This window comes from Lontra canadensis, unplaced genomic scaffold (assembly GCF_010015895.1).
Source record: "Lontra canadensis isolate GAN:19392208 unplaced genomic scaffold, GSC_riverotter_1.0 scaffold48, whole genome shotgun sequence".
Taxonomy (NCBI): Eukaryota; Metazoa; Chordata; class Mammalia; order Carnivora; family Mustelidae; genus Lontra; species Lontra canadensis.
The window spans coordinates 9,943,792-10,087,970 of record NW_022631042.1 but is presented as its reverse complement, the minus strand read 5'-3'; the positions used below and the strand labels follow the sequence as shown (position 1 = coordinate 10,087,970).

General features: G+C 38.4%; 1 protein-coding gene across 6 annotated transcripts; it reads left to right on the top strand.

Moving 5' to 3' along the window:
- The first annotated feature begins 42,896 nt into the window (after positions 1-42,896).
- On the top strand, positions 42,897-141,162 carry ORC5 (origin recognition complex subunit 5). Of its 6 annotated transcripts, none has more exons than XM_032873316.1 (14): positions 42,897-43,066; positions 46,108-46,200; positions 47,420-47,620; positions 57,221-57,295; positions 61,937-62,048; positions 66,322-66,452; positions 75,727-75,775; positions 75,864-75,954; positions 83,703-83,755; positions 85,113-85,225; positions 86,197-86,244; positions 92,762-92,872; positions 120,594-120,706; positions 140,903-141,162. In XM_032873316.1, the coding sequence occupies exons 1-14, from the start codon at positions 42,995-42,997 to the stop codon at positions 141,009-141,011; spliced, it is 1,371 nt and encodes a 456-aa protein (XP_032729207.1). In that variant the 5' UTR covers positions 42,897-42,994; the 3' UTR covers positions 141,012-141,162. The 6 variants fall into 6 exon arrangements, with proteins under 6 accessions (XP_032729207.1, XP_032729208.1, XP_032729210.1 ...); XM_032873317.1 differs by lacking the exon at positions 140,903-141,162 and adding an exon at positions 130,896-131,700; XM_032873319.1 differs by lacking the exons at positions 120,594-120,706; positions 140,903-141,162 and adding exons at positions 91,512-91,596; positions 130,896-130,979.
- The last annotated feature ends 3,017 nt before the right edge of the window (positions 141,163-144,179 follow it).

Genomic DNA, 144,179 nt, shown 5'->3' with positions numbered 1-144,179 from the left:
CAATTAGCAATATCTTACAAGTCCTTGGGTACGTGAGCCTTCGATTCTTGAGTTTGACATTCCACTTGCCTAATTTGGACTTTCTGGGAACTGATTCCAGGTAACTGATCCTCCAGGTCTGGAGATGGAGGGAGATGGTATAAATGGCAGGAGGAGTGCCTTCCCTTTGCCAGGAAACTGTGATAATCCCAAGGTCTTTAAACAAGGCAGGAGTCTTCTCAAACAGAAGAGCAGATGGTCCTTTCCCTGATGAGAAGCTCAGCAGAGTTTGTGGGTTTGGAGTACTCCGCGTCACTCAGATCTTCCCAAAAGTTCCCATTCCAGTTCTTGGGGTCTCTTCGCCGCCCCCCCAACTCTACTTTCTTCTAAGAGAACAGTCTTGGCTGTGAATTCCGCAGATAGGATGAAACCACCCAGAGAATCAAATTTTGAGTTTGATTTTCTGTTGTATTTTCCTGCAACTACTTTTGGGAAGAAGTTCTTATATCTTAGTCGTAGACAATGCATGGTGTTCTGTGAGGTGAGAATTTGATAGGTGGAGACTTTTATTCTCTTTCTTTAAGTTTTCCACCTCAGGTAAAAGCAACCACTTTATCCTATACCCTTTAAAGCCCTCACAACTTTCCTGTTTTTTTCTGTGCTGTGGTAACTGTCACTTGGTCATTCAGTTTTGCCTTCAATGGGCACTTTATTCCACACAACTACAGCTGTTCATTGGATTGACTAATTTAATTAGCTCTTTTGCCACGGTGTATGTCATGCAATGTCACCATCTTTTAACATTAGCTGGATTTTCCGAAACACCCACCCCAATGAGGTCAGATAACCCATTGCAGATTTTCTCCCTTTCCCTGAGGTTTTGTTGCCTGTGGCCACCTCTGTAATTGATTTCTGTATCATGAATTCTTAACTGTAAGGAAGAAAAAGTTACTTTGGCTGATTAAGCATGAACTTAGGAATTAAGAAGCTCAGGGAATTATAGAGACAGCCAGAGAATGAGGTTTGAGGCTACTCTTCTAGGGAAAATTGCCTCAAAATGTACTTTAGAACTGCTCTGAAGAGGACATATCCCCCATAGCTACCCCATAGTGCCAGGGACTTGACCTGGAAGCCACTGCCTTCCCTCAAAGCTTCCCTCAACGCCTCTTGTGTTACTGTAGGTCCTCCTAGAAACAGACACCGAGAGAGAGATTAGACATGCAAGCATTTTATGAGGGGAAATACCTGTGTGAGAGAAAATGGGAGGGTGCTAGACTAGGAGTGGGGAGCTCTCAGATCTCTAACCAAGTCTGACCTTGAGTGATGGGAGAAGGGAGGGAAGGTGAGTAGAGATGCGCTAGACTGCTGCAGTCTAAGGTTTCTGGAAGGTCCTTCAGGGAGTCCTGCAATTAAAGTTAGTGATCAGAGAGAGGACAGGAATAGGCCTTCCTGAATGTTTCTGTGTCACTCACTGACGTGCGGAAAGCATGGCCTCAGTATAAATGCTGCATTGGCTCCCAGAGGGCAGCAGCTGGGGCCCGTGATCAATTATGCTCCCACAGCTGGCGCTCTGGCGTGCATTCTCATGGTGGCCACACTCTTGTCACCTTGCGTTGCCTGCAGGCAGAGTCTCTGGCTCCATGTAACATTCTTCCAAATCTAAAGTCTCATGTGGGTGAGTCCATAGGGGGAATCTAACGAAGTCATACACCTGTGCTTTAGCTGCAAAGAAACCTGGTGTGGGGAGGGGGATGGGGACGGGGCTCGCTGAATTCATAAACAGTGACTTCCTCAAATATAGCTAGGGTGTTAAAAAATATGTCGGGGGAAAAATATGCTGGGCAGTCAGAACACACCACAGAGGTCCATCGCAATAATGAAAATTAATGAAAGACCTGAAACTGTGTTTACTTGACTATTTTATCAACATTTAGTGAATGGTTAAAAAGAGAAAGTTTTGGGATGCCTGGGTGGCTCAGTTGGTTAAGCGGCTGCCTTCGGCTCAGGTCATGATCCTGGGGTCCTGGGATCGAGTTCCCAGTCGGGCTTCTTGCTTAGTGGGGAGCCTGCTTCTCCCTCTGCCTCTACCTGCCTTTCTGTCTGCCTGTGCTCGCTCGCTCTCTCTCCCTCTGTCTCTGACAAATGAATAAATAAAATCTTAAAAAAAAAAGAGAGAGAGAGAAAGTTTTGTGAGTATCTTTCAGAAATAGAAGGAGAAAGACATAGGAGAACAGTGATGAGGGCAAAGAAAAAGAGAAAGCACAGAGGGCATGGGTGGAAGAGAAGAGAAATAGGAGGGAGAGGAAAGTAGTTAAGGACATGTTGGAGAAAGAAGCTAGAAAAAGGGTGGGAGGTCTTGAAGAAGGAAGAACTAGGGGAAGAAGAAATGGTGAAAATGCACATCCAGGAGCCAGCCTCCACTGCCCACACTTTCAACATTATAACCCAAGATTACAGAACCAGTAAGTGGCAACTGAACTGGAACCCAGATCTCTTAACTCTTTTTCTGAGAGTCTCTATTTCATCAAAAGGCCACCTTGACAATTCAGACATACACAAAGAACTCCTCTCAGACTTTTTTTTTCCCCCATTCATTTGGTGCATGGAAAACTCTATAACCATGTACAGATGAGGCTGGGAACTCATTTCTTGAACTACGCAGTTTACTCCATTCATTGAACTCAAAAGTAGTAATTAACCAGCTCCTTTGATTCTATATTTTGCTTTGCCTTTTGAGACTTTGCTCCTACGTGTCCTCCATCCCAGACAGTACCCTGTAGGTTTGCTTCCTCTTAACCAGATATTCTGGCAGGAGATAACCTTTGCATTTTCTATAATACCTATAGATGGCACCTTGGTTAGTACTTCAGTTTTCTACTAAGTTTGTAGGATTTTTTTTTTAAGATTTTATTTATTTATTTGACAGAGACACAGTAAGAGAGGGTACACAGCAGGGGAACTAGGAGAGGGAAATCAGGCCTCCCGCCAAGCAGGGAGCCCAATGTGGGGCTCGATCCCAGGATCCTGGGATCATGACCTGAGCCGAAGGCAGACGCCCAACGACTGAGCCACCCAGGTGCCCCAGTTTGTAGGATTCTAATAGGCCTATGTGATGTACAATTTAGATATGAGGCATTTGAGTTAAGTCAAATGCAAAATGTAAGTAAATGGATTAATTTTTGGGAGGGGACAAACTCTCATTTTATTTAGGCCAGCATGATTACTGTTTTATAACATGATTTCAGACTATAATGACATTACTGTGCTAATCCCGAGGAAGTCAATTGGATTTTATATACTAGCTATAACAATCAGTAATATTTTATAGCTATATGATGGCTGTTATGAATATTAATTGCCACTATCAACTGTTCCTGGACTGCCACCATTTATTTTCTATTCCTTTAGCTTTACAATGAAGGCTCTATAATGAAATCTACTTATTATTATCTATGCAAAGCAATTTTTAAAAATGCCTTTTTAAAAATCTCTTGGATTACTCTAATTTTATCTATTTTTAATGAATGAATATTGTAGAAGTAGATTATTTTGGAGTTGGAAGTCTGATTCTACCCTTCCATTACTCATATAATTTCAGCCAGTCTTTATCTATACACATAAAATAGATTATTTTCTGGTTGTTCTAAAGGAAGAAAATTTTTAAGAAAAACTTGAATGGGAAGAAGAGTTAACACATAAAAGAAATGAATCAGAAAAGTATGGAAAATCACTTAAGTTTCAGCATAAAATATTTATGTTTAAAGTCAATAGTTATGTTTTATCTTTATGAATAATAACCTAATCAATAATATTTAAGGAAAGCTCTTTATAGTATTACTGTATATAAAAACAATACATCCCAACTATGACTATACTTTTGTCAAAAAATGTTGTCAAAATACCATATGATTTCAGTCACTTATGTGGAATTGAAGATACAAAACAAATGAGCATAGGGAAAAAAAGAGAGAGAGAGAGACAAACTAAGAAACAGACTATAGAGAACAAACTGATGGTTACCAGAGGGGAGGTGGGTGTGGGGCTGGATTAAATAGGTGATGGGGATTAAGGCGTACACTTGTTCTGCAAAGCACCAGGTGTTGTATGTAGGTGTTGAATCACTAAACTGTACACCCAAAACTGATACTACTGATAACTACACCTGAAACTGATTCTTACACTGTATATTCACTGGAGTTTAAATAAAAACTTAAAGAAAATTTTTTTGTCAAAAAATTTTAAGAGTGCCTGGGTAGCTCAGTCAGTTAAGCATCTGCCTTCAGCTCAGATCATGATCCTTGGGTCCTGGGATGGATGCTCCCTGCTCACCAGAGAGTCTGCTTCTCCCTCTTCCTCTGCCACAACCCCCCACCCCCGCTCATGGTCTCTCAAATAAATAAATAAAATATTTTTTAAAAACTTTTTTACAATAAGAAAACCAACAACCCAAGAGAAAATTGGGCAAAGTACGTGAAGAGATACTTCACCTAAGAAAATATACAGATGGCACATAATGAAAAAATGCTCAACATCATTTGTCATTAGGGAATTGCAAATTAAAACAATAAGGAGATACAATGACACCTCTATGAGAATGGCTAAAATAAAAAAACACTGAGAATATTAAATAGCACTAACCTGACAAAGATGTGAAGCAATAGGAATATTCTTTCATTGTCAGTAAGGAATGCAAAATAGTATAACAGCTCTGGAACACAGTTCGACAGTTTCTTACAAAGCTAAACATAGACTTAGCATATGATTCAGCAATTGTGCTCCTAGGTATTTACCCAATTAAGTTGAAAATATGTCTATGCAGAAACCTGCACAGGAATGTTTATAGCAGCTTTATTCACAATTGCCAAAGCCTGGAAGCAATTAAGACGTCTTTCAATAGGCAATGAATAAACAAACTGTGGTACATCCATACAAAATAATATTATTTAGCAATAAAATGGATGAGCTATCAAGCCACAGAAAGATATGGAGGAACCATAAATGCATATTGCCAAGTGAACGCAGTCCGTCTGGAAAGGCTGTATGATTCCAATTAGATGATATTCTAGAATTATATTCCAATCATGATAGTCTGGTAAAGGTAAAGTATAGAGACAATAAAAAAGATTGTGGTTGTCAGAGGTTCAGGGGAGAGCAGAAGGAATGAATAGGTGAAGCTCAGGTCATTTTTTTTTAAAAGATTTTATTTATTTATTTGACACACAGAAAGAGAGATCACAAGTAGGCAGAGAGGCAGGCAGAGAGAGAGAAGGGGAAGCAGGCTCCCTGCTGATCAGAGAGCCCAATGTGGGGCTCGATCCCAGGACCCTGAGATTATGACCTGAGCCAAAGGCAGAGGCTTAACCCACTGAGCCACCCAGGTGGCCCAGCTCAGGTAATTTTTACAGTGATGAAACTCTTCCGTCTGGTACTGTAGTGGTGTATACATGACATTACGCATTAGTCAAAACCCAGAGAATTCTACAAACAGTGACTGGATGTAGACATATTTTAAAAAAAATCATTTAGGAGGTTTGAAGTTCCCAGGAAAAGAGTAGTCTGTGAAAAGAGAATCTGATACTTTTACAAATGTATGAAATGGTATCACTGAAGGTGATGGGGAAAACTTACTGACCTAAGTAACACTGGAAATGAATGTAACATGAAAGGCAAAAGGAACTACACATAAATAATGTACTCTAGTCTATAGAGTTGTTTCCCCCAGGAGTGTGGGTCAACAGTTCAGAGATGGCTCTACACATTTACTGGAATGGGACAGTTGTGGTTGGGGGGAGTCGGATATCTTACTGCTGGAGGCAAAATTGACAGATCAGCAAAGGGAAAAAGCTAGAATGATCTTCATGATAATGTATTGAGTTGGAGACCTGAGTAAGAGCTCATGTTTAACTTCATACAGATAAAATGGTTACATACAGAAATTATTTTATAGATATGTGCATATAGATACATTAGTATTCATGTATATATTTCTTTTCTTTGTCAGCTGACAGAGCCTTTAAAAAATGACACTCTGGGACACCTGAGTGGCTCAATTGGTTAGGCACCTGCCCTCAACTCAGGTCATGATCTTGGGGTCCTGGGATCGAACCCCATATTGGGCTCCTGTTCAGCAGGGAGTCTGCTTCTCCCTTTCCCCCTCCCCCATCTTGTGTGGGCTCTCTCTCTTTCTCTCTCAAATAAATAAATTTTAAATGATATTTAAATAGCAATGAGCACATTTAGCACTTAGTATGGGTTTTTAAAACCATTTTCCAATAAAAGGAAGAAGGATCTGAAAAGAAATGGTTGTTTCTAGGACTGGGTAAGGAAATATTTCAGAGATGTCTGGAGCATCGTGTAGTGCCAGAGAAGAAGGAAATGCTCAAAATAAAACAAAACAACCCACATCAATGGGCTTATGTCAAAGGAACACAAAGGAGCTTCCAATGACCAAGCTGGAGTAATCTAAGCAACAGAGTAACGTAGTATTGGATTATAACCCAAAGTTTAAAGAAGTATCCATGAGTCCATTTGATACAGACAAATGATTGAATAAATTAACAAATTGGTGAGAAGAGACAAATTTCCCATGCCGAAGTTCAAGTAAGTTTGTAGATGCTTCACCTGAGAAGAGGGGGAGTATAATTCCTCACTCTTTAAGTGTGGGCCTACACAGCGACATTCCCACATAGTGACGTTTCCAAAGTACAGTATAGAAAGTGGAAGGAAAGAGTAACTTGATGATGGAGAGACCTGGCAAACACTACCCCCTCAGTCAGCTGATCGGGATCAGAGTTAAAAGTCACAAATCATGTTGATAGAATGTACACTTCAGATGATATGAAAAAGGAACTTTACCTCTGGGATCTTCCTCTCAAAACCTATAACTCTGGTTTAATCATGAGAAAAACATCAGACCAATTCCAATAGCAGAATTCCTTGTTTTTAAAAAAATGTTTATTTTTCCTTTTAGAGAGAGAGAGAGCGGGAATCCCAAGCAGACTCTGTGCTGCGAGCAGAGGCCAGTGTGGGCTTAATCTCACAATCCTGAGATCGCGACTTGAACTGATATCAGGGGTTGGATGCCTAACGAATTGAGCCACCCAGGTGCCTCCGAACTCTTTGTTTTTACAAAGAACATCTTTGAAACTGTCACAGCTAAGAGAAGCCTAAGGAGACACGATGACTAAATGTAATTTAGTATTCTGGGTGGGACCCTGGACTAGAAAAAGGACATTGGGGAAAAACTAAGGAAGCCTGAATAAACAATGGACTTTAGTTGACAATAATGTATCAATATTGCTTCATTAATTGTTAACAAATTACTACACTAATGTAGTTAATAACAGAGGAAACTGTGTAGAGGGGATACACCGGGACTCTTTGTACTAGTTGCTCAATTTTTCTGTAAATCTAAAACACTTCTAAAAAGTGAGTTCTAGTCATAAAAAAAAAAAATAGATGCATGCCGTTTGCAAGCAACTATACTTGGATTAATTCTAATATTACTTTATCTTGTCCTCAAGAGATACACTACTAGTAAACAAAAGCAGGGGATTTAATATATCTTAGTTTGGTTGCAAAGCCCATTGTATTTTCACTAGATGAACATTTCCCAAAATACGTCCAGTGGAGGGACTCCTGGATGGCTCAGTTGGTTAAGTGACTGCCTTGGACTTAGGTCATGATCCTGAGTCCGAGGATGGAGTCCCACGTCAGCCTCCCTGCTCAGTCTGTTCAGGGAGTCTGTTTCTCCCTCTGACCCTCCCTCCTCTTGTGTTCTCTATCTCTCTCTTTTATTCTCTCTCTCTCAAATAAATAAATAAATAAATAAATAAAATCTAAAAAAAATATGTACGGTGGAACACTAAGCCCATTAAAATCTCTTGGGGGAGAAAAGACTTAAATTACTTACTTACCTGTTAAATATATATGGGAAATTTGTCCTAGAGCTCCCTAGAACCTTTTAGAGACTCTTAATGGACATTATCAAATAAAGAGTTCTGAAAAATCCACAAGGAGACCTGCCTAACTTTGTAACACAGTTTTTCCCCAATTTATTTTACACAGTATCTACTTTTCATGTAACTTACTCCATTGGCCTTGCTCCACTAAGTTGCCACTCTGGGGTCTAGGAGACCGTAATGTGGTCTTCAGGTACTGCGTATTCAAGCCCAGGCAAGCTGACAATCTGTGACAGATATTGCTGCTTGACTCCAAATACCCACTCACCCTGAGCAATAAGCTCATTTTTTAGTTTGACTCGTGGTCAGCTAACTAAAAGACTATATTTCCCAGCCTCCCTTGCATGTGTGCTAACCTTGAGACGAAGTTCTGGCCAATGATACATGAGCTGACTTATCCGGGAACTTTTACCAAGTATCCTTACAAGATAGAGAGATCTCTCCTGTCTGTTGTCTTTCTTCTTGCTGGTTGAAGTGCATATAGAATAGCCAGAACTCTGACATCCAACCTGAACTGTGAAGCCTGACAGTGAGCGTAAGACAACTACAAAACAGAAAAAGCCACGTTGCCCGACAGCCATGAGGTTACCCGTTCAGCCCTGGTATTCTTATTCTAGAGTTCCTTTACAAGAGAAGAACATACAGAGATAATATACTCCTATCTTGTTTAAGCCCTTCTGTGGATTTTTAAAAATTTTTAAAATGTGGGGGCGCCTGGGTGGCTAAGTGGGTTAAAGCTTCTGCCTTCAGCTCAGGTCATGATCTCAGGGTCCTGGGATCGAGCCCCGCATCGGGTTCTCTGCTCCGTGGGGAGCCTGCTTCCTCCTTTCTCTTTCTCTCTCTCTCTGCCTGCCTCTCTGCTTACTTGTGATCTCTCTCTCTGTCCAATAAATAAATAAAATCTTTAAAAAATTTTTAAAAGATGTGATATGTTGCTGATTTGGTTTGGTTGTTATGAGCAGCCAAAGTGAACCCTAAGTGGTACTCATTCTGAATTAAAATAGCCTCTGGGGTGCCTGTGTGGCTTGGTTGGTTAAGCGGCTGCCTTTGGCTGAGGTCATGATCCCAGTATCCTGGGATCAAGTCCCGCATTGGGGGTCCCGATCAGCGGGGAGCCTGCTGCTCCCTCTCCCTCTGCTGCTCCCCCTTTTTGTGCTCTCACTCTCTCTGTGCCAAATAAATAAATAAAAATCTTTAAAAAAATAAATAAGATAAAGAAGTCTGAAGAAAATAATACATAAGCAAAAAGAAATTCATTGAAGTGTTGATTGTTTGGGTTTGGGGAGAGGAGATAGTCTTTCTTTGCTAATAACTGGCGCACAATTTCAATAAACCAACCCCTTGGGAAGTCAGTGCTGGCAACCTCTTCTTTCTTTAAGGATTAGCCCAGAACATCACCCTCTGTCAAAACTTCCATCCTTTCCCAGCCAGACTAAGATGCTCCTATCACACCTTGAGATTCTTCCTCTAAAATAATTGACACACTGTGATAACTGTCAATCTTGTGGTTAGAATTTACTACATAAAGAGGAAAATTTAGACCCTTTCCTCTTCTCTCCCATGCCGCAGGCCAGGAAAGCTGTTGAAGCTCAAGACATACTTGTTGGATGGATGAACGAATGAATGAATGAATAAATGACAAATAAAGAAACTTGCTTGAACATCCCAGTTAGGTAACTATGCTCCTTTCTGTAAACCTCCTGTATCAGTGAGACAACAGGGGTGTTGCTTCATGTGGTCTTTCTTCTAGCTTTTGGTCCTTCTACTTGACGTGGTTTTTCCCATGGATATTTCCCTTTTCACACTCTACATTTTACTCAGGGTAGAGTGACTACTCCTTTGTTCCTTATAAACCGTGGAAAGTCCCTCTCTTTCATCTCAGATCTGATGCCCAGACCAGTATTTTAGAAGGGTCAATTTGAAGGCTATCCTGACAGGGTAGAAATTCATCATGGCCTTTGTTGACTGGGCACAGCTTACCAGGTGACATAGGCCCATGAGAAATGTGCTCAGGACCGGCCACGTGGAAGATGGATAACTTCATGTTCCCAGTTTTCTCGGCTTTCTGAGCACAGACTTTCAAAAGTTGGTTGGACTGGGGGGTTGTGGGAAGAGGTGGTAAGTCCCAGAGGTTTGAAGTCTCTTCAGTCAGCTTAGGTTCTCAGGTAGAACATTTTTGTGACCTTTGCAAGAGGCAGAATTCTCCTGTTTATGTGTTTACATGTTAACAACTGAGAGTCTGAGAAAACCCCTAATTTCAGTTCATCATTCTCCACCTGTATAGGTTCTATTACCTACCAGTATAAAATATGCTTGAATGTTGCAAAGAAGATAGGGAGGTACTATTTTCTCATTTTTTTTTACCTGAAAGGGAAAGCGACAATGCAGAATTTTTGAATTTGACTGCTTTTAGGAAGGGCAGGCAGTATGCTTGGCTATGGACCCCCTACAGTCACCTAGAACTTTACATTTTGTGTTACCTGCCTAACACTGTAGGTATTTGCATTTGGGATCTCTGCAAATAAAAATTTCTGGTTGTTGTTTTTTTGGTTGGTTTTTTGTTTTGTTTTGTTTTTGTCTTTTAGAGGAAGAGGGGGAGAGGGAGAGAGAGAATCTTAAGCAGGCTCCATGCCCAGTGTGGAGCCCAATGTGGGGCTTGATCCCACAACCCTGAGATCATGACCTAAGCCAAAACCAAGAGTCAGACACTTAACCGACTGAGCCACCCCGAGGAAGGATCATCGTTAAGAGGGAGAAGTGGAATGGTATTTCCTCTACCTGCATGTGAGTTGGACTGCTAGAGATTCATTGGGGTGATCTTGTAGTTCTTTTTGAAAATACCAACGTTTGGTGAGCCATTAACACCGTAGTGTAAGTTAACTCAATCACAGTGCCTGGGTGTTGGAAAACACCTGGGCAAGATCAACTGAATGAGGGAACAAGGTTTTTAGTTATTCCAGAACGTGGAGTGCTCTGGGAAACAAAATTGACCCGGACATGGATCTAGATCTCTGATCTCCCTGGAATGAAGGTGCTAGAGCTGAATGTGGCCTGCAGAAAGGAAGGGGCAGCTTCAAACTCAACTCCATCACTGCCTAAACAAGGGGAAGCTACATTTCTTAAATATCTAATATGTGCCAGGAATTGTGAAAGTCAGTTTATGTATATGATCACACTTGATTCCCCCAGCGAAACTTGTGTTATTTTCCCCCACTTTACAGATTAAAAACAGCAAAATCATCCCTAGAAGCTTGGCGAGAGAGAATAACTTGCCCAAGTCAGCTGATTAGTGATGTAGCCAGGATTGATTGAGCCCAGATTCATTTTCTTCTAAGCAAAGCCCTCCTTGCCACAGTGGTGTTTTTGGACCAGAACCTAGCCATTCCCTATAAGAGCATTTCAATGCAGAAACATTTGTCAAAGTCTTGGCTTATAAGTGAAATTCTAAAATGCAACCTGTGTTTTAAAGGGAGGCTGTCTATGTTCATTCCGAGTGTAATGCTGCTCTTTGTTCTGGGGTGGAAAGGGGGTTCGTCATAATACACAGAATTGGCCTGATGGGTTCCTTATATCAGCACTGCTTTTCAGATGATCTCCCTGCAAATATGCTGGTATTTTCCAAACAAACATATGTCTGGGTATTACTTAATTAACCATAGAGTTATGAACATTGTGAAATTCAAGTTTACATATGTTTTCAAACAACATATTTCAAACAAAATTATTTGCAACCAGAAGAGGAAGTTCATTTACTCACCATTCCTTTCACTAGTCTCCTCTGTGCCTAGCATTGCAGTAGGACGTGGCCACAGCAGTGAACCAGAGAGTCTCTTTCCTTGAAGAGATCATGTTTTCTGGAAACGTCTTCAATAAAGTTTGAGGTGTTTTTATCATGGTGTCCCTGTGGAGTTAAACTGCAGAAGTTCCATGTATTGAAAAGAAAAGGCATGGAAATAGCCTTTCCATCACATAAAATAAAAATCCCTTCTAGATTTTCCTGCTCGTCTGGTCCACTTAAAAATGCTCCTTAGGAGGCGCCTGGGTGGCTCAGTGGGTTAAGCCTCTGCCTTCAGCTCAGGTCATGATCTCAAGGTCCTGGGATCAAGCCCTGCATCCAGCTCTCTGCTCAGCAGAGAACCTGTTTCCACCCCCACTCTGCCTGCCTCTCTGCCTACTTGTGATCTCTCTCTCTTTCTGTAAAATAAATAAATAAAATCTTTAAAAAAATGTCCCTTGGATGAATGCCTGTCATTCAATCAGAAATTCGGTTTTCCATTGTATGGGGTGTATTATGAGTCACAAAGAGGGAAATACGGGCATGTTCTTAAGCAGGCTACAGCCTGATGGGGGAGACCTGACAGGCTAAAACAAGGTAACTCTAGGTCAGGTGTTGGCCAACATTCTGCAAAGGGCTAGATACTGATTTTCAATTTTTGGTTTTGTAGGCCGTATGGTCTCTATTGCAACTGCTCACCTCAGCCATTATAGCATGAAAACAAGCACAAACAGTATGTAAATGAATGAATGTGGCTGTGCTTGAATCAAGTCATTATTTACAAGAGCAGGTGGCAGACTGAATTTGACCACCAGACCCTAGTTTGCTGACCACCAACCCCAGGTGAAGGTACTTTTGCTCTACCTACCCAGCTGTGGACGGTCATTGTGGGGGCACAGGCAGAATCCCCTTCCTTCCTCGCCATGGGATGTGTGTCCTTCCCAAAGAGACAAGGCCATCTCATCTACCCAGATAGATAAGCCATGCTCATGACAGTTACCTTCTGAGTCAGTGCAGTCCAATGCCAGACCACCCAGAAAGCACCCATAAGCCCACATTCCAAAGTTAAAATACGAAATTAAAATTAAAATGACAAGTAGTTAGTGAAGAAAAGTGGGGAGCTCACTGCAAATGGGAACTAGAGTAGGCCCAGCCCCAGGAGAGGGAGAGGATGAGGGCAGGGAGAACGAGCTGATGGGGCAAAGGGCATGCCTTGGCATGAGTGAAAGCAGCAGGACATTTCTATGGGAAGAGAAGGATGGCATTTTAATTTGATTTGAAAAACAAGTGGCGGACATGTTAGGTGGAGAGATAAACCCAACGTAATAAGAGTGGAGACAGAAAGAAGTTGGGGGTATGAAAGCCAGAAGGTGTCTATCCAGGCTGTGGCGTGGAACCTGGAAATTTACTCCCCAGTCCAAACTGTGGCTTACTGCTGGGGTAGGGCAAAGGCCTAGGGGAACTGAGGATGTGAAGTTGAAGAAAGAAGAAAGACTGGTGGCTAAAGAACCATGACCCGGCCATCGTACCTGCAGGGCTGGGTGATGTAATCTTGATCTGGGCACTTTGCATCCAGAGCAGAAGTGAGCCGAACACCCTCATTTTCACACTGGCATCTTAGGTAAAGGAAGAGGCAGCTGATGTCATAATCCTAAATCAGGCACCTACACACACCCAGCAGACCACCTCCAGCCAGCCCGGTATGGGTCTCGCCAACAAGCCCAGATACTGCTCGCCAATCAGTAGCCCTCAAAAGCTGTACTTCCCTAATATAGGACAGACACAGTTCTCAGTGTCTTGCATTTCAGAGACCTGCTCCATTTCCCCGGCCCTGAACCTGGCCCCTGGAGTCGAAACTGTCCAGGATGTGTCCCCACATCTACTTGGTGCTCAATATTTGTTATAGTAGTATTTTTCTTTTCTCTACAGGTATTTCCACATTTTTCACACTTCCATAACTTATTTTTTGTATGTTCGTGACTCGCTTCTCCTTAATATCTACCCTATTATAATGACCCACCTTCCCCACCATCTGGTTCAATCAGGCTCAACAAGTGTTTATTGAGTGTTCACAATGTCCAGACACCGTCTTAGACTTTGGAGATATAATAATGAATAAGATACTATATTTCCCTTCAGTGAGTTCACACTCAAATGGGATGCATTTACGGTTGATACAGAAAGATAGTTGTCTGGGATGCCTGAGTGGCTCAGTTGGTTAAGCATCTGAATTAAGCTCAGGTCATGATCCCAGGGTCTTAGGATCGAGCCCCCGAGTCTGCTTCTCCCCATTCCTCTGCCTGTCCTCACCCTGTGTTACCACAAATTAATAAAATCTTAAAAAAAGAAAGAGACTTATCTGTAATTTATTGATCTTGTTAAGGACACGTGCACCATTGTAATAGTGGGAGTTTCTTTTAAAGCGTTGATAATATTAAGATTTTACATTGGCATAAGCAGAATTGTAAGCTCAAAAGCCTTCAGGACCAGACAGCTTATATAAATTAATGAAGCCTACCAGGTGTTAAATCTGTTGTGGATTGTCATTCATGTGAAGGCACCCGAATTTCAAAACACTGAAATACTCTTCTGTCACAACCAAGTGTGTCTCTGGGCTGTGTGATTGAGATCACTGGCTTAGTGTCTTACTTTTTTTTTTTTTTAAGATTTTATTTATTTATTTGACAGAGAGAGATCACAAGCAGATAGAGAGGCAGGCAGAGAGAGAGAGAGAGAAGGTTCCCCACTGAGCAGAGAGGCTGATGCGGGGCTCAATTCCAGGACCCTGAGATCATGACCTGAACCGAAGCCAGAGGCTTAACCCACTGAGCCACCCAGGCACACGGTGCCTTACTTTTTGTTTTTGTTTTTGTTTTCTTTTAAGTGCAGCACATACAGTTTATTTATTTATTTTTATTAACCTATAATGTATTATTTGTTTTGGGGGTACAGGTCTGTGAGTCATCAGTGTTACACAATTCATAGCTCACTCACCATAGCACATGCCTTCTCCAATATCCATCATCTAGCCACCCCATCCCTCTTAACCCCCTCCACTCCAGCAACCCTCAGTTTGTTTCCTGAGATTAAGAGTCTCTTATGGTTTGTCTCCCTCTCTGGTTTCATCTTGTTTCATTTTTCCCTCCCTTCTCCTATGATCCTCTGTCTTGTTTCTCAAATCCCTCATATCAGTGAGATCATATGATAATTGTCTTTCTCTGACTGACTTATTTCACTCAGCAGAATGCTCTCTAGTTCCCTCCATGTCGTTGCAAATGATAAGATTTTGGGTTTATTGATGACTGCATATTCCATTGTATATACACACCACATCTTCTTTATCCATTCACCTGTTGATGGACACCTAGGCTCTTTCCATAGTTTGACTATCGTGGATATTGCTGCTATAAATATTGGGGTACATATGGCCCTTCAGATCATTACATTTGTGTCTTTGGAATAAATACCCAATAGTGCAATTAGTGCCTTAGTTTTTATGAAACGAACTCATATGTTTTCATTTGACCAGCGCAATACACTGTAAGGCAGGCTGGACAGGCAAAGGAAACTGATGTCATAGCCCCCTTCAATCTCCCCGGGTGAAGTTATACCTATTATTCAGATAAAACAATCTAAGGTATTTATCAGGATAGCATCTGGTCTCTGAGGGAGGCTCCCTGTGGCGCCTTTCGGCATAGCGTGTGTTGAAGAGTATACAATGCTGAATGTGACTTTGCTTGTTGTCTGGGATGCCTGACCTCTTTAATTGCTGTGCTCAAATACAGGCCAATGGAAATAAACTCTTGGAGCCACCCAGACTTAGGAATTCCTTGGCCTACAGAATAGGGTTCTTGGTACTTATCTATGAGCACCTTGGGTGGAATCATCTTTTTCATCTACCACCCAGTGAAGACAAGGCAGGAGACCACCAGTGGTGGTGTTTAGTTTATTAACAGACTCAGGCTTAAAGCATCTCTGTGAAAGAAACTGCTGGATGTCTGATCCTGTGGTTGGCAAGACAGAAGGGCAGAGAGGCTGGGATGAGTTCAGTCTCTCTTTCTGAATGTTGCCTTTGAAGCTCCCAGCAATAGCGGCGCTCCGAAGGAAGGAAGCACGTAATGTGTAAAAACCTAAAATGTTTGCTGCTCCTGGGTTAGCCTTCAAAAGAGAAAATTGCTAGTCCAACACATTTTTGTAAGCTCTTTGGGAAGAGACTTAATTCATCTCTGTAAACTCCCAGACGGTAGGGGGTTATCTCTGCTGCAGTAGCCATTCAATAAACATTAGTTGAATTGGATTTCCTTTTCTGTGTGATCTTCTGAAGGCAGTGTAAACCCTGGCCAGAACAGTAGGGTGTTCCAAGGCTCCACATCCTAAAGCAGACGTGCCAGGGAAAATGTGAATGATTGAAATTGGCTGAGAGAAGATGGCAGGCCAGATGGACTTCCAGCTGGAAGAGGACCCCTTGAGCAGGATCCTATGAGCACCGCAATCATAGGTCTTTTGATCTTGAAGGGGAATTGATCCCAGGTCTGAAGAAAAGATGAACCGTGGTGTGAAGAGAACCCTCCTCCCGGACTAATGATGTGAATCGTCATTAGGGAAGCATCACAGGTTGGATTCCCTGGGGAGCAGAATTTTAAGTTCAGAATCTGAGCAGAAGCATGCAGATGATTGTTGAAAAGAGTCCTTGAGATCAATACCTGTGAAAGGTAGAGGAAGGAAGTGGTACTGGAAGGGAGGGAATGTGGAGCTGCCGGTGTAGCCTGAGGACAGCCTCGGCTGACTGCAGGAGAACTGAAGCCGGAGTGGACCTTCAGTGTTAGCCCAAGGTGGGCCAGGATAACCAGGCTTTCATGGTTCCCCAGTAATCACCGTATGTGGGCTACCCTGGGAAGGGGTATGGCCTTGGGCAAAGCCACTCCTGCAGGCAGTCCCTGGAAGGGCTGACAGCTGAAGGCCCTCTGCAGCTAGCACTCCCAGCAACTAGTGCAACCAACTCTTAATTGAAGAGGGACCTGGTCAGTGCTTCACAGCATCTACCGCAGTGCCACTCGGATCCCCTTCTTTATATTTTTTCTGGAAGCAGCTCTTCCTGACTTCCACTTCTCTAACTTTGCAGAGAAGGTTAGTGGGTGAGTTATGTCCCTGCCACTCCAGCTGCGCTCAAGGCTACAATTGATATTCATTCTCTTTCCCCTTCCCCGCCCAGCTGTCCATTCTGCCCCCTCAGCTAGTACCTCTGCTGGTCTCAAGGTCACATCACAAGGTCAGAACCTGGTCACCAGGATTTTCTCAGGATGAGATTGCTGCACTTTCCCATCCACCCTAAAAATTGGGCATGGAAATACCAAGTGATGCCTCAGTGGGTCACCTAAGTGTCACACATATTCCTCCCTGCTCCCACTGTAAAGCTCTACCTCTTCTCAATGCTTACATTCACTTGCCTTTGCCAGGATGGTGACTCCCCTTCTTACCTGATAATCCCTTGGCTCAAGGATCCATGGCAGTCCCCTGCTGAAACTATTCCCCCTTTTGGAATTAGAACTTCTAAACCAGCAGAGGTTAGAGTTGCATGGATAGGAAACACCAGTGCCTTACATGGAAAGCAATGGGAGTTACTTGGGAGTGATTGCAAGTGGAGCCACTCTTCCTTGCACGCCTGGTTCCTGGACCCATTTTTTTTTTTTCCCATTCAAGACACAACACTCCATTAAGTTCTTTGACTCAGAGTGTATACTGCATACTTCCATTCTTGTAAAGTATTATCTCCAAGCTTCCACGTTATCTATGCCCTTAATAGGATGTTCCGATGCTCTCTCTCAGGCCATTAACTTTGGGTGATCCCATGGTTAAAGTCCTATTCTATTCCTTTTCTATAAAGTGAGTCCCCTGGTTTGAAATCATATTATCTGGGATCCTATATCTGTGGATCAAACATTCTTTAAGCACTTAAATAGTGGTGCTGGCTGACACCTTGCAGAAAGAAAAGGCACACTTACACCTGAATGTGTGTCCATTTCTGGCTACATGCATTGCTGGCTCTTCCTGAGTGGCAGAGGCCCAGTGTAGTCAACTTGCCACCAAGTGGCAAGTGGACTCTTCAAGAGATAGTAACATAACAGGTGCTTAGCATTGGTTTCTACTGATAGCAGGTTAGATATTCGGCAGTGGCAACAACTAGAACAGTCTTGGTAATTGGAAGTCCACGCTGCTGGACCCATTCGTATCCTCCATACCTGCCACCGTGGCCATTTCATTCATGGGCCCTCCTCTCCAAAACAGTTAAACCTCTTGTCTAGCTTCGAAGATATGAGAATCCCCTGTTTTTTCTTCCACCTTCCTGTAAGTTTTTTCTTCTTCCTTTCTGATTCATTTTCCTCTGCTTAACTCTTAAATATTATTGACATCCAAGGTTCTGTCCTCTATTATCTTGTCTTCCCTAATCACGTATTATCCCTGGGTGAACTTCTCCATTGTCAAGGCTTCATTAATCGATTCCATGCTAATGTGTTTCAACTTCAAAGTGACTATGATTTTTAACTCCTGACTCCTATTTACATTTTATTTTACTTTTTTTTTTTTAAGATTTTGTTTATTTGAGAGACAAAGAGAGAGAGAGAGAGAGAATGAGTGGGGTGGAGGGGAAGTCAGAGGGAGAAGCAGGCTCCCCACTGTGCAGGGAGCCCCAATCAAGGCTCAATCCCAGGACCTTGAGATCAAGACCTGAGTTGAAGACAAGCTGTTAAACTCTGCTGTTTAACTGACTGAGCCACCAACCTACCCTTCATATTTACCTTTTAAAAAGAGAATTCTTGGGGCATTATGGAAGAAGAGTTCGGTCAACCATACATTCATTTACTTGATGAGTATTCATTGAGTTCCTATTATCCACTTAACAAAGGGGACAGATTAGAAGCAGGGAGTACAGCATTCAGGCAGGTGGTGGTTGAAGCCATGAGAATGAAAAGGATCATGCAGAGTCTGTGTGCAAGAGTAAGACAAGGTAAGTGAGAATCAAACCCCAGGATCATTAACATTTAACCGAGAAGCAGAACACACCCTACAGAACCTGGATGAATCGAAGAATGCTCAAAATCAGCAGGTCCAAAATACCCCTTGTATCTCTCTTTCTCTCTCTTTTTAAGATTTTATTTTTAAGTAATCTCTACACTCAATGTGGGACTTAAACTCACAACCTGGAGATCAAGGGTTGCACATTACATCGACTGAGCCAACTAGGCACAATTCCACTTCCTCTTCTATCCTTTATGAGCATCCCATTCTCTGAGCTGGGAACCTGGCAGTCATTGATGTCACACCCTCATTTCATCCTCTACATCCAACTAGTGGCAAAACCCCCCACCTCCATTTTTTAAAGTAGGCTTAACACCCGATCATTGGGCTTGAATTCAGGACCCTGAGAATAGATCCTGAACTCAGGTGTCCCCAGGTGTCTAAGGTCCTTTAATTCTTCCTGTGACCCATCTGTTCCCCACCCACACCTCCCATCTCTGTTTAATCTTGTGTCACCTCTCACCTAGAAGTGACATTAGCCTCCTTACTGTTTGGGGCCAGCTCATGGAACTAGAGAAAATCTGGTGTCATCAACCTTTGAGGAACATACACTGACATGGGAGGTCTTGAGGCTGTGCCAAAAGGGGGTGTGTAAGCAGTTATTACTCTGAGAGATTGCTACAAAATGAGAGATCCTTGTCAGAATCTAGGCAGTGGATCAAAAGGGCACGAGCCAGGAGGAAAGTCAGTTGGTGTGGAAGTTGAGAGGGGCTAGGCTGGAAAGGAGAGATGCACAACCACTTGCATCCTGATGTTCTTCTCAGGTGTGTTTTAATTACCTATGGGAGCGAGAGCCAGATTTTAAAGAAACTGAGCTGAGTGAGATGTTAATGGATCTCTTTGCCTCCAGTCTGTCCTTCAAACCTGGCACATGAGAGGGGTCAAGTAACATTCTCCACTCTGCTGTAAGAGTACTTTTTCTAAACCACAAATTTTATTATATCATTCCCTGGCTTAAAATATTTGAGTGATCCCTACTGCCTTCAGCAGGGGTTCTTAACCTGAAGATTTTGGTGGAGGCGGGGGGAGATGGGGAAAGGAAATCTATGAATTACGCTGGAATTTTTTTGCAGTGTGGTATGTGTGCACTTCCTCAAGCTAAGAATCACTGACCAGTTGGATAAAAGGCAAACTCCATCTGACTTCCATCTACCTTTCTTGTCTCCTTATCTTTAGTTAATGTCCAAGTTTTTGATCTCTATTCTAGTGAAATTAAACTAATTCCTCCTCTCCAACATTCATGTATCACTCCATGCTTTTGCACAAGTGCTTCACCTTTCTGGAACTTTCTTGTTTGCCTGTGAGACTTCTAATTATTCTAATTATTAAGCCTCTGCCTTCTGCTCAGGTTGTGATCTCAGGGTCCTGGGATCAAGCCCTGCATTAGGTTCTCTGCTCAGTGGGGAGCCTGCTTTCCCCTCTCTCTCTGTCTGCCTCTCTGCCTCCTTTTGATTTCTCTCACTGTCAAATAAATAAATCAATAAATAAAATCTTTTTTAAAAAACCACATGACTTCAGGGATATATGGGTGGCTCAGTTGGTTAAGCATCCCATACTTGGTTTTGGCTCAGGTCCTGATCTCAGGGTCTTGAGATGGAGTTCCATGTCAGACTCTGTGCTCAGCATGGAATCTGCTTGAGATTCTCTCCCTTTCCCTCTACCCCTTCATCGGCTCATGCTCTCTCTCTCTCAAATAAATAGATCTTTTTTAAAAAGAAGAAAAAGAATAAACACAACTTTTAAAATTAGTCTTACATCCAGACTAAGATACCCTGTAAGTATTTAAAGATCACATCTACTCGTGACTGATGAATAAAGTTTTCCTAAACAAAACAAATAAAGCTTTCCATTTTAGCCTAATTTTCACGTAGCTCTCACATTTTGCTTAGAGAAATTTCAGATCCTAAATATAAATTGCAAAGCAAAGGAGAGAGGAGCCAAGGAAGAGGTGAAGGAGGAAGGGATACTGTATTGCCTGGCTTTACAGGAAGCAAACTTCCTTGAACTTGACATACACGTAGAAATCATTTTAAGCACGGGTTTACGCAAAAGGTTAAAGATATGGTTTTCTTCATAAGCTCCTTTTACTGGTGTGGTAAGAATAAGAGAGATATTATGAGTTGAAAAAATGAACAAAAACCGCATGTAAGAAGATGGTGTGTACAATCAGTTAATCCAACCGTGTGCCTTTATTAGAATTCAGGAGGTCTATCTGAGCGTCACTAAATCTGGAACAGATACCCTAAGGTAGCTACACCCAGCTGCTTCTCTTGTGTATGAAGTAAATGAGGAAAATGACTTCTCCTCAACCCTACCTGATGCACATTTTCTTCTTACACACTTTCACAGTGAAAGTGCCTTGTGTTTCCAAATTGTGCAATACTTAATGTTTCAAGTTAATGTTTAGTAAAACACCGACCTCTTAGGTTGTGAACTACCTCCCTTCAACCTTCTTGTTGGATTTACACATGAGCTGAAATGGATTGCTGTGGTGTCATGAGTCTAAGGAAAGACTCTTGCTTTCCCTCCCAAAGTATTTTTTAGATGAACTTAAGAAAGGAAATAGAATTGTCAAAATCTGACTAGTTAACGCATAGACATGGGGTGGGCTTTGCTTCTCTGCCCTGCCTTCCATTTTACTGCAGAATTCCAGGAGCCATTTCCTTTTCCAGACTGTTTCCAGATTTGCTTGAAAGCAAACTCCCTGCTTTAAGGAGGGCAGAATGTCCTCTCCTGTCAGGTACATTGCTGCAGTCTTCAGCTTCCGCACCATCGCCTGACTGTTCTGACTTTATTAACCTTTTCTAACTGATGGCTGTCCCCAGGCCTCTATTTGAGGTGCCTCTAAATGAGGCATATTTTGTGTTTCTCTAATTACAGAACTATCTTGACAATGACAGTCACTGTCTATAATTACTCACCCTGGTTTCCTCTGAATCTGGGGGGAAAAATTGTCAAGGCTGACAGGCTACTCTAACATTTCAAAAATAGTTATTTTCCTCGGTGCAAAATTGTCTCCTATCTTGCCTCCCCCATTCTGCCTGCTTGGTGGTCCCCATCTCCTCCTCCGTTCTAGAGGGGCTTGATTCAAGAGGCTACCCTGTTTCTCCCCTCTGTGGCCACTACCCTGTAGCCCCCAGAATACCGAATGAAACACGTGCATTTGAGGGCCTCATGCACCTCTCTGTAGCTAGCTGATAACTCACTGCTTTTTCCACCAAAGACTGGCAGTGAGAGGAACATAATGAAAATTTACCAAGACATCAGTCTCCCAGACAAAGAATTTCAAATCTGCTAGTCTTGTTAGTGTTCCTGGGAAAAACAATGAACTGACTAATGAATTATCTTGGAGCATAGTAAAGAGAAAAATAGACACAAATCTGTAGGGGTAATGAGACTTATCTCTGTGGATTTTTTTTTATTAATGAGAGAAATATGCTTTTTCTATATAGAATGAAATCTTCAGGCAAGACACAATTACTCAAGAAAAGTCACTGAGATCAATGTATTATCACTTGGCTAACAACTCTAATTTATACATGCACTCCAGCTCAGGAAAGAATGAAAATGTGTCGCTTCTGGCACTAGAAATATTTGTAATGACACAAAGCAAATTTAATCATCTGACTTTCTTGCACTTATTATTTTTTTCTTTTCATACTTCTCCCTTTAAGCCTCTACTTCTTGGGGGCGGCGGGGGGATGGGGGAAGAGAGTGTATTATGATAGCAGACCATACCATGGGAGTCTGCACTGAGAAAATGTGATGGATGCATTGGTGGGTGTTAGTTCTCTATAAGGCTAATTAGGAAGAGTGATAGCACATCTTTATTAGTCATTATTAGCATTCACATGACATCATTTATTTCAGGCTAGTCAACAAAAATAGTGTGAAACCTGAGTCTGCCATCATCACTCTGTCAACTGCTGGAAATTTGATCAGACTGTGCGTGTCAGAAGAATGACAGAGCACTGAGGATTAGGATAGAAAATACCCTAGCGATGATGTAACTTACCCACGTCAGTCATGCATCAGAATCATATGAGGTCATTTTACAATGACGAACACTGCCTTAGCCACACTCCGATAGATTTTGACTCAGAAAACCTAAATCGGGCATGGAGATTCGACATCTGCATTTTCTAAAGCTCCACAGGGAGCTCTGATGACCAGTAAGGATGGTGAGAGACCGTCCGAACCCACTTCTCTTTTCTCAGAGGAAGAGAAAACTGAGACCTGTACAGCTTTTAATCCTCTCCAAGAGTCCTATATCCAGGGTGCGACACTATTCTGCCTAAATCCAGCTTTCCCCACTCCTTGTCCCCTGTTCTTGCACATTAGCTTCGATTCTTCTGGTTGCAAAAGGCAAAACTCCAATTTCTTTTTTCCTTTTATTTTTAAAGATTTTTAATTTATTTATTTGAGAGAGAGCAGAGCATGCGAGAACACAAGTCTCGGAGGAAGAGGGAGAGGGAGAAGTAGACTCTCCACTGATCAGGGATCCTGATGCAGGGCTCGGTCCCAGGACCCTGGCATCATGACGTGAGCTGAAGGCAGATGCTTAACTGACTGAGCCACCCAGGTGCCCCCAAAGCTCCAATTTAAACCAAGGAAGTACACTGGCTCCCGTAATGGGAAAGTCTAGGAGTAACGATGGAACCATGGGCACTGTCTGTCTCTCTCCAAGTCTCTCCAGTATGTTCACAGGTAGCCTTAAAAATCAGTCTACCAATCTGGCAACTCCAATGGAAAGAAAGAGTTTAATGTGATAGCTCTAGGGGGAAAAAATCTCAAGGAGCACTCTGACTGGATTGCTTTATGGCATTTCTTTCTTCCTCAGCCAGTCATGGTGACAAGGGGGTGGAGTTCTTCAGTGACAAAGCTGAATGGATGGGGAAAAAGTTGACCAGGAATGGGAGCTGGGAATGGGAGCCAGGAATGGAAGAGGTTCCATTGCCAGAAATACAGCCAGAGTTGTTAGACAAACAAAAATAACAAAAGCCTAGCTCATCTAACCCGCTTTGCATTTTTTAACCATGACCTACAGGGATGAAAAAGAACCGAAACTAAGATTCCTAACCTTTGTGAAACACAAATTTTACAAAACAATACTCTTTTGCCATGTACCCTGATATTTTTCATTCTATCACATTCTACTTCATTAAACACACACATACATACACACCCCAAGCCCTAGTCTTGACTCACCAGAGTGTTTTCATGACCACAATTGATCATGAAAATGAGTTTGATTGATGTTCAACACATATTCAATGAGCAATCAATAGTGTTCAGTAATATTGATAAGTATTATGCAGAATTTAAAAGATATTATCAAGCAGTCTCCAGTCTCTGAATGTGTAAATAATCAAGGAGAGGCTGGTTAAGAGTGTGACATAGAAGAAGGAGGCAAATTTGAGAGAAAAATAATATAGCATCTCTCAGGAAGGGGGTTGAGCAAACAGGGGTACCCTGAACCTAGCCAGAGACAAGTCTGGATGAGAGCCAGGCAAGCAAGCAATATGGATGGCGTTCCAAAGCCAGGAAGTAAAACACAAACCAAGAGTGAACAGAAGGTAATCTCAGGAGGTAGCTCCCCAAAAGTGAGAAAACAGAAGCTGAGCGTAAAGACAATTAGCGAGAATGTTGGAGGTAATGTCCGATGAGAAGCAGCAGCTAGCTCCTGAAAGTAGGTCAGTGGCCCTTCCTACAGCCTGTGTCAGTGGACCCTGGTGACAGAGAGAGGTAGAAGACCACCCTGCCCCTAGAGAATGGGACCCTTGCTTCAGTCATAACTGACCTGTTGAGGAAATCAGCAACTGTTACACCCCATCCTCAACCTCTTCACAAGAATGTGTGTTACATAGCAACCATTACTCTAGGGTGTCTGGTTAACAAGGATCTCTACAGGAAACATAGATTGCCAATTCTTAAACACTGAGGAAAGACTCTAACCCAGTCAAATCCTGTGGTGAGTTTCTGAAAGCTCACAGTGATGGTATTCTATAAGAGGGACGCCTGGGTGGCTCAGTCAGTTAAGCATCTGCCTTTGGCTCAGGTCATGATACCAGGGTCCTGGGTTCGAGTGCTGCAATTGAGCCCTGTGTCTGGCTCCTTGCTTGGCGGGGAGCCTGCTTCTCCCTCTGCCTGCTTGTGCTCTCGCTTTCTCTCTCTGACAAATAAATAAAATCTTAAAAAAAAAAAACACAAAATAAGTATGTTTCATGTATGTTGTAGTAAATGACCTTAAATAATCCATGTTTATTTACTTGTCTACACCTCTTTTGTTCATCAAAGCATTTGAACCAGCTTATGCTTATGCTTTCTTACACAATAAAGTCTTCACATTATGGATGCTTCCTCAAACTGTGAAAATAACCCCCAGATTCTCCTCACACTGTGAAATAGCTGTGAGGCAAGTACTTCTCCTTTTGATTTTCTTGGGCTCTTGTCTGCATTTTTACCTCTTAGAGAATGTCCTCTTTGTGTATTAGCTCTTGTCTTCTCATGTGAAGAAACAACCCATTTCCTATTGAAATGCCCGCCATTTCATTTCCTTTGCTGCTTTCTTTTGCCCAATCACATCTTTTTCATAGGAAGCTGAGATCTAAAAAGCTTGCAGTCTCTACCCAGCAAAAGCCCTTGGTAAGTTGTAAAACCTGGATTTATGTTCTCTGAAAGATCTCTTTCTGCTAATAAGCTCCATGCTGGCTAACAGTGACTGCCCACCTCCCCTCCCCTCCTACCCTTCACCTCCATCTCAAGGCCATAGAACATAGCTCCACCTTACTCTTCCATTGCTAATATTTGACTAAAGCCCAACCAGCAAGGAGCGATTTCCTGCTGTCCTGAGTGTATTGCTCCTTTGGCCCATTGATTTACACAAAGAGCCCGGGATCCCTGGCCACAAGCTCCCTCTCCTCATTCATTATTCTCTGTCTGCCCCCAGGAGAGACCAGACCTTCAGGTTCATCAGTCTTGAGAGTGATTACCCGGGACATCTGTTCTGATGTTGTATTTCCCCATGGTTGGGAACGAGTGACTTGAGGAGTCTATCCTGGAACAGTTTCGTGCACGAGCCAGTAAATCCCTGTGCACAAATTTCACAATCTTTGGGAGTTCAGATTTTTTTTTCAGTTTTCTGGAGAAAATATGGCATGTGGGCCATATATTCCTCAATATCCCCAGCAAATCTGAGACCACACCCTTTCATCAAACACACGAATATCTCTCCAGCAAAATATGTGACTACTAACATGAAACAAGGGAAATAAAGACTATAAACTGTTTCAAGACCGACCAGGCCATATATTACTTCCAAATGATTACCGGGAGGCTTTTATCTTTCAGAGCTTTCTAGATCTGGGGCATATATTATAGACAATAGCTAATCATGAATTGGCTGCCCATTGCAGGGCCTGGTTATTTATTTATCCAGAAGTGGCCAATCACCTGCTGGGGTTTTTGCGTGGCTAGCACCGTGAATCAGGGGTCTTTGATCAGCTATTGTCCCTCATAACTGCTCTTTTTTTTTTTCCTTTTTTTAAATGTTTAGTTTAGTTTAGGTTTTTTTTAAAATACTTTATTTATTTATTTGACAGAGAGAGACACAGCGAGAGAGGGAACACAAGCAGGGGGATTGGGAGAGGGAGAAGCAGGCTTCCCGTCTCATATATTCCCTGGAGTCATTCATAGGGTTGGGTGGGAGCAGAGGTTTCCAACATGATTGAGCTTAAACTTTCAGTCAACCTGGTCATGGAAATGGGGACCAAAGTTATATTAAATCAGAATTAAAAAAATAACATGAGGTAATGATTTTGCATGCTGAATCTGGATTCATATTTGCCATCACTAATTTTCCAACATCTTTCTCATCTCTTGTCTGCTTTTTTTAAAAGGATTTTTTTTTTTTTTAAGTAATCTTTACACTCAAAGTGGGACTCAAACCCACAATTCCAAGTTTAAGAGTCACACGCTCCAACCACTGAGCCAACCAGGCACCCCCTTGGCTGCTCTTTTAGATATACTGTCATCTCAGTCCTGATACCTACAGTTTGACTTATATTTTTTATTTTTTCTATTTTATGCTTTTTCACATCTTCACATTCTTTCTTAGCTTCCAAAGAATCTCTTCTCAGAAATATTGGGATGACCCAGTAGGGCAAGAATAGAGCTCGGGCATTCTAGAGCCTAAGTGTGGCTTCCCATAACATGAAACAAATAGTTAAATTACATTTGTTTGTACCTGAGGCCCTTAAACCATCAGTGACCTCTCCTAGGTAAGGCTCTGGCTTGGGCGAGGATGTGGGAGAAGGCACTAAGTGTGAGAACGGGAAGCCTTTAAGTACTTAGTAGATCTGTGCTCCTTGCTTGCTGCTGGGCTGGTGGAAAATAGCAGTATAAGTACATGCCAAGTGCCCTGAACCAATCTTTCATAAGTGCGACAATACTCCACAGCAGACAGCACTCAGGTAGTGTTATGTCTTTCGAAACAAAAAAATGTGAATGACGAACCTTGGTAATTGTGTATCAGGGGCTAGAAAGGGCTTCCTAGGCATGCGAAAGGGTTTCCCAAGATGTCATCGTATGTTCCTTAGGAAGAAGCCACCAGTAGACTCTCGGGAGGTATTGCAAAAGAGGAGCAATACCTATAAAGAGCTTCCTGATTGTTCAGGCATCCAGCTTCATTTAAGGCCTCCTCAGCCTGTCATCCTGCCTCCCCCCAGGGTCTTCCTGCAAGTGACCATGAGGATTTTCCCATGTTGCCCCTGCTTGAGCGCAGGTGGGACCAAGTAGCTCGAAGTTTTCCTACAGGTATATAGTTTCAGACCGCCAAGCTCATGGTTTCTTAAAAGTCTTGATTTTTTTTTTTTTTTTAGGTTCACTGCTAAAAGCTTCTTTTATTGCGATTGTTGTTTGGCAAATAATTTCTAAATTACGTATTTACACTGTTTATTACTGGTGCAAATGTTTTTGACTTTCATCGCTTGTGTTTTCAATGTTGTGAAATATTTCTGAGCGTTCCTTTAAGGTGAAGATATTTGTTGGTGTCACTTCCTTTTCATTAAAACTTCTATCCTTGGGGTGCCTGGATGGCTCAGTGGGTTAAAGCCTCTGCCTTCAGCTCGGGTCATGATCCCACGGTCCTGGTATCGAGCCCCGCATTGGGCTCTTTGCTCAGGGGGGAGTCTGCTTCCCTTCCTCTCTCTCTGCCTGCCTCTCTGCCTACTTGTGATCTCTGTCTGTCAAATAAATAAATAAAATCTTAAAAAAAATTAAAGCTGCTATCCTTGTTTATGTCAACAAGTTCACCTTCACAAAGTTCCTCTGGCTGTATGTCTTAGAATTTCTTTTTCTTTACTTTTTTTTTTTTTTTTTAAGATTTTATTTATTTGACAGAGAGAGATCACAAGTGGGCAGAGAGGCAGGCAGAGAGAGAGAGAGAGAGAGAGAAGCAGGCTTCTCGCCAAGCAGGGAGCCTGATGTGGGGCTTTGATCCCAGGACCCTGAGATCATGACCTGAGCCAAAGGCTGAGGCTCAACCCACTGAGCCACCCAGGTGCCCCATGTCTTAGAATTTCTTGAATGGCGGCGCTGGCAGTTTACCCATAGTCAGCTCTAACTTCTGTAATTCCATTCACGCGTGATTCAAATTTCTCTTCGATGCTATAACTTTTCATTTCTTTGCTGCACTTTTACCTTTGGTGACCAATTCCCTCCTTTGAGTATTCATTTTGGTAAAATGTCCTAGAAGTTTATCACCAGGAGACAAGGAGGCAGCAAACCGCATTCTTTGCATTCCGCGTTTGAACTTAGTAACAAACGCAAGGTGACCAATCAGGGACAGATTTTGAAAGAAGTGATATGATTGGTCATCGATCCTGACGCTCATCTGTTATTTCTGCTCTGACTTGCAGACTAGGTTCTATATGCAATTACTCCTAACCCATATACCCTGGTAACTGAGATTTGAATCCTGTTGTTGGGGGACTGGTGTTGTATTAACTAAATCACGGTGACTGAAATTTGTGCATATTGGAATTGTGCGAAGTGAGGACTGTATTGAATTGACACAAAATTACATAAACCTATAAGATCCAGAGCAACAATCAGAATATACATTTTAATCTGATTAGAAAACTCTTAAGAGGAATATAAGGACAAATATTATTCATAATAATTAACGCCCAATTGTAGTTCTTGTGAGTGAGGTCAAAAGGAAAGGGCAAGTTTATATTTAAAAACTATAGGGGGCATCTTGGTTCTTTCCACAGTTTGGCGAACCAAGATGCCCTTCAACAGAGGAATGGATAAGGAAGAGGTGGTCCATATACACTATGGAGTATTATGCCTCCATCAGAAAGGATGAATACCCAACTTTTGTAGCAACATGGACGGGACTGGAAGAGATTATGCTGAGTGAAATAAGTCAAGCAGAGAGAGTCAATTATCATATGGTTTCACTTATTTGTGGAGCATAACAAATAACATGGAGGACATGGGGAGTTAGAAGGGAGTTGGGGGAAATTGGAAGGGGAGGTGAACAATGAGAGACTATGGACTCTGAAAAAACAATCTGAAGGGTTTGAAGAGGTGGGGGGGGTGGGAGGTTGGGGGAACCAGGTGGTGGGTATTAGAGAGGGCACGGATTGCATGGAGCACTGGGTGTGGTACAAAAACAATGAATACTGTTATGCTGAAAAAAAAATGATTAAACAAACAAACAAACAAACAACTATAGGGGCACCTGGCTGGCTGAGTCAGAAGAGCATGAGACTATTGATTTCCACCTTGTGAGTTCCAGCCCACGATGGGTATGGAGATTAAGTAAGTAAATAAAACTTAAAACAAACAAACAAACAAAAAAACAAACAAACCTGTAAAACCTTACTGAAAGACATAAAGGAAGATATGGAGAAATGGGAGAAACATATGTTCCTGGATAATAAGAGTCAGTATTTTATTTTAGATTTTGTTTATTTATTTGACAAAGAGAGACACAGCCACGGAAGGAACACAAGCAGGGGGAAGTGGGAGAGGGAGAAGCAGGCTTCGCACTGATCAGGGAGCTCCATGGAGGGCTGGATCCCAGGACCCTGGGATCATGACCTGAGCTGGAGGCAGACGCTTAGCGGCTGAGCCACCCAGGTGCTCCAAGAGTCAATATTTTAAAGGTATTGATTCTCTCCCAAGCTAATCTATAAATTTAATGTAATTCCAAGAAACAAGCACTAGGAAATTCTTGAGTGTTTTGCAATTGTGGAATGCAGGAGGGCTTTTTTTTTTTTTAAGATTTTATTTATTTATTTGACAGACAGAGATCCCAAGTAGATGGAGAGGCAGGCAGAGAGAGAGAGAGAGGGAAGCAGGCTCCCTGCTGAGCAGAGAGCCCGATGCGGGACTCGATCCCAGGACCCTGAGATCATGACCTGAGCCGAAGGCAGCGGCTTAACCCACTGAGCCACCCAGGCGCCCTGCGGGAGGGCTTTTAATTGTGACTCCAAACATAGAATCAGATTTTAAAGCACAATCAAGTCCACCATAAAATATAGAAAGAACTCTAAGAACATCTTTTCGTTATATATAACAAAGAACTCATATTTAAAATACAGAAATAGCTCTTTTGAGCACCAATATTAATGAATCTCAAAATAACAATGCTGAATGAAAAAAAGCCAGACAAAAAAAGAGACTACATACTGCATGATCCCACTTATATAAAATTCTAGAGATTGCAAACTAACCTATAGTGACAGAAAGCAGATCAATGTTTGTCTGGGGCCGGAGTGAGGTGAAAAGACAGAAGGATGGAATTATAAAGAAGTACGAGGGGTGCCTGGGTGGCTCAGTCAGTTGGGTGTCTGCTTTTGGTTCAGGTTGTGATCCTGGGGTCCTGGGATCAAGCCTTGCATCAGGTTCACTACTCCGCAGGGAGCCCTCTTCTCTCTCTCCCTCTGCCTGCAGTTCACCCTACCTGACTCTCTCTCTCTCAAATAGATAAATAAAATCTTTTAAAAATATATGAGGAAATTTCTTGGGGTGATGGAAATGTTCATTTTTTGATTGTGGTGATGGTTTCAAAGTACATACTATACCAACATTTCTCAAATTGTACATTTAAATCATTTTAAATATGTACAATTTATTGTGTATTGATTATATCCTCCCACAAAAACTTAAAAAATCAACTTGAACAAGACTGAAAGCCAATAAAAACAAGTAAAGAAAATGCATAGTGAAATCACAGAAGTAAACAGCCAATAAAATAAGAAGATATCTTTATTAACAATCAAGGCAACACAATTTAAAACACTAAATTTCAAAGCTCATTTTTGTGTATCAAAGTGGAAAAATCCAGAAGATTTATAATTCCTGGGGTTGAGAAAGGTGCAAGGAAACAGACATTCTCATACATTGTTGAGCTGTGGATTGTAGAGTAATATGACTTTGTCATAATTAAAGTTACATGTAGCCTTTTATCTGTTTCTGGGAATCTACCCTATAGAAATAATTACAAATTGTCAGAGATATGCATAAGAATATCTGTTGTGACACTGAAATAATAGTGGTAACAGCAAAATCACCAAGCTACTATAAATCAATGGAATTTTTAAAATTATGTTCCCTTCAGACAATAAAATATTATGCAGCAATTAAATAGAATGGGGCATATGTGTATGAACGTATGTATGTATGTGTGTATGTGTGTTGAACTGCAAAAGTATCTATGCTTATTCCTAAGTGAAAAAGCAAGTTGAAGAGTGATCTTTTTGTTTAAAAAAACTCTGATATTTGTATATGTGTGTGCATATACATAAGTAAACAAAAAATTCCATCTTTAAATGACAGAATTAAAGAGAGATTTCACATTACACACTTCCAAAGTTTTCAGATGTGCATTTTATTTTTCCTTTTTGAAAGAAGTCTATTTAAGGCATGATTTCTACAATTTATATGTGTAAACAAAAATATATGTCAAAGTCTAAAGATAATATCTTGAAGACCTCTGACAAACGTCTTTGGAACACTTAGACTCTTATCAACTCCCTGCCACCTTGGATGCCATTCTTGCCCCATGTTTTCATTCTGTCCTTTTTCAAACTCCTCAAATTAGACATTATTATTATCATCATCATCATTATCATCACTTTTTTTTGCAATGTTTTAGATTCACCTCTGTTTACCGCTCTCTTTTCTTAATGTTCCTTCTTGCATTTTCTGACCTTCCTTTTGATATAATTTTCTTCTTTTTGAAGTTCATCATTCACATGTAACTTAAGCATAGATCTGTTGGTGACAAACTCTCTATTTACCAAAACAGATTAATTCATTTATTTGGCTCCCAGTTTCGATAGGAGGTTTTCTGGGTGCACAATTTCAGACAGATATTTTCTCCCAGGTCTTTGTATATGGTCGTTCTTTCCTGGTCTTTGTTGAGTAGGAATCTAAAATCATTCTATTTGTGGCTGCATGTTAGGTATCTGACTTTTCTCTTGTGCTGTGTTTATGATCTTCTGTTTGTTTTCCCTTTTTTTTGCAGTGTAGTGAAGAGGATAAAGGTGAATTCTGTAATATCTCACGACATGGTAGGGAATATTTTTTGGGGGGGGGGGACACTCACAAGCCAAAGGCAAAAAGCAAGAACCTCGGTATCCTAACTCTTCCTCCATCCCATAGAAATCTATGCTGCTGTGGGCCACACAACCAAGTTGCAGCAAAGAGACACCTGCCTCCTCCCTGCACCCTTTTTAGTGGGCAAGGAGGAGAATACACTTCTCACTGGGGCAACTGCAGATTCCTTGATTTCTAGGAAATGCTGATTAAGGTGTCAGCTGTTTACAAGGAGCTTTCTGAGGACCTTGCTGCCAGGCATCTTGGAGATCCTGGGACCAGTAGGACGATTCCGCCCCTCTTGTTGGAGGGTATGAGGGAGCTACCAGCCCAAACTAGTTCTTTGCCCAGGCAACAGAGAGATGGAGTCTTTTTCAAGTATTTCAATTGTTGTACCATAATTCCAGTCCCTAATCTCCAGTCTCCTCACATATCTGACATAGGGAAAGAGAAAGCAATTATTTGCCCCCCTCTCCGCAGCCCTTCAATTTTGTGGTCGGGTGTGTGTAAGTTCTACCAAATAGGGTTGTCATCCTGAGGGGTAAGGTAAGCTTCAGAATTCTTGTCTTGGGGTGATGTGATCAATGAGAGCTACAATTTGTTATTCTGACTCTAAGGGCGACATCTAGAGGCAGAGAAGAGTAGCTACAGAGCTGTGGGAAGCCATCTGGGTCTCCATCATCCTTCCAGCAGTGTGCTGAGGTCCTTTCCCAGGTGACAAGGGCTCAGGCTAGGATAAAGTGGCTGAGCGCCAAGACTGCCCCCTTAACATCTGACCCCCTCCCGCCCATTTTGGACTGCATTTCAGGTAGACTTGACCCTCCATTCTAAAAGCTATCGGCAGAGAGATGTGATGAACTCTCATGGTTTAGCCAAGAAACTCAAAACTAAGCCTTGTAAGTGGGGTTCTCCCTTCTGTGAGCATCAGCAACCCAGGGTTTGTGGTGGCAGGGCATAGACGACCAAGCTCCACTCTGTTCTCCTCTAGTCCCAACAGACCCAACCAGAGTAGAAATTGTCTGGTTCTGTCCTGGTCAGGTTTGCAGACTGGCACCGGACCTGGATGGATGGGGAGAGGTCTGGTGGGTCACCCTCACATTCAGGGACAGTGAGGCTGTGGGTTTGGAGAGCAAGGACAAAAGTCTGGATCTCTAAATGGAGTCTGATTTTCCCATCCCCGGGACCTCCTCTCCTATTATCTATCTCATGGCTTTCTTCCCTCCTCATTGACCTCCCAAGAGGTTTTCTTTCTCTTAAAACTGCCCCAGCTTTTCTCTTTCCCAGGTATGCAACCCCGGGCAGTTTTGTGGATCGTTCTATCAGTCCTCTGGCTTCTCTTTCTCTACCCTACAGCTGCAGCTGCCTGCAAAACCCAAAGAATTCGGCCGAGAGCCAGGAGCACATCACTCTACTTGACAATCCAGCTCAACTGAGGGATTTTCCTAATTTGACCTGCTCTCTCCAGATGGCACAGCCTCAGGCTCAGAGAATGTTCCTCTGCTTCTACCCAAACTGTTCAGGAATGGGGATAGCCTGCCTCTTCCTCTTTGGCCAGTCCAGCAATTTATCCTGCAGTAGCAGGTGCTAGGATTGGTGGATCTCAATCTATAGAGACCTGCTAATAGATGTTTTTCTTTAGAAAGCATGTCCATTTCCTCTTGCCCAGAATCACGTGGCGTTCCTGGCTTGTGACGACCCCTCCTCTCTTCTAGTCTCCCTGGCTTAGTGCAGAAGTCCCAGGCTTAGCTAAGTGGAGCAAATTACTGGAAGGCAATTTGGTAAGCATATATAAAAAATCTTCAAAGTCTACAGACAGTTTGACCTAATGATTCCAATTCTAGGACTTTGACCTAAGGAAATATTTGAACCCATGTCCCAGACTATATACAAAGATATTAACAGAAATTTTTATAAAAGCATTATTTAATTTTGGGGTTCAGTTGATGATTGGTTAGATAAATCCTTATGTACTCATACAATTGAAGTCTATGTAGCAGCTACATTGTAACTATTTAAAATCATAACGCAGATCTGTAGTTACTGGAATGAAAAAAATATTTGCAATCTTGTGTAAGGAGAAAGACCATCTACAGAACAGCATTTTTTATATGGTCCCAGTATACATTCCCTTTGTCCTCTAAGGCATTTGACACTGTTGATCATTCTCTTTCTTGAAACTTTCTTAGTTTCATGATGCCTCTTTCCTCACTCCTGGTTTTCCTGCCCTCTCTCTGGATGTTTTCTAAATTCTTTTGACACTTCTGCATGTTGATGTTTTTTAGATTTCCATATTCTCCTTCTTTAATCTTCCCATTCTGTTCACTCTCCTTGAGTGACTTCTCTCTCCCTCTCTAAGATTTATTTATTTGAGAGAGCTGGCAAGCACCCACACTTGGTGGGGCGGGGGGCGGGGTGGGTAGCAGAGGGAGAGGGAGAGAGAGTCTTAATCAGACTGGGAGCTGAGCACGGAGCCAGAGGCTCGATCTCATGTCCCTGAGATCTTTACCTTAGCCGAAACCAAGAGTCAGGTGCTTAACCACCTGTGCCACCCAGGTGCCGCGAGTGACATAAATTTTTACATGAATTTAACAACCATGTAGATGTTAGGGAATCTCAAATCTGAGTGCTTAGTTCCAATGGTTTTCTTAAATTCCAGAAGCATTCAGCCAGTTGCACATCACTATTTGGTTGTCTTTCAGGATCCTCAGATTTCGCCTGCCCCAAACAGAACTCATCTTCCCTGTCCTCCCCAAACTGCTCTGCCCACTACTCCTCATCTTGGTGATGGCCACCACCTCCATTCAGGATCCTAGGAGCCATTCTTATCTTCTCTCTCTTTTTGACCAAACAAGTCTGTCAATTTTACCATCCGAATAGCTCTCAAACCTGTTTATCTTCATTCCTCTTCCTGCTGTTGGATTATCTAATAGATGGCTTCATTGCATGATTAGGACACTGGCAGAGTATGGGGTCCCAGGAAACCCTCAACCTCCCACCTTGTGGGGCCAAGACTCTTGGCTATTTGTCATGGAAGAATTCTACACTCATTTGAGAAAAAGATGAACTTGATACATGGGCACTGGAAGACCATATCTTCCCTGTCCTTTTCTCAAGAAATAGTTGATATGTTACACACAAGGAAGACACTAAAACATTAGATGTTCTTCAGAATCTTCTTATCTTGCTTGGTCATGTGAATTTTTACATATTTGCTACTTTGTAATACTTTAATAAACAATAGAGGAAGTCTACCTCTAAACTTTTCTGTTTTCATGCTCTTTTGCAGATTGAAATTTTGCACTTTCTTCTTATTTACCTGACTAACTTCTATTGATATTTCAGTATTCACATCAGATATCATTTTCTCTAGAAAGACTTCTATGACACACACATTTAATTCTATGCCTCAGTATTAGTCTTTTTGTGTAAATTACCCCAGCTCCAGTTCCTAAAAAGCAACACAACGAAGACCGGATAACAACTACACACGCACAGTGGGTTTTGTTATATGACAGGGAAGTCTGAGTCTTTTATCATGGCAGTAAACATGCCTGCTTTTTGCTCCTGAAGGTGACATTATCTTTACTATACCAGGCTGAAAGTTTGCCTGCCCTTTTGCTCCAGAGAAAGACACTATCTCTATTTTCCTAAGCTGTTTGCTACACCAGGTTCTTAGAAGAGACGGTCTTGAGAAAAGAACATTCAGTGTCTTGCTCACAAGATATGCACAATTATGGGGCGCCTGGGTGACTCAGTCATTGGGTGTCTGCCTTCGGCTGGGGCCGTGGTCCCAGAGTCCTGGGATCAAGCCCTGCATCGGGGTCCCCCTTTCCCTCTGCCTGCTGCTCCCCCTGCTTGTGCTCACACACACTCTCTCTCTCTGTCAAATAAATAGATAAAATCTTACCCCCCCCAAAAAACCCAAACAATCCAAAGAACAAAACAAACAAACAAAAGATATGCAGGAATGTGAGAGACCCATGGAGAAATATCTCACAACAGAATATGAAGGCAGAGCATTTGTGATGAATTTGTTAGGTATTAAGAAAAAAGGGAAATAAACGTGAGTTCTGCATTTTTGGCCTAGGCAACTAGAAACACGTAGTGCGAATTTACGGAGATGGAATGACTGTGGTAGCAGCAGGGCAAGAATTAGGAGTTTGCTTTTGGTCAGGCTAATTAAATAATTATAATCATACTGATATTTGTTGCATATTTGTCATGTGCTGGGGCCTCTGATAAACACATCATATACATTTACTGACACATATTAACTGAGCACCTTATACATGTTAGTCACTATCCCAGGATCTTGAGTTAGAGTATTGAACAAAACCACTAAGATCCCTGCCTCCTATTATAGTGTTTGCATTCTAGTCAGGCAGCTGAGGAAGTTCGGTGTGAGAATCATCTCTTCCTGTAGTTAGAGTTGTCGATCTTTTTTTTTTTTTAAGATTTTATTTATTTATTTGAGAGAGAGACAGTGAGAGAGAGTGTGAAAGGGTAGAAGGTTAGAGGGAGAAGCAGACTCCCCATGAAGCTTGGAGCCCGATGCCAGACTCAATCCTGGGACTCCAGGATCATGACTTTAGCCAATAGCCGTTGCTTAACTGACTGAGCCACCCAGGCGTCCTAGAGTTGTCAGTCTTGTGAGGTAGGATTTTTTCTATTTCCCTTCACTCTATAGATGAGGAGTCAAGGCTTAGAAAATTAATATACCTAAGGTCACCTTTCATAAATGTAGGAGCCAAGTTTCTAACTCATCTGTTTAACACTAGAGCCTATATTTTATTATTTATTTTTTAAAAAGATTTAATACATTCTTACTAACAGAGAGAGAGAGAGAGTGCATGCGTGGGAGACAGCACAAGGAGTGGGAGCTGCAGCGGGAGAAGCCCAAATGAGGGGCTCCAATCCTAAGACCCTGGGATTGTGACTTGAGCACTTAACCTACTGAGCCACCCAGGCGCCCCATTATTTATCTTCTGAATAAGCATGTATTCATTAATATTCACTAAAGTGAATATAATGTCATTTAAGGAGTGTTAAATTAGCTGTCCAATAAACTGTTCTTAGAAAAGCAATATTGAAAAATTAAAAAGAAGTAATGTAAAAGTAATGGATCTGGCTATTGCAGTGGAAAAGTTAACTGACTTACTTTTTCTACTTAATATTGATTTAATCTCACTCTGATATAGGATTTTCTTATATTTTACTACATAAATTACTTTGAATATAGTTTCATGACATATTTTTATTACTTTTTCTTTTGTGATATAATTTTAAAAACTATCTCATTCAAATAAATTTGAGTTGAGCTGAATTTCAAAATATTTGTCCTATTCAGTGGAATATTTAAAAAGACTTCTCATACATATCAGTAGCTCTGAGAGAGTAAGAAGCACTGGAAACTGGGGTCCTGTAATGAGAATCCAACACTTAGGAAGAGCTACTTTTTGATCACTTATCAAAGAATAAGTTTTGTCAGCATGGAGGTTCCTCAAAAAGTTGAAAATAGAGCTACCCTATGACCCAGCAATCGCACTACTGGGTATTTACCCTAAGGATACAAATGTAGTGATCCGAAGGGGCATGTGCACCCGAATGTTTATAGCAGCAATGTCCACAATAGCCAAACTATGGAAAGAACCTAGATGTCCAACAACAGATGAATGGATAAAGAAGAGGTGGTGTATATGGAATCCTATGCAGCCATCAAAAGAAATGAAACCTTGCCATTTGCAATGACGAGGATGGAACCAGAGGGTATTACGCTGAGTGAAGTAAGTCAATCAGAAAAAGACAATTATCATATGATCTCCCTGATATGAGGAATTTGAGAGGCAACATAGGGGGTTTGGAGGGTAGGGAAGGAAAAAATGAAACAAGATGGGATCGGGAGGGAGACAAACCATAAGAGACTCTTAATCTCACAAAACAAACTGTAGGTTGCTGGGGCGGGGGGTAGGGAGAGGGAGGTTGGGTTACGGACATTGTGGAGGGTTGCGCTATGGTGAGTGCTATGAAGTGTGTAAGCCTGATGATTCACAGACCTGTACCCCTGGGGCTAATAATACATTATATGTTAATAAAAAATAAAAATAAATAATTTTTAAAAAAGAAGATGTTTTGTGAAAAATATTTCCTGGGGTTATATTCAGTGAAATTCTCAAATAACGTAATAGGGACCATAAGAAACATTATATTTGAGGCTAAATGTAACATAAAGAAGAGAGGGGAAAATTGTGAAGAGTTGTTCAATCACTAATTTATTCATTCTGTAAGTATTTTATTTATTGTTTTTTACTGAGAATGGGCATCTATCTGTAGGACATAAGATTCTAATTACGTCTCCATTGTCTTCCCCACTAGATTGTAAGTTTCACAAGGATGGGGTACAACGTCTCTCTTGGTCACACTGCATCTCTGGCACTCCGCTCAAATGCTAGATAAATGAAGGAAGGAATAAATAAATGAATCTGAGTATTTTAATCCAGTTGTTGCCCCAAAAACCATGAGCACAAATATCTGTAATACAAGGTTAAGAATGTCAGGTGCTCTACAAGTGTAAAGTATTTATCTTATTAGACTTGAGAGAGTGGAAATGTTTTGTTGACAAAATGGGGGGAGTTTTGTAGGATTGGAGCTTGGACTTGAAATAGGTATCTTAGGTTTGGTTTCCTAGAAAATACAGCTGAAGTCAATGATGTAAATGCTTTCAGATGGAAGGTTCAAACCAAAGGCAGAAAAATTAAAAAGGGAAATGAGAACGGATGTGAGCTTGCATTTAAAAAATAACTAGTTGAGTTCCACTATAATCTAGATTGTAAAAATCTGGAAAGAGCTTTACTCCCACTCTAACAAGAAAAGCTGGATAAACTAATAATTTTTCTTTAATCCACAGGGGTCAAAGAAGAGCTAAGGTCACAGGGAAACCAAATAGCATGAAATTTAAGGAAAGATGGGCTCCTCCGAAGAGGGATGGATGTAAGCATTGACTCACCTGTAGCAAAATGCGGGGTAGGGGAGAAGGTAGGTGCCATAGAAGCAGGTAAAAATGTTGAGCTAAAATTTTTAATGATTTAGTGAAGGTCAGTTATAACTAAGATAAAGCCACAAACCAAGAGAGCTCACACTCACAGGGTCATCTCCATAGACCTCCACTGGATGCTCACAAGAAAGTTCGAGCGCAGTGCAGAAGAAAGCTTCCCTAGGATACAAGGTAGAGGAGATGAGAAATGAGAGAATGAGAAATGAGAAATATTGGAAACTGCGAAATGAACAAAACCCCACCCTGACTCTTGTTCTGTATAAAACAGAAGTCTTAAGCCTTCAGAAGAAAGGCAACGAACCCTCTTACCTACAGAGTACATGTGAAAAGCTAAAAGCACAGCCGGGAGAAGGGTAAATGGAAAACACCTTCTGCTCTTAGGAGCAGAGCAGGAAATCCCAAATAAGATCTCCCAAAGACACACTGCAGAGTTTAGCTGCTATGGAGAGAAGGACAGATTTATGGAGAAAAAAACCCACTGCTAAGTTCCAGGGCCAGCCGAAGACTGCAGCAGGACAGGACAGCCGAGAATACTTCCCACCCTCTGATCAGACAGGCAAATAGCAAGGGGGGAAAAAAAAAACCAAACAGTATTCTGTGTCTCTTGAGGAGAGGCTAGAATGTGGAGAGAGACCACCTCTGGATTGCAAGTTCACAGGGAAAGCCAAGAATCGAGGATGGAATAATATTGGAAAAAGCAATAATTTTATGTATGTCTGGCAAATCAAGGTTGTTAATTATGTTTTTCAAACCTACTGTAACCTTACTGTTTTTGTCTGCTTCATCTAACAGTAGTTGAAGGAGATACTGTTGAAATCTTCTGCAATAGGAGTAGATTTGACAAGTTTTCCTTGAATTTGCACCATTTTTGGCATTTTAAGTTTTGATAGATTTCTAATAGGGTTGTTTCATAATTTTGGTGTGATAAAAAAGTTGTACTACTTCAGGGTCTGAGTTATGATCCTCACTCTTGAAATCGGTGAGTAGAGACAAATGTTCTTTTTAACCACTTCAATATCCCTAATTTATTCCAAACATGATTACTACAAAGCCGAACCAATAGGAGTATTAATGAGTGGAGTCTCTATATATTTTAATCCAGCAGAAAAATCAGGATGAACTCGAATGGAACAGGTGGTGCATTAGTTTTCTACCGTTGCTGTAACAAATTACCACACACTTAGGGGCTTAAAACAACACAATTTTTTTTATAGTTCTGGAGGTGAGAAGTCTGAAATGAGTCTCACTGGACTAACATCAAGGCTTCAGTGTGGCTGCGTTCTTTTCTGGAGGCTCTTGGGGAGAATCCATTTTCTTCCCCTTTGCAGCTTCTAGAGGCTGTCTGCATTCTTTGGCTTATGTCCCCTTTCCCATTTCCAAGCCAGCAACATTGGTCTAAGTCTTTCTTACACTGCCACACATCTGGTTCTACTTCTTCTGCTTACCTCTTCCACTAATAATGATTCTTGTAATTAGACTGGGCCCATGTGGATAATACAGTCTAAACACCTTCTGCCAAAGTTATAAACTTATAACCTTCCTTCCACCTGCAACCTGAATTCCCCTTTGCCATGTAATCTAACATATTCGCAGCCCTGGAATTAGGTCACAGCTATCTTTGGAAGGCCATTATTCTGCCTATCACAGGTGGTAAATGGAAGGAGCAGAAAAGGTGGACATAGTGCCTAGATTGAACTAGAGAGATGTATAGTAAGTTCAGAGAGGGTACATAAAATATAGCAATCTGCCTAAGTATGACATTGCTTTCAAATCTATTTCATTTTATGTTTTCTCCTAATATAAATTCATGCATACAGGTAATTATTGTTTAATTAGTATTTACATGTTCTTTAAATACATAATATATTTGTTTTGGAAAGAAGTCAATATTTGGTTTATTTTAAAATAATACTCTAAGCAATGTCCTCATCTACCTGGAGGCACTTTCACTAAAGTGTAATGTGGTACTGAGGGTATATTACCCAATTTCTTTCTTTTCCGTAATCTGTATAACCAACCTGGGGTTCCAACTCAAGACCCTGAGATCAAAGTTGCATATTCTTCCAACTGAGCCAGCCAGGCACCTCTTTATTACCCAGTTTCTAAAGACCATTTTGGTCCTTTATGTTCAAATTTCCTTAACAGCAAATGGCCAAAGGACCTAATGGTAGCTTCATTTCAGAGTAAAATTGGATTTTATATGCTTATTTTTTCAACAACCATTTATACTTCTTTTGAGCTCAGCGTAGTCTTCAAAGTGACTAAAACTATGATAATCAGACTACTGAGTAAAAATGGAATGCTGCATTTCAAGGCACAGAAAGCATTTTTGCAACTGAAACTAGGATATTGGACCCCTTTTTGGTGTTTTACTTTAGCAGGAATTTTTCCTTAATTGTTCATTTCATACAGCAAATGTGGTTAAATATCTACTCTGTAATAGAACTCATGCTAGTCATTTGGAAAAAGTCATTAATTCAATATATATTTTATTTTTTTGAGCGAGTGCATATGAGGGGAGGGGGGTAGGAGCAGAGGGAGAGGGAGAGAATCTTTTTGTTTTTCTTACAGATTTTTATTTATGTATTTGAAAGACAGAGCATGAGCATGGGGAGGGGCAGAGAGGGACAAGCAGACTCCCTGCAGATCACGGAGCCCACTACAGTGCTCTGTCCCAGGACTCTGTAGTCATGACCTGAGCCAAAGTCAGTCGCTTAACTGACTGAGCCACTCAATCGCCTCCAAAGAGTATCATTCATTCATTCATTCATTCATTCATTCATTTATTCATTTATTCATTCATTCATTTATTTATTTATTTATTTATTTATTTATTTATTTATTTATTTATTTATTTATTTATGTGACACAGAGAGAGAGACAGTGAGAGAGGGAACACAAGCAGAGGAAGGGTGGGAGAGGGAGAAGCAGGCCTCTCGCCATGCAGAGAGCCCAATGTCCGGCTCCACCCAGGAACCGTGGGATCATGACCTGAGCCAGGCGCAGTCGCTTAACCACTGGGCCACCCTGGCACCCCTCCAAAGAGAATCTTAAGCAGGCTCCATGCCCAGCGTGGGAGCATTACTTTTCCTTGATGACGATGGCGTTTCAGGACGAAAGCTCCTGGGACTCAGTTTCTGCAGGCAAGAAAATCAAAGCTACGGGTTGGGGGGTGATCAGGAACCCGCAGAGTCCCCTTAGCTCCTGCCAGGCGATTGATAGGTCTCGCAACCCGGCGTGGTCTCCCGACCTTTGGATGGCAAAAAGCGGCAGCCGAGATGTCCAATCACCAACAGCACCGTCAGCCAAACCCCTCCTTGAAGGGGAAAACAGTGCCCGCCTCCTCCGGACCTCGGGTGATGGGGGCGGGGCGACGCTCCCTTGCGCGCTGCCGTTACGCCGACGCACGGGTACGCCGGCCCCGCCACACGCTCGCAAGTGTGGTTTCCGGCGGGAGCGCGGACTCAGGGGGAGAGGGGAGTTTGCGGCTCGGGTCCTGGAGCTGACTGAGGGCTGGGCTGCCCTCTGGTACCAGCCGGAATGCCTCACTTGGAAAACACCGTGCTTTGTCGCGAGTCCCAAGTGTCCATCTTGCAGTCCCTGTTTGGAGAGGTATTGTGGTCAAACTACCTTTTCTCTTCCAAATTCTGGAGGCAAACATTTCCGTGGTCTTGCGACGTGTTCTCAATTTTCAGTCTTCGTGTTTGGATTGAGGGGCAGGCAAGAATCCATTTTTTTTGCATTGAGGAAAGGGTTGTTGTAGGTCTACCCCACACCTCCACCCGAAGTAACTTCTGATTAGTCCCCTTTAAAAGAACGGCCCGGGCAGGACCGGCCGGCACCACAGGACGTTGGCCCAGGATGCGTTCTTTTACTAAAATACGCCACGCTTTTGAGATGGCGTTACCTTAAAGTAGCGACTGGAAGTTGCTTAGTATCTTACCCCAGCTGAAAAAGATTTTACGTAACAGGTGTGTTGGCAGTGTTATTTTTTCCCCGGTGTAAGTTCGCACGTTTCACTGAGGTGTTCGGTGTAAGTCAAGCGTCGGTGTAGGTGGTGGTTATCGAGCCCAGAGAGGGCCAGGGCGGGCTTCAGGTTTAAAACTTGAGCGGCTTTTCCAGAATTGCAGAAGCCTTGAAGAGATCTTGTCTAGAACTCTTGACGAGCAGTTCAGGTGACGCCTGAAAGAAGAGGTTGAGTAAGTGTCTTTGAATGGACACAGCTAGGGACTCCTTTTCACGGGCAGGAGGTAGCATTCACCAGTTCAAAACTTCCAGCTATTTTTGTTTATGTTCTGGTGGCCTGTGGTGAGCCTTTTGCTTCAGCCTTAGACATGGAGTTAAGTCAGTCAGACTTGGGTCTTCTTTCCTGTGAGGAGAGTAAATGAGAGTTTAGGCGCAATACTTGTTATCTTTCCTTCCCACCCATCTTCTGGTTTGCTTCCTTAAGTACTTTGAGTACTTGCATCCGACTAAAAATGTTGGATGGCATTCTGAGTCTGAAGTATTAATGGAGAACTCCGTCCTTCCTGTAAAAGTGCATAGTAGTTAGGGAAGTAAGAGGTCAATGACTGCATCCTCAGTATTCTAGTTATAATGCTTTCAGTTAGAGTTATCCGTATCATCACTGAAATATTTTCTCGGTTATACTCTTTGCATTCCTTCCTTGGAGATGATCTAAAACCAGATCACTCCCAACTAGAGCCGTCCTCCAGAAAAAAGAATATTGACAAATAGAGATGACTAGTCTTGGTTTAGTGTTGATCACAGAAAGGGTTTCGATCTTTACTCTTACTGCACATCACGTTTAACAATATTAATACCACTTTTCTTCAAGGTGTGGTGTGCATGTGGGAGATGCAGAAACTGAGAAAACCCTTTTTTTCTAAGCAGATTCATTTATTTGCTCAACAGATATTTACTGAGCACCTTCTTTGTGTTAGGCACTGTGCTGGATCCTGGCTAATTAGAGTTTATTAAGGAGATTTATGAGGGTGAAAGGTTAAGTAACAGTGCAAGAGTTCAATACAATTCTAGGTAGCCATAGGGTGGAATATTACTAAGCAACAAATAGTGGATGTAGACCAGTGTGGCAGGATTTCAGAAAAGGAGTGTTTTAGTGTAGCTTGGAAATATTTCCTGAAGGATGTCTTGACCTTCTTTTTAAAGATGAACTATAATATTTGGATAGCAGAGATGTTCAGCAAGCATGGGTTAATTCTTGGGATAGCATTTTTGAGCCATTTACAGGATAGGTATAAACATAAAAAAAGGATTAATATACAAAAACATCCATCGTAAGTCTCCTTTGGGGCTGCTTTCGCATATGCTATTAGAAAGTTTTCTCCTGTATAAATCTAAGTCCCTGATTTGTCTTGCAAAAGGAAATGTGTAACTTAGTGGCCAGAATGTAATAGATGTTTAATAAATAATAATGCTAATAATTATTTAATTAATTAAAATAAAACATACGTATAGTGAATATATAAATAATAATAAACACATGACTATTATTGTGGTGGTAGATTATGATCATAGAGATTCTGCTTTCTTGTGGAAATTGCATCATCCTATATTCTTGTAATTCTTTTGTTTTTAAGATTTTATTTATTTATTTGACAGACAGAGATCACAAGTAGGCAGAGAGGCAGGCAGAGAGAGAGGGGGAAGCAGCCTCCCTGCTGAGCAGAGAGCCTGACGTGGGGCTCTATTCCAGGACCCTGAGATCATGACCTGAGCCGAAGGCAGAGGCTTAACCCACTGAGCCACCCAGGCGCCCCATCTTGTAATTATTTTTTAAAACAAGTGCATCCCACTAGACTGTCCCACTTCCACAGCAGATTTTGTCTTTAACAGGTATTTGTACTCTTCAGTGCATTATGGTTTTCAGCATTTGATAGGTGTTTAATAAATGAATGAAACATATTTGTAGTATTAAGGAGTCCAAGAGAGGGGCTATTTGACAATCTTTACTTTTTACTGGACAGCTGACTCTTAACATTTATCCTGAGGTTCTTGGGAATATGTGTGTTGAAACACACGATATATAGATTTTTTTGTTTGATTTGATGAAATGTGTACATTTAGGCTAGGGTAAATATAGTATGCATAATTTAAAAGTTTTCTGTTAAGTTTTCCTAAAAAGAGAGGACTCTTGAAATTTCTTCCAACTCTGTGATTATGTATGCTTTGTTTAATATGTGTAATGAAATTGCAGCATGTGAGATTAGATAATCCAAAAAATTAAGATAAAAATGGATTATGGTTAAAGTTATTCTTGAAAAATCTTTGCAGTCTATGTATTTGAAAATACAAGAGTTCAGACATATAAACCTGCACAGTAATAAAAAGTATAAATACATACATAATATATATAGTGTGTGTGTGTGTATATATATATATATATATATAGTGTTATATAGGTAATCTATACTAAGTATGCCAAGTACAGTTTTTCAGACATTTAATTTAACAGAGAAAGTGCTTAGAATTGAATTCAGGTAAGTTCAAAGTGTAATCTTGGATCCATTGTGTGGTCACTATTGAAATAATTTGGATTGAATATTTTACTTTGCCATGTAAAACTTTCTCATGAGTTGATAATTATTTACTGTTTTGTATGTGCTGACTAATACTTGTCTTTTCTCTCTTAGAGGCATCATTTCAGCTTTCCATCAATTTTTATTTATGGACATACTGCCAGTGGAAAGACCTATGTAACACAAACTTTGTTGAGAAGTTTAGAGGTAAGAATAACTGTTAACTGATTTTTTTTTTTTTTAAACCTCGTAGATTCCTAGAAATGGGAGGAATCTGGGAGATTTAGTATAGTTTACCTTTCTCCGAAGGGATATCTTCTACTATATGAAATATTTCTGACCAGTTTTTGTTTGAGATATTGTAGACTCTAGTTCATCAGGGAATAGGGGTAAAAAAGGACAGCAAATGTTAGTGAAACTGACTAAGAGATAGATATAAGGTAGCCTTAGTTATATTATTACTCTGAAAGAGAAAGAAAAGCTTTGCTCTTGGGTGAGATTTGTGGACTATCACTAAAAATAGTTATAAATATCACTAAAAATAGTTTTAAGTTTCATTATTTGTGCTAGATGCCAAATTTATCTTCCTCAGAATGAGTAGCACTACTTTTGTGATTTCATTTTGAGAACAGACTATATTTGTAATCAAGTCTTTGTTTCCTGTTACTTCTGGAATTAACCTCCATTTTGATCTCTAAATAAAGAGCTAGCTTAATCCTCATAGGAGGATTACTGTGGTTTCAAATTCTTAAAATTCTTTTTGATCTAGGTTTATTTATCATTAGAATATTATCTAATTAGTTATTAGTATGAAATTCCTACTAAGAATTTTAAAATGTACTTGGGTTTCTTAATAATTCTCAGAGTAAAGTACATATTAGCTCTGAATCTCTGTAGGAAACAAATGACAAATTCAAATAATTGAAGTGAGTTTAATGAAGGTACTGTTGTACAAAGGTTGAAAAAATGTTAAGGGAACCATCAAGAGACGATAAAGCACTAAGAGCTTTTACTCCCCCTACACCTGAATGGACTGAGGGAAGTAGCTGATACCAGATCACTGTAAGAGCTATAGTCTTAGATGGGGAGGGCTGCCCAGCTGGAGCTGTGGCCTTTGGTAGAAGAATGTAGCTGTGGTGGAACTACAGGGCCACTGAGGGATAAGGGATGAGTTAAGGGAATATTCATTTTGTTTCTTCTTACTGCTCTCTTTTAAGCTCCTGGTTCTTCTTGTTGACTGAATCCAACCAGAGCCAGAATATAAGAGAGTCTAGGTGATGCAGTCTGTAGTGGTCAGCCTCCTGGGGTACAGAGCAGGTTGGGGAATGGAGGGATGTAGGACACCTAGGGAAGATCCAACAGAGCCGTGACCATATATGAGGGTTTTCTTTTCTATTTACACGTTTTTAAAATTTTTGTTTTTCAGCTCCCACATGTCTTCGTGAATTGTGTTGAATGCTTTTCTTTGAGGCTGCTTTTGGAACAAATTTTAAACAAATTGAATCATCTCAGTTCTTCAGAGGGTAACTGTTCTACTCAAATAACCTGTGAAACATTTAATGATTTTGTTCGCTTGTTTAAACAAGTAACCAAAGCTGAAAGTCTCAAGGATCAGACTGTATATATTGTGAGTAATTTAATTTCATTATACCGTCTATTTGGAAACTGCTTATTAGGTCAATTTCTGTATATTTGTTTCAAGTCTCATTGTGTGTATTGCACTATACAAAGGTACTTTTGGGATACAAAATATGTTTTAGATGTATTTCTTAACCAAAGGGAACTTCAGTTTAATGGAAGAGTTTCGACATGTACTACATGTGACTGTGTGCGGTGTATGATGAGTGATAACCATGAAATGCAAAACACGAACTTAGGCATGTGTGGTACAGCTTCATGAGGTGATAACATTTGAGATAGACTTAAAGGATGATTAAAGGATTATAGGAGGAAACTGAAGAAGGGGATTTCAGATGGTAGGAATTATGTAAGGAAGTCATGCAGATGCATTGGAGGCCAGGGAATGCAAATAGTCCAGTATTAGTGGGTAACAGTGGATGAGGGGAGAAAAAATCTAGGAAGGTAGGTGAGGCAAATCATGGAGTATCTTGAAAACTCTACTAACGTGAAACTTTACTAACGTCATTTTCTAGGCAGTGAGGAGGTAGGGAAGATTTTAGAGCAACAAATCTGTTTCAGGAAGATTATTCTGTAAATCATATTAAATAGATGGATTGGGGGCTGATGGTGACAGACCGAAGTCTTAAAGTTGGCATTCAGGGTCTTATTGCTATTTAAATTAGAGGAAATTTGGGCCTGGGCTAGACTTGGAGCAGGCGATGCAGAGAGGAATGGAAAAGACCATGAAGGTCAAATTTTTCAGTTGTGCATGGAGTAGAGGTTTGTGGGGGAAGATGAATCATTTGATTTTGGGGTGGCTAAGTCTGAATTGTAGTTGTTACATCAATGTGAAAATGATTATCCGACAACTGAAAATGTGTAATGTGTTTTTTTTTTTTAGTGGATTTGTTTATAATACTTTAGCTGTTTTTAAAAAAAAATTATTACTTCTGGAATTGGAATTAAATTTTAATAGAATGCCTTATTATAACAGCTAAGTTGTAAACTTACTGAAGGGACGAGATCTTATGCATTCTTGCATCTCCTGATATGTGTAAAACAGTTCCTTCCACATTTTAGTTTCATTCATTTATTTATTCAGCAAATAACTCCCGGGCACTTCCTATATGCCAGACACTATTTTAGATACTGGAGATAGAACATGGAACAATATAGAGTCTCTGCCCTCCTGTAGTTTATAGTGTAGTTGCGGAAGATCGATAAAAACAAGTTAGTATGTAGGATGTCAGTTATGTTAATAGAGTAAGGGAGAATCACTTGGGTGGGGGAGAGTAGTTACTTTTCTAAAATAGAGAAGAGAGAGAATATCTCACTGAGATAATGATGGCTGAGCTGAGATCTGAGGAGCAAGGAAGGAATTGAGCAAGCTACGAAGAATGGTGAAAAAAGAGTATTCCAGGTAAAGAGATTTACATAAGACTACATACACTGGAACATACTTTGTGTATTCAAAGAATACCAAGGAGGCCATTGTGGCTGGAATAGTTCAAGTACGGGGGAGAGTAGTAATGTTGAGAATCAAATGAAGAGTGCGAGGATAGAAGCATGCAGGCTAATGTTACAGTTTGAATTGTTTTGTCTAAGAATTCATATGTTGAAGTTCTAGCCCCTTGTACCTCGGAATGACCCTATTTGGAAATGGGGTCATTGCAGTTCTAATTAATTAAGTTGAAGTTGTACTAGAGTAGTTTGGACCCCTAACTTAATATGACTGGTGTCCTTATAAAAAGAGGAAATTTGGGTATAGATATGCACAAAGGGAAGATACCACATAAAGATTGGAGTATGCTGCCACAAGCACCTTTGGAGGAAGCATGGCCCTGCCAACACCTTGATATTGGACTTCTAGTTTCTGGAACTGTGAGATAATAATTCATTTCTGTAGTTTAAGTCACCCTGCTTGTGTGACTTTTTTATGGCAGCTGTAGGAAATGAATAAAACTAGTTATGAGGCATTTATTATAATTTAGGCAAAACATCATGTTGGCTTAGGCCAGGGTAGTAGCAGTAGATGTGGTAAGAAGTGGTCTCAGTATATTTTGACAGAATTTCTGATAGATTGACTATAGAGGAGGAGAGAAAGAGCAAAGTTAAGGGCAACTCAGAAGTTTTTTGTGCACTTGAAAGGATGGAGTTGTCATATTCTTAGTGGAGAAAACTACAGTGGGAGGTCTTCTTGGGTAGGGAAGGAGTGATCAGGAATTTGGTTCAGGGCACGTTAAACCCGAGTACAGAAGTTCAGTTGGCACTTGGAGACTATAGTCTTAGGTCAAGAGGGGCCCATTGTGGAGATAGGATTTCAGAGTATAGAGGTAGTAGTTCTTAAAGCTATGAGACCATTAGGTCACCAGGAGAGCGAGTGAGTTAGAAGAGAGGTGAGTCCAAATGCCTCAGCCTTGTGGCAGTTTCTTGGTTATGGGATGAGGAGATGAAGAAGAATGAATGAGGACAGAGAAGAAATCAATGATGTATAAAGAAAATTTGAATAAGTGCCGTGTCTTGGAAATCTTGCTACTCTGCCCCTTTCTTGGTCCTTTGATTAGGGAGAGCAGGGTTTTGTTGGGACTTTTTTGATTTATGCTCATTAGCCTTTCTATGTTGCTGATTTCTTCAGCCCCACGTGTGCTGTGTGAGGCAAAAAGACAGCTGAGGCAATACACCCTCTGAAGTGAGTTGTCATTCTTCTGCTCTTAAGGTCCCTAGCTGTTCTGTCTTCTACCTTTCAGAGCCCTGTTTGTTTTATATATAATATTCAAGGTTCTTAGTTTTACTTAGCAGAAGGAATAGGAAAAAATACGTCTACTCCCATCTTCGGAGGTAGAAGTCTTATTTCTTTTAAAACACAAGTGCGTGAGTGTATTCTTATACAGCTACTATTTTTTTTTAAATATTTTATTTGTTTGTTTGTTTATTTATTTATTTGAGAGAGAGCATGAGAGGGGAGAAGGTCAGAGGGAGAAGCAGACTCCCCAAGGAGCTGGGAGCCTGATGCAGGACTTGATCCGAGGACTTCGGGATCACGACTTGAGGCAAAGGCAGTTGCTTAACCAACTGAGCCACCCTGGCGCCCCTACAGCTACTCTTAATATAGTTCCGCACCATTACCTTGATTTATGCCAAGGCAACTCTAACCCACTATTACTTGCACCATCATTGCAAATATCAACATGGTGAAAAGGGCAAAAAATGTTTCAGTATTATTATGAAAATAGTTTTGACTTTGCCAGCCTTTTGAAAGGATATCTGGGACACCCTTCCCACCCCCCAGGGGGCCACAGACTATACCTCAAAAACCAGTGTTCTAAGTAATAAATTTACGCTTTTAATGAGATAAGGTAGGAAACAGGATCACTGGTGGAGAGGAATTTAAGGAATTTATCAGAAGGGGGACATTAATGTGGGTTTTGAAATATCCAAAAATATTGGAGTTATATTAGGGAAGTGTTAGTAAGAAACTGTAATGTTTAAAGAATGAGGAGGAATGACCTCAGTATATGTGGGTGACAACAGGGAGAGTTTCAAAGCTGAATGTCTTTAGGTAGGAGGGAAAATGAATAGTCTATAAATAGCCTTGATGAGTAAGTAGGGCCCTACTCATTTTTCAGATCTGTTGGATAGAAGTTAGGTATTCAGTAAGTACTTGTTAGTTGGCTAAACATTAAACATTAAGTGTGAGAAAGTTTGCAGGTGTTTAGTGTGGGACGTTTTTTAGAGTACATCTATAGGCAGGTCAGCTATGTAATATATATGAATTGGTAAGATTCAATACTTAATTACAGAAAGGTAGCTGAGAATGTTTTCTAGTCAGTAAACCAGCTTGCAAATTAAGTCTATTAGAATGCCTTTGTGTAAATTATTAAGATAAATGTTTGAATCTGAATTAAAATTTTTACTTCTCTGAATGTTATCTGATAATTGCTTTTGAAGAAGGATCATTTATTAGAATATCATAAAATCATTAATTATGGTCGGTTAACTAAACTAGAAGAATGAACTATTAATTTATTGTTTCAGCTTTGTTTTTTGCATTAGAATGGACATAAAAATGGGCCAATTATTTTAATTAACCTGTGTCCTGGATTAAAGAGTTACTTAAATGGAGATTGATGGGGAGATTGCATAATTGCATAGTGGAGAAAGTAATTAATATCTTTTGAGCAGTAAATGATTTTAGCTTTATTTTGTCTAATTAGGAGTGAAATATCTTAAGCTGATTACTCATAGATTGTTTAAGTCTGTCTGTTAATCAATAAAACATAAAGAAATTTGGACTACTTAGAGAAACAATATCATATTCTTTGCATTTTAATTTTATTCCTAATTTAAATGATTATAGTTTCCAATAAGATTTACTAACAAAGTGTAAATTAAAAAAAAAAATAGCTTTTTTAAATTTCAGTTCTGAGAAGAAAATGTACAAGATGAACCTAGAACATTTTGCCATAATAGAAAGGGAACTATCAACTACAACTTGGGTCATTTCAAAAACATACAGAAGCTCATGTTTTGGAAGAATTAATGTTGTTAAAATATCCATAGTACCCAAAGCCATCTATATCCCTATCAAAATTCCAATGAAATTTTTCACAGAAATAGAGAAAACAATCCTAAAATATGTATGGAATCACAAAAGACGGAACAGCCGAAGCAATGTTGAGAAAGAAGAAAAACAGCTTGAGGCATTAATCTTCCTGATTTCAAACTATAGTGCAAAGCTATAGTAAAACAGTATGGTACTGGCATAAAAGTAGATGCATAAACCAATGGAACAAAATTGAGAGCACAGAAATAAATCTTTCCATATACATGTGGTCAACTAATATTTGGTAAGGAAACCAAGAATGCTCAGTGGGGAAAGGATAGTGTCTTCAAATAAATGGTGATGGGAAAATTGGATAGCCATATGCAAAAGAGTGAAGTTAGACCCTTATTTTACACGACTCATAAAAGTTAACTTGAAATGGATTAAAGAATTAACTGAAACCATAAAAACTCCTAGAAGAAAACATAGGGAAAATGTTATTTGACATTGGTCTTGGTAACAGGTTTTTATTATTTATTTATTTATTTATTTATTTATTGTAAAGATTTATTTGATAGAGTGTGTGTGCACACATGGAGGGGGGAAGGGGAGAGAAAGAGAATCTCAAGCACACTCCCAACTTGCTTGGAGTCCAGCGTGGGGCTCGATCTCTTGACCCTGAGATCGTGACCTGAGCCTATATCAAGAGTCAGACGCTTAACTGCCTGAGACACCCAGGCGCCCCAGCAATGGTTTTTTAAATATGATACCAAAAAACACAACAACAAAAGCAGAAATTAAAATTAGTGGGACTACATTGAACTAAAAACTTCTGCACAGCAAAAGAAACAATCACCCAAATGAAAAGGCAGTCTACACAATGGAAGAAGATAGTTGTAGTCATCTACTGAACAAGGGGTTAATATCCAAAATATATAAAGAACTCATGCAACTCAATAGCAAAAAAAAAAAAAAAAAAAAAAAATCTGGTTAGTAAATGGTCAGAGGACCTGAATAGACATTTCTCCAAAGAAGACATGCAAATGGCCACGTACATGAAAAGGTGCTCAACATCACTAATCATCAAGATAATGCAAACCAAAACCATGAGATACACTTCACATTTGTTAGAATGACTATCATCCAAAAGACAAGTATTGCCAAGGATATGGAGAAAAGGGAACCCTTGTGCATAGTGGTATAACCACTATGAGAAAAACAGTGTGGAGGTTCCTTAAAACATTAAAAGTAGAAATACCATGTGATTCAGCAGTCTCACTTCTGGATACATAAAAAAGGAGATGAAATTAGGATGTCAAAGAGCTATATGTGCATATTCATTGCAGTTTTATTCGCAATAGTTAAGACTGTGTGTGTGTGTGTGTATGTGTGTATACATACACAGTGGAATATTATTCAGCCATGAGAGGGAAATCCTGCCATTTGTGACAACATGGATAGACCTTGAGGGCATTATGCTAAGTGAAAGAAATCAGGCAGAGACACTTAATCATATGTGGAATATAAAAAGCCAAACTTAAGGAAACAAAGGAAAATGGTTGGTTACTAGAGGCTGTGGGATAAGGGAAGTGGAGAGATGTTGGTCAAAGAGTACAAGCTATTCTAATTATAAGATGAACAAGTTTTAGGGAATCTGTTGTACAACATAGTGGTTATAGTTATGCTATGCTGTGTTATATATACTTGAATGTTGCTAAGAGAGTAGAATAGATCTTAAATGTTCTTACCACAAAAAAGAAGTGATAATTATGTGAGGTGCTGGAGGTGTTAGCCAAAGCTATCATGGAAATCATTTTACAGTATATAAGTGTATCAAATCAACAGTTGCGTGCCTTATACTTATGCAGTGTTATAAGTTAGTTACATCTCAAAGCTGGGTGGTTATTAAAAGGATCCAGCAACTAGTCTGAAGAGGCTTCCACTGGCCAAACATGGTATAGTTTGGTTATCAAAAAAAACCCAATTCAGTAGATGGAGGTACATTACATGTGTTAAAACCCGTGAATTTGGGGTGCCTGGGTGGCTCAGTGGGTTAAAGCCTCTGCCTTCGGCTCGGGTCATGATCCCGGGGTCCTGGGATCGAGCCCCACATCGGGCTCTCTGCTCAGCGGGGAGCCTGCTTCCTCCTCTCTCTCTGCCTGATTCTCTGCCTACTTGTGATCTCTGTCAAATAAATAAATAAATAAATCTTTAAAAAAAAACCCATGAATTTATAATGATACTAAACAAGTATATAAAAAACACAAAACCTCAGTTTATTGTTTACCATGGGAGTTTCATTTACTAGGGCACAACAGTAGGCTGAATAATGGCCCCTGAGGATATTAGGTCCAAGTTCCTGGAACCTGTAAATGACCCTTCATTTGGAAAGAGGGCTTTTGCAAATGTGATTAAGGGTCTAGAGAAGGGTAGATTACCAGGTTTATCTGGGTGATCCCAAAACACAACCACAAATGTTTGTGTAGGAGAGAAGCAAAGAGAGGATTTGACTAAACCACACACACAGGAGGAGGCTAGGTGATGGAAGCAGAGGCAAGCAGAGAAGAGAAACTTAAAATTTTGATACTTGCCTTGAATTATCTAGTGGTGCAGCCACAAGCCAAAGAGTACTGGCAGCCACCAGCAGCCAAAAGAGGCAGAAAGGGGTGCCTGGGTGGCTCAGTTGGTTAAGAGACTGCCTTTGACTTAGATTATGATCCTTGAGTCCCAGGATTGAGTCCTGTATTGGGCTCCCTGCTCAGCAGGGAGTCTGCTTCTTCCTCTGACCCTCCCCCTCACTGTGTTCTCTCATTCTCTTTCAAATACATAAATTAATTAAAATTTAAAAAAAATTAAAAAGCAGAGAATGGATCCTACCTTAGAGCTGCTGGAGGGAGTGTGGCCCTGCGGACACCTTGATTTTGGCTCCATGAAACTGATTTCAGATTTAGGACATCCAGAACTGTGATGAGACACATTTTTAGTCTCTTCTAAGCTACCAAGTTTGTGTGGTAATGTTTTATAGCAACCATGGAAAACGAAAAGAGGCACAAACTTACCCTGAAAATTAGTAGATAAAAGGAAAGAATCAAGCATTTATCCCTTCTGTCCTGTGTGAACTTTATTTCTGAGTAACAACGTTCTTTCTAGAAAAATGTCTTCCAACAAATGCAGAAGGGATCATAGAAAATTAAGTTTTGCAATACCTAAGAAAGTTCTGGATGTAGGCAATGATCATCAATTGATGCAGAAATTATTTGGTGAAAGGCTGCTGGGGAGCTTTTTGATGGATGGATCAGTCTGACAATACCTGAACCTATCAATCAGTCTTAACATCACAGAGAGATAGCCAGGTGTTGTGTTCCTGCTGATGTGATTCAATAAGAAATACAGAGCACGATTTGTGAAGTATTCTTGACCAAAACTTGAACCTGAATCTGATCAAACCTCTAATTTATTGACTATTTTATAGGAAATATACTGTATATAAGAACATGTTAAATGATACTAAAGAAGTACAGTCAGCCAATTCAGGATTTGGGAAATTCTATGCAATGGATGACTGGTTTTCAACAAATACATAACAAAAAAGGAAGGGTCAGGGGAAATACTGTAATTTAAAGTTGACTAGAAGATAGATCAAATACAATAAGATTCAACATATGAACCTTTTTGGATCCTGAATCAAATAAATGAACTCTTCAGGAGACATTTTTGGGACAAGTGGGGAAATTTGAATTTGGTGTAATAACCATGTAATAATGATGTTAAGAAATATTGTTAAATTTTTTAGGCATGATAATGATACTGTGATTATGTTTTTTTTTTTTAAATGGGTCTTCATCTCTTAGAGCTGCATACTGACATATTTATAGATAGAGTGGTATGTCCAGGATTTGCTTTAATATAATCCAGTGAGATAGTGGAGGGGAAAAGTGGAGGAGTTTAGAAGAAATAAGTTTGACCATATGTTAATGTTTGTTGGGGTTGGATGAAATATATGTGTGGGAGTTACTGATCTCCCTGTTTTTCTGTATATTGTAAAATTTCCATAACGAAAAGTAAAAAGGGTTAGGTTATGAAGACCTTGATTTTATTGTTATGGACTAATGGATGACCTTTTGAAGCACCCCCCTTTTTTTTAACCTTTTTTATTTTTTATCAAGACTTCAAACACAGAAAGAGAATAATGTACTCCAATGAACTCATCACCCTGCTTCAGTTATTCTTAACATGGTCAAACTTGTGTCATCTTTACCTTGTACATTGTTCCCTGCATCATATTATATTATCCATAATAATATACATACGTTCTCTCTATATATCTATATACCTCATATATATGTTACCCATGAGTATATATGCTGTATCTGTATAGATGTATAGTATATATAGTATATATACTGTATATCTGTGAAAGAGAATTATCATTTAAAATAACGTATAGAGAAGTATCTTTTAAAATAACATAATACTAGTGGTTTTATAACTGTACAAAAATTTAACTTTTCTTTCATCAAATGGTATAAAAAAATGCATCCATTTATTTTTCTTGTATACCTAGTAAGATATCCTTAGAGCATTGATAGAATACCTAGAAAAGAAACCTTTTTAATGTATTTGTGATTTTCTATTTAGAAATTTAGGTTAAAATACATTGCAAGTAATCTTTTTTTTTTAATCTTTAATTTTTTAAAAAGATTTTATTTATTTATTTGACCGATGGATATCACAAGTAGGCAGAGAAGCAGGCAGAGAGAGAGGAGGAAGCAGGCTTCCTGCTGAGCAGAGAGCCTGATGTGGGGCTTGATCCCAGGACTCTGGGATCATGACCTGAGCCGAAGGCAGAGGCTTTAACCTACTGAACCACCCAGGCGCCCGAGTAATTTACTAATTTGACCTGCTTGAAATGTCTTCTACAAAATAAATACCAGTTAAAAATTAATTCACAGGTTACAATTTTTCTTTTTAACAGAGAAAATGCAAGCCTTGAATTGTGCATTATATAATGTTAACATTTTGTAGAAAGCTTTGTAAATTGATTTTGACACTTTTTTTTTTAAGGTTCTAGATAAAGCAGAATATCTAAGAGATATGGAAGCAAATCTTTTGCCTGGGTTTCTTAGATTACAAGAACTGGTAAGTTATGTATGAGAGTCTTTCACCCTATGAGATTGTCTTTGTCAAATTTTATCATTTTGTCCATCAGACAGGAGAGAAATGAATCTTAACATAATTTTAATTTGTATTTCTCTATTATGAATGTTGTTGAGCAATTTTTCCTAAGTAAAAGCAGTTTGTGACTTGGTAACATTTATTCTTTATTTTTGCTTTTTATTTCTAATTATGAAGTGAGTAATCCTGCTTTCTTTAAAGGTTTTAGGTGTTTGCTGGAGTAAATGGTGGGGGCCTAAACTTCAGACTTTCTGAAGAATTTTTAAATTTTCTTTTCAGTAATCTAGAAAAAGAATGGTATGTCCATTCTGGGTCTCTGGAGTTCTACCTCATGGCCAGTCAGTGTCAAAACTGGCTTTGTATTTCAATTTATAATTGTGTTGGCACTGAATAGTATTAATACTACTCTAATTGCCATGGACTAATGAGAAAAGAGTAGGGATGGATTTAATATGCATATGTGTCAGGTCAAAGCCAAATAATAGTAATATGGCAAATCAGGGTTTTGCAGAAGTTTGAATAAAGATAACTGGAGAGAGAATTCATTGTTCACCAATACCAATTGGTATAGGAATGCTAAACTCAAAAGAACTGTGGCTATTTCCTATTTGTACTATAATCACAAGTGAGCAAATATTTAGTTTGATCAAAACAATTTTGTTAATCATATTCAGTTACTGTTAATTTAAATTTTATAGTTTTGTATTTAACTTACAGGCTTACTTTTGTTTTTGTTTTATAATCCTATAAGTACTTTGAGCATAATTTATACCTACCTAGTTATAAAACTAGGTTTATGTCTGTGTTAAGTATTAAGTAATATTATAAAGAAAATTAATATTTGGAGAGACAGTGCTTACAGCATTTCCACCTTTGAAAAAGTTAACATTTACAACATTTACAATAACATATTATTGAAATTTGAGAAACTTTTAGAAGTTCACAGAGGCTTTCCAAGTGCTGTTGAAATCATTGTGTGCCTAAGGTCAATTCCTAAAATTCACTTTTAGTAATAGTATTGGGCGGGGGTGAGCTGTGAGAGAACAGGAGGAAAGACGGTTATAGCTCTTGGTAGCCGTCTTGGAAATTTCCTCACATAGTCTAGTCTTTGCTACTCTTGGCATTTTATCACCGAGGCTAGGAACCCATCTTCTTAGGGTAGGTGCCTCCTTCTTCATTTCTTTTTTCATTTTCTCTCTCTTTTTTAAAAAATTTATTCATTTTAGAGAGAGAGCGAGAGCATGCACTGCACGTGTTTGTGCTCATGAGTTGGGGGGAGAGGCAAAGGGAGAGAATCTTGAAGCAGACTCCCTGCTGAGCATGGAGCCGGAGTCTCAGTCCTGTCTCAGGACTCCTGAGATCTTGACCTGAGCTAGAACCAAGAGTCAGATGCTTAACCGACTAAGCCACCCAGACATCCCTCTTGTTTTGTGTTCTTGTGTTGCATTTGTGTTTTTTTTGTGCATACCTTCATCCACATACCTTCATCCCCATTGCTCTAGGATTCCCTGTCTGGTGTCAGAGTGCATTCTTGCTGTCCTCTTGCTCTTCCACTAAAGCTTACCTCGCTTTTTCCCCCTCATGCCTAGTAATGGTGATCATGCGTCCCTTCATAGTAGTTAGGCTTTTCACTTTTTTTTTAGTTGTAATTATGGAAACTGAAGAAAATGAAAAGATTCATAGTAATCTCAACTCTACCAGAAAAGAGAATTGTTTTGATTTTAAATTGCTTGATTTTTAAAAATGTATTTCATTTAGGAGAAATCCAGTAAAGGCATTTCATGGTTTTTTTCTGTTTGTTTGTTTTTTGTTTTTTTTTTTAAGATTTTGCTTATTTGAGGGGCTCCTGGTGGCTCAGTCATTAAGTGTCAGCCTTTGGCTCAGGTCAAGATCCCAGGGTCTTGGGATTGAGCCCCACATTGGGCTCCCTGCTCAGTGGGAACCCTGCTTCTTCCTTTCCCACTCCCCTTGCTTGTGTTCCCTCTCTCACCGTGTCTCTTTATGTCAAATAAATAAATAAAATCTTAAAAAAAAAGATTTAGTTATTTGAAGGAGAGAGAGTGCGTGCTCCTGTGTGCATGAGTTAGGGGAGAGATAGAGGGACAGAGAGAAGCAGGCTCTCCACTGAGTGGGGAGCCCAACACGGGGCGGGGCTCAGGGCTTGATCCCAGGACTTGAGATTATGACCTGAGCTGAAGTCAGATGCTTAACTGGCTGAGCCACCCAGGCACCCCAGCATTCCTTGTTTTTTATAGTAAATATTTATTTGATTAAAAAATATTTATTTGATTAAAATGAATTAAATATTTATTTGATTAAAATATTTATTTGATAAGTATTATTGTATATTGAAGGTAAGATCAGATAAGAATAGTACCAACTTAAAATTCTTTCAGATAAATATCTTCTCTTTTTTTATACCTATTTTTGAACTGATTTTATCAAATGCTTATAAATGATCAATGCTGTATGATCAAGATTTTATTTTTTTTAATTAATTTTTTTAAATTAACATATAATGTATTATTTGCTTCAGGGGTACAGGTCTGTGAATCATTGTCTTAGGCAATTCACAGTACTGACCATAGCACGTACCCTCCCCAGTGTCCATAACCCAGCCACCCTATCCCTTCCCCTCACTCCCCAGCAACCCTCAGTTTGTTTCTTGAGTTTAAGAGTCTCTTATGGTTTGTCTCCCTCCTGATCCCATCTTGTTTCATTTTTCTCTCCCTATCTCTATGACCCCCTGCCCTGCCTCTCAAATTCCTCATATCAGACAGATCGTATGGTAATTGTCTTTCTCTGATTGACTTATTTCCCTTAGCATAATACCCTCTAGTTCCATCCACATCGTTGCAAATGGCAAGATTTCTTTTTTTGATGACTGCATAGTATTTCATTTTATACACACACACACACACACACCCCTCATCTTCTTTATCTCTTCATCTGTTGATGGACATCTAGGCTCTTTCCATAGTTTGGCTATTGTGGACATTGTTGCTATAAACCCTGGGGTACACGTGCCTCTTCAGATCACTACATTTGTATCTTTAGGGTAAATACCCAGTAGTGTGATTGCTGGGTCGTAAGGTAGCTCTATTTTCAACTTTTTGAGGAACCTCCATGCTGTTTTCCAGAGTGGCTGCTCGAGCTTGGGTTCCCTCCAGAGTGTAGGAGGGTTCCCCTGTCTCCGCATCTTCGCCAACATCTGTTTTTTCCTGACTGGCTAATTTTAGCCATTCTGACTGGTGTAAGGTGGTATCTCACTGTGATTTGGATTTGTATTTTCCTAATGCTGAGTGATGTTGAGCACTTTTTCATGTATCTGTTGGCCTTTTGGATGTCTTCTTTGCAGAACTGTCTGTTCATGTCTTCTGCCCATTTCTTGATTGGATTATTTGTTCTTTGGTTGTTGAGTTTAATAAGTTCAGGATTGTATTTAGAACATACTTCTTTATCTCTATAGAAATAAATTCAAGGAGACAAAAAGCATTTGAAAGTAAAAATCTCTTCCTCTTTTTCATAAAGAAGCTAGATTTTTGTGGACTTATTAATATATTGAACTCAGCTGTCTTTGTTACCCAAAGAATGTTTTTTTAAGTAATGAAAATTGAAACATAAGATTACATATAAGTTAGGAATTAATAAATAGTAAATCACCATCAAAGTGTAGTCTAATTTACGTTTGGATCCTAAGAATAGGTTCAAACAAAACAGCTATCATGTCTGTTCTGTCACCTTGGGAGATGTCAAAAAAAAATGTGGGTATGTGTTGTGGTGAGTTCTGTGTATTGTGTAAGACTGATGAATCACAGACCTGTACCCCTGAAGCAAATAATACATTATATGTTAATAATAAAAAAGTGGGGAAAAATTAAAATCTGTGTTGAAAATGCAGAGGTGTGTCTACAGACAAATTTGAATTGGCATCATGAGGCATTTGCGGCCACTCTGTAGGACAGTATACATGTTGAGGTTGTTTTCTGAAGTGTTCATTTTGGTATACTGATAATACTTTCCAAATATACCTCAGAAGATGACTGTTAACTTTATAGTGGTGTTTTGTGTGTATATTTAACATTTTTAATGTATACTCAACATGTTGACTAGTTAGTGTGAAAATGTCTTTAAAAAAGTTTCCTAATATTATATGGTTATAAGTACAGCATATCTATTTTTCTTATTTCCTCTCTGGGTTCCTGTAGCTATTTTAGTGATGAGAGATGTACATTTTTTTGTTTATTGATTGAAAGTTAATGGTTTCTTTGAAAAGTCCCATAAAAGGATCTTGTCTTAATTATTAAGCAAATGTGTTTCTTAATTTCTGTAAAATAAACTGTCTGATTGTCCTAGCATTCATGGATAACCGAAATGTCGGTGAACCTGAAAGTTTTATGGAAATTCTAAGTAATTATGTATGAAAATTTGCAAGTGGATGAGCTCCTTGATTAGGTTTTATAAATAAGGCTTATTAATATGCAAATAACTTGTTATATGTTTGTAACTTTGCTGGGTTTATTTGAAAGAAAAATTCAAATGAAATTGTTGCTCTGATTAAGATTTTTAAATGCAGAGTTACTTTTATTTCTCTTTCTTTTACAGACTGACAGAAATGTGACTGTTCTGTTTCTCAGTGAAATTGTTTGGGAAAAGTTTCGTCCAAATACTGGGTGCTTTGAGCCATTTGTCTTGTATTTCCCTGATTATAGCATAGGTAAATTTTAAAACTTCATTTTGACAAATGATATTCACTAAAATAATTTTTGTTGTTTGAAAGATTAAGCTAGTATATTCAAATGAAATACTTTGATATCTTAATTTCTTCAGATTTGCTGCCAATCTCAAAATGTTATGTATCTGCAGTTACAGAGGTTTTATTTTGGAACTGTGAGGGGTTATTCTCATATAGTTATTAAAATTTTTTGAATGAATATTCTTCACATATTTGTACTAATGGTGTATTTTCATATTTTTTAGTGAGTATAGTAAGATGTATATATTGTGATGTTGACATCCATACAAGTAAGAGCCAGACTGGGTTGGCAAAGCACATTTAAATTGTATGGAAATTTTAATTTACCATTTATTTGTGTTATGTATCTTTTAACTTTGTAAATCTCATTTATTTATTTTTTCTTTTAAATTTTTTAATTTATTTGACAGAGATCACAAGTAGGCAGAGAGGCAGGCAGAGAGAGAGAGAAAGGGAAGCAAGCTCCCTGCTGAGCAGAGAGCTGGATGTGGGGCTCCATTCCAGGACCCTGGAATCATGACCTGAGCCAAAGGCAGAGGCTTTAACCCACTGAGCCACCCAGGCGCCCCTCATTTTATTTTTCATTAGTGTTCATCTTATAGTACCAATTATTAGGCCTTGTGTTTCTTATTTCTTTTTGGTTTGATTTTAAATTGATCGATTGATTTTACAGTGGTGTTTTGTGTGTGTATTTAACGTTTATATTTAACATTTTAATGTTAAATGTATTTAATATTTAAATTTCATAGATCTTGATTATTTTTGTCTTTGGAAGAACACTGGAGCCTTTTGTGTTGCTGAATATTGTGTTGTCACTATACAAATACGATGCTTCTGATTCAGAGTTTAAGTGTGAAGCCTAAAGTGGTTAGCAGGCTATGAAAAAATGCATTCCTTGACCTTGGCCTCATTAACACTAGCCCTCTGAACTAATCAGCTGTAAACATTCATTGTTAGGGTAAACACATTTTTGCGTATTTACACGGGAAGAGCAATCAAATGACACCTTGCCTTAGCTAATTTACTGAAATAGAAGAAAGGTACCTAAAATAGATGAAGGGAGCCCTGATTTTCAATAGCTTCTCTTCCATGAAAATTGCAAAATAGGAAGAAGAGAAAAGGGTAGGAAGAAAAGGAATAAATCAAAGGATCTCATTAAAAAAATTCCTTTGTACCTTTGTCATCACTGTTTAGAGTTAACTTTTTTCATGACCCATTTAGGGTTTAAGTACTGAAAAACTCTTTAGAATTTAAGGAAATTATTTTTTTTAAAAGCTGATTTTCTATTAGTGGCATTACAGTATGATATAATTGTAGAATTTGATTTAAAATTTTAGAAAGTAAAGATACAAAGCATCGTAGATGGAGAAAATTTGGGGACATATTTAAATAATAAAAGTGATCTTGCCAGTTTCAGAGAGTATAGACTACTAGGTTTTTGAAAAGTATATAATAATGGAGCTACGTTTAATCTGATGATTTAATTCAGGGCCTTCTACATACCAAGATTTTTTAAAAAAACAAAACACCATAATCCCATAGAAAGGCATTCAAAAAGGAAACATTAATTGATAAACCAAATTGTAGTTAGGTAAGCATGGAACCTGAGTAAAGGGATAATCTTAGTGGCTAATGTCATCCAATCATAACTTGATACATACACCATTTATAAGAATATGGTATTTCATGTTCAGGATCCCCGCGCTCTTAGCAGTGACCACTGGGGGCCCAGTTTGGAATTCTTGTTTCTGATCTCTACCACATGCAGACTACTCCTCTTTTGGTAAAGCATTTTTTTCTTTAACCCTGGTGGATTTACAATGTACTTCATCAGCTTTTTGGTTTGGTGTAGTTGTTGTATCATTCAGGAAAAGTTATGCTCCAATAAATATCTAAATACCTCAGTGACTTATAGTTTCCCGTCTCACAACCTTTGTGCTGTATTTGTCCCGTGTTTTACTTTTACATTTATTATAAACCACATATTTTTAAAAAAGATTTTATTTGAGAGAGAAAGGGGGTGGCGAAAGGAGAGGGAGAGAGAGAATCTCAAGCAGACTATGTGCCGAGCACAGAGCCCAATTTAGGGCTTGAGTTCATGACCCTGAGATCATGACCTGAGCTGAAATGAAGAGTTGGACACTTAACTGACTGAGCCACCCAGGTGCCCCTGTTATAAACCCATATTAAATTATTATTTGGGCTTTTTAATTTTTTAATAAAAAATTCTTTTGTTGTTTATCTGGCTTGAGCTTCTTGGTTGTATGGATTGTATAGTTTTAGCAACTTTGGAAAATTTTCAGCCCTTACTTCTTCAAATATTTTATCTTTGTTTCCTGTGCCCCTTTTCCTTGCCCTTTCCTGGGACTTCATTACATGTTATGTTAGACCATATGATATTGTCTCATTGAATCTGTTTACTTATTTAAATTTTATATCTTTCTTCTCTGTGTGTTATCAGGGATAGTTCTTTCTCTCTGTCTTTAAGTTCACTGACTTTTTTTTTTTTTCTGTGTCTAATCTGCCATTAATCCCATCCAGTGGAATTTATCATTACAGATCCTACTATGCTTTTGTTTTCCCTAGTAGTTTTGACCTTATGAGTATGTTATACTCATGTCCTTGTCTATTGATTTCCATGACCTCTTTCATTTTGGATTTGTTTCTATTGACTAATTTTATCTATTATGGTATTCATTATGCTACTTTATGTATTTAGTAATTTTTGATTGAATAATAGATACTCTGTTTTTTGTTGTATATTGGACATTTTTCTAGGAAGCACTTACATTTCTTGAAGATTTATCTGACTCTTTCAGGGCTATTTACATGGACTCCAAAGCTAAGTTGGACTTTGTGTTTTTTATTTAGTGGTTGTGATATAAAAGATGCAGATCTAGTAACAGCCTCCCATACAGAATCTGTTCAGGATAATATTCCAGGCATGTGCCTGGGCTTTGAAATGTGCTAGGTTTTGTTTTTTTCAGTCATCAGCCCTCTCAAAAAGAGGCCTTGGTATATAACTATATATAAGTTACTCTCTTTTTTCTTTTTTTTTTTTTTAAAGATTTTATTTATTTATTTGACAGAGATCACAGGTAGGCAGAGAGAGAGGAAGGGAAGCAGGCTCCCCGCTGAGCAGAGAGCCCGATGCGGGGCTCCATCCCAGAACCCTGGGACCATGACCTGAGCCGAAGGCAGAGGCCTTAAACCCACTGAGCCACCCAGGCGCCCCTATAAGTTTCTCTTAATATATATCCAGTGATAGGCCATATGTATTGTTCAGTCTTGCTATATCTATATCTGTGAGGAATGAGAGAGTGGTAGATTCAGGAGCTGATGGTAAATGGCATAGTATCCATGGTGAAAATAACTCACCTCTTAAAGGGAATCTTAGACAAAAGGAAATTGACTTGATCAGAACATCCTCTAAGAGTTTTCGCTTGGAAGTATTGCAAAAATCCTGAACCTGTGAAACTGGTAAAGAACTCCTAACGGAGGAGTCTAAAGAGACCATTGCACCAGGGAGCCAGAGGGAATTGCAGTAAGGAATGAATGACTCATTGATTTCGAGTCATTGATTTTTGAATACTGGGTGATTGTTTCTCTTTTAATTTTAACTGTGCTTCTACAGTATGATATTTCCAGCAGGATAAAATAAAGTTTAGGATTCTAAACCTGTGATATTGTATGAAGAGTTTAAGGTAGAAGAGAAATACAGTAAAGATAACCAAAGCTTTAGGAAGAAAACATGGTTTATAAAAGGGGAAATGATGAAGTAAAGATGACGATTTTCGTAAAAACTTAGGAATTCTTTTTATTTTTCAGAAAATGAAGAGCATTTTCCAGTTTGGTGGTCATTTATGTAGTACCCCTCCTTGCTTTTTCTAGTTAGTTTACTTATTAGGCAGAAAAATTAATAGGATATATATGCTTTTTTCATCCTTGATACTGATTTTGCCTGTAGAGGTTCTTGAGTTTTTATTTAGATGTCATTGTTTAATAATTGTCTTAAGCAATTTTTAGTAATGTTTTTAGAACATTAGATTTGTAATTTTTTTACTTCAGTTTCAAAAGTTGTGTTACTTTTCTAATCTTGTTAACAGGTTTCTTATTCCTTAATAATTGCCGGGCCTGTATATTTATTGTTTTATACCCTTGTTATAAAATCCTAGAAGATATAACTTCTGGGGTGTTGGGTTAATCCTTAAGTTCATGTGTGTCCTTTGAACAGGGAACCTTCAAAAGATCCTGTCACATGATCATCCTCCAGAGTATTCAGCTGATTTCTATGCTGCTTACATTAATATTCTTCTTGGAGTTTTCTACACTGTCTGCCGAGATTTGAAAGAGCTCAGACATCTGGTGAGTGAGCTTTTTACTTAAAAAAAAAAAAAGAAAAAGGGGCACCTGGGTGGCTCAGTGGGTTAAGCCTCTACCTTCGGCTCAGGTCATAATCTCAGGGTCCTGGGATCAAGCCCCAAATCAGGCAATCTGCTCAGCAGGGAGCCTGCTTCTCCTTCTCTCTCTGCTTGCTGCTCTGCCTACTTATGATCTCTCTCACTCTCTCTCTCTGTTAAACAAATAAATAAAATCTTAAAAAAATATAAATTAAAAAAGAAAATGTACATCTTTTAATATTTTTCCATATAGGAATGGTGTGAGGTAGGCTAGCAGCTGAAAGTTTATTCTAGAAATTTGGATATGGCCTTTTGAGGCTAACATAGTATGTGGTAGTCTCTTCCTTAGTACAAACTTCAGTCTGGCCAGAAAACCTTCATTCATTTTTAGTTATGTCTTCTCATTCTTCCTTAGGAGTGTTTTTGTTTCCTTCTTTCTCTTTTTCTAATTGCAGAAAATGTAAAACTTCATTAAAATCAAAGTGAAGAGAAATAGAAGGTATAAAAGCTTAATAAATAATTTTATGTTTTTTAAATTTTTGTAACATTTCTCTCAGGTTTTTGGTATGTAGCAATAGGAGTCTGGCATCCAGATGAACTTAAGAATAGTCAGGATAGTCAGAAGCCTTAACTACAGGTCTTTCATGAGCCATTCACCTTTAGTTATCTTTATATAAATGATTGCTTTTAATATTTATGTAAATGATTACTTAAAAGGTTATTTAAAAGAGTAGTAAAGCTATTTATATTTCACTAAAGAAATCATATTTACTTTAATTTTTCTTTGATCTATTTTTTAATTGAATGTGAAGGGAAGGAGGCAAGAGTGTCTGGTTTCCCTTTTAGAAACCTTCCATTTATACTAAGAATTTGTCTACATGTAAGAAAGTGATAATATATCTAAGGCTGGGAAGCAGTTACTTTTTTTTTTTTTTAAGATTCTATTCAGTTATTTGAGAGAGAGAGAACATGAGCAGGGGGAGGGGCTAGCAGGCTACCCAGGACCCCGGGATCATGACCTGACCTGAAGGCAGATGCTTAACCGACTGAGCCACCCAGGTGCCCCTGGAAAACAGTTTGTTTAAAAGGAACAGGTTCTATAGATTTTAGCACATTTTCTTTGTTTTACTCTTTTCTTCGAGGGATTCAGTATGTGTTTGAGAATGTGTGTTTGAGACAGAATGTAGAAGAAGGTGACCATTTAAAATTGTGTTAACATTTAGTATGTTTTTCTAAGTTTTAGATTTTAGGCTTCTGATTTAGATGTAGATAGCAAATATCTTCTGAGTAGGGAAAAAACAAGAGACAAGCTGTTTTAGTTCAGGCTTGTCACTGACATCTCTCCAGCAATTGAATGTCTTGAATCCCTGCTGCCCAAAGGAAATGACAACAGAGGGGCTTACAGAGAGGAGAGGGGCCAGTACATGGTCCCTGCATGAGGTAAAGTCAGGGGGAACACATCTCGCCTAGTAAGTAACCTGCAGTTGCCACAGCTTATCGCTGATGTTCTTGAATCCGGTGGGAATCTGTGCCTGCAGCCATTTCAAAGTAGATCATAAAGTGTAAGAATAAAGAAGTGTTTGGGGAACTATTTCTAAAGAAAGTGTAGAAGAAAATATATATTTAAATATGGTACTTTTTATAGTCCTCTATTTTATATAGTACTTTTTTAGTCCTTTAGGTTTTTCTGAGAAAATATTTAGGGATGAGATTATAGCTTTGTTATTGTTGTTACATCATGTTCATAAATTTGAAGCTTAAAGTGTGTTTTAAGCTTTTACTACTACTAGTAATGCTAATATATCTAAGAAATTATCTGTAAGCACTGGAAGGAAAATAACAGTATTCTTGTTTTCCTCCATATGTGGAACATAGGGTAACAAAGATGCTTTCTTTCAAGTGGATGCTATTGTTTATTTCAAAGTTTGTAAGTAGCATAGTTATTGAAAGTTTAATAAATTACTTGGAAAGGATTCTTTTTAGGCATCTTTTCTACATATGCACTTTTAAGTTTGCTTTACAACTTATTTCTTTAAGTACTATTTTTTGGAGGCTAGATCTGTAGGTAGCCCAAGATAGGAGAAAGTAAAGTACTACCTAGAATATTCATTTAGATTTGTCTTCTCTGACTATCTTTATGATAGTCTTAAAAATAGTAATTATAATTTTTAAAAGGGTCAATTGAAGAAGTTATTTTTATATTCATTTATGAGTGCCAAACACAGAATGATTTATTTTCTAAAAATTTTTGCATGGTCCTTTTAAAACAAATCTGTTACACATTAAGTTTATTGTATTTTAAACTTTTTTCTTCTTAAATATCATAATTTTCTTAGAAATTACTCAGAAAAATTAACTGCTTAGGCAGAGCTTAGTAATCTTTTAGAGTGCAATTCCAAATTTCTGGTGCCAGGTTTTGTTATTGTTTGGCCATGTGCCTGTGGTGAACTGTGACATAGTGACTAAGAAGTGGATGCCGGATAATTGAATATCTGTATATTCAATATACATGGTATATATGATGTATATATACCATGTACCATATGTATATATGGTAGAATATATATATATATACCCCATATATGTATATATACATATATATACACACACATATACGTATATATACATATACACCATATGTATATATGGTAGAATGAGCAGAGGACTTAATATTAAAATACCTTAGCTCTGCCACTTACAAGCTATGTATGTAGTTTTATGTACTTCAATTTCCTCATTTCTAAAGTGTGGGGGGGGCAGCCAAGAGTACTTACCTCAGATGATTTTTATGAGGATAAAATGAAATACTCTCTATTAAAGTACTTATATAAAAATATGTTAGGTGATATTAGTGATAACAGTAAGTTATTTGAATAAATAGTCTTTTAAAGTACAAATAATTTCTGGGGGGATCATTTACTTTTTGTAAATTATTCGAATGAACTAATACAGTTGCTCTTTATGTAGCCAGGACCCAGCACTGCCTAGGAAATAGCAGCTTATCTTTGAGCAGGGGACTAGATAAATCATCCACTGGATGTTTAGAGCATGGGAAGAGGTAGGTTCTGGGTCATAAGATGGCGAAGGGAGCTGGCACAGAGAAGCTGCTCAGAGTACAGTCTTCTGCCTTGCCAGAAGTAACTTACCTGTCTCACATGCAGCTGACCAACCCAATGTAATTTCTACTTCAAACAGTCATGAAACTCTCAAATCTCAAATTCTTTCATGTATTTTTCAATTTTTTTTTTTTTTTTGATGAGGAAGAGATTGTCACAGTTCCGAAAATGGTTACAGATCTGTCCACTAGCTCTCAGTTGACTCAAAAGACAGTACACACCAATGTGTTTCTATATATACTGGTTATTTTTTCTTTATTTTTACAGTACAATTGTACTAGGGAAAAATGGTCCCTGAGAACTAAAATGAATGAGATCATAAAATTTTGCAAATAAAGAATCATGAGGTCTGGCTCCAGAGCATATGTTCATAAGCACTAGTTTACAACTACCTCTTAAATAATAGCCAGTTTTATTGAGTACTTTCTGTCTACTGGCCACTGTTCTAAGCCTTTTACCAATATCGACTCAATTCTTAAAAAAACCCTGTGAAGGAAGGCATTATCATGAATTTTCATTTTATAGATGAAGAAACATAAGATGTGTCATTTACCAGCTATGTTCTTGGCAAGTTACTTAATCTTTTTGAACTTGAGTTTTCTCTTCTGTTAAGCAGGTATATTATCTGCCCCAGAGGAATTTTGTGAGTTAAAAAAAGGGAGGGGTGGGGAGCACATGTTAAATGCCTGATAGCTGAAAGGGATCAGTTAATTTTAGTTCTTTTCTTCCTGCTGCTGAGCAAATGTTCATGGACTTAAAAATACATTGTAATCTTACTAATTCCAAGATCATAAACTATGGCTTGGGTATGGAGACTGCTAACCAAAACTGCTTTAGGTTTGCATCATATGTTAAAGTCATATATTAAAGCATGAAGTTTGAAGGTTGATCTGGCAGAACAGCTATCATTCTGTTGATGGCCAAGTTTGGTTTGACAGATGGCTGGGTGAGTGGGTGTCCTTCACCATTGTTTTATGTCTTTATACTGATTGATTTATCAACGAGGATGTCTTTTCCACATAGAAGAGAGCTACTTTTTGGTGAAACGTTCTTAAGGGGGGGGCAGAGTCTTTAATTAGGAGAAATAACCTAGTTAGGTTTGTTTTTCTTTTACTTTCTTCTTGATTTTTTTGATTAAAGTGTAGCATACATATAGAAAAACACAAGAGGTGCCTGGGTGGTGCTCAGTTGGTTAAGCATTGGACTCTTGATTTCAGCTTAGATCTTGATCTCAGAGTCATGAGTTCAAGCTCCACACTGGGCTCCACACTGGGTGTGGAGCCTACTTAAAAAAAAAGAGAAAAGCACATAAGCCATACATACGCACCACAGTGAATTATCACAAAATGAAAACAGCTGTGTAAATATAATCCAAGTCAAAAAGTAGAAGATTACTAACATCCAAGGAGCCCACTTCATGCTTCCTCCCAGTTTCTACCTCTTCTTCCCTCCTCAGAGATAATCACTATCTTTGCTTCTAACATTAAAGGATAGTTTTGCCTGTTCTTGAACTTTTATCTAAAGGGAAACATACAGTATGTGCATTCTTTTTTTATCTGTCTACTTTTGCTCAACATTTTGAGATACTCATCCATGTTAAATGAAGCTATGGCATGTCTTGAGTGCTCCCATAGTCATCTTTAGACAAAGGAGTAAGCAAGAAACAGTATTTAGCTAGCTTTCCCAGTTGGGCCTTCATAGGGTACCTTTACTTTTGGCCTTGAATAATTAAGAATTCTTTTTGTATCACAACCACATTCATTGGTACTGACATGTTAGTAGTTTGCTCTCATTATTTTATTAGATACAGTATTTACAAGATAAAGTATTGGATAGTTTTTAAAGTTTTTAAAAAATTTTTGGAAGCAATTATGGGGCACCTGAGTAGCTTTGTCAGTTGAAGTGTCTGCCTTTGACTCAGGTTATGATCTCAGGGTTCTGGGATTGAGCCCCACATCCAGCTCCCTGCTCAGCGGGGAGCCTGCTTCTCCCTCTTCCTCTGCCTTTCCCTCTGCTGTGCGCTCTCTTGCTCTCTCGCTCTCTCTCTCTCTGCCAAATAAATAAATAAAATCTCTTAAAAAAATTTTTGGAAGCAGTTTCTAATTTACCAAAAGTTGCAGGTATAATAAAAAGAATTTTTCCTCTTTTTTCCCCCTAATCATCTGAGATTATTTGTAACCTGATGCCCCGTGACCCCAAATACTTTAGCGCATGTATCTTAGAATGGCATTCTCCCACATAACTACAGTACAGCCATCAAAATGAGAAAATGGGCTCATTGGTCCAATCTGATCCTCAGACCCTATTCAGGATTTGTCACTTGTCACAATGATGTACTTGAGAGCAAAAGAATCCAATTGAGAACAACATACTGCATTTAGTTGCTATGTTTCTTGAACTTTCATTTGGAGTAGTTGTTTAGTTTTCAACTTTCATGATCTTGAGAACTTTGAAGATTACAGGCCAGTTGTTTTGTGGAATCACCTTTCATTTGTTTGCTTATGGTCAAATTCAGGTTATGCATTTGACAGAAATGATGCTTTCTTCTCATTGCATCTTGTCAGGTGTTATAGGATTTCATTTTATTTTATAACTGGTAATGTTCACTTTGTGATCATTTAAGATGGTATTTCTTTTCTCCTTGTTGTGGGGAAGTATCTCAAAACCTTGTAAATACCCTGCTCCTCATCAGAATTTCGACTTAATCATTTTTCATATCTGTCTGGCTTTAGGATATCCTGTTTTATGTTTTTTGGTTTTTTTTTAAATTTTTATTTATTTGACTGAGAGATCACAAGTAGGCAGAGAGGCAGGCAGAGAGAGAGGGGGAAGCAGGCTCCCCACTGACCAGAGAGCCTGATTCGGGGCTCGATCCCAGGATCATGACCTGAGTGGAAGGCAGAGGCTTAACCCACTGAGCCACCCAGGCGCCCCAGTATATCCTGTTTTAAGATAGGACAATTACCAAGGTGGGTATCACATAATCATATGAGCACTTTAAAGGGAGAGTTTTCTGTGGCTGCTGAAAGAAGGGGAAGTCAGAGATTGGGAGCATACTTTAACTTCTGGGTAAGATGGGGATGATAATAATGTCTACCCCATTTAGAGGATTAAATGAGTTGATGCATATAATAAGGGCTCCATTGCTTGATTAAATCAGTGTTAATACAGATGTTCTCAGTTCTGATTTTTATATCTCTAATATTTCAGAGATGAAATGTAGGCATTCTTAAAAAGGCAAAAGAGTTCAGAAATTATTTCTGTGTGGCCTTGGAATATTGAAATATGTTTCTAATTTTGTGCTTGAACATGTGTATTAGCTTTCTATTGTTGTGTAACAAATTACCACAAATTTAGTGGCTTAAAACAATACACATTTATTAGCTCACAGTTCTGTAGGTCAGAAATCCAGGTACTGTTGCTGGCTTCTGCTCAGGATATCAGATAAAATTAAAATTTTGCCTAAACTCTATTCTCATCTTGAGTTCTAGGGAAAATAGCTTCCAAGCTTGTTCAGACTCGACAGAATGCAGGTTTTCTTGGCTGTAAGAATGAGGTCTAAAGCTGTCTTGCCAGCTGTCAGCCAAGTCCCAGGCCTCCTGGAGAGCACCTATGTTCTTTGCCACATACCTATCCATCCACCAGCCAGCAAGGGTTTGTTCAGTCCTTATACTCCTAATCTCTGACTTCTGTGACTAGCCAGAGAACACTTTCTGTTTTTGAAGGGCTTCTGTGATTAGGTCAGACTAATCTGATTATCTCTATTTTGGGGACTATCTTTGGGACTTTAATTACATCTACAAAATTCTTTTATAGCAGTACCTAAATTAGTGTTTGATTGAATAATGAGAGAAGGTATGCATATATATCAGGGGCTGGCAGTCTTGGGGGGCTATCCTAGAGTTTCGCTTACTATAGTATACATGTATCTTTTTTTTTTTTTTTAAGTTTTGTTTTTAGTAATCTCTATACCCAACATGGGGCTCAAATTCATGACTCTGAGATTGTGGGGCACACTCTTCTGACTGAGCCAGCCAGGTGCCCTTTTTATATGGTTTTTTAACAAATAATTTCAAGTAGAATAATGAATTTTCTTTGAAAATCTCACTGAGAAAGAGTTGAAAGTTTCCTAAATTGCCTATCTAATGGATTGTTTGGCCTCTTAAAGCAATGCAAGTTTTTCTTTGCTGTATAAGGGAAATAGTCTCTCTGTTTCACCTTGGTCAGGCTTTGATAACTTAATGCCCTTATTGGTTTAGAAATAAATTCCCAGGACATCTCACAGATCATGATCATGAATTCAGGCACTGGAATCTCTGTGCCTATAGGCAAATTATATTTTGCTTTCTTGGCCAACAAACGGGCATAATAAAAGTGCAATTGTCAGGAATAAGTGAGATAACAGGTGGCCATAACTAACTCTTGATAATTAAGCTTTTCCTGTTGTGAGCATGAATATTTACTGAGCACATGGTCATTTCTTAATAAAGTTATGCCTCTGTCTTGCCCCCATCCCCCTTTTGAGGTAAGAGTAAAATATATACTTATAAGTTTAGGAATAATGGGGAGATACATGGGGGGAATGTTCAGTGGGAATAGAAATTTATTATATCAAAAATTTTCTAAAAATTATTTTTGCTTGGGCTTTGGAATTATTTTTGTGATTTTATTAGCAGGCTTTTCATTTCCAGTCTCTGGGTAATTTGGAGGGCAGTTTAAATTATCAATGGTCCTAAAGTTAGATTTTGGTGTAAATAATCCTATATATAGGGAATTAAGATTTGCTTATATTTGAGGATTAATATAGGAGAAATGGGTATAATATTAGAGAGCACATTTGAATGTTAATAGCCAAAGTTGTGAAAAGTATTTTGTATTTGGACAGATTATTTTGTCAAATTTCCCTTGTTTGTAAGGGCTAGGATTTATGATTTACTTAAATACCAAGATTGTATTTGGACAGTTATGGGTACTCATAATCTTATAGTTTTATATACTCAACAAGTTCTTGTGGAATGACATGGGGAAGATATGAATTTACTGAATTAAAATGAGCAAATAGTCTCCTAAAGTTATCTTCATTACTTTTTACTGCTATTTGTAAATGATTAAACATGTATTTTAATGGTTTGGCCAAGAAAAAAAAGCAGTTCGCCAAGTTGTTTACCAGTTACTTCTGATATCGTGACGTCACTGTTATTAAGCAGTGTTTAGATCTGAAAACCTGAAACTGTGCTCAGAGAGTTGGCCTCTCTACACTTAATATGAACAGAGTTTGGAAGATTTTTCTGCCCTAAACTGTTGCTTTTTATGAAGTAAAATAGGAAAAACTGTTTCAAGGATTAGTTCTCAGCTCTCTCTCACCTTCTAGATTTGAGGTTGGATAGTTAATATGTGAATATTTACCTCTGTCTATCCCCAGGCTTCATTATGGAATCATTTCAGTATGAAATACTTGTGATCAAGTTAATATTAATAAATGGCAGCAGCTTGTTTTTATAAGTTTGCTTGAACTACTTCTTGGTAGAATTCCTGTTGATTCATGGAAAACTAATAACTAATCTTGATTAGTTAGTGCTTCTCGGACTTTGGAATACATAGAATTCTTGGAGAGATTGTTAAAGTGGATTCCTGGATCTCATTCTTAGAGGTTCTGATCGTGTGTGCCTGGCATGGTGCCAAGAACTTGCATTTACAGTAGTCTCAGGTGGTGGTGCCAATCTCATAATTTTGAATTGTACTGAATGAGATACTGTTTGATTTGTGAAAATGTTCAGATCTTGGAAAGTAACAGGTTAAATTTAGTGGTATTGTGTGTTTTATGGTCCTTTATGACAGAATTATAAACTAAAATTAGAAATTATGCTTCACTCCATTACTTTATATCTAGAGGCTAATATATTAGGCAGGATTTAGGCAATTCAGGAGTATTTTGTATGTTATTTTACTATCATTTTTTATATTTGTTGTTTTATTATTGTAATGAGCTATAATAATATTTTACCTGAGTAATTATATTGAAGTAAAATTACCTACATTCTAATTAACATTGTACTTGGAAAATAATTCCTATTTGTGGTGAATAAGTGCTTTCTCTCTCTCTTTTTTTCCCTTCATTTACAGGCAGTACTTAATTTTCCTAAATATTGTGAACCTGTGGTTAAAGGAGAAGGTAATTGTGTAATTTTACTTATTAATATTTGTTTTGAAACAATTTCTGTACGATCTGAATTTTTGAAATTTTCTCCCCTTTGGGGTAGCAAATGAACGTGATACTCGCAAACTCTGGAGAAATATTGAACCTCATTTGAAGAGAGCCATGCAGACTGTTTATCTCAGGGAAATATCAAGGTAATTTTCTGTTAGTGTGTATATTTCTATTTTTAATGTAGATATTTTGTCTACTAAAGTTTACATGTTTTCCTTTACCTTCTTCACACTAGGAAAAAACTCATGAGTTTTTAATCATTTCTTCTTACGTTGGGAAGGACAGACAATTTTTAACCAGTATGTTACACAGTTTGAAGCAAGGCATTTATTTCACAATTGCTAGCTTTTTTTTAGGTCTGGAAAGCTACAGGAAAATCAGCTTTAGCTTTGTTTTTTATATTTGGTTTAGGTATTTGAATAGGTTTAATGAAAACTTGATTATTAAAGCAATGTGTAAATCAAATCCTAAGTCTGCACTTGTCTGCTTTTAGAATTTCATAGTAGTGAAACTGCTCAGGAGATGTGGTGGCATTTAGTGAGAAGAATAGGGTTTTGATTTCTATTTCAGCCATTTTCTACCTCTAGGCCTCAGCTTCCTCCTCTCGTAGTCTTTCCAAGACTTAAAGTGTGTGAGAACGATTTATGAATAATACAGTGCCTTACAGGTGATAGGTTAAGCCTCAGTTACAAATATCAACAACACAATCTGCTTTTCTCACTTTCTGGTTGGTTGTGTTATCATTTTTCTCTCATAAATACCTTAATCTGTAACTACTGTTTTTTTTTTTTATTAACATATAATGTATCATTTGCCGCAGGGGTACAGGTCTGCGAATCATCAGGCTTACACATTTCACAGCACTTACCATAGCACATACCCTCCCCAATATCCATATGTAACTACTATTCTTTACTAACTTTGCTTTTCATTTAATTAATTGATTAGATTATAATTCAGGGAGCAATTCAATAGTTTTGTTTTTTTTTTAAGATTTTATTTATTTTTTTGAGAGAGAGACAGTGAGAGACAACATGAGCGAGGAGAAGGTCAGAGGGAGATGCAGACTCCCCATGGAGCTGGGAGCCTGATGCGGGACTCGATCCCGGGACTCCAGGATCATGACCTGAGCTGAAGGCAGTCGCTTAACCAACTGAGCCACCCAGGAGCCCAATTCAGTAGTTTTTAAATAAATAGAAACATTACAAAGGTACTGTTATTCCACTTTTCAATAATAAAAGTCATTTGATGAGGATTTTTGGAAGTCACAGAATAGAAAAGCTTGTGATCTGCTCTTTTAAAGATAGAAAAATTTGGATGCTTGTTAAAATGATTTTTACATAATAAAGTACTTAGAGTTTCTCATAGGATAGTCATGGCCATGCATGTAAATCCAGTTTTCTCCAAAAGATCAATAAGGAGAGGAGATAAAATCACTCATAACTCCTGTCTGCAGTATAACTGGGAGGCTGTGGAGTTGACTACAAACTTCAGTTTATGTGTAATTAGTGAAACAGCCTAAGCCAGTGGAGCCAGCTCCTGAGCTCATGCTGAAGTAAAATGTTAAGCAGTGACTGCAAGAAGAGGATGGGCTCACTAGTTGAAGAAAGACCGATGAAATCACCTCTGGATGAGAGTCTGGCCCTGAGTGGGAAAACATTGAGAACAAGTGGGACCCAGAGGGTTAAAGCACTGGCTACTAAAGAATCAAAAGGAAGTGTTTTAAGAGTATGTATGGCAAGAATTATCATGGTAGTCTTGGAAAAGGATTGTTGTTGTTGTTGTTTTAAAGGATTGTTTTTGAGGGAAGACAGAAAGATGATTTGGAAGCTGAGGGTATCCCCTGAAGGGTAGGTAGGTAGTCAATAAAAAAGCAAGGGGTAGAAATTAGGATAGCCATGGCACCACCCCCCTATCAAACAAAAAAAAAGAATGACGAAATCGGAAGATAAGCCAATCCCTCCCCCTCAAAAAGGCACTATGTTTTAAAGAAGATGCACTTCATTTTTACAGAAGAAGGCATTTTAGAACCAAGAACTCTACTAAGCCATCCCAAACCCTCTCACCCCTGCATTCATAGTATCATCTGTTTGCTGATCCAAGCAAATGTTGGGCATTTCAAAATGAAGAGAATATAAATAGAAAATCCACAAAAAGGTATTATAAGAAGAAATAGAAAATGTGAATAAAAAAATTTTCGCTGATAAGAATTTTTCCCTTCCCACCAAAATAAAGCACAGGAAGATATTTTAAATTTTAAACAAGCATCTTCTAATATGAAAAAATACTTAAAATCAGAAATTCAGCAACTCAGAATAGAAAAATAGGAGGATGTGAAACAAAATTGACCAAACTCAGGAATGGAATTCAAGCAAAAGTAATTTCCTCATTTGAACATGAAATTTTAAGATATCCAAAGGAGAGTAGATTCAATTGAGAATATAATAAAGAATATTGAAGAGAAGGGGCACCTGGGTGGCTCAGTGGGTTAAAACCTCTGCCTTTGGCTCAGGTCATGATCTCAAGATCCTGGGATCGAGCCCCGAATCGGGCTCTCTGCTCAGCGGGGAGCCTGCTTCCTCCCTTCACTCTCTCTGCCTGCCTCTCTGCCTACTTGTGATCTGTCAAATAAATAAATAAAATCTTAAAAAAAAAAAAAAAAAGAATATTGAAGAGAAGAATGAAAACAACCAGGAGGACAAAACTAAATAAAGAGGTAAAAATGATCAAGTAGAATCTAATAAATGTGATAGGCAAAGAAGATTCAATGTATGTGTAATTGGAGTTCCTAAAGAATGAAAACAATGGATTTGAATTAAGATCTAAAACTGTTTTCCAAGATTTTCTAGAAGTGAAAAAAAGACCTTGTTCCACATTTTTAAAAGAAGATTTTATTTATTTATTTGAGATACAGGAGGAGAGAGAGAGTCCAAGCAGGGGGATGAGCAGAGGGAAAGGTAGAAGCCGACTCCCCACTGAGCAGGGAACCTGATGTGCTGCTCAGTCCCGGGACCATGACCTGAGCTGAAGGAAGATGCTCAACCAGGACTGAGCCACCCAGGTGCCGGTGGATAGACTTTTTAGTTAGATCTCAATTGAAACTGGTTCTACCATGTAGAAGCTTTGTGTTGGTTAACTTCTGTTTGAGTTTTGTCATTTGTAAAAAAGGGGAAAAAAAAGGATATGTTTCTGTCTTACAAGTTCATGAATATTAAATGGAATATCTTAAGAACTGGGTTCCTAAGAGACTTAAATGTTAGTCTCCTCTCTTCTCATTAAAGATGTCATTTTATCCCCTTGTTTTGCAAGTGTAAATAATGTTAAATGGGTAATTGCTATATAAGAAACTCTTAGCAATTTAAACTGCCTCAAAGTCTGGGTTATAACAATGTAAATGAAAATTTTACTTTTATTTGCATTTATAAGAAGTAATGAATGTGAAAATGTCTTATAATCTGTGAAGCAATATTGAATTATAAGGTAGAGGAAGTGATCTGTTTTGAAAGTCAGCTTGTTGTGCTAGCTCTGCTCTCCACAAGGTTACTAGTAGTATGTCATAATTTCCCATATTGCTGTACAGGCATACCTTGGAGATATTGCAGATTCTCTTCCAGACTACTGCAATTAAAAAAAATAATAATGCAATAAAGTGAGTCAAATGAGTTTTTTGGTTTCCCAGTGCATATATGTTAGTTTACACTGTACTCTCATCTGTTAAGAGTACAGTAGTTTATCTTAAAAAACCGCACAGTGTACATATACCTTAATAAAAAATATGTTACTGCTAAAAAATGCTAACCACCATCTGAGCTTTCAGTGAGTTGCAGTGTTGTTGTTTTGTTTGTTTGTTTGTTTTTGGCTAGTGTTGGGTCCGTTATCAAAGGAACGAGACTGAGACAAAGTGAAAGTTATGCAAAGCCTTATACTATGCCAAGCATTAGAAGTTAGACTGACCAGCCAGGGGAATGAGACTGAGACTAAGTGAAAGTTATGTAAAGCTTTATTCTATGCCAAGCATTAGAAGTTGTCTCTGACTGGCCAGGGCCGCCTCCGAAGAGAGCGACGACCCCTCGGTCTTACAGGCTAGTTTTATAGAGCACAACCGCAGACCTCTACATATGTGGCTTTGGCTGATTGGATGTCTTTTACCTGCCTGGCCTTATTTTAGGTGTGTGTTTTAGCAATGGTTACCTGGAACCGATATCACTAACTGCTGAGGCGTTTATTAAACAACAAAATGGCTACCTAGGCAACATGGTAACAACAAAATGGCTACCTAGGCAACAAAATGGCTATCTAGGCAACATGGAGTCACTCTGGCTAAGCAGGCCCAGGCAGGCCCTAGGGGTTTAACAGGTTTTAACATGAAATTGGCCCCAACACTAGCAGAGGGTCTTGCCTTGATGTCGATGCCTGTTCACTGATCAGGGTGGTGTTTGTTGAGCATTGAGGTGGCTGTGGCAATTTCTTAAGGCAACAGTGAAATTTACTGCATCCGTAGACTCTTCTTTCATGAACGATTTCTCTGTAGCTTGTAATGCTGTTTGATAGCGTTTTACCCACAGTAGAACTTTCAAAATTGGAGTCAGTACTTTTAAATCCTCTTGTCACCTTAACAACTAAATTTTTTTTTTTTAAGATTTTACTTAATTTGACAGACAGAGATCACAAGTAGGCAGAGAGGCAGACAGAGAGAGGAGGAAGCAGGCTCCCCGCTGAGCAGAGAGCCCGATGTGGGGCTTGATCCCAGGACCCTGAGATCATGACCTGAGCCAAAGGCAGAGGCTTTAGCTCACTGAGCCACCCAGGTGCCCCTTAACAACTAAATTTATATAGTATTCTGAATCCTTTGTTGTCATTTCAAAAATCTTCATTAGCATCTTAACCAAATTCCCTTTCAGGAAACCCCTTCCATTGTTCATCTGAAGCAGTTCCTCATCTATTAAAAAGTTCTGTCATGAGATTGCTGCAGTTCAGTTACATCTTCAGGCTCCGCTTCTAATTCTAGTTCTCTTGCTCTTCCACCCCTTCTGCAGTTACTTCTTCCACTGACGTCTCGAATCCCTCAAAGTCATTCTTGAGGGTTGGAATCAGCTTTTTTTAAACTCCTATTACTGTTGATATTTTGACTTCTTCCCGTGAATCATGAATGTCCTTAATGGCATCTGGACTGGTGAATCCTTCCCAGAAGGTTTTCAATTGACTTTGCTCAGATCCGTCAGAGGAATTACCATCTCTGGCAGCTCTAGCCTTGAGAAATGTATTTTTTCAATAGTAAGACTATAAAGTTGAAGTGATTCCTTGATCAAGAGGCTGCAGAATGGATATTGTGTTAGGCCTGAGAACAACATGAATCTCTTTGTCCATCTCCCTCAGAGGTCTTGGGTGACCAGGTCCATTGTCAGTGAGCAGTCATATGTTGAAAGGAATCTTTTCTGAGCAGTAGGTCTCAACAGTGGGCTTAAAATACTCCATACACCATGTTGTACACATGTGCTGTCAGCAGGTTTTGTTGCTCCATTGATAGAACACAGGCACAGTACGTTTAGCATCATTCTTAAGGGCCTTGAGATTTTTGGAATGGTCAGTGAGCATTAGCTTCAACTGAAAGTCACCAGCTACATTAGCCCCTTATAAGAGAGTCAGCTCCATAGCTATGAAAGTCCCAGATGGCATCTTTTTCTAGTAGGAGGCTGTTTCACCTACACTGAAAACCTCTTGTTCAGTGCAGCCGCCTTCATTCATGATCTTAGCTAGATCTTCTGGAAGGACTTGCTGCAGCTTCTACATCAATTTCTGCTTCACCTTGCACTTTTATGTTATAGAGATGGTTTCTTTCTTTAAACCTCATGAACCAACCTCTGCTAGCTTCAAACCTTTTTTCTACAACTTCCTCACCCCTCTCAGCCTTCATAGAATTGAAGAGTTAGGGCCTTGCTCTGGATTAGGCTTTGGCTTAAGGGAGTGTTTTGGCTGTTTTGATCTTCTGTCCATATCACTGTCCATATCCCATATCCAAGACCCCTAAAATATTCTCCAGATCAGCAACAAGGCTCTTTTGCTTTCTTACTGTTTTGTGTGTGTGCTGGAGTAGCACTTTCAGTTTCCTTGAAGAACTTTTTCTTTCCTTTTGCAACTTGGCTAACTGGTGCAAGAGGCCTAGTTTTTGGTCTATCTCAGCTTTTGACAGGATTTCCTCACTAGCTTTAATATTCTCTAGCTGGTGATTTAAAGTGAGAGACATGCAACTCTTCCTTTCACTTGAACACTCAGAGGCCGTTGTAGGGTTACTGATTGGCCCAGTTTCGATATAATTGTGTCTCAGGGAATAGGAAGGCCCAAGGAGAGGAAGAGATGGAGGAATGGCCAGTCAGTGGAGCAGGTAAGTTTGCTGTCCTCTGTGGGTGCAGTTCATGACCCCCAAAACAATTAGAATAGTAATATCAAAGGTCACTTGGTCACAGATCACCATAAGAAATAATAAAAATGAAAAAATTTGAAATAGTATGAGAATTACCCAGATGTGACAAAGAGACATGAAGTGAGCAGTTGCTGTAAGAAAAATGGCACTGATAGATGTGCTTGAAGCAGGGTTGCCACAGAGCTTCAATTTAAAAAAAAAAAAAAAAAAAAAGCACTATCTGCAAAGCACAGTGAAGTAAAGCATGATAAAATGAGGTATGCCTTTATTTCCATAATTTTCAGCGCTGCTTGCAGTTTTGAAAAAAATACAGTTTGATTTGGGATATTTAGTTCTGGTCTGGCATTTATTTTTAAATTGGTATTTTAAGAGCTGAGTTAAAGAGTTTGAGAGGGTTCTTAGAGATCATTGCATCTAACTGCCTTATTTTTTGGTGAGAAGCTTATTGATTTATTCAAGGTCATACAGCTAAAACGTCTCTCGGGGCAGTCTTTCCTTACACTATAGGGTGTTTCCTAATGAATTTTGTCATATCATGGCTTCATATTCTTAATAATATTTGAGGGTGTTTAGTAGTTTTAATTGCAGGTAAGATCAGAGAGGGGCAGTGGAAATGAAATGCCATTCTGTAAGGATTCAGGTCTTAGCTCTGGCCTGGTGTCCTTGGGCGCTTAACCTGTAGGCCTCAATTTTCTGATGTAATGGTACTTATTTTAAGAGATTGTTATGTAGGGGCACCTGGGTAGCTCAGTCGGTTAAGCATTAGCCTTCGGCTCAGGTCATGATCCCAGGGTGCTGGGATTGAGCCCCACGTTGGGTTCCCTGCTCAGTGGGGAGCTCGCCTTTCACTCTTCCTCTGCTCTTCTCCTCCATTTGAGCTCTCTCTCTCTCTCTCAAATAGATAAAATCTTTTTTTTTTTTTTTTTTTAATTTATTTGACACAGAGAGAACACAAGTAGTCAGAGAGGCAGGCGGGGCGGGGAGCGGGGGCGGAGCAGGCTCCCTGCTGAGCAGAGAGCCTGATGCGGGGCTCGATCCCAGGACCCTGAGATCATGACCTGAGCCACCCAGGAGCCCTGCTTTTTTTTTTTTTTAAAAGAGTGATTGTTATGGAGTTAGAAATAGTGTATAACGATTGCATTTAATATGCTAACTGGAGCATTGGGAGTTTTAACTGAAGGATAGGTGATGTTATTTATTGGTACTTTTTGATAACTTTAAAATAATGATCAGGAAAAGAGATTAAAAATTAACATCTGGATATTGATATGTAAGTTTGTGTTGTTTTAATATTCCTTCAGTGATTTCGTTAAGGCACAGACATGTACATTGCATGTCTGTGTTGTCTTATTTATAAGGAAATTGATTATTTTCTTAAGCCAAAAAATTACTTTTTCTAGGACTCTTTTAAGTACAGTATACTGATTTCATACATTTTCAAACCATTATTGCTCTTCTATTTTCTTTCAGTTCACAGTGGGAAAAGTTACAGAAAGATGACATAGATCCAGCACAACTTAAAGGTATCAGAGGAAGTATTGAGACAGTTACCAGAGACATTTCTTTAATTTATTACTAATAATCAAGATACTGAAATTAATACTAAAGATAGCATCAGTCAGTAAATGGTGTTATGGAAAAGAATTTAGAAACTATGATGATATTTTAATTAATGATTTTCTCTTAAGTGAAACTCCCAATTTATGAGAGGAAATAATTCTCTAATACTAGTTTTCTATTTTCTAAATGTTGAATTATGTCATGTAAAAATCAAGCAGTTTAATTTCTTTAAATGCTTTTGTTCAGTTCTGTGACACAATTTTATCTCAGTATATATGTATTTCTTGAGTTTTATGTTAATCCAGTTTGGGGGATGCATTTTTGTTGGTTATGTTTAAAAAGCTTTGTGCTTTTATTTAAAGAAACTATTATTTTGGATTTATCCCAGTAGAACACTTGACTTAAAAAAAAATTGCGCAAGTGTCTAAAATATTCTTATTGGAAAAAGTAGATCACTGGCTAGTGGTTGGAGAAAATGGTATAAAATTAAGTGGTGTTGCAATTCTCTTTTGTCTATTTTGTTTCTAAATGCCCGAGGTACTGTACAAGTGATTTTCAGTTGTGTGTTCCAGTGGAAAAAAATAGATGCTAGCCTTAGAAAATCTGCAATAACTGGTCTTCACTATTCCCTAATTGTATGACCATGAGTCCAATTCAATGTCCTCATCTAAAATAAAAAGAATGTCTAACTTTAAGTTATGGCAAGGATTTGAAGATGCCTCAGTAATAAGGTGGCACCTAGCACATTGTCTGTGCTAGATACTCAGTAAATATCAGATTCCTTGCTTTCCTGTAAAAATTGATGGTATTTGACCAGCTCCTTTGTTTTATTTATCCATTTATTTAGTTATTTCCATAGGGTTACAAAAACAAACCCCAGATGTGTTTGCATCCGCAAATATTATAGCTTGGTAAGAAATATATATACAGCTCACTGTTAATACAAGGTATAAAGTTACATGGGTCATAAATGAAATTCACAAGGTAGGGATAGATTTTCTATTTTGGTATGATAGGAGAGCAGCAGGGAAGTTTAATGGAAAGTGTGGCTTTGAAGGGCAGGATGGGTAGGATTTAGACCTCAGAATAGGAGGAGCTAAGCAAAAATAATAGAGCGAGCAAGCATATGATTAATAGTAACGTTCACCACCACTGCTCATTATAATGGCACTTTAAACTCAGGGAGTTTAAAGTTTTTTTAAAAACTTTTACCAGAGGACACCATATGGAAGTTAAAAGATCAGTGAGAAAAGATAAGAGATACTTAAAATCTTAGTGGTAGCCTACCAAATGCCTTCATGAAAGATTTTTGTTATGTAGGTCTCTCGGCATATACTCATGTGGAGCTTCCCTATTACTCTAAGTTTATTCTAATTGCTGCATACCTCGCTTCATACAATCCAGCAAGAACTGACAAGAGGTTCTTCCTTAAGGTAATAATTATTTCTTTTTACTTTGTTTTGGAAGATTCCAGGGATGTTTTGAAATTTCTCAACACCTGTAAGTTCTCAGGGGCAGAGATTAGAATAAGAGATTGCTAAATGTATATTTAGAACTTACTCTTCAAAGACTTTAAATTAGGATCACAACCTGAAAGTATGTTGCTTCACAGAAGAGTTCAGGTATACTTTAGGTAATAGTTCTGGATTTAAAAAATATATAAATAAGGTTTTGTGTAAAGTATGAGAGATGGGAATAATTTTAAGAGTGGTAACTCCTTTATTCTTCTAAAGTTCCTTCAGTAGTGCCATGCACTCCATACAGCGTTATCCAGAACATTCAGGAGACTCATCTGTGTGTACATTAGTTGGAGAAATCCCATTTTGGAATTGTTTTCTTTTTGGGAAAAAAATGCAATTTGATTCATTATTAAATATATTTCTAATAAATTTTTATTTGTTGTTCTGCATATCTCTCCCAGTAGTCTTCGTTTCATGAAGTCAAGGACCACATCTATTTTTTTCTCCACTATTAAATCCCAAATGCTTAACCAAATGTTCTTAGTGTTTCTTAGGTGAATTGACAGCCTGCCTTAAGGATGAATAAAAACCCATTTATCTGTGGAAGTTTTGTTTTTATACAAACAAATATGCTGTAATAAGCTAGTAAGTTAATAAGTTAATAATAAATAATTAATAATAATGTTAAAATAATAAGTTAATCTCTTAGGAAGTATCACTATTTTAGTTTAACACCTTTTTCTTTAAATACAGAAGTAATCTTGTATATGATTGAAATCTAAGTCAAAGCAGCCTAAAATATGTTGATATTTTAGGTATAGTAAATAAAATAAGAAATATGTAAATTAGTATTATATATGCCAGGTTTTAAATTATGTTTTCTGTTTTTGTGGAGTATTGCCTTTTTTTTTTTCCATCCTAACAATTATTTTCCTTAATTGCAGCATCATGGAAAAATCAAGAAAACCAACTTTCTAAAGAAACACGAAAAGGTATTTACCTTCTAATTTCTCTTGGGAAAAACTCATGAATTCAGGTCACCGTGGAAAGTGGATAAATGCATGCTTTTATTAGTCATTTGGATATAAGAATTGATAAGATACCATTATAATGTTGTTGTATTTTGTTACATTGAACGTGGTGATGAAGACACATTCGGGTGAGCTGGTATTGGAGATAAAAGTGAGTTGATAAGTTCTTTCAGTAAATTCATAGATGAAAAAGATTACCCTGGAATTTTTAACTAAACACAGCTGGTTTTCCTGTTTCCTCCTTTGAAACCCTCACAAAAATGACCCTGAAGAAATAATAAAGGTGAACATATGGGGACTAAGTGGACGAGAGACCCACACGACTTGGAACTGCATTGTAGGTAGATGCACAGATGACTGAAAAGGCCGAGAGGGCAGGCACCCAAGCCCCAAAGCAAGCAGGTTTGACCTGAGGAATGTGGAATAGCTTAGAAATCAGAGGCCCTGAGCACATTTGAAGGCAGGGTGTAGGGCCACGTTGAAACTGGCGGATGGAGTGTGTGGACTGCTCAGATACTTGCTCTGCTCTGTATGTCAAAACCACTGCTGCCTCTCTTGGGAAAAGGTGGAGAAGTTCTATCTGTAAACTTTATGCCATAGAAGCTGTGAGTCTTGTTTCTCAGTTCCATTCTTAAAAGCAGTTTTTCTCCGTATGCTCTTCTAAGATGGTAGTGTTTTCTCATGACTTTGAAGACATTGTTATGCTGTCTCTGGCTGTATTGTTGCCACTAAAAAATTTGCTGTTAGTCTTTTATTCCTTTGTTGATACCTGTGTTTTTCTCTACAAGTTCTTACAAGTTCTTCTTGTTTTTCTCTTACACGTTTTCCTCTTGTTTTCCTTTAGTGTTTTTACTGTTTCACTGTGGTGGATCTGGGATTGAATTTTCTAATTGGGGTTCATTTTGTTTCCTGAATTTGAATAACGATGCCTTTATTCAGTTCTGGTGAATTAACTTTTCAAATATTAGCTTCTCCCTCATTCTCTCTAACAATGTCTTCCTGAAATGCTGATTAGATATAGGTCAGATCTTCCCACTCTGTCCTCGTCTCTTAAGTCTTTTTCATTCTTTATTACCTTTGGGCTCTGTGTGCTGAATTCTGGGTGATCTCTTCACTTCTATGTTCTGACTTTCTCTCCAGCTTTGTTTCTTTTGTTTAAATCACCTTTATAATTCCAGTAATGTCATTTGTAATTTTTAGATGTTTCATTGGTTCACGTCTGATCACTTTTATATTTTTCCTAGTCCCATTTTCTTTAACATAGAAATATTTTATATTCTGATATTAGATGTCCTTGTCAATCTACGAAATCTCCATTTTCTGTTATTACTCACTCATGTATGTAATGCCTTGCTCCCGAACATTTTATTACTTTTAATTGTTGACTGAACTTCATCTTGGAATTTTTGAGGCCTGAAGTGTGTTCCTTTAGAAAGGTTTTATGTTTACTTATGTGCAGGCACTTAAGAACGCCAGTAACCTGTGATCATTTGAAATTCAGATCTTAGCCTTGGGGGTTTTCAGACCACAGAGGTACTGTGAATTCTGCCCCCATCTCAACATTAAGCCACAGTTTCTAGTTGAAATTCTCAGGGAAGACTTTTGTCCTCCCTTCACACTGAGTTAGAGTTTGGCAGGGAAATTTTCTTACCAGATCCATTTGCTTGGAATGGAAAATTTTTTCTGGTGTTGCCTCTTCATTGACACATCTCTGATTAGGCTTTCCACCATAGGCAGATCGTTGATTTTGTACCTTCTTTCTTATGTGTGTAGTTGGTTTGGGTAATAAAGGATTGTTAGGAGGGAGTGCTTATAGCTGGGGTGGTCAGGAAAGGATCTGTGGTAGGCTTGCATATGAGTGGCACTCAAAAATCATGGGGACTGGGGCACCTGGTGGCTCAGTTGGTTAAGCATCTGTTTTGGTTCAGGTCATGATCTCAGGGTCCTAGGATCAAGCCCCGTGTTGGGCTCCCTGCTCTCTGGGGAGTCTGCTTCTCCCTCTCTCTCTCCCCCCACTACTTTTGTTCTCGCTTGCTCTCTCTGTTCTCTCTCTCAAATAAATAAATCTAAAAAAAAAAAAAAAATTAAAGAATGGTGGGAACTGATGGGGTCCGTGATCAAAGGAGCGAGGCTGATACAAAGTGAAGGTCAAGCAAAGCTTTATTTCGTGCCAGCATCAAGAATCAAACTGACCCGTCGGGGCCGTCTCTTACAGAGAAAGCAACCACCCCCAGCTTCACAGACTGGCTTTTATAGAGTAAAGGCCATGTGGTTGAGCCTGGCCAATGAGATCATCTCCACCTGGCCTGACTCGTCCTTGTGTTTGGGCTATGTTATTAGGGACTGGTCAACCATATTTTACTGGTTTCCTGGACTTGCTTCTAAGTAAGTTCCTCTGGGGGTGGTAGGGGGGCAGAGCCAGTTTAAGTTTTACTGCACAAACAACAAAATGGCTGTTCAGTCGAGATGGAGTCGCTCTGGCTAAGTAGGCCCTTACAGGAACTGGATGTGCAAAGATGGGAGAGGGGGTATTCCACTTGAGGTAATAATTAGGGCCAAGAGCAGAGGTGAGAAAGTGTAGGGCATATAAAAGAAAGAGCAAAATGTAATTGGCTGAAGTGTGAAGTGAGTTTCAGAGAAAAGTCTTGTGAGGCTAGATTATAGAATTTTGTTACTCACCAGTGTCTTAAGGGAAAGAAGCCCATCTGTTCACATCTGTATCTCAGCACTTGGTGGTATTTGCGGGTGTTTACAAGTGAATAGGTAGAATAAAGAAAATTGAAGAATGAACATAAGGCTAAGAATTTTAGGCCTGTTCTTTAGACAGAGAAAACCATTTAAGGATTTTGAGGGGGAGGGGAGATACATGAGGGCTTTATGAAGGTCAGTGAGGACTGTGACATCCTGGCAATTGAGACCACCCCTATGGAACGAGCGGATTTGCACTTGTTTGTCCTTCCCTGAGAAGGGCAGTCTTGACAGAACTGTATGAGCAAAGACCTCATGAGACTGTCTAGTTGTAAAGGAAGTGTAGTTCTTCTGATGAGATTCTTACCGATTTGACCTTCATAGTAAGTAGCCTCTTTTGTCTTTGGTTCATGTCCTTTTAAAAATCTGAGCTTAACTGAAAGCTCCCTGCGTATACCTACTAGTTTATATTTTTGTTTCCTTTCTTCCTTGAAATCTTGATTGAATGTTTATCTTACGCCAGGCACTCTGCTGGATGCTATGGATGGCGTGGAGAACAGAATAGCCGTTGTCTCTGCCTTCATGAAGGTTTCAATCTAATCAAGACAATACACATTAAAAAGCAGACCATATGAATAATTATTGTAACAGTTGTTTTGAAAATACTATATATCTTCGATTGTATAATTCTTTTTCTCTATCCTTAGCTGACGCTGATTTTTTCAAGATTTTACTTTTTAATTCAACTAATGCCTGTGTGTGATACCAGATTATTTGCCCATCAGTTTATGTAGAAAAGCAATAGTTTTCCCCCTCTCCTTGCCCATAGTCTCATTCCCCTCTTCTCTGAGTTGTTTCTAGTTTTAGTTTTTTCTAGTATAAATATTCATAACTCTAAGTTTCTCTCTCTGTTTTTCTTGGTGTAACTTGACACCAAATTTGATGCCATTTTAACTCCCAAAAATTTGATTTGATTTCCTTTTTTTGATCTATTTTTACAGGCCTTCATTCTCTTTAATGAGCTCTATAATGAATTTAGTAGGCATTTCTCAGACTTTGCCTTCCCCTGTAGGAGGGAAGCCAGTTTGGTGTATAGCACAAAATGAGTTCACTGAGGAAGGTAAATATCATATGCCTCACGTGCCACTAGGACACTTTAATTTTAAATTGGATGTGTGTTTTCTAACCAGAAAATGTAAAAAGTGAAAATCTTTCCATTCCAAGCAAATGGATTTGGTAAGGAAATTTCCCTGCCAGACTCTGACTCTGTGTGAAACGAGGACAAAAGTCTTCCCTGAGAATTTCAACTAGAAACTAGGTTTTAACAGTGATGTGGGGACAGAATTCGCAGTACTTCTATGGTAGAGGGAGAGGGAGACAGACAGTCTCAAGCAGACTCTGTGCTGAGCATGGAGCCCAGCATGGGACTGGATCTCATGACTCTCAGATCATGACCTGAGCCAAAACCAAGAGTCAGATGCTCGACCAGTTGTGCCATGCAGGCGCCTGGATGTTAACCACAGTTCTTAAACTCATTCAACGGACAAATGATTAGTAACAAATGATTAGTATCTAGAATTTTTTTAAAAGAGTTATATAAACCCTTAAGAAAAAGGCAAAAATCTAGTCGATAAGTGGGTAAATGATATAAAAAGGATAGCTGATCATGGCGAGTATACCTGAAACTGACAGAGTCAAGTTAATTATTCTGTAGGTGTATTATTGTGATTGATTTTTGGGTAACACCTGCCTTTTTCAGTTGCCTAACAAACCTGACATGATTATCAGCCTCATTCACCAATGAGAGAAATGAATCTCTATTTTTATTTATTTACTTTTTTTTTGTTGTTGTTGTTGAGAAATGAAACTTTAAACAACAGCCATTATTTCATGTTCTTGGATTGGCAAAACTGAAAAAAAAAAAACAACAAAAAAAACCCTGATGATTTTATTGGTAATAATGTAGAAGAATAAGAGCCTGCGTATTCTGTTTGTTGGCCATAATAAAGTTAATATGGGAGTGTACTTTGTATTGGTCACGATAGGCTGAGCTGTGCTGTAGCAAAAACCCCAAACCCTCAGTGGATTAACATAACAAAGATTTATATGTTGTTCATGACACAATGGCGTATGGGCTGGGTGGCCCTCTTTTGTAGTGATGCCAAGTAAAACATGGTGATTTCTAAAGTGGCTACCAAAGGGTAAGAAGATTAAAGGATTAAAAGAAGATTAAAGGTCTGAGAGGCCAGGCTTGGAAATAGGTGATATCACATTCACCCCCAGTCATCTAACGGGCAGGAGATACTGAGAAATGTAGTTTTCTCTGTGCCCCAGATGGAACTGTTGATGATCACACAGCATTGTCTCCACCCTCTGCTTTCTGCTTTAGTTTCTCAGTCCCACTTAGAGAAACTCACACATGTGCACAAGGGGAAATGTGGTCCATCACAGGATGGTCCATCACAGGATTACTTGTGATGAATTACAGTGATGAATTTTTAGATATAGACAGTGATTTGTCTTAAAATGGAATTCTGTAGGGTTGCTTCAGAACAGAACTCAGAAGTGCATGTATCAATATGGATAAACCTCAAAAACATATTGAACGAAAAAAAGCAACTAGTGGTATGTCCAAAATAATATCATTTATATGAGGTTAGATCTTGCAGATAGTGCTGTGTATTGTTTATAAATGCATCTGTAGTAGTTGTATAAAAATTGTCACGAAAGTGGCAAAAACACCAAATTCTGGATAGTGGTTCCTTTTAGGGGGAAAATGGGATGTGAGAGGAGTGTAAAGGACCTTTAGTTTATCTGTAATGTGATCCAATGTTTTTTCTTTGCACATATCCCATACTGTTAGGGGTTGATAAAATTGGGTGCTGGGCACATCATTATTTATTATATCAGCCCCTGTACTTTTCTAAATGGTTGAAGTATTTAATGAGAAAGGATAAAAATTTAAGACCTGGAAAATGATTTCTAAACTATTTTTTAGATATAAATAGCTGAGGTAAACACACACTTCATTTTGTAATTCTGTGTAGGTATTTTTCTTTATAGTCATTCTTTGAAGAAATAGTTTTTCTCATGCATGTAAATGCAGATTTCCATTTATTTGCCATTGTGCTAATATAGAGTACTTATATTCTAACAGTGCTACTAAAACTATCTTGGAGTGGACCTTGAGCACTTCAGTTTTCTGGTGACAAGACATTGTACCATATGGCTTTGTACACAAATATGCACATTTTATAATCTTTCAGTTTTTAAATTTTACATTATTACAGGGTGACACCTTATTCACAAGTTATCAAATCTTTTTGGGTTTCCAAGCTAGTATTTACTATAACTGATTTTTTTAGAACTATTAATGTTGAACAAATGTATTTTCCTGGTGATGGCACAAAAAGGAGTGAATAGCGAAAAGTAAGGATTAAGTTCTAGTCAGGGAATTAGGACCCGGACCCTGGTTTTGGTTATGGACTATTTTGACAGATGACCTAGCTTAACTCACTTACCATCTGGTTATAACAACAGAATATGTATGATGTTCAGGACTAGGGATGGACAACTTGTGAGTTGTTTACTTAATACCTGTTTATACTAAGAAAATCCTGAAGAAAATTTTGACTGATAAGCCATTATATCAGCTAAGGTTTTAGCGTTGAGACTAAAAGTTAGAATTGTTAGGCTCTTTGGGGTATATTGTATGTATATTGTTACTGGGAATTTGTGGTACAGAAAGTGAGTTCACTATAAGAAGAAAATCCATGTTCTTTTGTTACAGACAAGCAATCATCTTCTCGGACCAAAATCATTTCCACTAGACAGATTATTAGCAATATTATATAGTATCGTGGACAGTAGAGTTGCTCCAACAGCAAACATCTTTTCCCAGGTAAGCTTAATAATAGGTTTTTATCTGTCCTCTATGTCTTTATGGAATTCTTCAGGTAATATAGTTGGTATAGTTCCAGGCATTTAGATTTTTAATTAGCATATGTTACCGTTTTAACTAAGAACAGTATGTTCTTGGTAAGTACTTGAAAATTCCAAATACAGAATCTTTGAGGGTATCCCTGAATTTGCTTCTGTTTACAGGTGTAACTTGATGACAAAACCAACTTGATGTTTCCAGATGTTTTCTTTTTTCAATAAAAGAATTTTTAAATTAAATGATTATAATTATCTTGCTGATTTAAATAAGTGGCTTCATGATGAAATTGATGAATTATTATGTAGAAGTATAATCTAATGAACATAAAATTTTTAAAAACGTATTTGTAAGAAAGTAATCTATAATATCTTTATTTCTCATATATATGTCAACAGTATGATTTAAAAAAAAAAAATTTTCCAGAATGATTAAGTTCTCAAAATTTTCACTAGATGGCAGCAGTAGCATAAAAATATGAAATATAATCTCTTCTCAGCCTTTTGACTAAGATAAGTGAAAAATATGAAAAATATATATTTTTAAAATAAAGTCACTAAGCTTTTGGTTGACTTTCTCAGAAAAATCTGTTTATTAAAAATATAGTCACAATAGATTTCTTAAATGGTCCAGAAAAACGGTTCCTAGCATATGGTATGAATGGTTAGAAGATAAAACAATTGATGTGACTAGTATTACTAAAAAGCACTTCGGACTTTGCAATGAGCATTTTGTTCTCTATATATGTTTTTAGGTTGAGAAATACATAAATAGTAACATTTATGTTTAAATTTGCTGCAAATAAATTTAGTCCCTGAACAAATGTTTGACTTGTAATCTAATCTATGCTGGTAACTTTTTTTTTTTCCCCTGAAATTTTATACTTGAGAGAGAGAGAGAGCATGAGTAAGGGAGCAGGGTGGGCAGAGAGAGGGTGCTAAGCAGGAGGCCCTACCTAGGCTCTATCCAGGACCCTGGGATCATGACCTGAGCTGAAGGCAGATGCTTAAGCCACCCAGGCATCCCCCGAAATTAATTTTTAATCAGACTTTACATTTGTTAATAGCTTTCTACATATAGTAGATGACTTTTTGTTTTGTTTTTGCTGTTGCAATAACTATGAAACAGCAGGTATTATTATCTTTATTAAAAGGTATTGAGCTTTAGGGAGGTTAAATGGTATTCCCAGAATGACAACAGTGGGTAAATCACTGACAATCAAAGCCTAGAGAGGCGAGGTACATGGTTAAGGAAGGCCTTTACATCACATATGATTATATTTCTCAAGTGCCCCAAAATTACCTTTGTGCAAAGGAGGGAATGATAATAAATGTTTTCTTTTTTCCTTTTGGAAAGCTTATAATTTGTCCTGGGGGAATAAAACATGTACATAAGAATAATGGTGTAAGGGTGTATGGATTCTGGATAGCGCGGTTGAGAATTTTAGAGCAGAGAGAGCACTTCTGGATTGGGCAGGGTGAGAGAAAGCTTCACAGAAAAGTTGAAATATGGAGCTGGGCTGTGGAGAATGAGTAGGAGTCATTTCTTTAAGTATTTCTGGTTTATGTAAATGATAGGTGTTTGTTATACAAAAAAATGAGAAATTGGATAAATAAAAAGGAAAAGAAATAGATAAAGCTGACATCTTACTTCCAGTGGGTAGAGTTAGAGATTTAAGAAGGGGAAATGATAGGAGTAAAGGGATGGGAGTGGGGAGAAAACAAGACACATCTGTGAACTGTCGCCCCGATTTTGTTGAAGAGTGGATGGGGTTGTCGGCCATCACTGTCGCTGTGGTCCAGGATGGGTAGTACTGCCATCGCCACACATAACGCCTCGCTCTCAATGCCTTCCATGTCGGACCTTATGTTGCGAGAGTGTTTTGCATCTTAGGAAGTTTGCCATGTATTCGGTTAGTCCTGGAGAGGGAACTGAAGCTCAGTGTCTCAAAGATCTGCCCAAGGCCACACAGCAAATCACTGGCAGCGTCCAGACTTGGATGCAAATGTTCCCAGCAGCAGGTCTAATTTATAGGGATAGACAGTCAAAACCAGCACGAGGTTGCTGATTGGGAGATTTACTAGCTACTCTGAGGCTTTGATTAGAGAAGAACAGTATCACCAGTCTTTATGCTTTCAACAGTGTCCGTAATGTAATTAAGAAACAGCTTGGCCTAAATGTATCTTTATTTTTAAAATGAAGTTAAACTCTCTTCAACCTTAACAATCTAAATGAAGTTTTTGTTCTTTATTTCTTCTCAGTAGCAGTAATCAAAATGATAATTTTGTATATTTAAAATATGGCTTTAAATGAATTCGTGTTCCTTTGATGACAAATCATTTAGGACTTGATCTCAGTGATTCCCATTTGGGATACAGAGGGATAGATGCAACTAACCCTATGAAGTTGACCTCTACTTTTGCTTCGTCAATAAAGTATCCAAGAAAATTAAGTAGCATGTATACTGTGTTTAAGAACAAAATGTGGCAGAAACCACATTCAGAAAAAGGGTTATTTCTTCCACAGGTTTACTTTTGTCCCCTTCCCATTGATTCCCAGTGACCTTTTCTATTTTTTTTTAAAAAGATTTTATTTATTTAATTGACAGATCACAGGTAGGCAGAGAGGCAGGTAGAGAGAGGGAGAAGCAGTTTCCCTGCTGAGCAGGTAGCCCAACGTGAGGCTCGATCCCAGGACCCTGAGATCATGACCTGAGTTGAAGTCAGAGGCTTAACCCACTGAGCCACCCAGGATCCCTGAATTTTTCTATTTTTATTGTTTCATTCAGCCATCAGACTTTACTGTTGCCCATAGGAATGATAATTTCCTTAAGTTAACTTAATTTTTTAAGTGAGAGGAGGATGCCCACATTTGTGTTGGCCTTGCTTATTTGATATGAACACTAGATGGCGATATTGATGCATTCTAGCTTTAAGATGAACTAAGGAAACAGCTTTACATCTTCAATAGTGTTTCGTGTTTAGAGAAAGCTGTTTGTTAAATGAACATATTGGTCTATTTGGACAAAAATATATTGGAAAATAGTTGTGTTGCATGAGTATTTTCTACCTGGAAGTAAAATGTTTTGGACAAAAATATATTGGAAAATAATTGTGTTGCATGAGTATTTTCTACCTGGAAATAAAATGTTTTCTGTTAGCTGTTGTGTGTCTTTAATGAGAAGATAATGTGTTATTTTTCTAATCATTTATTCCATATGGAACTGTCTTAAGGGTTTATTTCATAATAATATGCTGTTCTTTTAGTTTGACTTACCAGTTATATAATTATTTATTATTTTTTATATATAACAAATTGATCAGATGTGGTAGATATGAAGTGGAATTTTATTTACACTGCATTTTATTCAAATCCATTTAAATCTATTCTGTAAAAAAATTAAAAAATAGTAGCTTAAGGAATCTTTGAAGTTAAAATTCCAAGTGAGAATAATAATCAAATTCATAATAGTGTTAGTAACAGTATTATATTATAGTTGGTATTCTTCTGAATTTATTCTTTATTAAATTTTAGATACGGGGCACCTGGGTGTCTCAGTGGGTTAAAGCCTCTGCCTTTGGCTCAGGTCATGATCCCAGGGTCTTGGGATTGAACCCCGCATTGGGCTCTCTGGTCAGTGGGGAGCCTGCTTCCTCCTCTCTCTCTCTGTCTGCCTCTCTGCCTACTTATGATCTCATTCTGTCAAATAAATAAATAAAACCTTAAAAAAATTTTTAGATACAATTCTATTCATTAATTTTTTTAGTCTCTTAAATAGGTAAAAGAATGTTAGCACATTTAACTTTTTATTAGAGTAATGCTCAGATTTTTCAGATTGAAATATGGTTTTTAAATTTTTCTGAGACTTTAAAGATAAGTCTAGCCTTATCCAATTTAATGTCATCGTGTTGTCAAGATCATGGATTATTTTAAAAATTGTCACTCACATAAAACAAATGTAGCTCTTATATATGTATATGAACTTTGTGAATGGCAAAGCATTAATTCTGGTGTTTTCATTCTTTTTTTCCTATCGGCATGGCTAGAATGGGTAAACTATACCATTTACATGCAGGAAGTAGTAAAGTTTAGAGGTATTACTTTCAAATTTTAATTTGATCAGATATGTTATTGAAGACCATTTATCATCTTTAAAAGAAATACTGCTGAGGGGCGCCTGGGTGGCTCAGTGGGTTAAAGCCTCTGCCTTCGGCTCGGGTCGTGATCCTGGGTGTCCTGGGATTGAGCCCCCCATCTGGCTCTCTGCTTGGCGGGGAGCCTGCTTCCCTGCCCCCCAATCTCTCTGCTTGCTTCTCTACCTACTTGTGGTCTCTGTCAAATAAATAAATAAAATCTTAAAAAAAAAAAAAAAAAAAGAAATACTGCTGAATTGTCCTTTTTTTTTTTTTTTTTTTTTTTTTTCCCCAGAAGTATATTAAAACCAGGTTACGGGGCGCTTGGGTGGCTCAGTGGGTTAAACCTCTGCCTTCTGCTCGGGTCATGATCTCGGGGTCCTGGAATCGAGCCCCGCATGGGGCTCTCTGCTCAGCGGGGAGCCTGCTTCCCTCTCTACCTGCTACTCTGCTTACTTGTGAATTCTCTCTGTAAAATAAATAAATAGAATCTTTAAAAAAAAAACAAAACAGGTTATGCTTTTTTATTTTCTTTTTTTTTCCTTGAAGAAAAATGATAATTTGTTTGGAAATTTTTGCATGATCTAATTCATCCTTTTGATATTTCAGTGTCTTCTCTTACTCATCCTTGTTGACTTCCTCCATAGTCTTATATTTAGGTGAATATAGTAGGAACAGTTCTTTAAGATTGTAATCATGTATATTACTTATTTTAAAATATTAAGCCATAGTGTCTTCTCTTTTCTTAGAGGATAAACTTGCTGAAGAATTTATTTCTAAAATTACTGATAGTGGTTTTTTTTTTTTTTAAGATTTAATTTATTTATTTGAGAGAGAGACAGTGAGAGAGGGAACACAAGCAGGGGGAGTGGGAGAGGGAGAAGCAGGCTTACTGCCGAGCCGGGAACCCTACGTGGGGCTCGATGACCTGAGCTGAGGGCAGCCGCTTAACAGCTGAGCCACCCAGATGTCCCAATAGTGGTTTCTAAAGTGACTTTTAAAGGGAAAATTACTTTAAAAATTTAAGGAGATTTAAGTACACATATATTACATATTAACATTGATCCTATTTGATCAGTTTAGCATTTTGAAGAATTATTTTTGAAGTTAGTTCACTGTAATTGTACACTTCAGAAGTTTGAAAATAGTGTGTGTTGTATCCTGGATTATAAGAATGCACTCTAAATTAATATCAAGAAGTAGTTGAAAAATAAGAAAAGGAGCATACATTGTTCCTTTAAAAAATAGTTTTATGTACCATATAGACAAGTTGAATTTTTTCAGTAATTAATAACTCATTTCTGAATGGCTTTTTATTTAGGTGTGTATAATTTAATAAGGAAAAATTAAAGTGTTCTTATAAATTTTCATTTTTAAGAGTAAAATTTTTTTGAGCAAAGTATAATGTACAGATTACAGATAAAGTGTTATCTGTACATTATCCATATCCATTTTTACTTTCTCTGCTTGTGAACTCACATCATGATACCATATACATAATGGAATATATTTGAACTATATTTGTTACATCAGTTTAATTTTTTGGTCATGAATCAACTTGATCTTTCCCCATGAAAGTTGCATTAATTATAGTAGCATTTAGATAACCTTAAGCTTTCTGCTCATTTAGTTGTTGGTTTTATAATCTATATAGGATATACTTAAACTAATAATTGTGATATTTTCCAAATCATCATCAGTCAGAATGCAGAATTATAATTTAGTTATTTCATCTGTGAGAGGCTTTTTTTTTTTTTTAAGATTTTATTTGTTTATTTGACAGAGATCACAAGTAGGCAGAGAAGCAGGCAGAGAGAGAGTGGGGGGGGACGCAGGCTCCTCGATCCCAGGACTCTGGGATCATGACCAGAGCCAAAGGCAGAGGCTTTAACACACTGAGCCACCCAGGCGCCCCCATCTGTGAGAGCTTTTTGAAGTAGATGCCTTGTCTCTAATTTACCATAGCTGGAAGGTGTTTTTGCTACACTTGTTAGGGCTGTTAACCTTTATCCAACCAAAAACAGATTTTTGGCATTTTTCTTCTAATATAGGTAGCTGTTCACTAAATTTATATAATTTTCTGGTCCTTTTACAGTATAGAAGGGATTTTGTTAATATTATTTAACTTGAAACATTTAAAAAGAAAAATTTTAATGTAATCTACTTTAATTCATACTTCAAATTCAGAGTTAGTATTTATCTTCTTTCCCAGGTTGGAATTAATTTTTTTTTCTTTGCTTAAGATTTCACGTAACAGGTTCTTACTGAGGCCTGCTATGTTGCAGGCACACTATTGGATAAAGAGTATGAATGTGAAGAGGGTGCTGCTCCTCCCCTCAGGACTTCCGAGTCAGTCTGTGGCTTCCACTGCCCTTCTTTTGGTCTTGGTGCAGCTGCCAGCTTCTAACTTGTACTAAGGTTAATGGCCTATGTGTGTATTTAGTGAGAGGACAAACATGCTGAATGAGGGAATTGATACTTAAATACTTAAAGGGAAAATTAATATTAAAATATCTAAGGTGAATAGATAAAAATAGAATTTTTCACTTCATTAGTCCCTCTTCTTTGATAATATAGGTATTTGAATGTCTTCTTCCAAATAAAATGAACAAACCTGTTTGTTGAATCTTTCCTTCTGACATGCCTTGAACTTAGTGTTTATGGAGCATGATTGTTTAATACCTGTGTCATAACTAAGTTTTGCTAATACCCACTTAGATTTAGTTATAACTAAATTAGATTCTGTTAGTTCAGTCTTGATATCAAACAGTCTGAGTTAAGCCTTGAAACTTACCAAGTTATGGACAGATAATTGGTGTATTATATTTGGCTAAACTAAGTGGGTCTTAAAAAGTTACATGGGTGTATTTCAAATACTTTATGATTAAAAGTTGCCCTAGGGCTCCTGGGTGGCTCAGTTGTTAAGCATCTATCTTTGGCTCAGATTAGGCGCAGGTCTTGGGATCAAGCCCCTGTACCTGGTTCCCTGCTCAGTGGGAAGTCTGCTTCTCCCTCTGTCTCTGCCTGCTGTTCCCCCTGCTTGTGCTCTCTTTCTCTGTCAAATAAATAAATAAAATATTTTTTTTTAAGTAAAAAAAAAAAAAGTTACCCTATTGTGTCACTCTTTTATATACAGTATTTCAATCTACTTTTGTAAATTTTTAACCAAAGCTACTTTAACCAAATTGATTTTATAGACTTTACTTAAAAACCTCTTTACCTTAAAAAATTAGTTTATTGAATAATATTACAGTGGTTTGATTTATGTTTTTACAGAAAAAGTAATAACAGTTATCAAATGCTAGTCACATAACATCAGAAATCACAGTTGATGAAGTATTATCCCATGCATGTACTGATTAGGTGAGAATTTGAATCTTGTAAACGTAAAGGGTAACTTCCTAAAATCTAGCTATAATATATTCATATGAAGTGACTTGAAGTATGGTAATTTTCTTTATATTAAGGTTGGCAAACAGCAGTTTTCTTGAAAACAAATTCCCTGCATACTAGAGTATTAGAAAATGTGAAAAGCTATTCTTTGTGATTTCTTTATGCTTCATTTGGCTTGTGCCAGCATTCCAATATTCTCTGTATTATCCAACTTAAATACTGGATGCTATTAAGGTAAATTATATAAATCACCGAAGATATCTTGAATGCTGACATTTTCTAATAATCTTACTGTTTTTAACCACAACTGAGACTGTGGGCCATTTCATTGCAAACATGGTAAAGGAGGCTTACTTAATGCCTACTTCACTGATGAATAGGTCGGCAGGGGTGTTGTTTGACAGAGGCAGACCCTTCTCTAGCAGTGAAGGGCCTGACCGCCATGGTGCTCAGTCTCCACTGGTGCAGTAAATTAGATTCTCAAATCCACTCCTACCCCTGATGTGGGTGTATCACTGTTCTGCCATCAGACACTCTGTAGTTTGTGCCTATTCCCAGAGATTTAAAAAAAAAAATTATTTGGGGATATTTCATATTTGAAAAGAGTAAAGTTACTTTAGTGGTAAGGAATCTAGTATTAATTATTACCAACGATGAAAAAAAGGCATAGTATATTTTACTCTCTTGCCAGGGGTAAAGGTTGAATTTTTTGTCATCATTGGTAAAAGAACAGTGGTTACCCCTACTCAGCTCTTCCCTAAATCTGGAATTAAATTTCAGCAGTGTAGCCACTTTGCCTTTCTGGATATATTAGCCCAGGATAGGCGTTTTTACTGAAATCTAGAAAAATGGAACAATTGCTTCAGGGTGACATATAAAATACTGCCTAAGGGATAAAAAACATTGCATAAATTATGCTTTCAACTGCGTAAAATACATTGGTACCTTATTTTTGTAGGCAATGTTTCATAGCCACCTTTCTCAGAGCTTAGTAGTGCTTCTAATAAATATTCCAAATATATATACCCTTTGTTCACATTTTTGGGAGAAATGTATTCAATACCAATACATTTTTTTTGACTTGGTAGATTTTTTTTTTTTTTTTTTTTTTTGCTGAAAGCATTAAAGAACATATCGGGGTGTGTGCTTGCATGAGTGTATTTAAGAAAACCTTTACTATTTTTATAATTTTTAAAAAGATTTTATTTGTTTGACAGAGAGAGAGATCACAAGTAGGCAGAGAGGCAGGCAGAGAGAGAAGGGGAAGCAGGCTCCCCGCTGAGCAGAGAGCCTGATGCGGGGCTCGATCCCAGGACCCTGAGATCATGACCTGAGCTGAAGGCAGAGGCCTAACCCACTGAGCCACCCGGGTGCCCCAAAAGCCTGTACTATTAATATAGTGACTATATAAGCAAATGCATACCTTAGTTAGAGCTGTATGACTACTTCATTTTCATGAAGAAAGGAGTTTTAATAAGAATAGTTTAGGAGATAAATGACCTGGAAAAATCTACGTTAAGGAAATGTGTGCTATACTTAAAATACTTTTATAAAAAGATGGTTAGAAGAAATGTTGATGCTTAAGGGGATTTCCAATACGAAATTGTCTTGATTTCTTGTCAGCTTGCAACTAATTGGAGTCCTTTGGAGGACATTGGCCTCACCTGCCCATACAAAGATGAATTTCATTTCTCATAGTGGAAAATTGGGGTTCTCAGTGCCAAGTCGTCTGTAGCATCTAATTGCTCCCTCACCTTGGACACCTTAAATGTGATAGAGTTGAATTCTTAGAATCAAAAATAATCATGCCCTTTTAGGAATCAGAAAGGGAAATAAGTGTACACACAACTGTCTTATCTCCTCCCTTGGCTTCAGATGCTGTGTGCCTGCTGATGTCTTTTTTTTAAAGATTTTATTTATTTATTTGACAGACAGAGATCACAAGCAGGCAGAGAGGCAGGTAGAGAGAGAGAGAAGGGGGAAGCAGGCTCCCCACTGAGTAGGGAGCCCGATGTGGGGCTCGATCCCAGGACCCTGGGATCATGACCTGAGCCACCCAGGCGCCCCCTGATGTCTTTTGAATCCTGTATTTCTAGCCATTGTCCTCTCTAGTTCCGGACCGAAATTGCCAACTGAGCAATCATACCTGAACGTGCCACATCCATCCTATACTGATCTATCCAAACCAAAAATTAGTCCCTAAACCTTTTTTCTGTTTTTCAGCCTTACCTGGATTTCAGAACTAATCATTTATTTATTCATCCTTTAACAAAGCACATGCTTTGTGGCATGCATGATGTTAGGTGCTGGAAAAACAGAAATAATACAGGTTTTTTTTAGTTCAATGGAGAAATCATCTCTGAGCACTTTTGTTTCCCTATAGTCAGTCGGTCACCAAGTCCAGTCTGTTTTTCCTCCTAAGTACAAATATCTCTTGAACTTATTCCTTTCTTCCCACCCACCCTGCATCACCTTAAATACGTAGCTTCATTATTTCTTAGACGAATGCATCAGCATCATGACTGGTCTCCCTGTCATCATGTACTTCTGAATTTATCTTCCAGTCGTCCGCATAAATCTTAAAAAATAAATTTGATCTTGTTTTTCTGCCTTCACTTTTTAAAATGAGCTGTATTATCTGTAATATCGATTCTCCCTCCACAGCATTACATTTTCCTGTAACGTTCTTCTGCTACTTTCTTTATTCACCCTCTATGCACTCAAAATCAACTGTCTGGTCTCTGAAAACACACCACTTTTTCTTTTGTATTGTTATATGTGCTGTCTTCCTACCACTGTTGAGCTCTCTTTAATGCTTCATGCTCCGCACCCCCAAATGCCATTTCTCAATGACTCCACATTTTGCCTTCCTCCCTGTTACTCATTCTCTTCTCTATAATCAGATAGTTGAATCTGTACATAGCACTAGCATCCATCCCTCTCATATTGTGTCATGACCATTTTATTATGTTTGTCTTCTCTGATACGTTGAATTCTTTGACGCCACAAAGACCCTTGTCTTTTCATTTTTGTGTCTCTCACACAGTGCCTTCAACATGAGATTCACTCATTGAATGAATGGTTTCCCATTCTCCTCAGCTTGCAGTTATGGTCTTCTAGATATGAATGATTTGCAGTCATTTGTGTGCTAAGTTCCAGAGATTAGAGGCGCTCTCTTTAGTTCTCTATTGTAAAAACATATATGCCAGTTTTTGTTTATCTGACCATAAGTGAAGACTAATAGTCTACTCCCCACTTTTTTTTGGAAATAAAAATTCCAAAGGTGAATTCCCAGAGGTGATGATTTTAAGTTGAGCGTCTTTGACAGCATTTGCCTATCCCTTCTACTGCCACACTCATCAGTTCTACTTTGTGTGTGTATAACTGTCAGTTGAACTCTCTTGATGTCCGCCACGTGCTCATGGAACGATCACGTCATCTGAAATCAAATCAAATGTGGTGCTTGTTGGGTTGTATGAACCTCATGCATTAACATATCATGTGTTAAGTTCTTTTATTTAAATAATTTAATAGGTTTCAGGTTGTAAATCTCCTCCAGGACAAACAGGACAGGGTATTTCACAAATCAATTGACATAGATACCAACCTATGAAAGTATAAAAATAATGAGCATGTTAAAAATTAATTACAGTTGTAAATTGATTTCCTTTTGTTGGCAGAAAGAACATAGTTTATTAGCCCAGGAGCAGGTTCACACTGTTTTAACATCAAGCACTTCCAGCTGAAGCTTGTTAGTGACTGCCTCTCAGATTAAGAAAAAAAATCCTCACTGTGGTACATGAACTCCTCTTGTTAAGACATAAATAATCAGCTCATCCCCTACATAGATGAGAACAAAGAACATAATAGTACACAGAGCAAAGATTAACTAAGTAAATACTGCACAAGCCCATTTAACATGTAAATTAAAAAATACCCAAGTATGAGGAAGTTTTCACTTGTAATTTTTCTTTGTGAATGCCTCCCTCATGACCCAAGAAGCTAGTCAGAGGGAAAAAATAGATACTTCGGCATGTGACTTTAGGCAGATTGATTATTTTAAGATAAAGTAAAATAAAATTATTTAATTATGGTCAATATTGCTGGCAGCACATGAAAGCTAGGGAAATATTGTTTTCTTTGATAGCAGGATGCTTCACATTTTTAGGCGTTTTATTTTTCAACCAAGGACTAAAAACCAGAAATTTTATTTTGAGGAAAAACATCAATGGCAGCATATGACTCAAGCTTAACACTAATATTAAATGGTTCCCATAACTCTTTTCCCCATTTCTCAAGCTTTGTCCGTATCTTCGGCTACATCCTGACTTCTTCTAGTACTTTTTTTTTTTTTTTTTAAACTTGATTCTGTATTTTCTGGCACCAAATCTAAATCCTGACTTGGAAAAAGAAAATCCACTCCCTAGGCTACTTTCATATTCATTTGAATTTGAGCTTGACACAACAAACAAGAAAAGCAGCTGTGGAAAATGGTTAAAATCTGAAAATTATTGACAAAAGAATATGCCTTAATAGGTAATAGAAACCAAAGAGGGGGGTAATAATTTCCCTACAAAAATTTAAACTTACTTAAATAATTAAAATGACACCTCTTGAGAATGATTTCAGTGCTTCAGGAAAGACGTTTTCATTGCTTTTGCCTTTAAAAATTTTAATGTTTATCCTAACTTAATGTTTTCAACTGTAAATGGTCTTAAATCCACAAATGTGTGAGAAATTTTGCTTTGTAATACCATTTTTAGTGTTATGTAATTTTAGATTTTAAGAAATTATGCTTTTCCCCACCTTAAATTGTCTTTTACAAATCTAACCTTAAAAACAGTAATTTTGGGACGCCTGGTGGCTCAGTGAGTTAAAGCCTCTGCCTTCGGCTCCGGGCGTGATCCCAGGGTCCTGCAACGGGCTCTCTGCTCAGCAGAGAGCCTGCCTCCCCCCTCTCTCTGCCTGCCTCTCTGCCTACTTGTGATCTCTGTCTGTCAAATAAATAAATAAAATCTTTAAAAAGAAAACAGTAATTTTATGTCTAATATGCAGTCTGATTTATGAAAAGTTAACATTTCATTAGATTAGTAAATTCCACTTTAATATTTTACTTTGGTGACATCACACCCCTCACATCTGATAATTTTGTTGACAGGATTGTTGATTATTCTTAATACTATTACCTGTATCCTGGGTCAGGACATTTGGCTGTGTGGAGATATTTTATCCTTTTTGTTACAATTTCATTAAGGTCTTTGTTTTGTCTGCAATGTCTCTGCTGCTGGGTTTCTAACCTCCAGCACACTCTCAGAACCCCCTTTCAGTGTGTAATGCTTCCAGAGTTGTCATTTTACTCCTTCTATAAAGCTTTCCCTAGTCTGTCCCAACAAAGTTAACACTTCCTGTATTCTGCAGCTCCCTTTTGGGGTAGTAAGGAATATCAGCTTTGGATTTAGATGGTATTCAGATTCAGTGCTGCTCTTAAAACTGTTAGCTCAGTGACCTTAGACATTTACTAACCTCTTTGAAGTTGTTGCTTCATCTGGAAAAAGAGGCTTATGTATAGTACCTAATTCATGGTGGGGTTCTTGTGAGGACTGAAGAAATTAAAATGCCTATCACAGTGTCTTTATCTATAAGTTAGAGGTCTAGATCTGTCAATATCTATCTGATTTGTAGCTTGGACTCAAGAATAAGTTCCAGTCCCCATATCACTGTTACCCGTGATCTCTAATATTAACCGGTCCTATAATTCTCCCCACCCCACCTCCCCCGCCTCTGCTAGATCCTGAAGGAGGGAAGGAATGCCAGGTTACATATATAGCATTCTCAGGAATTTTGAGGAACACTGGAAGACAAGATAAAAACACTGACTGGGGTCTTCAGTACAGTAGTTAATAGCTTTGGCAGACTACCTTCTAATATTCATCAGTAGTCAAAGGGAGGCATTATTTTGGCTAAACACTTTTAATATGTTAAACATTCTAAGATTAAGTGCTTAATTTAAAATTATTACAATTCTGAAATTTTTTTTGGTAAACCTCTAACATGGTCTGCATGTCGTATGTATTCTTTTTCATGGGGACTTTTGGATTAAATAATTTTGCAACATCTGCTGAAGTGCCTCAACATATTTGTTTGGGGTGAATGACCAGGGACTGATAATGCCATTCATCCTTTTATGATGTCTGTTTTCTCATCCGTAAAATGAGGCATTGATCTCCAAGTTTTTCAGTCCTGCTGGACTAGCTCAGAATTTTATCTTGTCATTTTTATATTGAAGCATTTGGTTTTTATAGCCCCCATACAAACAAAAAACTTTCACAGTTTTAAGAAATAGAAATAAAAAGTAAATTTTGGGAAAATGTGGAACACTCAGGCTGGGATTTACATAATAATAGTTTTGCTATAATCATATGTTCTAGAGGAAATGAGTTGTACAAGTCACAGGTTTGTAACAACTTTGTGAGACCTTTATGGGCTCAGAGCATGAAACCAGCGCTACAAATCCTTTGCTGCTGAGCCACAAGTCCTAACTAACCATCTGGCTTTCTGTAAGGAAATCTGTAATCTGTATGCTTTTTAAAATCTATATAGCCTCACCACAGTAACGCATCAGTATTGAAATAATTAACATCTCTGATTTGTCCATTTTAAGCAATATTTTATCGAGTAATTTCTTAAATCCCTATAAATATGAGTCAAAAAGTATTTATATTTCTACAAATAGGTATTTGTAACTTCATAGATACTTAAACATTTTGAGAGAATATTTATTCTGGCAGTTTGTAAGGTCTTTCTCAAAGCTCTGTATTTTGTGTATTTTATCAGTGTATGTATGTATGTACATTTTTATTGGGGTATAATTGACATACAACATTATCTTAGTCTCAGGTGTATAACACAAGGAATCAAGATTTGCATATACTATAAAATGATCACCATAGTAAGTCTAGATAACATTTTTCACCATATGTCATTAAAATTTTTTTGTGTGTATTTATTTTATTGGATCTTGTGTGTCTATTTTTTAAATAAACATTTTTGGGGGAGGTAATTATAGATTCACGTTCATTTTTAAGAAATAATATGGACTCTTCCTATAAGCTCTTTATTCTGTTTACCCCAAAGGTTACATCTTATAAAATTGTAGTGTCAAAAACAGGAGTTTGACATTCATTCAATCCACTGATCTTATTCAGATTTCCCACTTTTTCATATATTTATTTATATGTATGTTTGTGCCTAATTGGTTAGTGAAATTTTATCCCATGTGTAGGTTTGTATAGTCAAGATACAGACCAGTGACATCACTACAGTTTTTTTTATAACCATACCTACCTCCTTCCTGCTCCCTCTATCAATCCTTGGCAACCACCAATCTCCATCTCTAGAGTTTTGTCAGTTCAAGAATTTTTATAGGGCCACCCGGGTGGCTCAGTCAGTTAAGCCTCTACCTTCGGCTCAGGTCATGATTCCAGGGTCCCGGGTCACGCCCTGCATCAGGCTCCCAGCTCAGTGGAGAGTCTGCCTCTCCCTCTATTGCTCCCCCTGCTTGTGCTCTCTCTGTCAAATAAATATATAAAATCTTAAAAAAAAAAAAAAAGAATTTTTATAAACAGAATTATTTAGTATGTAATATTTTGAGATTGGCTTTTTCCACTCAGCATAATTAACTCCTTTGAGATTCATCCAAATTGTTGCATATGTCATAGTTCATTCTTTTTCTTATTGCTGGGTTGTATTCTGTGATATGGATGTACCACAGTTTGTTTAAACATTTGCTCCTTGAAGTACATCTAGGCTCTCCCAGTCTTTGTTTTGTTTTATATAGTTTTGTTTTTGACTGTTAGAAATAAAGCTGTGCGAGTATTCATGTATAGGTTTTTGTGTGAACATGCAGTTTGCTGGGATAAATGCCTGATGGTGTAATTGCTAGGTGGTAATTGTATACTTGTTTTATAAGTGAGGTCAGTGTTCCTTTGCTTTCCAACTTTCTTTTCTAGATTCATCCATTTATTTATTTATTTATTTGGCCCCTTTTTTTTTTTAATCCACTTTTTTTCTTCTGGTCTTTTTTTTTTTTTAGTTTTAGAAGTAGAATTTAGTGATTCATCAGTTGCATATAATGTCCAGTGCTCGTTACATCAAATGTCCTCCTTAATGCCTATCACCCAGTTATCCCATACCCCTTCCTCCTCCCCTCCAGCAACCCTCAGTTTGTTTCCTGGTAGTCTGATTTTTTATGGTTTGCCTCCCTCTCAATTTTCTTTTCTTTCTTTTTTTTTTTTTAAGATTTTATTTATTTATTTGTCAGAGAGAGAGAGAGCACAAGCAGGCAGAGTGGCAGGCAGAGGCGGAGGGAGAAGCAGGCTCCTCGCCAAGCAAGGAGTCCGATGTGGGACTTGATCCCAGGACCCTGGGATCCTGACCTGAGCTGAAGGCAGTTGCTTACCCAACTGAGCCACCTAGATATCCCTCAATTTTCATCTTATTTTTCCTTCCATTTCCCTATGTTCATCTGTTTTGTTTCTTAAATTCCACTGTGAGTGAAATCATAGGGTATTTGTCTTCTCTGACTGACTTATTTCACTTGGTGTAATACCTTCTGGTTCCATCCATATTGTTGCTAATGGTAAGATTTCATTCTTTTTGGTGGCTGAGTAATATTCCATGACATATATGTATATATGTATTACACACACACACACACAAACACACACATATACATACATCCCCCACATCTTTACCAATTCATCTGTCATTGGATATCTGGGCTCTTTCCATAGTTGGGCTATTGTGGACATTGCTGCTGTAAACATTGGGGTACATGCGCCCCTTCAGATTACTATGTTAGTATCCTTTGGATAAATACCTAGTAGTGCAATTGCTGGGTCATAGGGTGGCTCTATTTTTTAACTTTTTAAGGAACCCCCATAATATTTTCCAGAGTGGCTGCACCAGTTTGCATTCCCACCAACAGTGTAAGAGGGTTCCCCTTTCTCCGCATCCTTGCCAACATCTGTTGTATCCTGAGCTGTTAATTTTAGCCATTCTGACCTGTGTGAGGTGGTATCTTGTGTTTTTGATATTGCCTTTTTTGAGTATCAGGTGGTGGGATAGTTTTTAATCAGATGTGATTTAGAAAATTCATGGGGGAGATAGCCTATTTGATTTATCCGTATTTCTGCTCTTTCCACTCTTCTGTTATATTTCTTGGCATTCAGGGTTCCTTCTAACATTTCCTTTTTGTTCGAAGAAAAATTCCTTTGATTGTGCTTTGAGTGTAGGTCTGCTAATTACAGATTCTTTAGTTTTCCTTTGAGAATGTCTTTATTTCCACTTTATTCAGGAAGGACAGTGTTTTGAGATATTGAACTCACAATTGCCAGTTTTGTGGGGGGCAGGATTTGTGTTCAGTCCAGGGAGGAATAAGCCTACGTGGGTAGCTTTCTGCTCTGTATTGGGAATTAGGGAATGCACGGCTTGGATCACTTTGTGCTGTCGGGTGGAGAATCACAGGACCTCCTGCTTTTTATATTGTTCCTCTAGTCCTTGGTTCCTAAGTAGTCTGCCTTCCTGAGTCCTCCTTTGGTTGCTTCTTAGGTTATTTCCAGGGTATGTAGTTGTCTAAGGAAGAACAGTAAATACGAATCTGTGCCATCTTGTCTGGACCAGAAGTTCTCCTATTTTTTTGTATTTTCTTTCTAACATTACTTTCTACGCTCTTTGTTGGTATTTGTTTATACAGTATATTCAAGGGTAATTCAAAGTTCAGTTGCATGAGAAACCTTCTGTAAATTAGTGCTAACATTTTTTTCAGAATATTCAAATATATTTTACCATTATTATTTAGGGAGTTTACTCCCAATCAAGATTAAATCCGTTTAAGACAGTAATTTTAGGGCACCTGGGTGGCTCAGTGGGTTAAGGCCTCTGCCTCCGCTCAGGTCGTGATCTCAGGGTCCTGGGATCGAGCCCTCCATCGGACTCTGCTCAGCAGGGAGCCTGCTTCCTCCTCTCTCTCTGCCTACCTCTCTGCCTACTTGTGATCTCTGTCTGTCAAATAAATAAATAAAGTCTTTAAAAAATAAAAAGACATTAATTTTATTGACTGTGGTATATTCCAGTTTATTCTTCTTTGCTAGAAACAGAGTCGTACTCAGAATCACTTCTTGCATTTGGGGCCTTACCAATGGGAATGACTCTAACAACAGTATTGGTTGCTGCGGCAGATGGGAAAGACTGTCATCCATCTCTACCTTATGCATGCACATCTACACACACACAACTGGGACACTATATATAATGAATCTGGTCCCAAGTACCTTCACCATCTAGAGACTTCTGCCATATTTCCACTGATCATATCAAACTATTTAGGTATTAATGCCAGCCTAGAGATACAATTTCATTATGTTATCATGAACATTTTAAGTTGGGCAGAGAAATAAATTAGTAGATCCACAGTACTTAGAGCAACTCGGGAGGTGCTATAAAAAGTTTCATGAATATGCAATTAGAAATAAAAATCAAATGATTTTTATGAATTGGCTAATGGAGAGGAATGTAGATATTCTTTTTTAGGTTTTAAAAATTTTATTTTTTAAAAGTTAACATGAAGGGCGCCTGGGTGGCTCAGTGTGTTAAGCCTCTGTGTTCGGCTTGGGTCATGATCTCAGGGTCCTGGGATCGAGCCCCGCATGGGGCTCTCTGCTCAGCGGGGAGCCTGCTTCCTCCTCTCTCTCTCTGCCTGCCTCTCTGCCTGCTTGTCATCTCTGTCTGTCAATAAATAAATAAAATATTTTTTAAAAAATTTTAAAAAATGAAAGTTAACATGTAAAAGGAAACTGAAAAACACAAGAAACGAAGAACAAAGTTACACATAATCACAAACAGTTTACAGTTTGACTTCTAGGTCCAATGTGTGTATCTACAAGTAAGCATTTTAATGTAGTTAAGATCATGCTTTTTTACACACCATGAATATTTACCATTTCAGAGCCCTCAAACTATGAGTATTTTGATAACCAAGAATACATTACACCATTTCCATCTGAAAGAAAAAAAATGTAATCCTGCTTTTCCTGGCAACAAAAATTTCCTAAAAGACAAAAATGGCAACCCTCTAGATAAAGATACTGGCAGAGTTACAATTAAAATACTGTATTCCCTTAATGTTCAATTGAAACTGAGACATAAAGTAACAAGAGTACACAATGTACGATGCTTCTGAAAGAATTCATTATCCAATCTGTACTCTTCAGATTATTAGCAAGGAGGTATGTTTGCATTGACTCACTTAATGTATTCCTACAGTCCAGCCAGAGAGACACACACATTAACAGTTACCATTACAATGTAAATATGAACACATCCGCACACATCTCTCCTTCTATGCTTCCTTCTGCCTCTCTGCTGCCATCTTACTAAGTCCTGACATTTCTCAGACAGCTTAACAATTCCATGTCCCGGATGCTTCTTTCCTATTAGTAACAAAAAGAAACTTATAAATTGATTAATTCACTAGCTGTACATTTTATCATACATTGTCACCTCAGGACATCCAAAAAGCTTTGATGTTGCAAAAAAATGAACCTTGTGCACAACAAACACAGGTACTTCATAAGAACACATACACAGACCTATGGTTATAACCCAAAATCATCTGGATGTGGAGATGCTAACAAAAAGCCCTTCCCTTCACCCCTCTTCTGCCCCCTCTGCCATTTTAATGACTAAGTATAGAACTACATCTAGCTCAGAGGACAGTCCTCTGAGATAGATAGATATTCGTGAACTTATACATGTATAGAAATAATTTTCCAAAAGTTTTCATGTATTTTCTTCTGCAAGTTTTCTTTTAGGTATAAGTTAATATGTTTGAGATTCAAAATGTTCATGCCATAAGTTAATCTTTGTACATGATTTTTTTTTCAGTTTTTTCTAGCAATATTTTAATAAACTGGCAGAGTATTTTTAAATTGGTACATTTGTACATTGCTTTGTGTAATATTCTCTTAAACTCTATTTGTATATTGTTTTTGTTCATATGGTTAAGTCAAGGAATAACAAAGTCTCTGAAATTAGTCACTTTTAATTTGAAATATCACATCCTAATTTAATTGTTTCATTTGGTTTTAGATTTTTTTTGTGTATTAGCTCTTTGTAAATCATACTCTCCCCCTCATTGAGCAGTCGTCTTAATGTTTAATAATTTATAATTATAAATAATTAATAGTTTTTGACTGCTGTATCTTAAAGTGATACTCTATCCTTCACACAGTTTACATGATTATCCATGGAATTCTGGTAGTGACTTTCAGGGATTATCTAGTTCAACTTACTGCCTTTGGAATTTTGTTGCAACTAATGTGATAAAGTAGTAAAAGTAAGCTATCCAAAAATATTCTTTAAATTCTAACTTAACTAAAGACAGATTTTTGTGTTTCTTTATGAAAAAATATATAAGAATAATTTAGCATGCAATTCAAGTTAAAGGATTAAATATATGAGAATATTGGAATTGCAGGAAAGTAGAAGTTATAAGAAATATTACAAGGAAGTGCCACTGGCAGAGTAAAAAGGTAATTAATGTTTTCTTCTATTGTAAAAGGAAACTGCTAAAGGACCCTGCATTTAATAATAAGGAAGATTACTGTGTGAGTTTCAAATGACTATTACTAACCTACTTTAGCAAATGAATCCCTTACAGAAAAATAGAGAAGATTGAAGTTAATGTATGCATTTTGCCGTAGGAAACTGTGTTAATTCTTTTCTATATAACCTTCTTAAAATTTCAGGCCTACTTTCTGTCATGATTCCTACCTGCTTCCAAAATAGGAAGGATAATAAGTTTGTCTTGATGTTCAGTGATATCTACTCTTCCCCCAAAGACCCGTGTTACTCCTTGGCTGCCAGTCTTGCTCTTTGTCTCGTTCCTTCATAGTAAAGATCTCAAGCAACTCATCTTGTAAGAGAGATGAGCACTGGGCATGCATGTTGTCATTATTAAATGAACCTTTCTTTAAATATCTTTTAAAATTGTTTTATCTGTGTTGATATACCTTCATTTTTCCTTTTAGTTAGTATTTGATGTATTTAGTTCTGTCCTTTGACTTTTAACTTTCCCATATTCTGCTTTAGAGATATCTCTTCTGAACAGTAGAAAGTTGGATTTATTTTTTTCAGGCAATCTTTGTTTTTAATTTTCAGCAATTTACTTTTAATATAATTACTAATATAATTTTGTTTATGTCTGTTATTTTATACTTTCTATTTTTGTTTCTTTTGGGTTGATTATTTTTATAATTCAGTTTTTTCTCTCTACTAATTTAGAAGTACATACTCTTGTTTTTCTCCTCTTAGTTGTTACTCTAAAAATTATAACAGTCGTGCTTATCAAAGTCAAAATTTAGTAAGTACTATTATTTTCTCAGATACCATAGAACTTTGGAACATTTTAACTTGATTTTCTGTACTCCCAATCTATATATTACTGGTATTGTGCACTTTAATCTTATTTTTAAACCCATAATACATTATTGTTATCATTTCTGCAGGCACATTCATTTCGATTACTATTGTATTTTCCACCCTCTTCATTCTTCATTCCTTCTTGCATTTTGCCTTTTAATGAGATGACTTCCCTTCACCTAGAGGTGCATTTTAGGAATTTCCTTGAGTAGGTATCTCTTGGTAGCAAACCTTTGATTGGTCTTAGTTTGGACATGCATTTAGTCATCCTCAGTGTTAAAATATTGTTTTTTTTCTGGGCATACAGTTCTGAGTTAACAGTGACTTTTTTTTTCCCCCCAGTAAACTGAAGCTATCTTTTCATGATTTTATGGCTTTCATTGTTCTTCAGGTATCTATAGGTCCAGCTGCCACTTGTTGGAGAGTAATGTGTTTTCTTCTCTAGCTAGTTTTAAGAACCCCTCTTACCTTGTAGGCTGCACTTTTTCACTATGATGTGTTTAGGTGTGGATTTCTTTTGATTCCTCCTTCTCTGGATTTATTTAGCTCTTTAATTCTGTGCTTTGGTGTTTTTCATCTCCTCAAATGAATTTCCCATCTGTTATCTCTTCAGATATTGCTTGTGCTCCCTTTTGTCCATCTCTGTTTTCCTTCTATATCGTTGATTAGAAATATGTTCAATTATCTCTTTTATATTTTCCCTCTTTGTATCTGTGTACTCTGCATTTTGGTTAATTTCTTCAGAACTGTTCTCATGTTGCTTAATTTTCTCTACAGCTGGGTCCAAACTGCCATATAATTCTTAATTTGTTATATTTTTAATACAGATATTTTTAGCCTGTAGATAGTTTTAGGTTTTGCTTTGTTTCTAAATAAGTCAAGCATGGTATCTTAGAAAGCTATAGGAAATTCAGTGTTTTCAAATAAAATAATATAGTTTTAAATAAATTAATGAGCTATTAGAAAAACTCATTAAATTTGAAATTGAGGGGTGCCTGGGTGGCTCAGTCATTAAGCCTCTGCCTTCGGCTCAGGTCATGATCTCAGGGTCCTGGGATCGTTCCCCCGCATCGGGCTCTCTGCTTGGCGGGAAACCTGCTTCTTCCTCTCCCACTGTCCCTACTTGTGTTCCATCTCTTGCTGTGTCTCTCTCTGTCAAATAAATAAAATCTTTTTAAAAAAATTAAAAATAAAAATAAAATTTGAAATTGAAAAATAATGCTAGTAGGTAGTAATAATATAAATAATACCTCAAATTACTAAATACTGTGTTCTAGGCACTGTGCTGAGTGCTTTATAGAGGACGTCATTTGATGGGCATATCACTATTTCACACGTTTTTAACAACCAGCTTGATTTTAACCATTTTTGTTTCATTGAACGTTAACTCCTACACTAGATCAATGGAAGCTCTTATTTTTTATAAAAATGTAGAATAACTTGAAAAAAATTTTTTTACCATCCGTTAACTTCATTTATATGTACATATAAAATGTTACTAAGGAAAGCATTTACTAGCTTATGAAATCATTTTTGCCTTGAATCATTTTTACTTTCCTTATATCTTCATAGGATGAGGTAAGAATACTAACCGTAGAAATAACTTCACTTAGAAAATAGCAATAATGTGTGCCAGCTGTAGGCTACTTTGGATTCTCTTTGATTTTGTATCACCTGAATTCTCATTTCTATCATTTCATTTTCCTCTTTGAGTTTCTAATGAAAATGTGAAGGAATTTATGGGATTAAAATGATTTAATTACCTCTTTGACTCTTCATTTTACTGCCTGTCTAATTCAAAATCAATCAAGAAAAGAAGGTCTTTCACTTTTCACCTATTAATACCTGTTCTTGAACTTCAAAAATTAAAGTTAAAGGTAATGATTAAAAAATATTCTTTTTACATCCCTGTTGTAATACATATCGATTTTAATATTTGTGAACACCATTATATTATTTGGGGGCAAACCCTAGGGAAGAAGGGGTATACTGTTTGTAATTTTATGGACTGGAAGATACCTAGCATATATGCCAAAATGGTTGATCCATACTAAGAATCCAATAAATATTTGTCTAGTGAATTTTAAAATGTTATATATAGTAGGTCATTATAAAACAGATACTACTCATTTTTAGCTTAATTTCAGAAAAGATCCGTGATTAGTTTCTAGTAAAAGTCTAGATGTTATTTTCTTAATGTGAATAATAGCACAGGCCCTGTGATGCCTGAGGTAAATCTCTTCTGAAAGTGTGGCCTAAGAAGCCAGGCAGATACTAAACAGATGTGCTTCTAGGGGTGAGGTCAGTGAGTCCAGTTAAAGTTTAAAAATGATGGTGGTATAAAGAGCACTTAATTCTGTGCAGCATATTGAGAGGAGTTTCAGTTACTCATTTCACTTCATTATCTGATGCTCCATTCTTGTAGTGGATATGATATTCCATCATAGAAGATGGAATAAAGTTTGAGTCTTTTCTTACGACCGCTCTTTAACAAAGCTCTCTAAGATGTAAATAGAAATTTGTTGAGAAACAATAAAATCGCCTTCTAACGATTTTTATCCCCATAGAAAATCTATGTCTGATGACTAAGTTTCTAGATAGGTAGCAGTGTTACTAGTTCGTTAATTTTGGTCATTTTTTAAACTTTTCCTATCACTTAAAATAATTTATATAATTATTTGAATAAAGGAGTTGATTTCCCTTTAGATACAGTTTATGTTTATGGACTTCAATCAAACACACTAATATCACATCTAGAACTTAATGTTATCTCCAAGTCCTAAAAACTTGTTTCAATTTACAAGTTTAAAAACAAGTTTAAAATTTTCATGTTACAGTTTGGAAGATTAAAAGTGAGAGACAGCTCAGTGAACCTAGGGGGCAGCAGTGGTAATGTCTGGTGGTGTAGTCTGCAGAGTCAGGACTCTCTAGAGCTGTTGTTTGGGTGGGCCCTTTAGGAACTGGCCATTAGCTTTTAGGTTTTTCGTAGGTTTTTGGTTTTGTAGATTTTCCTAGAGGTGGTCAGTATCTCAGGAATATGATGGGAATTAATTATACTGGTCAAATCTCAGGAGACAAATGTGTAAGCCAGAATGCCAGTTCTTTGATAAATATTGTTAAGGAAACTAGATATTGAAAAAATTATTAAACAGGATATTTAAATTTACTGATCAGCTTAATAAACTCAGAATTAAAATACTGATTTCTTAATAGGTATGATTTAATGAGCAATTCCTCTGTGCCAGGCATTGCAATAGTACCTTGACTTCCTGCTCATTTTTGGTTATCTCATAAATACTTAGAACATACTGCATGGTTGGGTTATTATTATTCTTCTGATTTTTAGTTTTGAAAATTGAGGCTCAGTTTGTTGAAGTGATTAATCAGAACTGTAGTAAGTGGAAGAAGATAGGTCTTCCTAACTTTGAATGTTCCTTATTTCTTGTCTGAAATGAGAAGATTAAGCATGGAATCAGAGTGGGTTCAGTAGTGGGTGTGGGAAGGAGATTATTGGATGATCTTAATACTTTGAATGACAGCTAAACAACTCCACCTCCACAGTGAGCACCTACTCAGATTTCTGAGCTAATGTGCAAGGAGCCCTTCAGTCCTGTTGCTTGAGGTACACCGCCAAGTCTGTGCTCTTGGACGTTACCTTTTTTACAGATCATCCCCATTCGTTCAACACATACTGTTTTTCAGGCAAGTGTCTAATATGCCTCTTTAGATGTTAGCTCTCTTAGCTGTGATCACAGTCTTGTTAGGATTTTCAAAAGTTTTGAGTTGTAGTTAGGAAAGTTAAATCCTAGCCAACTGAGTTTCTGGCACTGTCCCATCATTATCACTTCAGGCAAGTCAGTGAGCATCTTGATTTCCACATTGGTTAAATTAATTATCTGTATCTAGCAATTTTCTAATAGAGGGGCTGGCAGACTTTTTCAGTAAAGAGCCCCATTGTGATATTTTAGGTTTTACAGGCAAGAGGCAAAATGGAAGGTATATAGGTACTTTCGTAAGTAAAAGAGAAGACTCTTATCTCCAACCTTTTTGCCTGATGTGAGGTCATCACATTCTGTGGCCATGTTTTGTGCTCTGTTGCCATCAGCTGGAGACATTTTGGGGACAAAGAAGGAAGGGGCCTGGCAGGGTGACTACCGTGGTCAGTTTCACTCTTTGTCACAGTGACATTCAGGTTTCTGTGCATTCTTCTTTCCTCCTGGACAACTCGGCTGTCCCGACAAATTTCAAAGGATTGCCAGTATACAGATCACACCTTGTGACTTCTAGCAACTCCCTCCCCACCGCCCCTCCCCCCCAGAAATCTCCAAATTTAAATCTCCAAATTTAAAAATTCCATGAGTTGGAAATTAAAGAATTCTAAAATAGCTTAGGGGCCAAAGAAGAAATCAAAACAGAAGTTAGAACTGGACTAAGTAACTACTTCCGAGATGGAAGAGCAAATGATAGAATGGAAAGGTACTATAATTCAGTTCAGTAAAAGGCAAAAAAGAAGGGCACCTGGGTGGCTCAGTTGGTTGAGCCTCTGGCTTTGGATCGTGGCTCAGGTGATGATTTTGGGGTCCTGGGATTGAGCCCAGCTTCAGGCTCTGAGCTCAGCCGGGAGTCCGCTTGGAGATTCTCTCTCTCTGCCCCTCCCTCCATTCATGTGCACACGCATTCACTGTCTCTCTTTCTCTTTCTGTCTCAAATAAATCTTTTTCAAAAAGGTAAGAAAGACACATAAAGAAAAACAGAGAGGTTGACATGATGGTAGAAATAGAATTTTAGAATATCATTGTAATAAAAACAAGTAGAGCATATAGTCTAACTTAAAAGGTAAAGATTGTCAGACTGGCATGTATACATGTTGTTTACATGAGAACTGTCTAAAGCTAAGAAAATATAAATTTGAAAATAAGATGTTGAAAAGGGAAAAAGATTATCACTTAAGAGATTGTTGATACAGCTATATTAATATTAGAAAAAATACGCTGTAAGGCAAAGGCGTTACTGAAGAAAGCAATCATTAGATAGTAATGACAAGGTTTAATTTATCATCAAAACACAGTGGTTTTTAAGTGCATGCGCTTAATAACAGGTTCAAAAATATAAAGCAAAACCTAACAACTACAAAAAGAAAAGGACAGACTCATAATGGGAGAATTTTAATGCCTTTTGTCAATTTTGATAGATGAAAGATAAAAACTGGAGATTGTAAGATTTCAACCCTACAAATAAGCTTGTTCTAATAGACCTGTAAAACAGTGTATAACAGCTACAGAATGCTTAACTCTTTTCAACACACACATCTATAAAAAACGTTTCAAGGCATAACCTAATTTGTGATATTGAGTTAGAAATTAAAGTCTTAGCTTTTTGAATGCAGAGCTTCATATTTTGATGTATTAACACAAAATGTTTTTCTAATTAGCAAAAATGCTTCGTATTTGCTAAATATAGAATTTTCTGTATATAAAATACTGTGAAATCTACCATCTGTTCGTTTTTTAATTTGTTAATAAAGTAATGACAGCCGACTGAACACTGCATAACACTTTTAATGGGAGACAGAATGGAGTCTGTGTAGTGTATTAGGATGAGCAGGGACTCTAGATTTGAAATCTTGCTAAGCCACCTACCAGCTCTAGGATCTGGAGAAAGTTATTTAACACCTTTAAGGGTCATCTATAAAGTGAGTGTAATAATGTCCACCTCCTAAGGTTTTGAGGAATAAATGAGATACTCTATCGAGTACTTGGTACCAAGCAAATCATTTACTGCTATTATTGTTTTTAATCACTTACCTAATGTTTATTGAGCATCTGTAAAGTATTTGTCTCAAATTAAGTATTTTTAATTCTTAAGACTTTGATTAGGTATTACAGATTTAAAAACTCTTATCCCAAATACTGCCACAAAGCAAGTTTCCTTATCTTTTCTTGTTGCCATTGCTGACCTCTTCTCCTGTTATCTAGCAGATGAGACTAAGAAATTCGGGGCGGGGGGGTGAGGGGTGGGGCAAGATAATGGGAAAAGAGAATGGGCTGCTCAAAGAATTCCAGGTCTTGAATCAACTTTCTTTCTTGGATATTAGCATATATAATATTTTTGTTGGGCTTATGAATGTGAAGTTATCTTGTATTTTGATTTGACCTATTAAAATACACTTTTAGTTTTGCCAGTATTAATCCTTTTGTTGTTTTCCTGACTACCCAATTGGTGAACAAGACTAAGCCCAGATCTGAAAGGTGTATTTATCTCTTATCTAACCAATTACCCAACTCTGAAAAAGGCCCATATCCACATTTTAACTGCTCAATTCTCAAGAGAGTACAGATTTGATATTCTGAGGTGTCAAGATAGAGACCCATAAAATTCTGAGTACAGAAGGAATGTGCTTTATTTGTAGTTTTTAAAAATTAGCAATCGTGTGAGTCATTAATGAAGCAGCAAAGCTGTCTCTAGTGGAATCCTTAAAGACTGATTGATATGTTAACCAGAACTTTAAGCATATGGTACAAATTTATGTATGCCAATTTCAAAGTTATATTCTTTGTAGTTATTCTTGTGAATTCAGTTATGTATCTCTATCAAAGGAACTACATATAAAAATGTTTTAGAAATGAGGGTATCATGTAATCTCATCAAAACAGCTCATAAAAATGTTTTCTTATTGTTAGATTACCTCTCTAGTGACCCTTCAGCTATTAACCCTGGTTGGCCATGATGATCAGCTTGATGGACCAAAGTACAAATGCACAGTATCTCTAGATTTCATCAGAGCCATTGCTAGGTAAGCAGAGAATAATCATTAATATAAAATGTCTTGAATTATGTAAATGATACACTAAATATAAAAATTAATGTTCTTCCTAATGTAATGTCATTAGTCAGTTAAGTAAGAGAAGATCATTTAAATGCCAAGAATGAATAAGTTTCACTGTAGTATGAACCCTCTCATCAATTTACAAATGACATAAAACAGGGAGAAGTAGCTAATACGTTAGATGGCAAAAACAAAGATTCTAAAAGACCTTAAAAGACTGGGATAATGGTCCCATAGAAGCAAGGTAGGATTTAATGGACAGTTGACTACAAAAAACTCAAATGTCCTAAAACAAGGTGGGAGAGACCTGGCTTAAGTCCTAAGATTTTAATGCTCCTGGTGTCTCATTCAGGGGATATAATAGGTCTGCTCTGTGTTCCCACAGGCAGAACAAATCTGGTGTGCGCTTCTGTGCTTGGCATTTTAAAAGGGGCATTGACAGATGGGCACATGCCAAGAAGGGGCAAGAGGAGAATGGTAGAATGAAGAATCCTGTCACCTCCCTGACTGAGGGACAGGGTATGAGAGTTAAGTCCTAGGGAGGATACAGTAACCGTCTCAAGTATTTCAGGGGCTTTCATGTACAAAGTGGATGAGATTACTTCTGAGTAATTCTAGAACATAGAAGTTCTAGGGAAAAAATTATGTCTGTCAAAATGAGAGCTATCTAAAATGTAATGAGTTTCCTCACAGAGAGGTCTACTTACTGTTATGAAAAATGTTCCAGCCATTTATATGAATAAATGACCTCATCTCATGGTTGCAGCTGGATAGCAGTCTGTTAGACCATGTAGTAGAAGAGCAATGTGCGTGTAGAATGGTGGGTGGAACAAGACAGTCCGTAAGACGGTGCTTTCCCAACCCTTTTAAATAATGAAGACTCAATTTTCATATTCTTCAAAATTAATATTGAAAATATTTACATGTGTTTCAAAATTATAAGCATGAAACATTATTTATTCAGGCTAAAAATAGTGCTTGACATGTTATAGATTTGCAGATCTCTTCAAATGAAGTTGATAGCTTCCTAACATTCTAAAGTCCACAGGTTGGTGTCCTCTGCCCTGATGTCTCCTTTGCAGAGGAAAAGGTTCTGTGATACTCTGATGGAGGTATTTGAGATATTTTGATGCCATGTAGACTCTAAAACTTGAAATGAGTGTTTTAAAATGTGTTGTCGTGGCAAAATTGGGCAAACTTTTACCCAGAAGAAGTTGAACAGAAACTTGGGGTGTATTCAGTGTGACCGTAAGGCAGTACCTTTGTTTTTCTAAACAATGATTTTAAAAACTCTGTATGCACAAGCTTCTGTCGAAGACATAACTTTTGAATGAAGCGTATTTATTTCAGGGATTTTGTCTGAATGTTGGATTGTGCCCCAACATAAACATGTACAAGACAGAGACTTATGAATCCCCAGTATGAGGAATATACAGTGAACCAAACAGGAGCTTGATTCGTAGCATCAGTGATACTAAACACACCCAGAGAAGTGTGCTTCCATTGACCACCTAAGAAGGGAGCAGGACTTACAGACCTGGGATTCTGTCATAGAACCTGGGATCTCTGTAACTTATTTTCTCTTCCTTGCCTTCCTTGGGCAGTGTCCAAAGAATAACCACCTCCCTCCTCCCACATCTTCCCTCTTCCACTTCCTCATCCCCATGATATTTTGTGTTCTTTTTCTGCTCATAAAACCTTCCGTTCTTTCTTTCTCTCCCTCCCATATCCTGCTGTCTTCTAATATTCTTCCTCGTTGCCTTAATGAAAGCCTGATTCTTACGTGGGGATACTCCTTCCCCTGGAGTTACCTCTAATGGTAGCTACTTATTTTCTCATGCACTAAGCTCTCATGGTTGGGTGCTCTTTAAATGCCACCCTTCTTTCTTGTCACCACTTCCAGATTGCCACTGCCCCAAGTTATTGTAGAAATGTGGACTTCTTTGGGCCTTGTGCAGTCTGGCTCTGTTTCTGCATTTTCCTTATACTTGATTATCTTCTACCAGCCTCCCACCCATCCCACCTCATGTATTGAAGAATAGAGCACATGGTTCACAGCGTTCTTTTTAACCTAGATTCTTAACTCTCTTCCAGTTTACTCTGTTCAGCATTCACCTGTTTTATAGAACGAAATTGTAACCATCAGTTGAGAACTCCTTCAGTTACCTACATTGGTGTTCATCTTCTCTCTTTCCTTTTTCAGTAGGTGGGGGGGTCTGTCTTCCACCTGTGATCTGAATTTTATCTCCTCCGTCTTCCCCAGAAGGTTTTTGAAATGTTCTCAGGCTGTTTGTCTTCTCAGTGGCATCTAACACTGATGATCACTCTCCTTAAAATGCTTTTCTTAAAGCCCATGATTCTAGTCTTGTGATTTTCCCCTTTATTCTTTAGCTATTTTTTCTAAGGTTGTTTGGCCAGTTTTTCCTTTCCACCTGACCTTTAAATGTAGCTGGTCCTTGAGACCTGGCTCTTTTCTCTGTTCCTATTGTACTTCTCCCCTAGGCAGTTTTAGCTATACCCATGACTTAAACAACCATCTCCATATTAATAACTCCTGTTTTTAAAGGCCAGACCTTTAATTCTAATATTCTTGACCTTTATTGGATGTTTTTCAGCTAAATCAATACATTTCCAAAACTGAACTCTGGAATTCTAACCTCAACTTCTGCCTGCTAACAAAAAAATAATGATTCAGCTTTCCTCTCCCGTTGCCTATTTCAGTGGTTAACACTGCAGTCTGCCACGTCGTACAGGCCTCAGACCTGGGAGTCATTCTTCACATTCTCTCTCCCACACTTGCAGTGTCCAAGCATTAGTCCTGTTGACTCCAAAGTCCCTCCTGTAAATCTCAAATTCATTCACTTTTTACTTTTACTTTGTACTGTTACCTCTCTAGACCAGGCCACCACCATCTCTTCTCTAGTAGCCTCCTGACTTGTCTTCTGTCCGCTCTTACCCTTTGTAACTTGTCCACACTACAGCCAGAATGATCTTAGGCAAATTTAATGGCACCCTCCTACTTAAAAGTCTGCAATATATCTTTCTGAGTTAGTGTTTCTGTTTTTTGGGGTACATACAGAATAGTAGAATTACTGGATCATACGGTATTTCTATTTTTAATTTTTTGAGGCACCCCTGTACTGTTTTCCATAGGGGCTGTACCAACTTATATTCCCACCAGCAGTACACGATGGTTCTCTTTTCTCCCCATCCTCATCAACACTTGTTATTTCTTGTATTTTTGATACTAGCCATTCTGACTGGTGTGAGGAGATAATCTCATTGTGGTTTTGATGTGCATTTCTCTGATGATTCAGTGATGATGACTGAGCATCTTTTCTTTGCAGAAGTGTCTCTTCATGTCCTCTGTTAATTATTAAATTTCTTTTAATCCTCTTTTTTAATTGGATTGGATTTTTTTTGTGTGTGTAATGTTGAGTGGTGTAGGCTCTTTATATATTTGGATATTAACTCCTTATGAAAAAAAGCCCTCACTAATTTGAAAAGATATATGCACCTCTATGTTTATTGCAGCATTATTTTCAATAGCCAAGATATGGAAGGAACCCACATGTCTTTCGGTAGATGAATGGATAAAGATGCGGTACATATATGCAGTGGACTATTACTCAGTCATATAAAAGGGATGAGATCTTGCTATTTGCAACAAGGTGAGAGGATCTAGAAGATACCATGCTAAGGGAAGTAAGTCAGGCTGAGAAAGACAAATCCCATATGATTTCACTTATATGTAGAATCTAAAAAACAAACTCTTTAAATGCAGACAACAAATTCATGGTTGCCAGAGGAGAAATAGGTGGGGAGATAGGTGAAATAGATAAAGGGGATTAAAAGGCACAAACTTCCAGTTACAAAATAAATAATTCATGGAGATGAAAAATACAGAATAAGAAATGTAGTCAGTAAGATTGGGGTAATGTTGTTTGGTGACAGATGGTGACTACACTTATTGTGTGAGCCCTGACTAATATATAGAATTGTGGAATCAATATGTTGATGTTTTGCTCCTTATAATAATATAACATTATACGTCCATTATACACCCCCCCTCCAAAAAAAGTCTTCAGTAGTTTCCTATGACTCTTGGGATTAAAAAAAACAAAAATCTTTAATGTAGCTTACAAGGCCCCAATGTTCTGGCCCCTGCCATATCATTATGTTGCCCAGCCACATCTGGTACACACACTGCTTCCCTAGGTATTTGCATTTTAACTTGCTGGCTGTTTTTATTTCTTCATATTCACCATTCTTCTTCCCATCTTTGTAAATGCAGCATTTTCCATCACCTCCTCTCCTTTATCTAGCTAACCACCGCATAACCTATACATTTCAATTTAAATGAAAAAGAAGCATTCCTAAACATACCATGACCACCATCATCCCCCCACTCTAATCACAGTATACAAGTATACAGGTCTCATTGTTTTCCTCTGATACTTATCATAGTTTTAATTACTTAATAATTAGAGTTCATCTTTCTGCAGTGAAGTCTGTGAAGCTCAAAACAGAGACTGTATTTGTGCCAGTTACTGCCTTAACTAAACTTAATGCTTTAAACTTAGTATATGCTAAATATATAAATAGTTCATGTTTTCCTATAGCGATTAGCAGTAAAACTTCAGATGATGGGGAACCATTGTGAGCTTGTCTTTCGGGGCAGCAACAAGAAGGGAGCTAAGGAGACAGAGTTTCATTCCAAATAAAGGTGTGGTGGAGATAAGAGATTGCAAGGATACTTAGCAAAGAAGAGGTAGGTATGTCTAGTTCCAGACTCCTGTGGTAGAGAATGAATGATCAGATCACAGGACACAGCCTAAATGTCCAAAACAGGGGAATGGATCAATAATTTATTGTACATTCTAATTAAAAAAAAGCTACACAGTTATTAAAAATCATACTTTGGAAGGATAAAAAGAGAAAAATACTTGTGATACAGGCTTAAGTGGGTTAAGCAGTTATATATGGAGGTACATACACAAGAAAAGTAGGAAAACCTCAGGGAGGGGAGTGATGGTCAAAACTGGCAAACTGATGCCCAGAAATCTGAGTCCACCTGATTTAATGATGAAACGGTCATTTGTAGGGGCACCTGGGTGACTCAGTCAGTTAAGGATTTGCCCTGGGCTCAGGTCATGATCTCAGGATTCTGGGATTGAGCCCCACATTGGGATCTGTGCTCAGCGGGGAGCCTGCTTCCCGCCCCTCCTCTGCCTGCCTCTCTGCCTACTTGTGATCTCTGTCTGTCAAATAAATAAATAAAATCTTAAAACAAAACAAAATGAAAAACAATCATTTGTAACTTTATCAGGAATACTTACAGGAATATAGTGGTTTAGAAGTCAGATTATAGCATATTTAAATAGTATTTATAAGAAAATTGATGCAGCAGATAGAATGTTTCTAATTCATTTGTTCACTTAATATTTGTTGTGTTGCCCATTATGATCACTGTGCTAGGCTTTGGGAATATAGCAACAAGTAGAACAGATTTATATCCTATTCTCATGAGCCTGTATTCTAGGATTCTTTTTGCTGTGAAAAGGAAGAGAGGATTGTTACCTACTAAAGGGGTCGTGGAGCTATGGCAGGGTTATTATTATTTAAAAGTTTGATCATATTAAATGCTGATGGGAAAGGGTTGATAGAGGAGAATTAATGATACAGAGGACAGAGATATTAAAGTCTGAAATGATATATCAACATGGGATTTTAGAAACATGAGTTGAAAGAAATACCCCTGGATGAAAGAGGGGGCTCTTTTTGCATTATAACATGAGGAAAAAGTAGATTCAGATGGAGCTGAGTTTGGAAGTTTGGTGGCAATAAGTCAAGGGAATTCTGATGTCTTCTATTTTGCCTCTAAATGGCGAGACAAAGGGGCACCTGGGTGGCTCAGTCAGTTAAGCATTTGCCTTCGCCTCAGGTCATGATCCCCGGGTTCTGGGATCAAGCCCCACATTGGGGTCCTTGTTTGGTGGGAAGCCTGCTTCTCCCTCTCCCTCTGCCTGCCACTCCCCCTTCTTGTGATCTCTCTCTTTCTGTGTCAAATAAATAAATAACATATTTTAAAAAAATAAACGGAGAGGCAAAACAGAATAAGGACAGAAGCAATAGCAGTTCAAGAGGAATATGGGTATTTGAAATCTGCTGTGGGGAATAGAAGAAGGTGCCATCAGGAGAAGGAACTTGCTGGGAGTACTGAGGGCCCATTTAAAATTCCTGACCTTGAATTTACAGTGACACCGAACTGTGGAACTTAAGATATTCTATAATAGCATTCCATGTGGTAAGTACTGGGACAGCAAAGGGATATTGTTGAAATCACTTAGGACTGAGGTTTTGCCAGGTAAATTTGGTGGATGCTAGCAAGTGAGTGCTTGAAGTGATGGACCATGGAGTCTAAGTTAGGAAAGAAAGGAAGGAAATAAAGCCAGCAGAGGGCCAGTAGTTCAGTGCCTAGCACATAATACTCAATAAGTATTTGTAGGTCACAAGTAAGTGAAGTGAGGGAGCTTGTGAACTGGTTATGTCAAGGTGTTTCAGGTAGCTTAGAGAAAGAGCTTGGGGATCAGAGGACAGCATGCCTGAATTTATGTTTTTAGAGGTAGATTACTTCTGAATATGATCATGAAATAAAAAAGGCCATTGGAGTTAGGAAAGACACACATGCAATGAGGTCACTATGCAGAGCTTAGGATGGAGAGGAACACCAAACTGGGTTGCGGCATGAGTCAGTGACTAAGACATAGTGTCAGTGGGACACAAGGTGGTGAGTGGAATGAACCCCAAGTGTCAGAGGAGCAGAGCTTTTTGCACTAGGACACCAACCCTACCCAAAGGACTGCCTGGAATTTAATCATTAGAAAGAGCTGGAGAGGAGACAAGGTCCTTCAGGGGTAGCCAGATTACAGTTAAGCCCAGAAGAGAAAAAAACATTCATGGAAGAGGTAAAGGACATAGAGAAATTTACTGACCAAGGAACAGGGGAAAGGTTTGGACAGAGAAGCAGTGGGAGGCTTTAAAGGAAGCACAAAATATGGAGGTAGAATATGGGAGAAGAAAAATGATGAGAAACTTATTAAATAATTGTCCTTGGGCTGTTCTTAATGTGAATGGTACTTTAACATTTCTTTCTTACACAGTCATTGCCAACATAAGAAGATTGCTTAAAGTTGTCTGGTTGCAAGTTGTCAGTGGAACCAAACTAAAAAATAACTCTGCCCACAAAAGTAAAAGGAAATAAAGTAGTATCCTGTGAGAAAAAAAGTATTTCAGTGTAGTGAAAGAATTGATAAAGTGTAATCAAAGGATAAAAGCAAAATTAAATCTTAAATCTTTAGGCATTTCATTTAACTAACTTGTTTTAAAGTATTCTGAATTCTGATTTAAGAATTAATTACTCCGGGGCGCCTGGGTGGCTCAGTGGATTAAAGCTTCTGCCTTCGGCTTGGATCATGATCTCAGGGTCCTGGGATCGAGCCCCACATCAGGCTCTCTGCTCAGCAGGGAGCCTACTTCCCCCTCTCTCTGCCTGCCTCTCTGCCTACTTGTGATCTCTCTCTCTGTCAAATAAATAAATAAAATCTTTAAAAAAAAAAAGAATTAATTACTCCTAGGCAAATTGTCACTGATACTGTGTTTATCCTATTTTTTCTATATGCTTAGTTTAGAAAATGATTCATTTTAGTTCTAAGAATCTCCTATATTATATAAAAACTATCCAAAACTTTAGCATCATATTTATATAAATTTAATATGCATCTGAAGCCATGAAAAGCCAGAGAAAAGTACATACAAAGCACATAATTCTCTCTGTAGAAATTTAAAGTGTTGTTTACAGTAAGTTGTTTTTCTCTGCGTCCTATAAAGCACAAAGTTATCTTTGGAATATGTGACATAATTTTTGATGTTTTCCTTATGGTTATTCTTTCAAATTCTTCCTTGTTTTAGAATAATATATGTGGGGACCAGTTGGCAAGTCACCTGTTTACATTGGGGGATGGAGGGATGATAAAGACATTCATACATCTTGGGCAGTAAATGTTTCTTAAAGGAATGATCTTATATATTCAATTCCTGAATAATTGACTGTCTTGAAAAAAATCCAAAAATCTTAATGGTATCATTTAGTTTGCTTGAGTACTTTCTAATGGCAAAACAGAGAAAGGGAACATAGTGAAACGTTTATAGATTCTTTAAGTGTCTTATAAAAGACACTTAAAGAACGTAGTGTTTTTCCATCAGTCCATTTGTTCTACCAAAGAAAACTTTATTGCAGAAACTACTAAAGTTACCCAACTAGACTGAGTAGAATAGAGGAGCCCCACCACTAACAAATCACAGTATGTCATTTGTTCGTGTTTTCTTCTGGTCCTAGTACGTGATCCCGACGCTTTTCCTGTGCTGTCACTACTGAGTTGTAATTCTGTTCTCCTTTTCCCTCCTTAGTATTGTAGGTGTGTTTTTGTATTGGTCATTTTGTATGACTGTCTCCCATTCTATCAAATAATAGCTTCTAATCTTATAGTTTTGGAATGTAAATGTTTTCATCTTAGCTGCTTCTAAATTTTTTTCTCCACACAATGTCAAAAAACCCCAAAGCCCAAAATAATAAAATTTAACATGAAGTCCACCTTATCTTGTTGCTTTAGGTTTATAACCTTAAGACCCAAAGTTATGGTGGGTATATATCCCTAGAGAAACACACACATTCCCCTTCCCTTTCTGCCTGTGGTTAGAAATAGCTTCTTACATCCATTTCCTTCTAAGATCCTCTAAAAAAAGATCTTTTGGACCATTATGATTTATGTTTTTTGGTAATTTTGTCCAACTGGAAGTTTGTACTTCTTATGATTTTATTTAAAAAAAAATGCCTTGTGGTACCTTGTTGCCAGTATTTTTGGGAGGTCCTAGAATTGAATGGAAGAAAAACATTAAAATAGATGATGAGGTAATAACCACATATTTTATGTCTTTATGCTTGAGAATTTTAATACTTGTTTTCAGTTATTTTATTACTCTTAATGACAACAGGATTGTCTTGGAAGTGTTTTTATACCACTTGGAAAGGTTTAGTATTCTTCAGAGGCAGTAAGGTATGAAACAGTAAGGTATTCTTTGGTCCTACATTAGGCACCACAATAGCCGGAGCATCTCACTGGAGCTATTTTTAAATGTGTTTTCATAAGCAGTATCCATAGTTCCCTCTTCCACATTTTAAACAATATTTGATATGTCAGTCATTTGCTTAGAAACTTTTTTAGAACGTGTATTACAAAATGATAGACAAAAACATTAATTGATGATGGTTTAATAAATAAGAGTGTGCAATTAGTGAATCTTTAAAAGACTGTTCTCCAGTGGATGATTATTTTTGCAGAATTGAATACTTTAAGGCTTTAATTTTATACTTATCGCTAGATCATTATAACTAATTATTTTGACCATTTATTCAAATAATAAACCTCCAAGTCTGAATATTTATAGTGAAGAATGAGTTTGGAGAAAGAAGAATAATTATATGTCTCTGTCTCTCTGCTATTTTATTCTGCCTGCCATCAGAGTACAAAAATATACATCCACATCGTCTGTTTGTTGTATCGTATTCTTGGATCATACAGATTTAGTTACAATACACATACAGGTCACCCAGTGTTAGAAGACTGAAAAGAATGAAAGCTACGAACAAGGACGGATGAGCTATGCATTATGTAATGATAAAACAGGTGTTTGGGAAGATAAACAGTGTTCAGAAGCAGAGAAGATTTAAATACTTCTGCATCTCTAATTACTTTACTCTGGTTATTAGACAAAAAAACAAATAGCTTTCAAATGAAATCTAAACTTTCTTTAGTATAATTGAAATACAGAATGTTGAATAGTTCTAACTTTGTTTCCTTTTTTTCAGAAAAGCAAACTTTATGCATGGGAGGAAAAAAAAACTTTTTAAAGAAACTTTGTTCCAAGTGACATTTTATAAAATTAATTCCATTCCTATTATGATGCTTTTGATAGCACTGTAGAATTGGTTAGCATTGGTTGTGGATAATTTTGCATGTGCTTCCCAGAACCACACATACAAAGCTGAGCAGTCTAGGGGTGAGGATGCTAACATATTATCTATTTTTGTTTATAGGACGGTGAACTTTGACATAATAAAATACTTGTATGATTTCTTGTGAAAACAAGCTTCAAAGCCATATGGACACTGTGACAATGACTAAGCCAAGCTGTGTTCATCCAACTACTTAGCTGGCCAGGGAGAGGAGTTCTTTGGCTCTATTGGATTTGTCCAGACAGGTGCTGGCCCAGCATGGAATCTGATGAAAATACTCTGATTGGTCTGGGTGGATGTGAGCAGAAGACTATTTACCAGGGACCCTGGAGTATTTGGAAGCAACGTGTTAATTATAAACAGCAGGGTTTGAGCACAATCTGTTCTACTCTTAATGATGTTATCTTAACACTGAAATTGCCTGAAACCCATTTACTTAGGACTACATTTTGCTCTGTGAACTATCCCCTGCGCTTTGAACGTGCCAGCAGCCCTTGTATATAAGCCCAGTCTTTTCACTTCCTCTCCACAGGAGCCTCTGCAGTTGCTTGCCAAAGCAGATTTTCCTAAGGCCACCGTTTTAAAAGATCATAGTTGCAAAATATAATAAATAGAAGTTGATTTTTTTTTTTAAATCCAAGCTTGTGTATGCTTATTCCTCACCCTGATTTTCTCACAACCACAAGGTAGTTTGATCAGATAAGGCCAGCTTTCCATCTCTAAGCCTGCTTTGTATCTGCGGTATGCTCGCGTGTGTGGTTTTTCTGGTCACTCTGGCGATTAACCACCCAGCCTAGCTTTTTAATCTGCCTGATAGTTTTCTTTTCCTTTTTTAATCATTGGCCTTTAAGAGTTCCACAATAAAATGTTTTCCTGTTATATCGGTTATGAACCTTGGGTCTGGTTTTCTTTTCATATTTTTGAAGAAGAGTTCCATTAGCAGTTGAATACTAAAAAATTGTTCTAAGCAGATTTAAAGTGCTTAATTACAGAGCCTAGTTTACATGTCAGGGGCATTCTATTCTTTCATTCCTTTTTTGAAGAAAAATTCTCCCAAAATACGCTGCCAGGTAGGAAGCCTTTTCGTGTAGTTATTGCCACATTCTGGATCAAGGAAGACAAGCAGCTGTGAGCTTGCATTTGTTTAGAGGTAATGAGTCGGGGAGCAGGAAGGGACTTCCTGTTTGCCTCCCAAAGGATGGCATCCACCCTCGCCCTACATCTCTTGCCCCACAGAAAGCGGTGAAATTTTGTGTTCCAGAAGATGTTTGGAGAAACCAGAACCAGGGGAAAGCCATGTGCATTGTGATTTCAGGCTTAGGTTTCCTGCCTATAGAAATCCAGGTATCATTAAAGTAGAAAGCAGTGTGGGTCACTGATTCAGTGAGGAGCAGTGCCACTTGGGGGAGTTTTCAGCCTCTCATTGTTGGCTATGAAGTGGCAGATCTGCTGTGCAGCCTTCTTGGATAAGCTGGGACCAATCTGCATTTTGAGGGAAGAACTCTGGAATGTCAGAAGGAGAAGAGATCGTCAAATGGGGCACGGGGTGAAGGACGGAAAGGAGACAAAGTACAGTGTACTTTGTAATGGAAGTAATTCTCCATGCCTGCTGACCACCTGTCCCCTGCCCAGTACCTTGCCTGTCCCGTCCTGCCACACCAGGTGCCACCAGGCCCATGTGTGGCTTCCCTGCAGGAGACCTTGTAACCAGATTTTCCCTGCTCCTGACTGGGCCATAAGAACTTCTCTGTTTGTAATTCCCTTTCTAATGGCTTGCTAAATGACTCACTAACTAATTTGATTAATTTATTTAAATGAAGGCTAACAGAGCTTAATATGGGTATTAGCATTTTAACAAGGGTCATCTGCAAATGAATTCTGTAATGGGAAGATACGAATCTGCAATTACAAGAAGGAATCTAATGGTGAGAATTACGCTGGCTGATGGGCCAGATATTTCCATTAAGAAAGGAGATGCCTTGGGAATGGAACTTGGTGCAGCCACTATGGAAAGCCGTATGGAGTTTCCTCAAAAAATTAAAAATAGAGCCACCATATGATCCAGCAATTCTACTTCTGACGATTTATCTGAAGAAAGTGAAAAACTAATTTGAAAAGGTAGATGTACCAGTGTGCTCACTGCATTATTTCCAGTAGCCAGGATATGGAAGCAACCCAAGTGTCCATCGATGGATGAACGGATAAAGATGTGGTACATATATGCGGTGGAGTACTACTTAGTCATAAAAAAGGATGAAATCTTGCTATTTGCAGCTGTGTGGATGGGCCTTGAGGATGTTACACGAAGTGAAATTAGAGCAAGACAAAATACTCTGGTTTCAGTTATATGTGAAATAGAAATGACAAAATGAAACCAAACTCCTAGATACAGAGAGCAGACTGATGGCTGCCACCAGGGAAGGTCATTCATGGTGGTGCGTAGGGGGTGAAATGGGTAAAGAGAGTCAAGAGGTACAAACTTCCAGTTATAAAACAAATAAGCCATGGAAGTAGTATTATGCAGTATGGTAACCACAGTCAATAATACTGTGTTGCATATTGAAAAGTTTCTAAGAGAGTAAATCTTTAAAGTTCTCATCATAGGAAAAGAATGTAACTTTTCAACCCTAATTGTAATATATAGTTTGTAAATATATAGTTTATAAACATCTTAAGGGTACCTGGGTGCCTTAGATCATGATTTTAGCTCACGTCATGATCTCAGGGTCCTTGGGATTTAGCCTTTCCTTGGCCTTCCCACTCAGTGGGGAGTCAGCTTGAAATTCTTTTCCTCCCCCTCTGCCACTCCTCCATCCTTCCCCCAGCTTGTGTGTTTGTTCTCTCTCTCTCTCTCTCTCTCAAAATACATAAAATCTTTAAACATCTTAATTTCTAACACCAGATATGATAAAATATATGAAATATGTTGAAATTAATCAGGAAATCATTTTCGTTTGTTATGTAATTAACATTCTGGTGCATCATTTGTAAAAAGAGAGGAGGCACTCAAATTATGCTCCACAAGTATTCTACCTAGATCTAAAAAATGATTTAGGTGGTAGAAGAAGAAAGATTGCATGCTGTGGGGTTTTAGATTTTTTTCATATATGGTTGACCATTTGAAAAATATTTTCTTTCAATTACTGTGACTCAGGTGTGTACCTAGTTAGGTGGAGATCATATGCCCTCTTGTCTCTTACTTTCAAGTTAGTTTCAATTTTGCAGTCAGTCTTCATTGCTGAAGCAATTCCTTTTCAATAATTCTAGAAGGGATTCTGATCCAACAAGCCTATGCTCATTAAGCCCTAAAGTCAGAAAGGGGTCAGGGTTCTAGCTAAGAGTTAAGAGTTGGGGCTCTGGAGTCAGACTATCTTGGATCAAATATCAGCTATATCTCTACAAGCTGTGTGACCTTAGGCAAGTTGAATCTGTCTGTGCATCTTTTCACACCTGTACAGTGAAGAGTAGAACTTACCTCCTGGAGTAGTTTAGAAGGTTAAATAAGTTGATATATGGGAAGCAGTATAATTCTCAGCCAGGGGGCAGTTTTTCCCACCAGGGGATATTTAGCAATTTCTGGAAACATTTTGGTCCCAGCTGTGGGATGTGTGGAGGGATGGGGTACTGCTAAACATCTTATGTGCCTGCCCCACAACAGAATTATCTTGTTCAAAATGTCGGTAGTGCTGAGGCTGAGAAACCTGATCCAAGGTTCTCGGGTTCTTACCTGGCATGGTAAGTGCTCAGTAAATGTTGGCTGTTACTAACATGAAATATTTATGGCCTAGAAAGCAGGTAAGTGAGGGAATGTAGCAACGTTCCAACTAGAAAGGAAAGAGGTACTCTTACCTAACCACACCTAAGGAAGGGATCTCTTGTTTCAGATTTTGGAATTATGCAAATGGACACAGGACCTTGGATTTTTATTTTGAAATTGAAGGATTATCTACTGGGTTCTTTTTCATGCACGGCTTTCAGTATTGTTTTTCAAGATTTTGTCCAATAGTGAAAAGCATGTGCTGAGAGTGACCAAATCAGAGAACAAGTGACACACACTGTTTTCCCTCAAGGTGGGATGGTTGAGCAATGGGTGGTTTACCTCCAACGGATTTAGTTAACCCACGACTGTTTAATGTAATTAAGGTGTCTGGAGCATGGAAAATGGGCATCAGAAGCAGCCTCTTTAGTCCCTTCAAGGTGTGCACCGCTGCTCATACTATGCAGAGAAAAGTAATGCACCAAGTCCAGGGATAGTGCATCCCTTGTCACACAAAGTCCTAAGTCTCTAAATAGTATCTGGAGGGCAGCAGCTGCCCCTGTGTGTGCAATTAGGGCTGTAATAGTGTCCTCCAGTGCTACCTCAAGACTCACACTATTTGTGTATCATAATTGTTCGCATTTTATGCCTTTTGCCATGAGCAAAGACTTGGAAGTAATTAGACCAGAGGTTGATATTATTCAGCTTCATCCCCTACATTTTGAAAGCTTCATCTGCTACAAAGTGGGACTGTCTATCATATGTAAATAGTTTAGATAATTTTGCATGTAATTTCAGTCTGCTGACACATTTTGCTTTCAAAAATGCTTAGTAGAGCTCAAAAAAATTCTTTCCTATCAAGATACCAACATTTCACTCAAATTTGCTATTAAGTGCCCTGAATACACAGTTAGTGTTCATTTTCCAGCAGTGGCACATTCATGAAGCACAGTATGAGAAGCAGAAATTTGGTAGAGCAGAGAAAATTATAATCAATTCATTCATTTAACTGCATGTTGATGCACAGTAATGATGGGAATTTTAGAAGGCATTCAACTGTTTGAGTAAATAGTGGTAGCTTTGGCATGAGGAAAGAGTCTGGATTTTAGAGACAGTGAAGATCTGCTGGGGTTTTGGATGAACCACAAACCTTTTCATTGGTCTTTGAAGGAGTTGAGAGTCTAATTTAATGGCATTTTCCATACAAATATTGAATATTCATCCAAAAAATACTAAGTACCAGCTGTGTGCCCGGCATTGTGTTGATGGGGAAGGAGAGACAGCAGTGGTCACAGGAGTCCATGTCTGGCCTGGACAACCAGTGCTCTGAGCATAGGTAGAGTTATTCCATGAGACAGGAAATCTTGGCGGAAGGACTAGATCTGTGGGATGAGGAAGATAATGAGTTCAATTTGAACATGTTGCCATTGAGGTGCTTAATCAGGTGGAAGTGTAAAGTAGGTAGTTGCGTCTACGTTTGAGATCTGAGTTACAGTCAAGTATAAATGTAAAGGTCATCAAAATAGAAGGGGCTCTTTAGTGAGTTAGAGGTCTTAGTTCTTAAAGTCATGTCCTTGACATGGTGAGGAAGAAACCGTCTGGAAGTGAATTGAAGAAAATACATAGAAAGTGGCTATAGCTATTGCCATTCAGCCCACCACAGAACTACAGGTTAAATTTATTGTTTTTTTCAAGTAACAATTCTTCACTGTTCATATAAACCCCATTCTCTCCAGTATGTGAAGTGGCAGCGAAAGAGAAATGGGCTAAGTCCCATTTAGTATCTGGTCCCAAAATGAAAAATCAGACCCACTTTGAGTCTGTCTTCTGTGGAGAACTTAGTTCCAAACATTTCGTCACTTTGGGCTGACTCTCACAATAAGAGAGGTGTTGCTGTGGCTCAGGTGTGCCCTGGAATTTCTGAGCCCTCTTTAGGTTCACTTCTTCTGAGACCGAAGTTTTCGCCATCCATGGGACTCATCCAGCTAGAAATGAAGAAGGCCTCAGAGGAACTGAGATGTACCAACCCCATACACACTCAGGAGGAAGGAAGCTGAAATAGAAACCTCTGCTACTACATCAGTCTTTTTTTAATTGAACAACGTTGACTAACTGAAGCCTCGTCGTCGAGTGGGTGGAAAGACATGAGAAAGAGCCACGTGTCTTGGATAAAATAGGCAGCTGCTATGAATGCCTTTGAATGTAAAAGCATTAAGCTGAAGTGACCTACAGAGAAAGGAATTAAGTAGATCTAAGAAATTACATTTTTTATTATTTTTTATTTTTTTATTTTTAAAGATTTTTTATTTGTTTGTCAGAGAGAGAAAGGGAGAGAGAGGGAGCACAGGCAGACAGAATGGCAGGCAGAGGCAGAGGGAGAAGTAGGCTCCCTGACGAGCAAGGAGCCCGATGTGGGACTCGATTCCAGGACGCTGGAATCATGACCTGAGCCGAAGGCAGCTGCTTAACCAACTGAGCCACCCAGACGTCCCAGAAATTACATTTTTTAATTGTGATATCATAACTAAAAGTTATATGGGAGAAATGAAACATGTACCAGTAAAAAAAAAATTTTCTTAGACTACTAGAATAGGAAGGCCATGAGAGAAACCCCCAGCTGAGGTAGGAATGAAACTTTGGAACTCTTGAACGGAAGAGGATACTGTCCACAGGTCCCTGCAGCATGGGCTGGTTGCCTGAATTTCTTTTATGATCTAGGTTAGACTGGAAAGAAATTAAGAAGGAGAGAATGTGAAAAGACCTCCACCCTCAAAGAGAAAACGCTTTCGAACGTGTCTTTCATAATGCTGCTATATAGAGAGACTATGTCTCTATTATAAAAGGAACACAAGTTTACTGCAAAAATTGGAGGCAGTCATGAAGAAGTAAAAATCAGCAGTTAGCATTCAGAGATTGTCTGTGTAAGTCACTGTTGTGTATATTTACTTCTGGTTGCTATGTTCTCGTAATTTAAAGAAAACCCATAATTGTGTCTTTTATACTGGGAAACAAAGGTCAGGTCACGAGGAGACTAGTGGTGCTCACAGAGACCTGTAAAGTATGCTTGGTAGGACTTGAGATCAGAGCTTCACCAAAACTGTTTAGAGTGACAATAGTTGGGTTTTTTTTTTTTTTAAGATTTTATTTATTTGTCAGGGAGAGAGAGAGAGTGAGCACAGGCAGACAGTGGCAGAGGGAGAAGCAGGCTCCCTGCTGAGCAAGGACTCCGATTTGGGACTCCATCCCAGGATGCTGGGATCATGACCTGAGCCGAAGGCAGCTGCTTAACCAACTGAGCCACCCAGGCATCCTGAGAGTGACAACAGTTTTTCAAAAAATAATTTATAGGGGCACCTGGATGGCTCAGTGGGTTAAAGCTTTTGCCTTCAGCTTGGCTCATGATCTCAGGGCCCTGGGATCCAGCCCCGCATCGGGCTCTCTGCTCAGTCAGGAGCCTGCTTCCCCCTCCCCCTCTGCCTGCCTCTCTGACTACTTGTGATCTTTCTCTCTCTGTCAAATAAATATATAAATCTTAAAAAAAAAATTATATACAAGTAGTTGAAATGTGAAACCACATCAATATCATGAAAGGTTAGTATCTCAAAAGATACAGCATCAAAAACCAATTCTCAAACATGTTTGGCCAATATGTCTCTTTCAACAGAATTGCTTCTTTAAAAATGCTTATCCTGATACTAAAAGGGGAGAGAGAACAAAAGAAACACTACAGTAGAGAAAGAGAGAGAAGAGAAATTGAAGTGAAGGATGGAAGGAGGAGGGCAGTGAAACAGACGCTCACTTGTACAAGTGTGAACCACAAATGACACGAAATGGGACGTTCCTGCTAATCTACTGCCGGAAAACAAACCACTCCAAATTTCACAGCCTCAAAACGACAATCATTCCTTTTCCTGCAGTTTGGGCAGGGCGTGGCTTCTGGGGCAGTTTGAAAGGAGTCGAGGTGGCACGGAGGCCGGCTCCTGTTGTCTGGAGACAGACGCTGGCTGACAGCTCTCGTCCCTCTGTGTATCCTCTCATTTCCTAGCATCGTCACTTTGGCCGCCTTGTGATCAAGGCGTGCTTATATTTAAAGGGAAGGGAATTCGCCCCACCTCTCCTACCTAATAGGAAGGGTAGCAAAGAATTTGCAAACATGCTTTAAATCACTACACAAAACATAACAGACTGAAAATAACATTATGGAACACAGATAGAGTATACTTTATGTCCTCTCAAAATCTGAATCTGTGCGGCAGGGACTGCTGGTTGCCCTCCCATTCCTGCCAGGTGTCTCCCCTCCCTTCCACAGCACAGGAGCCCTGGCTGCAAGGAGGCCAGTGTAGTTGGAGCACAGGGAGCAAAGGCACCTATGGTAGGAGGTGGGAGCAGAGAGGTGATGGCCTCGTCCCGTGTGGCCTGGCAGGGCACTGAAGGACCCGGTTATTGTTCTGTCTGACATGGGAGAGTCTTGATCAGGGAGTCACATGATCTGGCTTAGGTTTCTGAAAAGGATCACTGAATGCTACACTGTTAATAGGCCATAGAAGCAGGAGAAGCAGGATAGCAGGCTATCAAAATAATCCAAGTGAGAGATAATCGTGGCTCAGGTAAGAGTGTTAACAGCAGAGGTGGTGAGAAGTTGTCAGATGCAGGATAGAATACGAAAGAAATATATGCAAGACTTGCTAAGTAATTGGAGATCAGTAGTGAAAGAGTCAAGGATGACTCCAGGGTTTTTGACACGAATGTGTGGAAGTGTGGAAGGGAGAAAAGATGAGGGGTTCAAGTGTGGATGTGATCAGTTGGAAATTTCTACTAGGAATCTAAGAGGAGATGTCATGGAGGCAGTTAGGTAGATATGTCTGGAGTTCAGGATAGAAACCCAGGCTGGAAATGTGAACATGGGGGTTGTCAGTGTCCAAGTGAAAGCACATAGGGGAAATGTGTATATAAAGGAAATACGGTCACCTCTTCTGGGTTAGAAAACTTCTGGTTCACTGGCTGAGCTCCTTTGCGGCAGCATTCAAACCCCCTGGGAAGGTAACCCGACTCCCTAGCGGAGTTGCTGCTAAACTGTAAGGAACCTTTGGTCAGTCTTCCCTATGTCTTCCCGTAGGATGCATGATACAATTACAGCTTCCTTTGTTTAAATACTGAAATTTCACATGCGAACTTTTAATCAAAAATTTCAAATGGTCATTGCAATATTAAAAAGAAAATGACAGGAAAGTCACAAGTGGGTCGTAGGTTTAAGTATAACAACATATACTGTGCCCAGCCTGGACAAAATGGCCTCTAAATACTGAGTTCGTAGATTAAATATGCTAATTAAATCTCAAATGCCCATTGTTTTAAAGTTGTTCCTATAACTACACATTTACTTCCTCTCCATATCAGAAATAAGATCATATGAAGAATTTCTGCATTATATCTAAAGTTCCTTGTAAATGAATCTAAGTATGGAATATTTGGTTATTAGTACCTATTTTTTTTCCTGGAAATACCCATCCATCTTTTGCTATATGTATTTTTTTATTCTAATCATGATAAATCCACCACTGACTCCCACTTGAAAGGGGACGTGCTTGGAGTTGTGGCTCAAGATGTTGGGTTGGTTTATGGTGCCTGGGTGGCTCAGTTAAGTGTCTGCATTTGGCTCAGGTCATGATCCCAGGGTCCTGGCATTGAGCCCCGCATCGAGCTCCTTGCTCAGCGGGAAGCCTGCTTCTCCCTCTCCCTCTGTAGCTTCCCCCTGCTTATGCTCTCTCGTGCTCTCTGTGTTTCTCTCTCTCAAATAAATAAATCTTAAAAAAAAAAAAAAAAAGATGCTGGGTTGGTTTATCTTGGTTTTCCGTAATTGCAATTGTGACCAGTGGTGCTCATTAGTAAGACAGTTATAGGAGGCAGAATAGAGTGGAACTGTCAGGCCCATATAATATTTGAAACTATAAATATGGTTCCATCATCTCACACAATAATTCAGAGCCACCTACCTGAGTAAGGAAGATGAAGATGAAAGTACCAGGGTTATTAGACACATACTGACCTTTGAGATAGAGATTGATTTTTCTTTTCCTCTTTTGCTTTTCACTGTTAAAACCGTGTGATTATAAGAATACCAACTGGGGGCGCCTGGGTGTCTCAGTGGGTTAAAGCCTCTGCCTTCGGCTCGGGTCGTGGTCCCGGAGTCCTGGGATCGAGCCCCGCGTCGGGCTCTCTGCTCAGCAGGGAGCCTGCTTTCTCCTCTCTCTCTCTCTCTCTGCCTGCCTCTCTGCCTGCTTGTGGTCTCTGTCTGTCAAATAAATAAATAAAAATCTTTAAAAAAAAAAAGAATACCAACTGGACATTTGTATGGCTGGACCTATAATAGACAATTCACAATCATCATCTCTAATGCTGATATGGTTTGGATGAAAAAGATGAATTCACTGAGGAGCTGACCCTAGAATGCCTCTTGGAGAAGAAAATACATTATGAGCAGCTAGGAGCCCAGTACGGGAAAGAAGCAGCAGAAAGGGCAGAGGATGAGACCCTGGGAAGAAGTTCATGGAAAGAAGTAAGGCAACAGAAACATGGCTAAACCCTTCTGCATTTAAAAAAAAAAAAAATTTATTTTTGCTCTCAAGGATCAGGGCAAGATGATACACAAAAGGAGTCTTTAATCTGGGCCACTGTACAGGTGATATAGCCAAAGAGAAATTTTAAGTTATTGCTTTACAATTCAAGCTGTGACCATTTTGTGCAACCCTTAAACTTCTGTTAACAGTCTGTTGCATGCAACAGCCATGTTTTGGAGATCATCAAAAAGAAGCTGTTTGCTACTAATGGGTTGACACTAGAGTAAACTTCTTTTAAAGGACACCAGGTGGAAATCACAAAGATAGCTGACATTAAAAATTGGTTAGAGGGACACCTGGGTGGCTCAGTGGATTAATAAAGCTTCTGCCTTCCGCTTGGGTCATGATGCTAGGGTCCTGGGATCAAGCCCTGCATCTGGCTCTCTGCTCATCTGGGAGCCTGCTTCCCCCTCTCTCTCTGCCTGCCTCTCTGCCTACTTGTGATCTCTGTCAAATAAATAAATAAAATCTTTAAAAAAAAATTGGTTAGAAGTGGGCATGAGAATTCCCAAGCAAAAAGCATCACATGCTTGTTTCCTCACCCTATCTCTCTGTTTCTCTATGTATTTTTTTTAAAGATTTTATTTATTTGAAAGAGCAAGCACGAGGAGGGAAGAGGGGCAGAGGAAGAGGGAGAAGACTCCCTGCTGAGCAGGGAGCCCAATGCAGGGCTCTCTCCGGGGACCCTGGGATCATGACCTGAGCCAAAGGCAGAAGCTTAACTGATTGAGCCACCCAGGCCCCCCAATGTATATATTTTGAAATTCACTTAGCTTTTGAGCCCTCACTTCTGTGCCGGTAGAGACTAACTAGCCAATTCAAGATTAACTCAGCCTCTTCCAGTTTAAACTCAGCTCCTTGGATTGTTTTCCACTCCCTCCATTGATATTCGTTAGGCCCATGCATAGCCTTACTCTCTGCTATTCTTGAACGTGATTCCGCGTATCCTCTACCTGTGGACGCAGAAGATCCTCAGTCTGTGCCCACTCTCCTATGTCCCTCTACCTGCCTTTTCCATCGATTTTTTTACTCTAGTTACTTGTGGGCTTCTGGTGAACCATCCAGGCCTTTCACTAGGGCCTCTGAGTCCGGCTGGAACCTTCCATGTCGCTACTTCTCACTCCTCATGAAGTGCGCTACCACTCAAACTGTCCACTGGGAGGATTTCAGCTCGCTAGTGGCTTTCACTTCCACTGAGTAGAGCTCTAGTGCAACCACAGTTTTCAACTTGGCACCCACATACAGAGTTTACCCATCCATGAAACAAAACCGGCCTTGTGCTTTCTTCACCAGTTTATCATGGGGGAACCCACCCATGAAGCTATAGGTGTGAGCTGAGGGAGAGGCATTGGTGCCATAGTGGACCCGGGCCACTTGTTCCTGCAGCTTTCCTATGTTCTCTGGACCTGTTTGAGATCGATCACCATTTTATCACTTCCATTGTAAAACACATAGCTGCAGGTGAATTGGTGGGTCTGAAGAGTACACAGTTCATTGGACACCTGATGTCCCATGGTGAGCTCCTCTCCTTCTACCAAGGCACTAGATCATCCCAAGAGTTGTTGGCTTGAGCCCTGAAAGGGACTCAGCTATTGGAGCTTGCCAGAGGCTCCACACAACATCCTCACCGATCTCCATTATGGGATGCTGGGTTGTATGGCCCAGGAGACAGGGTTGCTTCTACTGAAGTCTAGATCCTCTATAATTCTCTTTCTTGCTCTGCTCCCCATTCAAAAATAGCAGCCCTTCCTGTCACTGGTAAATGGGTAGAAATGGTCTACATTGCCCACAGAACCTGAAGAAGCATTGTGTTAGAAGCTTTGTGTTTCTTTGGTAGCAACAGAAGATACAAGTATGATAGCTTTAAATTTACTCTTTTTTTTTTTTTTTGAGAGGGAGAATGGGGGAAGAAGGGCAGAGGAAGAGGGAGAAAGAGAATCCTAAGCAGATTCCACACCCAGCACAGAGCCTGACATGGGGCTCAGTCTCATGACCGTGAAATTATGACCTGAGCTGAGATCAAGAGTCAGATGCTTAACCAACTGAGCCATTTACTTTGGCTTCCATTTACTTTGGAAGGGATGTCACATGTTATCCCAGAACACCATCAGTTCCCTGAAACTTCGCAGATGTGGAAGGCTTCTGAATCATCATGAGGATTTCCCATCCAGCACATGAAGGACATATATTGTCATACCAAGGCATCTAGCTTCCTTGCAAGTTCTTGCTGGGTTGGCCCAATTAATACCATATTACCCAACACAATAAACAAATATTATGTTCTATGTGATACCCAGATGCTTCAGGGCCCTTTGGCTATGTTGCAAGAGCAGGAGAATTAGCACAATTCTGGAGTAAGATCATGAATGTTTATAGTTGTCCCTCATAGGTGAATGATAAATGAATGTGATACTTCTTCCTGATAGGTATTGAAAAAAATCTGTGTGCTAGACCAAAAACTGTATATAGGGACTTTAAGCTTCTGTTTAGAATGTAGAAAATGAGAACATTCCTAACCTTATATCATGAAAAAAGTCTACAAAATCATGACTTCTCATGAGCCCGTCAAATAACTGAGGTACAGAGCCACCAACTAGCTTAAAATCTAAAGAAAGAGAGGTGACATGAAATCAAAGAAAAATGGGATCTGAATCTGAGTGTCATATAAGCTGGTAAGATTCTGGGCCAGATGCTGAGTGTCATATAAACTGGTAAGAAGAATTCAGCTAAAATTTTTAACAAATTACTAAAGACTGAGTGTGGGCTGGTATGAGAGTATAGAATTCCTGGGAGTTGCAGACACAAGGAGAATTTGCATGCGTTCACAAGCTCTTGGCCAAGTGTTCACAGAATTGGTGGACGAGAGACTGAAGAAATCCTCCTTCATCGCACAAACCTGGGGCAGGGAGTAGCAGCTGCTGTGGAAAGGCGTGAAGCCTCCCTCATATATTGCTCTCCTATGTCTCCATGAAAAAAAAAAAGGCATAAACC

Excerpts from the sequence above, each read along its gene's own strand:
- ORC5 (XM_032873316.1), top strand. The coding sequence starts at position 42,995 with ATGCCTCACTTGGAAAACACCGTGCTTTGTCGCGAGTCCCAAGTGTCC. Across the intron at positions 43,067-46,107 it reads TGCAGTCCCTGTTTGGAGAG|AGGCATCATTTCAGCTTTCC; the intron begins GTATTGTGGTCA and ends TTTCTCTCTTAG. Across the intron at positions 83,756-85,112 it reads AGATCCAGCACAACTTAAAG|GTCTCTCGGCATATACTCAT; the intron begins GTATCAGAGGAA and ends TTTGTTATGTAG.